This window comes from Perca flavescens, chromosome 2 (genome assembly GCF_004354835.1).
Source record: "Perca flavescens isolate YP-PL-M2 chromosome 2, PFLA_1.0, whole genome shotgun sequence".
Taxonomy (NCBI): domain Eukaryota; kingdom Metazoa; phylum Chordata; class Actinopteri; order Perciformes; family Percidae; genus Perca; species Perca flavescens.
Window position 1 is genome coordinate 28,057,845 of NC_041332.1, and position 104,883 is coordinate 28,162,727.

The window sequence follows — 104,883 nt, forward strand, 5'->3', positions numbered from 1 at the left end:
CCTAATCCACCATAACCGCATACTAAATTGACCTCATAAGCACTTTGTGTTTGTCCATTGATCATAAGTAATCTCAGACAGCAGTTATTGGTGTCTGTGCTTTACAGTTCCTCAATTAAAATTAGAGCAATGTCTTGTTGCAGATGCCTCCTTAGGTTGTAAAAAAATAAACCATTGGTGATGTTGGATAAAAAACATACTTTTAGTTAAATGAACACTGTAGCTAGAAAAAAAACACTGAATCAATACCGATTGCATCACACCACACTTAATTAGCATTAGTCTGGCTCACACCTTCTCTAGCTTCTCAAGAATCATCAGGTCATGTCTGTCATTTAGCATACTGGAGAAGACTCATTGTCCCCACAGGAAAGGTAACTGTTGTTTCTGCTTTTTGGGGAGCCATCCCCTGTTGGGCAAGACTTGATTGAACAAAGGAAATGCATATCTCTGTAAAGTTGAATAGAATTGGCACTACCATGATAAACAACCTTTGTCTGTGATCTGGAGTAAACCTGAATTCAGAGGTGTGTCCTTATCCTGAGAGACTTTTCATTCAAGGAAACACCCATAATTCCACAGGAATATAATTCGGAAACAGAGGTGATTTCAGAGCTGCAAAACTGTGATCCCCACAAGGGAAGCAGGTTCTGCGGTCCGCTGTTTACAGTGTATTGTTTTGTCATGTCACAAGACTGTTTTTATGTAAATCCATCAAGGAGAAGCATGATTTCAGTCCGCTGTCAGCTGCAGTGTAACATTTGCACTTTGTCTTGTCATTTTCATCATGTTGTTTATTAAACCTTTTGCTTAATCTTTCAATTGGACCCAAGCCTCTCCTTCCTCCTCAGAAATCAAACGATCACGTCTTTTAGCTTTTCTTAACCCTCTCCGCTTTGGTAAACCCGATTAGATTATAAATCAAATCAACTTTGCGCTCTGCTGCTATTCGGACTCCATTCAGTTGACAACTCCTTTAAGTATTAAACTAAATGACATACAAATATTAATGATGCAATATTCAGTGGGAGTGAAAGCAAACATTCAGACGCACAAGGCGCAAGAGTACAAACAAAATTCAAATCAAGGTGCAAACATGTACAATAGTGCAATATTCAGGACTATACAAGACTGTTATAAAAGAATAGAAAAGTAAAAAAATAAATTAGAGTATATGAATAAGTGTAAAGTGTAAGTAGTGCAGTAGCAGTTTTTGAGTCCCGGATGATATTTACTGTATATATACAGAGTATACATACTACATTACTACATGTAGTAAGGTGCAAGTAGTCAGGCTATGGTGACCAGTAAAACGAGATAAGGTAGGAAGTAGGTCCGTGTACGTTTTGATAGTTGGTTTTTTCGTTTGAACCACAAAATAAAATAACGAGAAACCATGCTGTTTTTCGTTTGTCGTTTCAAACCAAAAACAAAGAAACGGTAAAAAAAATGAAACATACAATTTAAGCCATATAAACTTCCCACAACTTCAATATTTTACTACATATCATGAATGGTACTCCCAAAAGGTGTTATTTTAGATAGATTGTTGCTAGGCGATACGTCTTCGTGAATATTAACAACTCATTGCCGTCTATGAAGCGCGTTTTTTGAAATATCATGCACTGTGGATGATTCTGCCATTTTTATAGCTAGAACAGTATACGTTTTCCCATTTATTTCATGTTTCTATTGTGGAAAATGTCGTTTCACTAGGTTTTTACGTGGGTTAGTCACTGCACATCCAAATAAGTGCCCACAGCCCGTCAGTCTAGATAACGGTACTAGGATAACGGGAAAACTCACCGACGTATAGCCCAGCAACAATCTTTCTAAAATAACACCTTTTGGGAGGACCATTCTTGTAGTAAAATATTGAAGTTGTGGGAAGTTTATATGGCTTACATTGTATGTTTCATTCGCCCCCCTCCTGTTTCAATCGTCCCGACCAGGGACGAATGAAACATTACGCACGCCCCACTTCTGCTGTAATAATTCCTGAACGGTTTTGTTCAAAGCTGAAAATGCAACTGTATTTGACAGAGGACAGGTGTTATAGTGACAAAATATTTAGCTTTCAGTGCAATATGATCGCTTTGTAAATTACGTTTAAATAAAAAGTATTTAAACTGTCCCGGCTCTCCCCTATATAATAGTGCTAACAGTAACAACTCTGCACACACAATAAGTTCTTAGGTTAACTATTACTGCATGCGCTCATTAAACGTGACTGGTGATGTGGTCGTGGATAGGCACGATATTAAATCACTGTAATAAACTACTGTTGCTAACATATTTCTTTCGGTCCAGGTTATATAAGCCTATTTATTGATTGATTTTTTTTCTTCTAACGTTACTCTGGTATAACGTTAGTGCTGCATATTATGACCGTTCTAAAAGCTTGGATTTTATTTGTATAGGCTTTATTTACTATTACTTCCGGGTCACGTGGCCAGCCTGTCTTTCTTTTAATGTAGATATTCAAACGGAGAAATAAAAAAAAAGGAATCTCAAAAAACCACAATCGGAGCGTTATTTGAATTTGGTTTAGTCGTTTTTAGTTTTTGGATTCAGAAACCAAAAACGGAGAACGGCTCTTTTTTACCGTTTCTTTGTTTTTGGTTTGAAACGACAAACGAAAAACAGCTGAGGCCTGTACTACGAAGCAGGATTTGGCGTTAACGAGCTAACTTAAGGCTCAACACAGGATTTTCTGTACTACGAAGGTGGATCAGTTGTTATCGGGTTCAATCACCGTGGTAACTCATGCTGAACACCTAACCTGGTCGGGAGCAGGTTAAATTGGAGATCAGAGACCAACCGGTGAAAAAGCCCCGCCTACTGACCAATCGATCGATAATGGCGTCACCATTCTTAAAGAAGATCAGGCGGAGCTCGGTGCAGAAAGAGAGGGAGGGGGGGAGAGAGGTGGAGAGAGGGGTGCGCTCATAAAAGTTAAAACATTTACATTTATTTTTTATAGAGACCAACAACCCCGTTAACATATGTATTTTTATGAAATATAGCCTATATATTTTAATGGGAGGGAATTACTTATCGGCTTCTTGAGCCGTGTGTCGCCAATGCGCACATCGGTTTGAATTATGTTTTTATTTGTTTTATTTGCTCTAACGATCGCTTCCACTGCCAGGGTTGGAACTGAAATAATAGGCTAAAGCAACGACAGTTTATGGAAAGCACAAGTGTAATCAGATCTTGGTCCTGACTGATGAGGAAGTGATTTTAATAAGCGTTGTGATTTAAACATCTACAGCGTCGGCTATTTATTTATTTTTTTGCCAGCTTTCCTTCCTGTTTTAGGAAGCAGCGACTGTATTGCGTTTTCCCTGTAAAACCGTGTCTGTGTTCTTCATATTTATGGAGAATTATAATTTGCTCTTCTTATATATAACATGCGGCTCTGGTAGATGTTTGCGATTGGTCGTGGTGCGCAGACACAGCCTCTTTTATGTGAACGCGCGCGCCGCTGGATTGGGAAACCCTGAGCTGACTGAACTAGTTGATAACCAGCGTGGTAGTACATATGTATTAGAGGGCATGGAGAACGGTTACCAGTGATGGTCACAGAATTTGTTGCAACACCTGCACTTCCTGATTAGCGGGCCAATTGCAGGCTTGATCGCAGCTTCCCTGCAGTGACGTAGCAGCGGTGGTACTTCCTTGTTTGTTTTCTGAGCTAAACCCGAAACCAGACGCCCCATTTCAGAATGCATATGTCCAGGTAAACACGATATTTTATTTTTGGATGAACCAGCCATATTACAACACCGTTTTATTCAGACATCGGTTAAATAGTGGATTTCTGTGTTTTTAGCCATAGACTGATAGTTAGCGTTGCTGAGGCTTGCTAGGGTTTAATAGCTAACTATTAACTATAATGGCTTGTGCGGGTCATCAAGCCGTCTGTTTTGGTTTAGTTAATTTACTGTTTAACCAGCTAATGTCAGTGGAGATATTTAGCTGCGCCTGCACACTATGTCAAAGATGTCTGCACAACGCAGGCCACTCCTCTTCACCTTTTCCCCAGCATCAAGCTAACGTAACCTTAAATACACGATGACATAGCTGGACCATTTACGTTACAGTTCACACTTAAACAAAGGTAGCTAACGGGATTTACATTAAGTTAATACTGTCTCCTAGAAACTGAAAACCAAGTTAGGGGTGTTATAGCAAGCTATGTGAGCTAACTTGTACACTGACACAGCGCTGGTGAGATAGTTCTGGCTATGCGAGACTGTGAGCTATAATATAGTTATTCATGTATAATGCAGTTTTTACTAACTGGGGTCTTACAGTTCATTTTCAATATTTAATACAGTCTACAATACAATACAGCCAACAGTTTTTGCTGAAACTGTAGAGGAACTTTGATTGTTGATTCAACTTTATGGTCATTTTAGAGGCTGCAGATTGTTGTGCTGTAGAGTTGTATTGCATTATACTACTGCTACGACTAACGATTACCTTCATTTGCTATAGGCTATGCTTTAAAATAAAAAAATAATAACAATCTAGTGGGTTTCTAGTCTAGTTTCTAGTCTAGTTTTTAATCAAATAGCAAGAAAAGGCCTAATAAAATACCAAATACTGAGAGGTGTTTCAAATATCTAGTCCTCCCATTGTTGATATATAACAGTTTTAACATCTTAACTAGGGCTAACACTAGACATTTATTTTGATTGTTAATTAACCTGCCCGTTATTTACAAAAAAAGTGAACAATTCCCATCATAATTTCACAGAGTTCAAGTTGACATCTTTAAAGTGATTGTGTTGTCTCAAACTTAGATATTCAATTTACTTTTATAGAGGACTCCTGCAAATATTCACATTTGAGAAGTCAGAACCAGTTAATGTTTTGTTATTTTTCTTAAGAAATTATTTACAACTAATGCATTATCAAAATATTTGTTGATTCATTTTCTGTCAGTTGACTTATTAAAGAATCAACTAATTGTTGCGACTTTAATTATAACTTTATTATTATAGGATTTATCGAAGGGAATGATATTTCTGTTCACAGAAATCTTATTTACAGTGGAAACTATTCAGACAGGGGTCAGATGGACATAAAAGTGATGGGAATGGGAATTGGGGGTCAGAGGTCTGAAATGTAGCCATGGTTGTCCTTGATATTAATTTTTTTGGTAATCCTGATTTTATAGCCTCTAATGAATTTGATTAGGTGACAGATTCTTGTGTTCACTACCATTCTGCTTTCACCTCTCCTTGTCTTTCTGCCTCCTGATATGTCATTTTTATTTTTTCTTATTTTCTATTCTTATTTGTTTATTACCTTTGGCTAACTCAGTCAGTAACATGCATGTATTGTATGTGGATTGACAGTAAAGCAGGACTGCTTGGAGCTGCTTAAGCCGGGATTACACTGACAGGGTTTATTTAAACACACTGCCCTGTTCTCCGGTCACACTGCTTACATCATTCTTACACACAGCCATATCCACCTCTAGACCCATATACTTCATTCTTCATAAACACCAGTGGTTCACACATTGAGCACAGTGATCAGCATGAGTTCCTAATGAAGAAAGATGTCATAATTACCCTGTTTTCTGTTTCTTCCAGGGTTGGAATTTACATAAAGAGGAGAAAGCGGGGTTGCTCTCAAGCCTGAACATTTTTTGTCTTCCTCCATCTGGCCGTCTTTCACTCTGCCTCTTCTGATTGGTGCTCATCCCCACGCCCCTCGCCAACATGCTGTGTTGGGGGAATGCAAAGGATGGACAGTTGGGTATTGCTATGGAGAGGGACCCTGTGTTTGAGCCAAGGAACTGTCATGTGTTCAGTGGCAGGGGACTGAAAGAAATAGCCTGTGGAGGGCAACACTCAATGTTCCTGCTGCATGATGGTAGTGTGTACACATGTGGTTCGAACAGCTGTGGACAACTGGGCCACAACAAACCAGGGACTTCCCCAGGTAAGCGTTCAGTGTGAACAGCAGAATCACTGACCTTGGATTAATCATTACAAGTTGTAGGCTTTTGCACCACCCTGCTGCACTGTTTTCAGTAGGTGTGAGAAGAAAGTTACAACAGGTGTGAGAATGTGGGTGGACATGACATGGTGTGTTTATGAGGGCTGTTTGTATTGGTAGGCAATGTTGACCTCTCAGTCAACCACTTCAGTCCAGATTAAATATCCCGACAACTATTGGATGGATTGCAATTAAAAGACATCCGTGGTCCCTAGAGGAAGAATTCTACTAACATTCCCATCAGCCTCAGCTGTACTGTAGTGCTACTTACTTAGTGAATGTTAGCATGCTAACATGGCAAACTAAGATATTGAAAATGGTAAACGTTATACTTGCTTAACATCAGCATAGTAGCATTGTCATTGTGAGCATGTTAGCATGCTGGAGTTAGCATTTAGCTCAAAGTAACACTGTGCCTAGGTTCAGTCTCAAAGAGCTGCTAGCATGGCTGTAAACTCTTATAGTCTTGTTTCTGTATAGCAAACATTGGTGTTAGAAATGACAGCTTTGGGCTTTATTTCGAAACCTTATTTATTGAAATCTCAAATACGTAAATTATTAGAAGATATGAATATTAACATTCAAATAAAAGATATTACATAGCAGTTGCAACTGGATGTTCTATTGTAGAGTTACACCCTCATGTGAGAATAGCTGATGCCGTGGTTCCAACAATATGATTTTCCAGGTAACCCTATCTTTGTGTAAAACTAGTAAGTAAAGCTGCTAGATATCACACAATCTGGATGACTCTTACTTAGCATAAGAAAACGGGGCGATTCCATAAGCTTCACAAATGATGCACTTCATGTTGTTGTATTATACATAAAAAGTGCTTAAATGCAAAGCAAACTGTGGAGAGTATCAGTATAAATGCACAAGTGCCTCAATTTCTGAGTGGGTTCTATTGGGAACATCAAATGAAACGACTAGTCACAAAACCATTTCTAGGAGATTTGAAACACTCATGGCTTGGAAGTGATTGCAGACAGGGGTGGGTCAGTGTTGGTATCATGTGGGTGGAAGTTTTTGTAACTTTGTATAGCCATGTGGGTGAAGCTGTAACAACAATGAATAAATTCAGGTATCACTGAACCTCTAGCAAATAAATAGACATATTCAATAGAAGCTTCTTGCATACCTTGCAAAACCTCTGTGACAAATGTGTAGGATAGATATCTCACAGGTTGTAAAGCACTTCTAGTCACTTAACACTTGATAATGTTTTAGGTCTTCATCAGGCACGTTTTGTTACTTAAATATATTATTTGAATAAGCCTATACAATGTAGATTGCTAATTAAATGTTTTTAAATCATATTGTAGTATAAGCTCTAATGAAACCACAGTATCAGATTATTGCCTATTTGTAATTTTTCTAAGCACCTGCAGCATTTGTAACCCAGTAAACACTATGATAAACCATTTATATAGCAGAAACCACACAGGAAACCAGTGCACCAACAGCACTGTACAATATGTCATCCTCACATGTGCTTGCTTCCTACTGCATCCCTCTAATGTGTGTGAAACGGATTATTGCAGAGACAAACCCACTTTTACAGCGCACATTAAAAGCATAGACGACTTCGATTTTTTTTCTGTGCATGGATAGTATCATACATACGTCTCTAACCTTTGACTCTCAGGTCATATTATGTTACACAAAGTCTATTTTCGGCCTGGGAACTATAGAAGTTTGAGTGGTCCAAAAGATGAGATAAAATGCCCACGCTAAATGCCTCACATGGGTTGGGTCCATGAGGGCATAATGAATGCTCGGTTTCAAAACATCCTAAAACCAACAGATACTTGAATTCTTTCATTCCCTCTGCCATTAGGCTCTTAAATGCTGCCGATGGCAGCAACCTGTAACATTCACAGCTTGTAATCCTGGGAAGCATAATGCTTCAATTTATGTATTTATTACTTCACTTAAATTGGTATGGTTGAATATTTATTTTTATTTAGCTAATTTTCAGCACCCTGTGTGAGCTTCGCTGTTCATGCCTCGGTTACTCATTTGTTGACCTGCTGCTACTGACATGTTGATTGATTGAATGATTGCGATAGTGTTTATTCTTGTCTGCATTTTATGTGACTGGTTGACTGCAAAATTGAATTGCCCTTTTGGGATCAATAAAGTTGTTTGAATTGAATTGAAATGTATGACAATCATAGACCAGGCTAGTACATAACAAATGAGATGGTAGCTTGACAAAAAAAAAAAAAGAAATCAGGGCATTTACATCCTCTCTCTACATACTCTTCATACGCTGATCTATTTTTTTTTGTTGTCATGAAACTGCTGACGTCTGACGCTCTTCCTCCTCTCCACAGAGCTTGTAGGAGCTCTGGATACTCAGACGATAACAATGATGTCGAGTGGTCGGGCCCATTCAATGGCGGTGAATGAACAGGGTCAAGTGTTTGCGTGGGGAGCTGGTGAAGGGGGCCAGCTTGGTCTGGGGACTGCAGAGGCGGCTGTTCGAATACCAAGGTGATTTAGTAGCACACCATAAAGGAATTAAAGCTTTTAGCCTGACAGGAGAAAAAACACTTCAAGAAAATGACTTTGAAATCATTGTCGTAATGCTTATATCCATTACATTATATATATAAATAATGTAATGTAATTTGTAGGGACCCATACATCCAAAATAACAATGCCATGAATTATTCTGTTCACATGAAATTAGAATGTGAAAAATAAACATGATTTAGAATTTAACAGTTTTTTGTTTTTTTTTAAGATCATTTTTGGGCTTTTCCGCCTTTAATTTTTGACAGGACAGCTAGGTGAGAAAGGGGAGAGGGGGGGGGGGGAAGACATGCAGGAAATCGTCACAGGTCGAATTATAACCCTGGACCTCTGCGTCAAGGTTTATGCCTCGACGCATGTGCGCCTGCTCTACCACTGAACCAACCCGGCCACTATTTAACTGTTAAGATGCAGTGAATTGCCTGCTTTGGGATAGTGAAACATTTAGGACTCTAAAGTAGTTTCTTACGGCTGGCCTTACAGTTAGCTTGTATATTATGAATTAGAAATGTTCACAAAAAAAAATGTAAGCCGACAAAGTTAGGTCCCTTACCCGTGGACAATCTCCGAACTTTAACCATATCACTATGGTAGCATTTAATGACTTCTTCTGACAACTGAAAAAAAAAGAGGGTGTTTTTTTCTGTAATTTGTAATTTTGAACATTGAGTAGCCTTGGGCATGGTTTGATTAACACATTTCTTTTTTCCTAGGTTGGTTAAAAGGCTGTGTGACCACCGGATCTCTCAAGTAATGTGTGGGAATCAGCACTGCGTTGCACTTTCTAGAGGTGTGAAAGACACAATCTCCTCATAGTACACCAGCACCGTTTACGTCTGTACTGTTGTATCCATCTACTGTTTGTCCAAACTCTATCCATATCCAGTTTAAACTTTGCATCAGAAAGCATCTCAATTTCATCTTGACTGACCAATTGCATTGTATTTTGGTTCCCTACACGTATGCTTTTGATTTCTTTCTGTGGGATATTTTGACCATTGGTTGGAGCTAAAGTGGGACTAGGAATTGTCAAATCACAAAGGCTGAGAGCGATAGGCTGACACACCCGTCAGTCAAGAAAACATGCCCCCGCCCCCCCAAAAAAAAACACTGTACAAGCTGTAATTTATAAATAAACACATTAGTTTTAGATTGTCCCACATAACTAAACAAATGTTGTATACAGTTACTTATTTTTGCTTCTCAGATGGCCAGCTGTTCACGTGGGGCCAGAACACCAGCGGTCAGCTCGGGCTGGGGAAAGGAGAGCCCGGCAGGTTGCTCCCTTATCCCCTGAAGTCTCTGGCTGGTATTCCCTTTGCACAGATAACCACCGGGGGAGACCACAGCTTTGCTCTCTCCTTGTCCGGAGCTGTATTTGGTTGGGGCAAGAACAGAGCTGGACAACTGGGTCTCAATGATAAACAAGGTAATAATCAGTAGCCATTCACTGCTATTTAAAATATATAAATTATATATTATTATGTAGCTTTAACATTTGCACTTAAAGTATTGTTAAGACACTAGATAGAGGGGTGTATATGTTTCATAGAAACACTAAGTGTTTATATATGGGAAATATACAAAATATAAAATATATAAATATAAAAGAAATATAAAAAAATGCCTATTGGACAGTAAAGTCACAGATTTATGGCCACTACAATACAACATTCAAATGCAGAACTCCGTAATGTTCCTCTAAGTCGTACCACTTTTTTGTTATTACATCAAACAGTGTAGAACAGTGTGACCTTGCTTGCTTGTTTATGTTCCCTTCCTCAGATCGTGCTGTTCCGTGCCACATAAAATTTTTGAGATCTCAAAAAGTCGTTCACATCAGCTGTGGAGAGGAACATACAGCAGCCCTCACAAAGGTACGAATATAGACAACCCCCACAAGTGCTTTTTAGTTTCAGTTCAAATATCCACATATTATAAGCATATCCTGCTGCCTCCGTTAGCATGCCACCAAATGTTCTGTATTGTGTCTCTGGCAGGATGGCGGCTTATTTACATTTGGTGAAGGCTCGTCGGGTCAGCTGGGTCATGGCTCCACCAATGACGAACTTTTACCCAGACGAGTGGTGGAGCTCATGGGCTCTGAGGTGTCCCAGATCACCTGTGGCAGGTACTGTTAAACCTTCACAGAACTTTTGTTCACCATTTAATTTGGTTCACGTGTACAATCTGATGTAACTCAATGCATGTCTGTCTTTGTGAAGCTTAAAGTGTGTCAGAGAGTTGTTGATTGAACACCTCTCTGACACAGTATCAACAAAAACTAAAGATTCCAAATGAGTTCCAGGGTCATTGGATTGCCTTAAGGTAGACTGTACCTAATGAACTCCGTGTTTTAGAGGCTGGTTATGTCCCCCGGCATCCTAAATCGTGCTTTTTCCCCTTTTGTCAGGCACCACACGTTGGCCTTTGTGCCTTCCTCTGGTGTGGTGTATGCGTTTGGTTGTAACAGCCATGGCCAGCTGGGCATAGGAATACGGGGGGATGCTAGGAGCCCATTACCTGTCAAGGCCAGGACTGGAAATGTCCATTGTACAGGTAAGCAGAAGACTTTGCAATATGTCAATAATACAAGAATGAAAATGTTTTGTTTTTCAGGGATAAAGGTAGCAAAAGATATGTGTTTTAAAACAAAAACGTATTAGTGTGGATGTAGTAATGTAGTGTAATATTTTTCAGGCTGGAAGATGACTATGAAAACTGTTTCACGCACATAACATTTTGATCATCTCTTGATGCATCCACAATAAATGATCCTTTATCCTTCATAACTATGTATCAGAAGTATACTCAAGGTCATGCTCAATTGTAAAAAAAATAATTTTATACAAATGCATTTGAAAATGATTTACTGTACAATAAAAAAAAAATACTTCAAGTAACTATGCGTTTACTTGTAATGAAAGGTGCTATACAATTAAAATTAACATCTGAATAACTGTTGTAAAATGTTGGCCAGCTAACGTGCTGTTTCTCTTCCCTTTCTTTATTATGATCAAAACAATATACAGTGACCAAAATCATCAGTGGAGGAGACCATAGCTTCTTATTGTACTCTAATGACCAGGTATGCAATTTAATTAAGTTTATAGTAAAGTGTGTTGCATAAATTATGACATCAGTTTTATTTATGACCAATAATTTATTTATTGTTTGTATAGGGGAGGGGAAGCATCATTACAGTCATTAAAGTGGCATGAGGCAAAGTGAGCTAGTTTCCTCAAACCCCAAATAACCTCGGTTTGTTGTTTTCCATTTTATTTAGTTTCAGTGTTTCACCACAGGATGGCATTAATGTCTAAGCTCTTACCAGTTCTTATAAAAAGGAGCTATGCTGTATGTGGAGAAATTGTCTGTTACACATATCTAGCAAATTACCAGTAATGTGCACTGATAAAGACACATTTAGCCTCTGCAGCAAAATATTTAGACTACAGGTGTGGCCTATTTATTTTATCTTCAAGAAGGAAACAGACACAACCCAGACTGAAGCCCAAATGTTTGTGCTGTGTTCTTGTCTCTGTTTGTCTTCCTCCCTGCAGAGTTACGTCCCCCCAGAAGACTTCAGAGTGATTAATGTCAGCAAATCAATCTCCCCAATCAATTATGAAAGATTAAATTCATGGCGGTTAAAGCTGATGTACAGCACAGATTCCAGTGTCACAAAGTAAGTCAAATAATAAAAAGGTGTTATGTGAAATGTATTAGATTGATTGTACAAATATATATATATATAAATGTTCATTCTCATGTAGATGTTTAGTATTAATAATGGTCTTACTTATAAGACTTGATTTTGTTTCATCAGTTATATTTTAATGTCTCTGTACTTGTTGGCCAAATATTTTTCACAGTGAGGCTCTGTTATGTTTTTGTGCACAGAGACATCATAATTCAACTCTCCTCTACGGCTTGTTGGAACGGCAGCTTTTTGGATGAAAGGTACATGAACACCATGTTTACATAAGTAACTAAGTACTTAACATTTTCATCTCATTAAACCATTGCGCAATGCAATGGTGAAAAGAAAACTAAGTACATTTACTCAAGTCCTGTACTTAAGTTCAATTTTAAGAGACTTAAGTATTTCCATTTTATGCTTTTTTATACTTCTTCTCCACTACATTTCAGAGGCATATATTGCTTTTTACTCCACTACATTTATTTTAAAGCATTAGTTACTAGTTGCTTTTTGCACATTTACCACAATCACATATACTTTACAGTACAGTTAACCATTAGGCAAAGAAATTAAGAAATTTAAATGGATGTTTTCCACTGCTCCAGATATCCATTTGTTTATGTACATGACTGGGACCAGGCAATACTTTAAGCCAAGGTTTAAAGAGTCTGTTAATTAATTTTTATACCACGAGAGAATGAATGGAAACCAATGGCTGTCTGTAACTGTAGGAATAAAAATGGTCATCAAAATATTAAGTATACATACACTGTAGGTAAGGACATACAACTTGTTTGTTGTTTCAGGTGCTGTTATTTTGCATTTGTGTTACATTTTGGCACCAAAACTGCTCATCTGGTATTTTAAGCTCACAGAGTTCTCAAAATAAAGTGGGTCAGTGCTCACACACACACAGTGTATTATCTGCATCAATGTTTTTTGTTTGGCAAACAGTCTCCACAAAATCATATATGTAATTGTGCTATGACTAAATGAAACCTGAACTATAAGAATGTGAAGGCTAACACTGTAAATCGTGGTTGTCCTTCATGCTGAGGGGTTTTGTTGGCTTCGTGCAGGCATGTTTATCAGGCCAAACAGGAGATGCTTAGGGATTGACTTAAATACCTTTAGGCTGGGTGTTCACCTAACCGTTGGCGTTTAATCCAAAGTAACGATTGAGGCTTTACCTCAAAGTCCCTGAATGTGAGCTCTGACCTATTTTTATCCTGTTAGTGATCACTGAGACATCATAGATAGGCAACGCATAAGTGTGTGTTTGTTTGCTTTCTCAGTGATGATACCCACTTCAAAACCAACCCAAAGATCCCAGGCATCGATCTCGACTCTGTCAGAAAGCTGTTTGAGACGCTAAGCAAACCGGCTTTCTCTGGACTTCTGGAGCAGGTAAACATGTATTTAAAAATGGTATGTGTACAAGGTAACAGCAATTTGGTCTCTTTTACTCTTCTGAGCCAAAACTTGACAGTATTAAAACTAGCTACCTGTTTGGGTTAGGAGGAACTGTGGGATTGTCACACAGTATTGGATTTCTAGCTTGTGGTTCTAAGAAAACATCCATATGTGAATATTGAGCTTGTTTTGAAAGAACATCAAGTTCTGCAGTAGGCACAAACTGCAGGAGTGAGTCATAACCTCTAACATTAGCTCAGTAATGGTAGGTTTGGGGTTCATGCACCTCATCCCAATTTGAAATATAATCTGTGTGGAGACTGAGGCCACGTACCAAACCACTAAAAGCCTCTCCCAAAATTTAGTGACTGATTTTTTTTATCCAAGTTGTTTTGGAAGTGAAGATTATTTCATAAATTCCTCTGGTTTATTTAATAATACTTGTAGCTTTCAAACCTATCAAAATAAAGTACATTTCAAATACTTTTTGCCGTATAACAGTAAATATGGTTCCTTATATCTGTGTAATTAAAAGTAGAAATATACATAATCTGTTATACATGTCTTCCCTCTTGTTGTGTCCAACTCTCTGTTAAGGCCACTAAGAGTTTTGAGAGTATGATGATCCCCCAGCTGCCGCGCTCCCCTCCTGATGTCGAGGCCATGAGGATTTACCTCATCTTGTCCGAGTACCCAGCCCTGATGGACTCTAAGAACTACATCCGCCTCACTATCCCCCTGGCAATGGCCATCCTCCGGCTAGACGCCAACCCCGGCAAAGTATTGGGTATCATACTTGCATGCACACACACACAACAATTTAATTATTATTATTTTTATTTATTTTTTTAACTAGTACAGTGCCCGTTGAAAATGTGCTTGTTTGGAACGGGCCGATTGCTTGGCCTGTGGTATTGCTGCTTGTAGAATTCTTCAAAACCAAATTGTAGCCCAAAATTACTAACAGAAGGATCCCAAACCACTTCATATGCAACTCCACTGTATAGCTTACTACTGACTTACTGATTTACCTGACAGAGAACGTTGCAGATTCAGAATGTAATCACAAACTATCACAATGAAAATGTGGAGTAATCAGACATTAGCATCATGGAGTCATGGCAGTGTGCTACCCCCGCCCATTATGAGAGCTAATCAGCACATATCTGCGTTCATCAACCACCAGAACCGGACTGTTTGTTTGTGTGTGTGTGTGGGGAGAGAGAGAGAGAGAGTTAACAAATGTAGCATTTCAGCAGAGGTGTTAATTTCCATACAGGTTTAGTAGCTTGACGGTTAACGGTGAAGTAGGGGATTTGATTTGCTGGGGTATTTTGGCGACTTTAATGTTATTAGTGTTGTAAGTTAGCAGTAGACTTAATTAACCCGACCCAGGGTGAGTCTGATGAAAACTGATGTGTCTGCCCGGTTCAGCTCGGAGATGTTCTTGCATTGCACAGCGCTGTGAAGGAATAATATCCAAGATTACGTTATGTTCTGCATCTGTTTAGAAGTGGTGAATGTAGGCTACAGCTCACAGCAACTTAATACTATAAAGTGTCTGCCTTTTGTTTGATATTTAGTGTTGGCAAATGGGTTTTTATTAAGTTTCCTCTTAGTGAAATAACAGACACTGAAAAGCATAGCGCCTTTTTTTCGCCAACCTTATTCCACACAACAGTCACAATGCTCCTTTCAGCTATCCACTCCTGCTCCAGAAGAAGCAGTTTGGTATATCTAACAATCATGTAGCCAACGTTGGAAGCAGGAAAAGAATATTAATATTTGGGGAAAATGAAGTTCAGTTGGTAGCTGGTCAAGAGCCTTCAGTTTGAGAAGAATCAAAAACAAGGAAAGGCTTTTCCACACAGCAAAAAAAATTAAATAAAATCAGCTTTAGACCAACTTGAAAATTGGTATTTTTTTAAACATTGCAAAGTTCTTTGGTGTGTGGCAAATGTCTTTTTAATTGTTGAGATATTTCGGAGTTCAAAATATCAAATAATGATTTATAGGCAGGCACAATGATGGTCACATTCCATAAAGGCATTCTTGGTGTTCATGAAAAGTGACATTAGTAATTATGTGAAGAATGAAAGAAGAGAGCCAGAGAGAGAAGTTGCAAACCCTGCTTACTTTCTCACTTCTGCACACCTACCTGGCCAATCGCTGCGTGAAGTGGGCGTAATTGTTGAATTGTCCCCAGACTCTCTAATTTCGATGTCGGAAAGGTGTGGTGGGGAGGGTGTTTCAGATGCTGTTTGAACATCCGACGAAAACTCGGTCGATCAGCATATTGATACCTGCAAATACAGTATACAGTACAATCAGAATGTGAACCTTGCTTATTCACATATATTGCCCATGTACAGGGTTGATACATAAATATATTAGAACACAAACATATATACAGCTAAAAACGTTAGAGAAACAGACATATCAATGGAGAAACTTGTTCGAGCGAGGTATTTGCTCTGTAATTTCATTTGATTTCTTTTCCTCTGTCCCTGCAGATAACTGGTGGTACTTATTGGACAACAGCGTGTTCACCAGAATGGTCGACATGTACAAGAGCATTGTTGTGTTCATGCTAACGGGAGGCAAGGCGCTGCTCGTACCGGTGTTCTACGAGAACTATTTAGTCGCCACGCTGAGGCTGCTGGAGAAACTCCACCAGGTATCCACACAGCTCACCTGCTGCTGCTGTAAACAAGCCATCAATTCTGCATGACAATGTGTGTTTCCGGTTGTCTTGGTAGCTGCTAAGATCATCTGTTGACTTCTGTGTTGAGGCAGGCGTTTGTTCCATTTTTCCAGGTAAATTTAAGGGCCAACCATGTGGAGTACAACCATTTTTATATCCCAGACATCACCAGCCTGGTGGACATCCAGGAAGACTACCTCAAATGGTTTCTGAGTAAAGCTGACATTGTGAGTTCTGACAATGTTTCACTTCCTTGTCTCACACACACACACACACACACACACACACACACACACACACACACACACACACACACACACACACACACACACACACACACACACACACACACACACACACACACACACACACACACACACACACACATTATATAAAAGTTGCTGCTCTTGACCTTTTTTCCCCCCCCTTTCAAGTCTACTCAAATGACTTCACTTTCTCTCATTTTCTAGAAAGCGGGATCAATCCCCCGTTCACAGGTACTTGATTTTTACTTGAACATCTAAAATGACATATTAGATTTATTTTTGTTATTAGTGTAGTAAGTATATATTTCCCTGGTTTCCTTGCAGAGTGACCATCCCGCAGTGAACCTATGTGCCTATCCGTTCATACTGAACGCTCGAGCCAAGACAACCATGCTGCAAACAGACGCTGAACTGCAAATGCAGGTACCTGCTGTTAATGTGATCTTGTAGCATACAGTTTGATCACTTGACGATTAATTTGATTGTTCTGTTTTTTTTATTATCTATTTGAAATTGACTCTTTTCTCGCTTTTCCCACCTCAACCTGTGACCGTTACCAAGATGGCAGTAAGCGGTGCAAACTTACACAACGTCTTTATGCTGCTCACGCTGGAACCCCACCTTGCTAGGAACCCTTACTTGGTGCTCCATGTGCGCAGGGACCATTTAGTAAGTGACACACTACGTGAGCTCACCATGTACTCTGATGTGGACCTCAAGAAACCGCTCAAGGTGAGAGATACACCTTAGGTTTTGAAGATCACTGCAGTTCTGTAATTTGGATAAAAGTAAAATCTTTCTTTTTCTGTACTTTTTGTGATCTGCTCTTATTCTCCTCCTCCCTCCATCCAGGTGATCTTTGATGGAGAGGAGGCCGTGGATGCAGGTGGAGTGACTAAAGAGTTCTTCCTGCTGCTGTTAAAGGAGCTGATGGATCCTGTATATGGGATGTTCACTTATTACAAAGAGTCCAACCTGCTGTGGTTCTCAGACAAAGTAAGGCAACACTGTATCCACATGCTAATGATGTAAAAAGACTCATTTCTCAAACGCGCTCATTGCATGTTAAAAAAAAAAAAAAAAAAGGTTAACTGCAAACATATTAGCTTTGTGAAGCCTTTTCATAACACGTAGTAGAATGAAAAACAAACTACTGTAGCAAGGGGGGATAATCAACATCTTTTAGTACACATTTTGTGTTTGGTGGATTATTTCTCTGTGGTAACAATGCTTTTTGGCAATAAATCTTATACCGTTGGAAAGCCTGTTTAGTTCCCTTTCAAATGGTGCCCCATTTGTAAGGAACATGCATTTGTGGGATGAGTAGCAGCGCCTCTTCCTCATTCTGGTCACCAGCCTGGTCACACACTGCTGTGGGATGGCATCCCATTCTTCAACCAGCATTTGTCGCAAGTCATCCAACGTGGTTGTGTTGGTCACTCTGGCACGAACAGCACGCCCAAGCTGATCCCACAAGTGTTCAATGGGGTTGAGGTCAGGACTGCTGGTTGAAGAATGGGATGCCATCCCACAGCAGTGTGTGACCAGGCTGGTGACCAGCATGAGGAAGAGGTGCCAGGCTTTTGTGGCTGTGTATGGTTCTTCCACACGCTACTGAGGCTGTGAAATCAATAAATTGTTAAATTGCCAATATGTCTTGTTTCTTCAAACTTCAATCATCCAATCCACCAAACGAGTCAATGGCAGAATAAGCTGTTTGGCATTGGCAGAGAAGATTTGGCAAATTTTTCTTGGGCACAACCCACATACTCAGCGCTGCTGCTCATCCCACAAATGCATGTTCCTTACAAATGAGGCACCATTTGAAAGGGAACTAAACAGGCTTTCCAACGGTATAAGATTTATTGCCAAAAAGCATTGTTACCACCGAGAAATAATCTAACAAACACAAATGTCATTACTTTTGGTGCTAAGTTTATTAAAATCATTTCCTTGTGTGTGTTTCCAGTGTTTTGTTGAGCAGAACTGGTTTCACCTGATCGGGATCATCTGCGGTCTGGCCATCTACAACTCCACAGTGGTGGACCTCCACTTCCCACTCGTTCTCTACAAGAAGCTGCTCAATGTGCCATCAAAGCTGGAGGACTTCAAGGAGCTCTCCCCCACCGAGGCCAGGTAACCTGTCCTCTGAGCTGGAAAGGAGAGGGGATGCAGTGCAGGACACGTTGACTTTTTCTTAGACATTGCAACTGCTGCAAACAATTTATCTTGCTTGTGTCCGCAATTTGACGCAGGCCGAATGGTCTAACACTGGGAACCTGTTTATTGTCCATTGTTTGGACTTGGTTATTAGTTTTGTTTATTTTAAATAAGGTGTGTGTGTGTGGGGGGGGGAGGGGCGGTACTGCATGGTACTGTGTAACTAAATAGCAAAAAATTATAAAGCAACCTTCACAAACACACACATACATAGTGTGCCACTTGCTTACATAACCAGTGTTGGTTTTTTTTTTAGGAGATGTGAAATTGACTGCTACTGACAAATGAATTTGGAGCAGGAAGGATCAGTGTTTCCTTTGTGCCAGATTTTGTCCAGTTGACTATTGTTACAAGCTACAAGAGGCACTGCATAGACTGTAGTGTTGCTTTAGAGACAATACCGCCTTAAAGGACAGGATCTTGTTTTTTCCAATATGCTATGCTTTTATTTGGACTTAAAATAAAAGTCTTAAAATCTTAAGTCAACACACATGGTACCTCCCACTGACAGGAAAGAGATAAGACATTGTTTAAATAATTGAGTCAACTGTTTGAGATTGAATTAATTTTGTATTGTCTTTTCAGTATTTAAAAATACTGCAAAATGACCTGTAGTTGGGCTTAAATTGTAAGGCTATGGTATCAGATCCTCTTTTACTAATTATCATTTCCTTTGCCAGCTACACTTCCTCTTTCTAGGTTTCCTGTGTTTTGGTGGTAAATATCCAGCATCTTGTTTGCAGGAAAACTAACACAACACTCCCCCGATGACATTTTTCTGTGGTATTATTAGCTAATAGGTCACCACTTCATTTTTAATCTACTGTAACAGACCATTTCTATTTGATCCATGCAGCTGTAGGACAGGCACAGCTGATCCCTGATTTTCATTTTAAATGTGAAACAGGGACAGATTTAAATCTGCAAAAAAAAACGATATATGATCCCTCAGTGTTGAAGATATTTCTGAAATGAAAATTATTACATCTACCAACAAAGTCTTCAGCTATGCATGATGGTGATATGCATGAAGGAGCTATTTTTCATATGAAATGTACTAATTAGTTTCTAACCTCATGGCGTGGTGAACGTTTTTGATGATGGAGATTCTGGCCTTCACCTTTTCATTTGTTTTATAACGTCACACTAATAAGATTATTAGCTTGTGTTTTTCCGCCACTGACATGATCTTGTGTTAATAGTGTTGCTTCTTCCAGACATCCACTCTGTTTATTCTTCTGCAGGAGTCTACAACAACTTCTGGATTATGAAGGAGGTGATGTGGAGGAGACGTTTCTTCTCAACTTTGCTGTAAGTATAACTGTTCACCTGGATAAAGTTTTTCTTATCGTTAACAAATCCCACAAGAAAGACCAAAACAAACAAATAAACAATCTGACCATCTCTTAAAGGGGCCGTACTTGGAATACTGAAACAAAAACAAAAACAGCGGGCTGGGATTGGCTCCACATTGCTCTCACAGACCGTTGCTCAATACGTAAAATACCTACATTTTGTCACAGCCACATGCACCAACATGCATGTGCGGCTGGACCAGCTATCGAAAACAGAGAAGCTTGGATTACAACACACACCGAGAGAGTTTCTTCATCTTCTCCTCAGGACGCCATTACTCCACTTTATCTTTACATAGCAAACATTGGTCTGCTGCTATATTATGTTATCCAGCACAGACCCTTTAATACTTCCCGACTTCCCTACCCGGTCTGTGGCTGTCAGATCCAAGCCCTTTGGGTTCTACTGAACACGTAAGTCTTTTTAAAAAAAGGTCACAAATTAAGAGTATCATTTTTATTTATTTTTTAAAGTAAATTTGTTGGAGACTATTTCCAGTTGCGGATTAATACAAAGATAGTGCACGGGTGAGTGTTTACATCAGCAGCATAACGTATGTGGTAGTGGTGGGCGATACCATGAAATACATAGGCCAGAATCACCAATATTAATATGATCCTGTAATTATTAAAAGCAGATAAAGTACTATTATGTTTTATGAGTTTAATGCATCACTAATGGCGTTTTTCCATTACATGGTACCTACTCGACTCTACTCGCCTCGACGCACTGTGCGTCCCTTTTCCATTGCAGATTTTAGTACCGCCTTAGCTTGGCTAGTAGTCATAGCGACTGCCGTGGGCGTGGCTTGGTAGCGTTGCATTTCCCCCGACTCATTTCCTGGTTCTCCTTCTCCGTAAACAACATGAAATCAATCAATCAATTTCCTGCTCCAGATTTCCCACCGTGGTCAGAAAGAACAGGGGAGACTCTATGTTTCTCTCACTATATGACGCTAGAGTCACTACTCGCTGCGGAGCTAATCGCCGGCACTCTCTCACTTCTCCCTCGCTCACCAGCTCCCCATACACACACGCCGATCGCCGGCACTCTCTCACTTCTCCCTCGCTCACCAGCTACACACACACACACACGGTGACTCTGTATGCTACGGAGAAAGCTCTGCGCCTCCGGCAGCAAAAAAAACACCGCTGGCTAAACTATTTAAAAATGCCTCTGTCGCTAGCAATGCAGTGATCAGTGACGATTCTTTCCGACCAATCAGCAGCCTGCAGGGTTTCACGTCACCTTCTTGGCTAGCCTCAGCTCGCTTGAAAAAAAAAAGTATCTGTTGTTAGCAGGTACTAGGTACTTTTTTTCGTAATGGAAAACCAAAAAAGGCAAGTAGAGTCGAGGCGAGTAGGTACCATGTAATGGAAAAGCGCCATAATAGGTTTCTGGAAACAAATGAATTAATGTGATTTGTCTTTCACCATGATTTGTTAATTACTTAATCACGTGCAGGTTACAAAACAAGACACTTTAATAGTACGAAAAATGTGCACTGTGTGAATTCTTTGAGCTAACGAGGTGATTGCGGTAACAGCAGCATAGAAGCAAAAGTACTGAGAAGAGTGTTCATGTTCCCAGAATGTTCAAGTTTCTCGTTGGTATTGATCCTGATTAATGCTTACATCAATACTTAAAGTAAGACTTAGTATGGGTAGTATCCATACTTTCAGTATTGATCCATCCACCCCTAGTATGTGGGATCTACAGTGTCCATGTTCATCGCAATGAAGGAACCTGTCAGCCATTGCAGCAGTGTGGCTCCTTGACTGGGTTTGGACAACAGTGGAGGTCTATGGTACAGAGAAATAAGATATAGTATATCCACACACACCCACCCACACCCACACCCACACACACACACACACACAATGTTAATTGCTAACATTAGCTAAGGACTTAAGGGGTATGACTGTTGATGGTTTTGTCAATTTTATGTTCATTTAATCCAAGAAAAAAAAAATGTTATGGGATTTTTTGACAATAACAAAAAATATATATTTTCTACACTTTACTGCTGCAGGGTAAAAAAAACCTACAAAACTCTAATCAAAGACTATTTGTTGTGTCCACATCTCAGATCACCAGAGAGAACTACGGGATGACAGAAGTCAAGGAGCTCATTCCTGGAGGAGAGAGCATCAGTGTGGACAAAAACAACAGGTGAGGCAGCTTGACACGTCAAATATATATGCTGAGAGTTTAAGGATACTATTTCAGCAGATTCAGTCTTTTTAAGAATAAATTCATCAGCTCTTCCGTCACTTGATGTCCCATTTTGAATGACCTTGTTCCATGAATATTTTAATGCTCTACAGTCTGTTCTTTCTGAAAGACAAACAGATGACTCTGTGGTTTTTAAATATATTGTTTTTCCAGCACTGGGATTATCATATCGCTCACACAGCTGGCAGCTCGTGGCCCATTGTTCTGACATGTTCTGGGTTGATAACATCGGAAAACAAAGATTTCAGTATTTTAAGCGTTATGTTGTGTGTTTTTCTCAACCGTCGCCGCCCTGTTTCTTCAACTCGTCCTTGTGCCAGTGGCATTGATTACAGTGTTATGTGGAGGAGTCCGCAGAGGGTTGTGGGGCGGGCGGTGTCAACATGTCTGGCTGCTGGTGCAGAACAGATGGCCAGAGCCGCAGTGACCCAAGTTGTTCCTGCATAATCCCCTCAACATTCGGATATAACACTGTAATAACAGAATTGATAGAGCCATTTGTTGTTGCTGTGGTGTAAAACATCCACACCACAAGCACCGAAGGAGACGTGTTAATTTAGACTGAAGGTTAGTTCATCACAGTGTTTGTGTTTGCAGGGCTTCATGAGGATGTGATCCGTTTTGTGGGACAGTGTTATTTTTAAAGATGTGGTAGCACTTGTACATGAGCTGGTTTGTTATACAAAGCTAAAGAGCAGGTTTTCTCATTTAAACTATTTTTAGGAGCATCTTGCGTCTTTATTTTCATGCTTTTCCCGTTTTAACGGAATGTTGGAGTGGCATGTTGGCAGCCTAGAAATCTAGACGCACCCTGACGGCAGCAAATGTAATCTGCAGCCAGGGGTCTGGCTTGTCAGGCTAGGGCATGTCATAAAACAGCAAATCATCATTTTGGACAGTTTAATTTTATGAGCGGTAGTATTTTTTTTATTTTTTTGTGGGAATTTAAAATGAATTAACACCTCCTGGGTCATGCTAGAGTTATTATTATGAAGTGTGTTTTCCAGAAAGTGGTAGTTAAGTTAAGAAGTTACCTCTTGATCCCCCACGGGAAAATACTGAATTATGAAGACGGCCCTTCAGCTCTTTGCATCATAAGAATAGCGTGCATTAAAAAGGCTTTTACACAGAACGTCTCATTCATTCTATCAGATTACAGTAATTTAAACTTTTAACTTTTGAAGAGAGGGATGTTTGGGATTGGTTTTAACAGTGATTGCATGTACAGTATGTGCCTGCTTGTGACAGGCTGTATGTCTTTTCTCTGCACTTATTTCTTATGCTCTACTCAGGTCTCTTGCCGAAGTGATCCTGATCTTAGTGAGATTTCCTGATTATATTAAGGTCATACTAATAAGATATTTTAGTATAACATGTTTCCAAGTTTTCCTTAAAATTTGTCAAATACAGGTCTATAAAAAAGGTGAGCTTCCCACAATTGATGATGAATACGTGGCGCACACACACACACACACACACACACACACACACACACACACACACACACACACACACACACACACACACACACACACACACACACACACACACACACACACACACACACACACACACACACACACACACACACACACACACACACACCAAGTGTTTACAGTCCCACCTTGAAGTCTGAATAAATTATTTCCATATAAACTGATTTGTGAGGATGCAGCTGAAACTCATTAATGAATCTGAATGTTTATTTAACGTGTGTGTTTCAGGAAGGAGTTTGTGGGGGCCTACCTGCGCTACGTGTTCTCAGACTCGGTGAGTGAGCAGTACTCGGCCTTCTCCTCTGGCTTCCTGAAGGTGTGCGGGGGGGATATCCTGTCGCTGTTCCAGCCCTCTGAGCTGATGGCCATGGTGGTCGGCAACAACAACTACAACTGGGAGGAGATGGAAAAGGTTAGTGTGTGGTTTAAAAATCTGTATGTGTAATATTTGTAGTAACAATGAGTCCAACAGTTCTGAGTTACTGTCCTGCAGCAGAAATGGCAAACCATTTCCTGTTCTTGGTCAGTGAACTCACGTAAAACTCATAGTAGGAAATGGAACGACTGTAAGTAAAGGTAAAGGTACTTTATTTATCACATACATGTACATGTAGCGAAATTCATTCAAGTAAGTTTGCAAACTGATAGATGTGGATGTGATGATGATCACGTCACATTTCACAGTGCAAGTGACAAAGAAGGGAGGGAGTATATAACACTTACACAGTGGCGAGCAGTAACACATGATTCATGACATCATGCTAACTTTCACACACTTTGACTGAGAAGATTTGTTGTGAGTCACTCTCACTGTCAAACTCCCTGAGATTAACAAGACTAACAACCCTAAACTAACTGACGAGTCCAATATTGACCTGTTGGTGGCAGTACACTGTAGCTTTAAAACCAGAGGGAACCTCAGGGAACCATGCACGTCTGTACAAAAATATGAAGAGAATAATCACAATACAAATGAGATTAGAAGGATAATCTAAGACTAATAGAATTACAGCAATAATTACAACATAAGAAGGTACTATAAAAATGGATACACAGCAGGTTAAAAATCATGAACAATGTACATTTACAAATTAATAAATAAAATCCTAAAATAGATATCACTAATTGCAATATATTTTTTTATTTTATTAGATTATTTTACAGGGACAGTGCTCTTTGATAACCTGATGCTCCAGATGGTTTGTTACACAGAACCATCTGAGAAGCAGTCATTGGAAACTGACAAGGGCGGGCACTTTCAAAAAATACCTGGCAGGTGATTGGATGAACCATCCGCTGATATTGTTTTGAACTTACAGTCGGGGCCGTCACAAACACCTAAGCCACGCCCCTAGTTGCTTTTAATGGGACGCTTGGTTGGAGCGGTGTGTTGGTACAGTTTATATGAATGATACTGACAATTTGCTTATTTTGTAGCTTGGCATCTGAACAAAGACGGGGATGTCTTGGCATTTGGTTTCACATTTTGACTGGTGTTATCAACTCTCGTGTCCAGACGTCCCTATTGAGCAGCTTACAAACAAAACATCAGTGCGAAAACCTAAGAGGGACTGTTATGTAAGATAAATAAAAGGGAGAAATTTGCTTAAAATGTATATACATTTCATGCAGTAGGTGGAGGTGCATACACGTCGTTGAGGAATTTGTTTTACTGATGTCGTGTAGAAGTTACTGCAGGAGAGAAAATATTTTCGTAATGATAACGCGAGAAAAGCTTTTCACCATCACATCCTTTCTCTTTGCAGAATGCTGTTTACAAAGGGGAATACACAGCCACTCATCCAACAGTCAGATTGTTCTGGGAGGTTTTCCACGAGTTCCCTCTGGAGAAGAAAAAGCAGTTCTTATGTAAGCATTTATTTGCCTCATTGCTCAATGTGCAATGCAGTTAAATCCTCACACTCTCGCATTCAAACATCTTATACTGTTATTATGTGCAGTAATTGTTCCTGCATGAAGAGAGCAATCTTGCAGGGGATGGAGGTTCGATCCCCGGTTCCTTCTGTCCACATGTCAAAGTGTCCAAAAGGGGCAAGAAACTAAACCCCAAAATTACAAGATCATACCAACACCTTGCATGGTAGCTCGCTGCAATGGGTTTGTGAGTGTGTGTAAATGAGAGACAAATTGTAAAGCTTTGGATAAAAGTGCCATATAAATGCAGCTATTTACCATTTACACAGGCAAATGTGGAGGGTAGGAACATGTTTAGCCTTCTCTAGTAATTGATTCTAACTCTGTCCTCCTGCGTGCAGTGTTCCTGACCGGCAGCGACCGTATCCCCATCCACGGCATGGAGAGCCTGCGTATCATCATCCAGTCCACCACAGCGGAGGAGCACTACCTGCCGGTGGCCCACACCTGCTACAACCTGCTGGACATGCCCCGCTACCAGACCAAAGAGATCCTGTGTCGTCGTCTCACGCGGGCTGTGGAGCAGTACGAGGGCTTCAGCCTGGTCTGAGGAGGTTTTGATGCACTTTAACAGCAATACGACCCCCATGTCGGTTTCAAAAGAGTGTAATGGGGGACTTTGGGACACAGGAAGGTCACTCTCTTTATATGTTCTCGCAAGATTGTTAAACATCTTGAATCTGAAAGGTCTATCTATGTAAAATGTAGAGTATTATTGTTTTTATTTATTTGGGAAAAGTTTCTCAACCTTTTTAGGACAATTTGGGAGCTACTTTAAATGCTGGTGTATGGATATATATTTGAAATATATCACAGTTCTGAAATAAAAATGATCTTTACTTAAATTCACCTGGGAATCACAACCTGGGATCCTAAAACTTTTGTGACCAAAACTCAAAGGCCAGAAGAGGTTGAGAAACTCTGTCTTTGGGTGTTTGTGTAGTTTTTTTTGTTGTTTTTTTTTGCACAGCTGTGTGTTTTATATTCAACTCCTTAAATTCTATTTTTTACCTTTAAAGACTTATGTTATTACCTAGAGACAATAAATCTGCTTTTTGTTACTTGATTCTTTAAATAGAGTGGTTATTTTTTGACAAACTATAAAATGTGGATATGTATGTAAATAGCACTTTGAATATAATCTTTACCCTTGACATTGGGAGGAGTGTTTGTCCTGCTGATCCATGTGGACACCAGCATGTCCTCTGCCTGAAATTAAAGAAAGACAACAGGACAGTATTCAGCAGGCAGAAAGATGCAGGATGAAATATGGTTAATATGATTTGCAATTAGGGCTGGGTATCAAACTTGTATCGAGTATCGAAAAAGTGTCTTTCAATACCAAATTTCTATACCTATAGGAGTAACTCTCAGAATCAGTGAGCCAATAAGCATGCAGCATGCTTCTACCAAGATCTAATAATGCTGGTAATTGGCTGTATACAGTGTAGAGGCATGCAGGAAAAACTAACGCGCAGAGATGAACGTAAGGCTCACATTTGTGAATTGTGGTATAGTCTTGACTACAGTGTCCGTCACATAGGTGTAAAGGAGCTCACAAAATAAATAAATGGATTTTTAATTTGTAATCCGTAATGTGTAGCTAATGTTGTAATTTCTTTTTGTTAAAATGGATTTTATAAAATTGCAAAAAGTATTGTTCAGGAACCGGTATCGTACAGGAACTGGTATCGAAAATGTTTTAACATACCCAACCCTATTTGCAATCCCTCGTATATTTTGAGCTGTGGATCAGAGATGAGCTGACTTTGTCTTGAACCTGCATTCAACAGTGTTGCCTTCTACAGCAAAACCTAGCTACATGAAAAGCTGACTTTGAAAGTTGATTTTAGTGGTTGTTGTCTCTGTGCATGTTGTTGGGTGAAAGCAAAATCCAGATTGTCATTAAAAAGTTTGACATTTTGGGAAATACGCTCATTAGCTTTCTGGCAGAGAGTATGAGAATGACAATTTCGGTAAATTTTTAGCGTTAGCTTACCTTAGCACAAAGACCGGAGAGCGTGTGAAACAGCTAAACCCGGCTAACTAACACGCTAGCGATAGCTAGCTCGTCTGTTTACCAGAGTGTCAAAACAATGATTCGCCTTGCTTCTGCATAAAACATGGAGTTAGCTAGCTATGTAACCGACTATGTTTTTGTCTTGGACCGGTGTTTCGCCGTGTTATGCGACTGATTAGGAAAGACATTTCAGCTTGGCCTATATTGCCAGTGCAAACGTGTGTTATTAATTTAATATACTTTATTTATGCCTTATTTAGCTGTTACATTACATCGTGCCACCATAGTATAGCTAGACCCTTTTCATGGCAGACATGTTGACATGTCATAGTAGGAAAAGCACAGGTGTATTCAAAACCATTAGCTAATGATGGCTGCGTTCCACTTAGGAGAGGCCCTGGTATTGTGCATGCTGACTCACTGACATAGCGATAGCTAGCAATAGCTTACCAGGACACTTGATGGAATTGAGCCATCGTTAAGGTTATCAATTTCAGCTGTGCTTTTCCTGCTATGACAAGTCAAAATGTCCATTAAGATTTAAGATGGAGTCACAACAAATGTTGATGTGCAAAGAATCCGATGGGTCACGAAAAACATCGTAACACCCGTAACAACCCTAACTTTCTGTCTGGACTAGTCTCCGCTAGTTGCTTGGCAACAGAATAGCTGTCGTTTTTTACTATTTGGTTCCTGTCATAGATTGTAAGAATAAGGTTGTTGTACGGGTTAGAATCAATAGGCTAGCCTATGCTCTCTATATATTTGCTCTCAACCAGAAGCGAATAAACGTATGTCCGAAAATGTAATTTATACTAAATTATGTAATCATTAAAATTTACAATAAGAAGTTTGTGGCAGATAATGAAATTGTGACATTTGTAGGACGACACAAGTGTGGGCCTGTGGGCAGATGACCTGCTTTGGATATAATCAATTGATATTTACTGTATAGGCCTATCATATAATTTGTTCCAAAACTAGCCCTGATGCTATATAGCCTATTTATTCCTACAGTCAAACTTCTTAATCCAAACTGGTGTTTAATTAGGTCGTGCATTGGCGTGAAGTATGTGAAATGGTCTTGCATATATAGCTACATATATTTTTTATATATTTCGTACATGACGGTGGTGTCAGAGAGACTTAAGACAGTAAATGACTTGATGCGTCCTGACAGGTCACACCGACACATCCGTACCGTATAGCAATAACAACCTGAAACAGCCCAGCGGTGTAGTGGTGATATCTGGGTTATTCTTCTAAAGGTCTTAAACACTGCACTATTCTGAGATGTTTTTCTTAGGACAGTTTATCTTCTTGCTTTGCTCTATCCTGCATGTCACTCACATGTTCTACACGTACAGTCAGTATTTGTCTAATTAAAAGCTAATTTATCCTGCGGAGTATAGTCCTATGCAAAGGTTTGTGCAGCCCTTGACTTTTTGTTACAAAAAAAATGGGATTTTTCTTTTTTGTTTTGCACATTTGTCAAATCTACACAAGGATCTCTGTTCCAACTTTTAAAATAAAACAAGTGTTTCAAGATTGCATTATTGGACTGATGTATGTTTAACATTAGCTTAGTAGCTTATTAGATTTACTTACTTTGTTTTGTCTTAAATATTTTTTTAAATCAGCTACGATTTCCCCTGATCAAATTCAACATCATGATTTTCTCCTGTTTGCTGCTTCTAAATATTGTCCATGCATAAACACTACAGAGCTTTAAATAATTGCTTAAATTGTTTTTTTATTAAGCCTGTCCAATGTGAGGGTTTCCTGCTTTTTCTGTCTTATCGGATATGAAAATCTGATTGAATAAACGGATTAACTTTGGGTTCATTCTTCACTATTTTCGGCCATTTTATAAACCAAACTATAGGTTGGTTAATCAAGAAAATAATTGGCAGATTAATCAATAATAAAAAGATAATCGTTATTCGCAGCCCTAAAATGGTTTGGTGCTGTGCACCTGATGCATTTTTTTTTACCTCAAACGTCTCTGCATCAACTCAGTCACATGAAGGAAATCCACACAACCCAAAAAAGCTCAGTAAAAATATGATTTCATTCATATTATATACAACATACAAATACAATTTATGTACTAAAATGTACATACTCAAAATTCGTTAAGCCTGGCCAGTGTTTACATTCAGTAAAAACGAAATTCACACTGATAAATCATCCATTTTGGAGAAAGGAAGGAAAAATGTACTCGCTCACAGAAATGTAAACATAAAACACAATGATCCATATTTACAAAAGAACCAAACGAGCTCTGGGAAGGACAAGAAGGAAACACCGACTAATGCGGTTTCTGTCCTCCAGAGTCGTCACACAAACGTTTGTTTATGTTTACCAATGTGAGCAAAAACATACAAGTGATTTCAAGACGAGAAATAGCTTATCTGACAGGAAGTAAATGGGGAAAGAAACACGTCAATGCATAAAATATACAGTCAGATGCTTAAGGACCAGTGATCACAAAAAGAAGCTGTTTTTAAGAATATGAGCTATTTTGGTTCGCAGTTTGTACTCTGAGTCACTGTCTTTGGGTTGTATTAAAATAAAAATAAACACTTATTTTAATGAGCAAATACTCAACTTAACTTCTAGAGAAGCAATAAAAGATTATTTCAGATATTATATGATGTCAGAACTGAAACAGAGAAACTATTCATTAAATGAATACTGTTAAGCGGATTGAAGTTATACAAATACTAATGTCTCCCTTACAAAAATACACATACATCTTGATCGCAAAAATCCTTCTTTAAAAAGAGCAATCATTTTACATCTATTATTTTACTTACAAGGTTTTTCTTTTTAAGACTTCTACAGTAAAGCGTGAGAAAAATAGCTTCTGATAAAAACATTCAAAAGGATAGAAATAAATTATCAGCAATAAGAGTGCGATTCAGGTTATTTTGAGTGTGCCTGGAGAAACATCCTCTTACGAAGGTGAGGTTTTTGTTGGAAGGGAATTTCTCAAGTGAAGCAGGTTGACACTGTCGCTTTGAAGCAGCGGTGAGTCGGCGGCGCTCTGCGGGCGGCAGAGGAAACGCCCGGCTGAGCTCGACAGAACGGATCAACAGACGACGAACAGTTTTCACCCGAGCCTGAAACACGAGCGGCACAGATGGCAGTGAGAAGGAGAAATCGGATCTTTTCTTCAGCAGGGTGAGATGCTGTTTGACTGGGTCTCTAAACGTCCTTTTTACAGTATTTTATTGTTCTCTCAGATTCATTTAGTCGAGTCTCTTTTGCTGATGAGGACTTCCAGCAGCCGCAGTTTGGCTTTCACGTGCTTGTATTCGTTGTACTCGACTGCCAGCGGGGAGCGGTCCTCCTTCTGCACATTTCTGTGGGAACAAGACAACAAACGTTAAGAAACGGAGAAGGTTCAGCAGTAAAAAAACTAAACAAAAAACAATGTCAATGTGAATGTCTGCTCATTACTCTCTCTCTCTCACTTTTGTAATCTTGTCTTTTACCTTCCATTTTGTCTAAAGAACTGATCCTCAAACTCTTTCAGATTCTTGCGGAGTCTTATTTTCTCCTCTCGGGTTTCTTGGAGTTGCTCCACGAGTTCCTCCCTGTGAGAGAGAAAAAAAAAGAAAAAAAGAGTAGAACTATTTAAATATCTCACACTAGAATATTTAAATATTAAATGTGGTGGAAGACAATGAAGAATACCCATTGCAGGTTAAAACCCTGCATTCATGATCTTACGTTACAGGAGTATTTTCAGCAAAATATATTTAAGTACTTGCTCTGCAGAAAAATGTCCCCTGTGAGTGATATTATTTTTTTAAGACATTATTCGATTGTTAATACTGATACAATAATGTGTGAGCAGTGTTTTACTCTTGGAGCTGCTGGAGGGGGAGCTATTTTTTAACTACTTTTAGGTTTCAGTTAGGTTAAGTCCAGTGGTTCTCAACCTAGGGTTCAGGCCCTGTCAAGGGGTCACAAGATAAAGCTGGGGGGCCGTGAGATGATAAATATGGAAGGAAGAAAAAAACCAAGATCTAATACAAAACTCTGTAGTCATTTTGCGGGATTTTTCTCTAATCTTTGCATTTTTGTAATAAAAAATTGACAAAAACTAGACAATGCTTTCTCTTAAGCCAAAAAGGTCAGGAACCACTGGTTTAATTTTTAAAGGACAATTCCGGTGCAAAATGAACACATTGGTTAATAACACATGTGTACCGAGTCGACCTCTGGGATATGTTTTCATGCTAATCGAACGTATACGCTTATTGTTTTTTTTTACTGTAAAATCTGAAAGGTAACCAGTAACTCAAGCTGTCAAATACATATAGTGGAATACAAAGTACAACATGAAATGTGGAGAGGTAGAAGTATAAAGTAATATTAAATGTAAATACTCAAGTAAAGTACCTCAACGTTGTACTTAAATACAGTACTTGTGTTAATGCACTACCTCTTGTTTACTACAGTATGTGAGAACAGTCTTCTCTATTTTCAGTAACGTACTTAGTGGCGGAGTGCAGATTGGACAGCCTCATGTCCGTCATGGTCTTAGAAGGTGAAAGTTCGTCCACGGGTGAAATAAAACCGTCCCCTTCTTCCTCCATGTGGTCCAGGAAGCCGAGCACGCTGAGGTCGGGTCGGACGGTCAGGGTGAACTGTGTCTTTGAGTCTCCGTCGTCCTCCGAGCCGTCCTCTTCCTCCTGCAGAAACATAAACAGGTCAAACGGTGGCCCGAGGACAAAGAGGCCACATCGTGCTGTGGCGTTAAAAGCGTCGGCCGGCTTCGAGGCTCAAACACCGCGGTGCGTGAGGGTCGTGCAGTGTTAGTCACCAATGCTTAGGAATCATCACGGTACAGCGGCACAATGCTGACCAATGGTCCTCGTTTGTGATTCATGTCTATACTCATTAGGATGTGTGGATGGAGTCAGTGAAGGCGCTCAACTAGAAAACACACAGTTCTCCGTGAACCAACTTTATGCAAAGTCTTGAAACAACTATAGAAAATACACAGAGCACATTGATTTAGTTCTTGATTACAATTTGTCCTAAAAAAAAAAAAAAAAAAAAAAAAAAAAAACTAAAAGGATAATTCTGCTTTATTACAAATTGGGTCTTATTTTTGTAGCTTTGACTATGATTCATTTTGCTTATTGTAACATTGCACTCATCAAAGTCATTACTGAGATCAGGGAACATGACGACACTCACAGGAGCTGTCAGGCTCCAAATCTGATCATTTGCACTTATTTCAAACTGGTTGTTATTTAATATGAGTCACAATGCTTTTTATCTAGTTTATGTAGGTAATATGAATGTAGGTGTTCAGGTGTCACCCAGCTGGTAGTCTATATCCACGACGTTCCACTTCCGGGATTGCTGCAATTCCGCCGGATGACTCTCTTTGGCTGGATGTCTGTTACCTTCTTCTTTATTTGTGTGGTAATTTTAAACTCTGGTCGATTCATGAGGACTATGGTCCGCAGCACAGTGGAGGAGGGTCTGGCAATGCGAGACTACCAGGTGGTAGCTCACTGGCTATTGTGACAATAAATATACCAAAGATCTTTGTAATCCTATCTGTTGCTGTTAATTTTCCTCACAGAAACAAATATGGGGATACATTTATTTTATTGAAGATTTTTAAAGATTTCCAAAATTAGTCAAACAATATTCCCATGCACCCACCGGCAATGGCAGAAGAACCCACTCAGGGAACGAGAACTCCTGGTTGGGAATAAGTGATCTAAAACTACTTTATTTGGTTAATAAACCCTCATTGCAGAGCAAAACAGTTCTCTGAGATGAATGTATTTTGGACAATACATTTTTGTTTTCTCTTCAAATTTCATGTGATTGACGTAAAGGTTTGTTTAAATGTTGTTTGATTGTCTGATTGCCCATGTATCTGACTTCTTTTTAACCACTGCATGTTACTAGAGCTTAGCAAGTAATTGGTACGTACAATGCCATTATTACTAATAATAAGACCCAAGATGCAATACACCAGAATTATCCCTTACAACATAACACGTACTGCTCAAAAATCACAGAGCGGTTCAAACATCAGGTCCAGGCAGCTACTGATTCAACGTCTCTACAGAAGCTGGTGGTAGGAAACAGGCAACCGCCCAATCAACAGGCAGCAATCAGGATCATTAGAGGGGTGAATGGTAGTTAAATGAGGGGGAGGTGGGGTTGGAGGAAGTTGGGGCGGGGCAGGGGAGCTGGCGACTGATTATTCAAGCAGCAGCAGCTCTTCACCTTGATATCATCGAAGAAAAGTGCGGTTTCGCCCTCGATAATGGGCTGAAGGAGGGGACCTCGGCGCTTGCTGGAGGGAGAGCCCTGTGGTGACGGTTAAAAAGGAGGCGTTAACCACGCTGGTATTTACAGCAAGGCCACGAGGAAACCCCCACACTGCCTTCATGTTTTCACCAAATTCTGTGTCTAAACTTATATCACAGCTGAGCTGAAGCTGAGCAGAAGTTTCCCTTATTTATTCCAGCTTTTTTTTTTTTTTCTCCAAGTGACAATAATTCTAATTAGTCTTAACAAACAGCGTCCTGAATATGGGCCAAGACTGGAGTTAGTTTACTAATCTGAAGCCTCAGGAATCTCTCTGTGGAAACCATTTTAAGGTCCAAATATCACAACAGCAGCTAATGTTTTGTGACCGGAGCGTGTACAAAATAGAGCAGTAAAATAAAACAGAATAAAATTGGAAAAAAAACAATTGTTCCAGGATAATAAAAATGTTGCATCAGAACTCGATGGCAGTGGTCCCAATTTGCATGATGGGGATTAAAGACAGTGTATTATATAACGGATATATACTGCAGATCATATCTTGCATAATAGAAATGGTTATTAAATAGTCGAGTACACTAAATAAAAGGGAAAAAGACGGATACACTCGTCTATATTTTATGCAACTGTTCATGCAACAAAGTAGAAGCTAACAACACTGGTCGGGTTTTTTTTTTCGGTTTCTTATCTACAATTCAGAGCAAACAAGTACTCACATCATAGTGAAGTTGACAGTTTCTAACCCTCTCCTGCACTCAAGCTTGTCATGCTGTCATTTGCTGTGAACTGCCACCTCTGAGCTGCTTTCCGACCGGGGGGAGATTCACTGAGCAGCTAAAGCTGGACTTAGAAAGGTGGATAACATGTCTGTGCCAACAGTTCCCACACAGCAGGCACTAAAGCCAACATGAGCTGGGATTAAGAGTCTGCAGACGCTTTGACAATGTGGTGATCTTTGCCATTCGCTCGTCAAAGAGCAGCAGGACAAAGAGGCAGCTGTGGAGAAAAAAAGAAAAGGAAGGGAGGTTAAGATGCGAGACTTACAATGATGGGGATGGTGGAGGCTCTGCACAGGATCTGCTTCACCAGGCGATATCTGTCATACAGGGGCTTCATGATTTGCCTCTCGCCTTTGGAGACCTGAAGTAGCACAAAGGACGGACACAAAGACACCTAGTTAGCACAGCATTAGCTTCTTTCTTCCTCTGTCTCCCTGCATGCTAACTAGATACAGCGCTAACTTAACACAAAATGAGAGCTAACCCAGACCGGCCTACAACAACTCCTTAGCCCGTTCTTCAGAGCGTGAAGGTTGTTAAAAACAAACCGCTGAGGAACACAGTGTGAGGAGGTGACGGAAAGGTCAGCTGCACTTCCTGATATACCACAACACTAGCAGGGATTAGACAGCGCAATTATTGCAATTGGATTTGGGTCTGACTTCAAACAAAGTGTCAGATCCTTTACAGTTCAGTTTTTCAGCAGCGTTGTCCTTTAAATGTCGCTGAAGCTCCTTGCGGCGACAAAAATATCCGCTTTCTAATAGCATAAATTAATACAAATAAAGATAAAAAGGAATGAAAAAAACAAACACATCCATCCTTTCATTTATAGCTACACACTGTGAAAGCTAACCAGATGCACACGCAGCTCTTGCCTGAGACATTATTCACCCTTGACTTGCAATCTGGGTCACAATGAAGTGGTAAACAAGGTGTTTTTTTGTTTTGTTAGGGCTAACATGGCTGGCAGGAGATCTGATATGCAGTTTGGACTGGCCTTTTGCGGAGGCTGTATGTATCTGTGTGTTTGTTTATTTAAAAGGAGGACTTACTGGTCGACCATGTATGCTCTCGTAGTAGAGGAGAGCTTTCTGCAGGGCGACTTTCTCTGCTCCGATCTGCTCCCGTGTCATATCCTGGGACAGGAAGTGAAACATCAAAACAGTTCAGAAATGACCTGGGTTCACTTTGTGTCTGCCTGCTTTGAAATGTACGCTGTTTATCTTACACAACAACATCCATTTGCAGTTAATGTCTGCCTACGTTTTATTTGTTCGTCCTTGTGAAACGCCGCCGCGGTCTTACCTTGATGTCCTCGGGGCGGTTCACCTCCTCCCTCTTCTCCTGCAGCTTCTTCAAAATGGCCTCCAGGCTGCTTTCCACCGGAGGCTTCGGCACTTTCTCCTGCTGGGGTTTCTTCTCCAGCTGAGAGCCGAAGCTTTTGGGCAGCGTGTTGCTGCGCTGGCGGGTCAGAGGCGGCAGGTCCTCTTCAGACTTCATCAGCTTGTTTTCTGATGAGGAAGAAGAGGAGAAACAGGAAGAAAATAAAATAAAATATAAATATATATATGAGCTTTGTTGATTTTGGTTTTGATCTCACTACAGACAACCTATCAGCTGGGTTTAAGAATGCTTTTCATTTCTCTGTCTTACCTTTCAGCTCTTTACGAAGCTTGGCCAGTTCATTAACCCATCTCAGCACTTCTGGGTTTCCAGCTTTATCACTGTGGGAGGGCTGGATGGAAAAGAATGCGATAGAACACATGAGAACAGATTCTCCTTTCACAATGACGCAGCAGCACCTGTAATTATTGCTCACGTGAATCCTACCTGTATTAACCATAAATCTCAAGTAAAGCTTTGGGATTATCAGCCTCTTTATGAGGCAATAGGCTTTTTTTAAAAAAACAGTTGCAGACCTCTATTCTCTATTTATAAATCACTTTTAATGAATCTCTTCAGACAGTCATTAGCCTTGTTTATGGTTTTTAAAATGTCTTTTGATTCAGATTTAATATTTATGTTATAAATGAAACGCTTGTTACTACTGCACCTACCCTGTATTTCCGCTCCTCTTCAAACCTCTCCTCAAACCGGTGGATCTTCTTCTTCAGTACGTGGATCCTCTTTGTGAGCTGGGCGGACGTCAACTCCTCCCTCTCATCGTCGCAGGAGCCAAGAGACGAACTCCGCCTGCGACTGGAGAGATACAGTCATGTTGTTAATTCCACTGGCCGCTCCTTCCTACTTGCCTCTTCATAAAACAAACGTGTCGAGTGTTTACCTGACAAATGAGTGTGCGTTTGGTGGTGAGGGAGGCACTTCAGTGTCGTCCAGGTACTGCTGGCTCTGTCCGTAGGCGTAGAAGCGCGGGGACAGCATCGGGTCGCTGTCCTCCTCCAGCAGCTGGCGGATGAGACGTCCCCCGGCGTGAGGGGACAGTCGGGCTTCTTCGCGGTCCATGCTCTCCCTCTGCAGGGGCGAGTACGCTGGGACTGGTTCTGAAAAACACAAAAACAAATAGATAACTTAGTTGCTGTTTGAAAATGAAAATATGAATTGAATGGATGATGATTGTTGGCTGCAACTGTAGATTATTTTCTCAATTAATTTAATTCAATTAACTAATGGTTTGCACTATAAAATGTCACAAAATAGTGGAAAATACCCATCATAGGTTATTAGAGCCCCAAAGTTCTGTCTTCCAATCCAGCTGAAATGTTTGGCATTTTTACTGTAAAGATGACCGTTTTCTGCAAATTGAGGAATTGAATAATTGTTGCAGCTCTAATCTAGATTGCTCTTTGCTAATAAAAAAAGGAGAACATTTTGTTACATACAACATTTGTATACAGTATTTTGCTAACTTGGAACTAAATAATAATCTATAATTAGATTTTAAGATGTAAAGTAACATACATGATGCGACAAAATGTTCTGAGAAAGTCCCACAATATCTTAATTTCCACAGATCAGCCCCCTCTTCCAAGACACTAGAAAGTAATAGGCCTATCTCTCCCAGCTAACATTTTTTTGGATCCTCTCTGGCGACGTGAAAGTCACTGGACATGATGAAGCTGCTCTCTCCAAAACCGTTGTGGGACAAAAAAAAACTTCCTCTGGGGGGGCTCGACAGTTATATTTGTTGTTTTGAAACTGGTGAGTCACGCCCACCCTCCCTCTCTCCCTTCATCCCCTGGTTACAGTCTCCACTCTGGTAATAATTATGTCTAGTGAAAATAGCCATGCAAAGACCCCTGACGATCCCCGGGCTATTAATAATGCCTGGCTCTCCGTGGGATAATGTCAGGGCACAACCCCTGTTGAGAGGTACAGTGATGAGTGTGTGTTTTAGTTTCCACTTTGCATGGTAAGAGACAAACCTGGTCAGTGTCTGTCCAAGCACGTGTGCGTGAGAGAAAGACTAGACAGAGAAATATCAGAGTACACTGTTATATTATGATAAGAAGGGAGAACTCTATAGAAACTATGTGAAACCATGAAACTCGGCAGGAAGAGTAACGTAGATTTCATAGAAAAGGTGAGACCTGTAACATCAGGTGTCAAGAGACAGGGAGAGGAGATGGAGGGAGAGAAAACAAGCTCTGAGGGAAACCAACCGTCAGTGTAAACATTCCAAGTGTCAGAAAGCACACGTGAAAATATGCACGCCCAATCTAAAACTGCACATGCATATTTTTCTTAGCTGGGGTGAGTTGGTGCCGTACGAGAAGCAACTTAGCTCAAATTCCAGCTCTGGTCCCACGGGTCCTCCTGTACTTTTAGGTACGTGCAGTTTTTCAAGCAGCAACTCTGGCATGTTAGTGCTCGCTCACAGCGGCAGGTGTAACTCTCAATCACGCCGAATGACTTCATTTGAGCTCTATTATCTAGCTCAGAGTGCAGAGCAGTGTAGCCGGCCACTGAGGCTCCATGCCATTTGAAATTAATCCTTTAAATCAACCGCTCACCAATGGTTCAGGATTAACTAGACTAATGAAACAAAAACATGCCAGTGTGCCATTTCACTAAAGGTTGCTGTGTGTGTGAGACGCTCGTCCACAATGTTCCAGATCATTCAAGCGGGTTGCCATGCAGTGGAAAAGGTCACTCATACAGCCTTTTCTTTCTTTCCCTCCGATATGTTATTTGCAGCAAAGCAAGTCAGCACTGACGGAGATGTAACATAACACTTACCATCAAAACAACTTGAATAAAAAAAGGTTTTGAAATCAAGGAAAGGGGTGTTAAAGAACGGAGAATCTAGAGAAACAAATAAAGAAAAATGGGGGGGAGAAGGAAAGGACAAGGTGAAGGAATGAAATCAAAGAAACAGAAGTAATAAAGTTCCAGCATACATCCATCTTGTTGCAATAAATATGGGAAATCAAAATAACAAGCATCTCGCTAAATCTTAATTAACGAGACATATGAGCTACAGGGGCTTGTTTCTTCCTGTTGAAATGCCCGTTCATTTCTTACCACCATCGCTGGCAGACAGACAAGGACAGGCCAGTGGCAAATATCTGGCCATCACGACAAGCGCTGGCAAACAGTGCCTAATGCCCTCATCCACTCGCAAGCCCATTTGTACTGTATTACACCTTCTGTACAGTATGCTCCCATCACCTAAAAGTACTTCCTACCATAATGCAGCTTTATTTATTTCTTACTCAGCTTGGCTTGTTTTGCCAGAACATAAATCCCTCTTTGGCTCTCCTTCGTAAACATGCCAGCTACACTCACAAGTTCAACTTTACACAATACATTTACACAATTGCAGTTTGTGCAATGGCAAGCCCAGCTTGCACTCGTGCTTCAAGGGACCTGGTCTGTTCGCCATCTCATGCACCTAAAAGGAGATACTGTATGTCTGAACGGCCCGTCACAGCCAATCATGCAGGCGCCTTGTAGCGTCCTTGCTGCCACGAACCCAGTTATGTATTCAGGACAGAATGTACCGGAAGGAGATTTAACAAGGCAAAACGACAAGAAAACAAATCCCACAAAGGGCAAGTGATCTAATACAAAATGTCTTCATAATTTCAGCGTAAAAACAACCACCTGCAAAGTAAATTTCCTACATTATCCCTCAGGCAAATTGCATTTTAATTACAAGCACTCACAATCAGAGACATCGTGTACGGACTGAAGGAGCTAATCCAACTAACACCACACCTTTAAAGGGACAGGAGAAAACGTTTGTTAATTCAGGTACAATATTTAAGTACTCAACTTCTCCCGTGCTGCAACGTAACAACAACAACCTCTCACAGTTGTTTTTCATGTTTCACATTTGGCCACTAGAGAGCTCCACAAAACATGCAATCGTGTGCTCATGCTCCGAACATGAGGCTGTTAAAGTGAGATGTATTGCATGGAACAATTGTGCCACATCAAACAGAAAACAGTGGTGGTGGAGATGGTGGGAGTGAAGACAAATGTTTGCAGCAGAAAGATGTCAAAACATGCCCTTTATCTGCACCTAACTGTAGGAAATGAACCTGTTGGTTATTGTTCCAGTGTACAGTTCAGCAAAATGCTTGGCTTTCACTGCTCAACTCAGACACCTCCACCCACCTCCACTGTGTCGCAACGTCCTAACAAAACAATCAGTCTCAGTGCAGTGCGACTGTGCATGATTTCCTTTCTGCACAAACACCAACACCACTGCATGAACAAACACATTAATAACAACCTTTAAAAGAGGTCTGACTGCAAAACAGAGGAGGAACAATGCAATGCTCGCGACTATTCCTGCAAACTCTGCATTAGAAACTTGAAAAGCCAGCATCAATAAAATAATCCAACATACTTCATTCGATGCATTTAAAATGTGATCTTGTGCAAAACTGCCATTGAATGCATCATTATTCCTGCATTGACAGAGCAAACATTCATTATGTCAAATTTAAACTGACTTTGTTTTTGTTTTTTGGTGGGTTTTTTTTAAATCGAGCACGTCTGAACATTTCAACCAGAATCAATAAACTCTCTGAATGCAAGCCAAGTTTCTAGAGTCGACGGGTACACCGTTATCATCATTCAATCTCCCATTTAATGATTGATTTCTGACTGGGAATTACAGCAGCGGCAAAGTCTGGAAACAACTCAGGGCCAGAAATTGCCAAGTAACTGATACATCCTGGTAAGAACCCAATGTTTGCTCTTTAAATAAAACCACCAGGCACTCTGAACTTAGCTACACCTTAATATTGTCTCTTGATAGATGAATTCAATTAAAGATGCAAGGTTCCCATGTGGCCCAATTCAACAGCAACAAAACAACAAACTGTCTGCAGTGCTGCCTTATCTTGCTAGCCAGGTAAACAAGCATGTCACCAGTGTGTGTTTCTCCGCCAGATATAGGTGGCTAGAGAACTTGAGAGGATCAACAATTACATTTACAATTAAATCCAGCAGGAGGCAGAAGAAAATGCATCAGCAGGAGGAGGAGGAGGAGAAGGAGGAGGAGGAGAGGCAGCAGAAGGTGTGCAGCTGCTACCCAGACACCCATGTGCAGAGCTGGGTGGAAGACAGCGAGTAGGTTGTTGGGGCACGTTTGTGTGAAAAGGTGTGTATTCCAGATAGTATTGGACCTATTTAGCAATAAAGTATTGCCTGTAAGAGAACAATCTAAGCATGAAAACAACCATTGGACGGCCTAACGCTTTACCTCCCCAGTTGTTTTCCTCAGTAAGTGCTGTCAGGTCCAGCTGGGGCACGTCCTCACAGCTCTCGCAGTCTGAGTCCGAGCCTCGCACCTCTACGCCGCCGACCCTGCCCGTGTCACAAGTGACGGGTGACTCCTGGATCTTCATCCTTAACGTCTGCAACACCATGAGAGAAAAGAAAAGAGTGCTCAACGACGACGACCAGCCTGTGAACACAGTCTTTAAGTTGAGCCACACACTCCCACAGAATGGCCCTGCCCTAAGAGAAGGGGCTGCTCCCTGCTTGGGATTGGCTGCCTCTGCGGCCAAAACATCCGCCCATCTGTCTTTGGCTGTGAGAGAGAGAGAGCAAGAGTGGATTGGCTCCGCCTTGTCTTTTACCCACTGGAATCCCTCACCCCTCCCTTTCTCCCCCTCCCTTCCCCTTTCCCTTATTTTCTCTCTTAACAGTAGTCCTCCTTGCTTTCTGTTTTGCCTGACATGCATATATTCCCCACCCTAGCACTGCTCTGGACTTGTTTGTTTCACAGCAGCAAGAGCATAAGGGAGGGGTGGATGGGTGGTAGAGAGAAAGAGGGGGAGGGAGGTGAGGACAAAAAAAAAAGCAAACAGATTGTGAGCTAGCACACGTAGGCTGACTGGGTGATTTTGTCTCTCTGCAGACAAACATCCAGCTCAAACCAGACATATTACATGCAAGCCTTTTCCTCCAGCACCTCATTACTTATTTGTTTCTCCCACTGTTTAAGGACAGAAATCTTGGTGTAGTCATGGACTCAGACCTGAATTTTAACAGCCACATTAAGACAATTACAAAGTCAGCCTATTACCACCTTAAAAATATATCAAGGGTTAAAGGACTTATGTCTCAGCAGGATTTTACAAGTTTCCCTAAAAAAATCAATCAGACAGCTGCAGCTGATTCAGAACGCTAATGCTCGAGTCCTCACTGAGACCAAGAAAGTGGATCACATCACTCCAGTACTGAAGTCTCTACACTGGCTTCCAGTGCCTCTTAGAATTGATTTCAAAATACTTTTGCTGGTTTATAAATCACTAAACAGTTTAGGGCCAAAATACATTTCTGATCTGCTGCTACACTATGACCCACCCAGACCTCTCAGGTCGTCTGGGACAGGTCTACTTGTTGTCCCCAGAGTCAGAACTTAACAGGGGGAAGCAGCATTCAGTTTTTACGCTCAACAAACTCCCAGAAAACTGTAGGTCAGCAGCAACTCTCAGTTCTTTTAAATCAAAGCTAAAGACCTATCTTTTTGATGTTGCCTTTCTTTAAATAAGTATAACAAATGTTCATTTGTTATACTGAAGTGTCCTTGATGACACTGTATGACACTCCATAACTGCTCTTTAATGTTTAATTTCTTATACTGCACTGTAAGTTTTATTTGCGTATTTTATCTCTCAGTTCTTTAAATTCTTATACTGCACTGTCAATTTTATTCTTGTCTTTTAATGTTTTAATTTGTTTTTTAATCGTTTTCTAACTGCTCTTTAATGTTTTATGCAAAGCACTTTGAATTGCCCTGTTGCTGAAATGTGCTATACAAATAAAGCTGCCTTGCCTTACCCATCACCCACCAGCTTCACCTATCTTAAACTTTCTCAAACTCCACTCCTCGAACAAAGCGGTTCAATCAAATTCTAGTGTAATGTTAATAATTTTGGTGAAACAAAATACTCAGCGGGTCACGTATTTAGAACGTGTCCATGGATCACTTAGTATTAAGCCCATGGAGTCCCATTTCCTCTCTCTGGGCGTGGGACCAAGCTATTTTTAGGAAAAACAGATCAAGACACACTGCTACTAGACCTCATAAATGCCAAAGACGGCTTACAGGAAGGAGTGCACTTGAATCTGGTTACAACCTACCCTGTTTTGTTTTTATGTTCATGATGGTAAGTTGTTGTTGTTGTTGTTGGCAGGTTCATGCAAGATAACGGTGCAACAACATAATTAGTCTCAGGTGTGTGTGTTCTTGAGCTGAAGCGAGGCCAAAAACAGAAAGTAATCATGCCTCTTCAACTGTTACAGGAGAAACAACTTTGGGAATCATGGAGGATACAAAGTGGTATTAGTGACCAGAGAACATAATAGCTCTCATAGTAGATCTTACCGGCACTGTTTTTCAAATCAACCCCCCCCCAGCACCACCTCTATAAATAAGTAGGCTACATACTGCACCAGCTCACTCAATCAACATGATGTTCAGTTGTATCAGCTTCTACAAAGCACTTATTTAAAAACAAAATAACTTGTCACTTTTTAAGCTGGTTCGCATGTTACTCTCGTTATTTCATTGTAATATAGCATTTAAAAGGCTATTTTTTTAAACTGAGTTTGGCGTGCTCACTCCATATAAAAACGCTACATTATCACTTCCAGTAAACACAAGAACAAGGGCAGAACAGCATCATCCAACTGTTTTAACCGAATATTCTCTGGTCCAGCTTAGCTAAAAACACGACACCGAATCTGTTAGCACGTTAATGTGTCGTTTATTACCGAGCCTGTTTGTAACCGCGTAGTCTACCGACAACGTTATCTTCCCTTCACCTGTTCAATTGACTCGAGCAGATAACACTTGACTGTCCTGCTTGTCACATACGTGAACTAACCACAGACAGTTGCCTCGTTCATGGAATCACGGAAGTGCGTCGCTGCAGAATGGCAGTTCGACGCTGAATGAATATTGGGGAAACAGAATGGATATTTGGAGTTATTTTTGGTATAAAAAAAAGTTGTTTCTGGCCTGCTGGGGGTTCCAGTTGGCCTGGCGGCCTGTGGCCCACATATTTCTCGAATTAACATTCAGAGCAATGATGTTCAGTTGCATCAGCTTCTAGACCCAGTTTGCACACAAACAAACCACCAGCCAAACAAACAAATACAAGTCAAATATTCCTGAAATATTACTGTTTCCAATATCAATAAAGAACTTTCATGCTCAAGTAACATTAGTGATGGTGATTTCATAGGTGTTTAAGTTATTGGTTTTGTGCCAATTAACACCTCTTTTGTAATGAATCGATACCAATTAATTTTTTAAGTGTTAGGTATGCAGATTCACAGATTTAAGACTCCTGATTCATTAACATAATGGAAGTCTATTCTCAAGTAACTTATAACTAATGCTGTCCGTAAGATTTGAGTTAGGTTGTTTCTAGCGCAGCAGCTTTGGCAAAGATGTAATTGCTAGTGGTGGGCGGATCGATCCAAACATCGATAACAACGTTGGTATCGATAATTGATCAATACCAGTGTAATGAGATCGATACATTAGTTTCAGTTTCTCTCCAGTATGCACTGCTGCGGTTTCATCAAAGAGGTGACCTGGCTGTTTGTGTCTGTGCCGCTGCTTTCGCTCCTGTCACCATAGATATAGCTATGTCCTGTCACAGCCATGGTCAGAGCGGAGCAGGCAACTTTGCTCCTCCCCTCCCTCTTGTGATTTGATGTTGTACCATCACGTGACTGAGCAGCGCCAGGCAAATAAGCAAGTAACCAGACAAGCCGCCAATTTTCTTTTTTTTTTGCAGGGTGGTCAGCAGCACACATACACAAGCAGGACGGAGTGCTGTGTGCTATATTTTCCAATACATCCATGATATGTTCAGGCCGAAAATTAAACAACGGCAAGCTGTATGATTTGTAAAAAGGCTGTAAAATACTAGCCTGGATGCCAGCCGAACTTAACCCCGCCCACAACATTCGAGGTCGGACTAGAATAGAGTATGACCACGTCAGGCTAGTAAGATCATTGACATATAAGAGTAAGATACAGTGGTAACACAACAAAATTATACAAGCATATAAACATTCTGTCCTTGGTTTTAACGTATTAATAATCCAAATGTAAAATCACAAAAACACTTAGGCTAAAGGTCATGAAAATTCATCCACCTTAATTATTAAAAAGTATCGGTATCGGTGATATTGGCACTGTATTTACTTGGTATCGGATCGATACCAAATATTGCAAAAAAAAAATCTTTACTGCAAATCAAGTACAATGACAAATTCCAAAATACATAAGGGGCCAGGAGGTATATAAAATATGAAAGATTAAAAAAACAAAAAATATAACAAAAAGTAGATTAAATTATTTAGTCTTTAAAGGCTTTAGGGTTTGTAGAGTGCTGAATAGTTTGTACGTATTGTAGCATTTAATTCATAAAGATTTATTTCCCCTTATTCGCATCTGAACTAACCTGAGCATCAGAAAGTGCAGGTAGGAAAACTCTTGAGCCCATACAAAATGTATGCCCTTTATTGATAAAATAAATAAAATAACAATAAAATCTCCGCGGGGTAGTTCTCTTAATACATCCATGACATTCCACTTCTAGGATATGCTCCGGTGCTGCAGGAAATTCCGCCGGATGCATGTATTTTCGCCGATGTCCGTTTCCTTTGCGTTGGAATTTTAAACTCTGGTGGATTTATGAGGAGTATGGTTGACTGCTCCTCATATCTCTGCATGTTAAATTGAGACAGCTATCTAGACTATCTGTCCAATCTGAGTTTTCTCTCGCACAACTATTTTACAGCGCCCATGACGATTGTGATTGGTTGAAAATGAAATGCCAATAAACCAGAGCAGTAGCTACATTAAAACACAGCATAACCGGCACTGTCAAGCACCACCTGGGCAGACGGGGAGAGACCAACCCCTGCAGACTGACGTAAAAAAAAGCACCACTAACTTTGTACGCGCTTCGGAATTTAGGACGGGAAAGTTGCCACAGACACTCAGATCCTATTATTTGACAAAGCAGCTACTACAAGCGCTTTCATGGGTCATATGCTCAATCCCCATTGTTTTACTCACTCTTTGATAGATAAGAACTTAACAGACAATTAACTAGATGAAAAACTTACGGACAATAACTTTAATCATAAAGTTTATTATCAAAGAAAACCTTGTTGGTAATTATCAGCTTGAGTGTGCTTTGTTCTAAACTCATTGCTTGTTAACTAGTATACTTTAGGTGCCTTCTTGTGAAGCGTTACCATCACGCAATTAAAGTATGGACTCGTTAGGCTTTGAAACAGAAGAGTCTCTGAATCTTATAAGTGTCAGAGGTAAGAGATGTTGAGACTGACTAACATCTTGTCACATGGATTAAGCTGTTTTGGGGGCCTTACTCAGACAGTGTACAAACACTGCTGAGATGGCACATTTAAGCAGAAGTCTTGGACGGATGCATGCATGCGCACACACACACACAGACAGACATCAATGTGTGGTATAGCTTTCTCCACACACTCTTTTCAAAACACATGCACACACTTTCTGTGTAACTCATCAAGTAAAATACTTAATCTACTGCTAAATAAAATCTACTCTAATGTTTATGTTGGCATATAATAGACATGTCAGTAATGCAGTCATCATTTAAAGGGGAATTTCAGTATTTTTCATTTTCCTGGACCCTACTGTATGCATTTGTGTCAAAGTGACTAATGAGAACAAAAAATGTGAACAAAAATCTTTGAAATTGGTCAAGTATTATAGTGAAAACACTGTACAAGCAGGTTTTTCTTAAGAAAAATGTTGTTCCAAGAGTAGAGAGCTGCAGACAGAGTGGAGGTAAGCTAAGGCTATTAGCTTAAGTTACTGTGTTGACCTTGCATCTGTAAGTCACACATGAAAGCATGGCAGGATAATGGCAACTTCTCCTTCTTTCCATAATGTAGTCAGACACTTATGACTGTCACTGGCAAAAACAGCCCTTTTAGTGGCATTTACATTGCAGCCCAGTTCGCAGCTTCCGGTTACAGTGTTCTCGCTCAATACTGGACCAATTTCAAAGATTAGTAGATTTCTAGATTAGATTAGTCACTTCGACACAAATGCATGGGAAATGACAGGCCAGGTCGAAAAATACAGAAATTCCCCTTTAAGCCAACCTGACCTGCAAACTTGAGCTGCTCACCTCAACCTTCCGCTTTTTTTTGCGTTGGCATTCCGGTCAATTTCGTGAAACATCCTCTGAGCTAGAACCGACAATCAAGTTATATTAGTTTTTTTGTTCTCATCACACACTCAACAGCCATTTTAATTCCTGAGCTTGCCTCCCTACATGCACGTTCCACCACAACAAGTTCCTTCCCGAGGCCATTTTGCTGCGCCAATTGTGATTGGTTTAAACAAATGCCAATAAATCAGAGCATGTTTTTCTCCTATCCAGGAATTTTGTGTGGACTAACCAGACCCTCCTCCACAGCGCTGTGGAGGAAGGTCTGGCAATGCGAGACTAGTTAAGCAGTAAATAACAGGCCTCATCATTTCTGCAAGCAGGTCTTTTCCTGCATAGAGGAATTTCTGGCACCCCCCCCAAAGAGGTTTTAGCTAGCCCAAAAGGAAAATCACTAGCACCAAAATGACAAGAATTGAAAGTAAAAAATAGAAATTTAAATCCTCTCTAAATGACCAAGCAACTATTGAACAAGCTGAACATAAAATTGAAAATGAGCGCTGATCTCAATTTTATCTCCAGAGTTAGGCTGTACCAGACTGTCCCAGTGATTTTTTTTTAAAACCGGTTTTGATAATTGTTTATTTTTTTTTACTCAAGCATAATATACATTTTTGTTTATCAAATTTTCAGAAATGAAAGGAAAATGCAAATATTTTTGACAAGTAAGGTAACACAGACTAATTGCATTTACTGTATGCAAATTAACAGCAGGTATACACTGTGTATGTAGTGTATGTATCTGAAAAAAATAAATAATTTGCTGTAGGTAAAGAGGTCATCATGCACACAGGATCAGTCTATTAATTAATCTAACCAACTGCAGCTCAGAGGAAGACAAAGATGGCCTGATGGTAACAATCATGTCTGTGTGATAACCCAGACATTAATGACCAGCTGAGAGGCTGTTGGACCGGCCTCCTCTCAGAGCGGCGCCACGCCGGCCCAGATGGCCGCTCAGTGGCACAGTGTGGCGGTGGTGGCAGAGCTGCAGCCTACGCTGCTACTAAAATCCATCATATTGGTGCAGCGCTGCATGATTCTGTTTAGTGGTGCTAGTCCAGATTAAAACTGGAGATGAGCAGATGAAGAAGGTGACTTTTCCTTTTGCTCACACTGACAGCAACATAAAACTTCAAATCAAAAAGTACAGACTTTCCACTCTATTTTGAACAGCTGGCTGAGGAACTACTGCATGTTTGTGTAAGAATAACTGTGGGAAAATCCATTTTTGCAAGAACTACAAAATCTACCTTTGTCAATAGCGAAATTTTATGTTTCTATGGAACTGCAGATGAGTTTTTGTTTAACGACAACACTGTCTGTACGTCTGTCTGCTTCTCTGCTTGTGTCCATTACTGGGGGTATTTAATTTATATCTTGCCCTGCAACTGTGCTGCATTGTTTTATTCTTCTGCTTCTTTAATTTAGCTTATTTAATTCTTCTGTGTTAATTTATTCTTTTTTATTTTAAATGAATGAGCGGTTATAATATAATAATTAATTAATAATGTCTCTTTGGTGTTTTTGTGTTTCTAAATTTCTTTTTGACCCGTCCTACAGGGTATCATTTGAATTTGCAGCAATGATACCTGTTATCATATCAGCATATGATACCTTATTACAGTGCAGATACCAAATCAATACTTTTTCTATACTTTATTTGAAGGAGCGTAAAAAATGTTTCTTTATAAAAGAAACTTAACCTTTCAAATGTTAAATGTTGACTAAACAAAAGCAGAACTTTGCCCAAATAGTATAGTTTAAAACTTGCGAAATGATAATTTATATCAGGAACTGTTTAAAAAATAAAAATGAAGTCTGAGCAAACATTTCATGTGTTCGGCACTTGGAAGTTTAAAAAAAAAAAATAATTTAACTAAGAGCTGCTGAGGCATGAAAGGAATCGTGAACTTGAACCTACCTGTGGAGGAGAAAGAAGGCCATCTTTTCTTGAAATGTCAGTCCTGAAAAGTACAACAGAGAAATCACTTTAGCTAAAGAAGCTTTGACTGATCAAACAAGCTTATGATGACCCAACCCAAGTTATTTTATCTTCAGTCACAAACCTCATGAAACCCCACACATCGTTATCCGATAAAGTGTATGCTATAAACATCGCAGTATGCTGAACAAATCCTTAAAGATAACAGACAGAGCTGCAAGTGGCAGCCAGTAGCTTAATGTAAAACAATCATTCAGATAAAGTGCTACAACTTGTTTATAAAGTCGTGAGACAAGCAATTCACCCACTTTAATGACTTTTCGTTTTAAATTCCTGAAAGGGATCAAGTTTAAGTTTTGAAAAGCCTACCCTTTCTGAAATGTCTCCATGTGGTTCCCTCCGGGTCTCTCACCAACACATTCCTTGAACTGGAAAAAGACACATTTCAAACATTAATTATCTACCTAGCTGATTTTATGACCCGTTTTTTTCCATCAGAATGGGACAAAGTATGTTGTATTAGTAGCATATCCAATGAAAAACCATGATTGCTTTTTTGGATTATCATCTTTAAACCTTTCATTGGTATGCTATTTATTAGAGGTTACGGATACTATTCATCTATATACTATGAGTCTTGACAGTATGCTGTAAATTAAAATAATCTACATTTGTAGAGCACATCTCAAAAACAGAGGCTTACAAAGTACTTAATGAGCTGTTAATTCTTGCTTATATTATTTAAATATGAAATGAGGAACCATGTTTGCTATTATGAACCTTTTTGGATGCTGAACCATAAAGATTTGGTTTGCATCCGAGTGCAATTGCTGCATTCATACCTGCCCAAACGAACCACTCCAAGGGGGAAAACGAACTCTAGTGAGATTCAACCGAACTAAATGAGGCAGGTGTGAAAGGTCCCTAACATCCACAGAGCACTGCATGGCCAAAGACATAGAGGCTGAAAACTAGTGGGGAATGGTGTAATTTGAGCATTACATGTATTAACTTCGACATACCTGTATAAACAACACAAAATGTAATTGGTTTATCAAAACAAAAATCATATACTGTAGAATAGCTAACACTGTTTGTATTGCATCGTGCTGTGTTGCTGTACAATAAACAGCACCAGTAACAACCCCCATAGACCCCACAGACCCTCACTAACATCAAACCTCTGCCGTCAGCCACTCGCTGGGCCAATCACGACTGTGCCAGCTATCACATATAGACCCTAATGTGTCACGGCATCAAGTGTCATCTGTGCTGTTACATGAAGGGTTGACATGAGAAGCCAGTTCCTTGAGTGAGAGAATGTAAACTGAATTAATCTATTTCGCTCAGTTGCTCAGCTGAACTTTACATTAGCACACTTAATTTATGAGCCAAGTGTGAATAATAATAGGACTTGCTTTCATGCAGCTACAGTGTAAGAAGAGTCTGTGGAGACTGGATCAGGTTACTAAAGCTACATAGTGTTAACTATGTAGCTTCAGTAACATGATCCACCATGCCTTTGCCTGCCTTCACACACTCCTCATATAGACAATACCATAACACTGTTGGGTATGACTTACTGCATCTTTGTTGGCAGGCTAGACATAGCTGACAAATTGTTTTATCATGCGATCATACTGGTACTCTTAACCTGGATGCTGAGATACAGCAGGAGATAGCTACCTGTCTATATTAGGGCTACAAAAAAAAAGGATTATTATTATTATTCTACTACTGATTATTGCTGATTTTTCTATTGCTCTATAAAATGTCAGAAAAGTGATGTCTTCAAATGACTTGTTTTGTCAGACAATCAATCCAAAACCCTCACATTTGAGAAGATGGAACCAGAGAATATTTTAATATTTAAATATGTTTTGATTGAAAACTGACTTTAACAATGGATCAATTATCAAAGTTTTTGCCACTTAATTATTTGCCCAAAGACTAATTGATTAATCAAACTAATCATTTCAGCTCTAGCATGTATCAATAACAATATCTAAGTTTTGGTACCAAAACTAAAAACAAGGAATATTAACACGTTTTTCTACAAATACCCTTTTTTATTTAGTTAATCATTAACTCATCAAGTTAATGTTTTCAAAAAAGCCATACAATAACTTTGCCTAAATAAATATACAGTGTAAAATGGACAACAATTTGATTTAAAACTTAAACTTTCTGATCAAAGACAAAGTAAATAAGGTTACAGATCTAATGTCAGCTTTCGGTGCTCGACAGCTTCCAATATTCATTGCTATGGACACGTTCCAGTCTGGACCAAAAACCAAGTTCTAGCCTACTTATTTTAAATCCCAATATTGATAAATATCGCAAATATGTGGAAGTTCAATTTTAAAATAACCAGAAGGTAAAAAATCAAGGTGCTTCAACAAATTGATGCACAACTTTTGTAAATCCTGCATTTCCATAAACAATCCTACTTACTGAGTTGTAACAGTGCATAAAATAATCTAACACAACCTGAGAAATAAAATTCCTTGGTAGAAATGGTAGAGCTCTCTTAACAGAAAAATATTTTGCACATTAAGCAATATCTCTACCTGTTGACACAGCAGAGGCTACTTCAGAATGGAAACTGAAGACAATAAAACCTTCAGAGGTTTCATGGTAAAATAAATATCAAAGTAATAATTTACATGAAAGAAGTATTTTACTGTGTCTCAATCATTTCCGCTCTACATGATACAAATACTGAGCACTCAACGTTGTGGTGTCAAATATCCACCTGACAACAGTTGACAAGTTGCTCTCTGGTGCATCTTCTGCAGTGGATAAAAGCTGCAGCTAATTGTGCACTCATAAGTTGCCCTTACATTTCCACTGCTTATGAAAAAAGTGGTTTACAATTAGTGTGGTGTCCTGCATATTATATACAAGCTGCTGTACAATGAGAATGGCAGGGAACCATTAGGCAGCTGCATCTTGCTTCCTGTCATCTGCCAAATCGCCTTTGTCCGCATTTAGTGATTCTTGTTTACGGCAACTGACGATTATTTATTTTATTTAAATTGAGACAGAAATAAGGATGACAGGGAGGTTGAGTTGAATGCTTTAACAACCATCTGCATCACAGGTGCATTCAAACAGAAGCTCTGTGGTGATGGTGTAAACTGTTGATACTGTTTACTGTGGTTGGTGGGGAAAATTGGCGACTATTTTAGAATTAAGAAATTAAGTAGCCATGATATTGCTACAAACGACTGAAAGAAACATGCTTTCTTAAGGTTATCTACTGACCAACACCTAAGACTGACCGGTCACAGTGAGAGAAAAGATTAAAACAACAGAGGAAAAAAAAGCTGTCAAAAAAAACAAGAGTGGGAGAGATGCTGCCAAGATGGTGACAAATCACAAAGATAGAAAGAGATGAGGAGAAAAAGCGCGATGACTCACTGCGTGGGCTTCCTGGTTGCCTGTGAGCTGTACCAGTGTCGGGCTGTGTTTCGAGGGTTTGGGGGTTCGCTCGGCGTGACCACTCTGGCCTCCCTGTGACTTTGCCTTGTCCTCCCCCACGTTGCCCAAACTGCTCGATGGGATGTTCTCTTTGTTGGTGTCTGCTCGGACGGATGCAGCTCTGTTCCCAGATGGAAGAGGAGATGGTGAGGAAATGAGACATCTGCCTTCTATCTCGCCCCTTTGTTGCACACTTTGTCTTTATCAGCTTGACATTGGGGGAAATGCTTCAGGAAACTAAATGCCAAGGTCATCCTGATAACTGATTTACATGTGCTTTTTAGCTTAAGTGATAATTCTATTTACTATCCACGCTCTTATTGACATTTTCTGCTGTTTTTGGAGTAACGCACTCCTTCTTATCCATGTCTTACTGATCACTCAGACTCTAGTACATCTCAGTCAACAAGGATTAGCTTCTCACTACCATGACTCCAGTTGTTATGACTTTGCTAGGTCTCAGTGGACGAACCCACCGCACAGAATGAAACCTTACGCATGTTTACTGTTACCAAAAACACCAACTTGAAGTTGAAGCTTTAGTAATGAATGGCATCTTATTGTGCTTTACCAGCACAGTAATATTAAAAAGTATTCAGTCTGTAAGTGAAAAAGATTTACCAATGCAATAACAATATTTCAACCATATTTCCATAGAAAAGAACTTGCATCACACATTTTCTGCCATATATTTGTTGGAAGATTTGATGTCTTTTTAATGAAATACACCTTGACAGGTTCCACTGATAATTTCTACAATAGATGCCGATCTATTATTTCTTATGCTGAGTCACTTACCTCCATGAATTCAATCTAACAGCTAGCCTATTTTTGGTGTCAACAATTCTACTGATTGTCTTAATGTATCTTTTTATCTTGTGACGTGGAAGTCACCAGTCATGTGGTTTAGCGGGTGACGGGTGGGTTGAATGGTTCTGTTGTTTTGAGTGGATGGGTGATAAAAAGGAATTTTAAAGGAAAATATGTTTTTTAATATACATGTAGCATAATATGGTCTAATATAAAAAAAAAATCTCGTGTCTGTATGTTGAAATAAGAAATAATTTTCTCCACTAGAATCAAAAAAAAGGAAACTTTGATTGACATCACAAAAAAGTTGAACTATTCCCACTGTACTAGTGAGTGTACTAGAAAGTGATGAGAACAACATTTTTGCAGTGCTCTTCAGTGTTGCTACTAAACAAAACCGCGACTAATCTCATGCTGGTACCATCAAATACCATCATGACAATGAACTCATTGTACCTGTTTCTTTCTTTGTGTCTCAGTCCCTCCTCCTGTTGCTCTCTCTGGTGTCGACGTCTCTGTCGGGCAGTTGGCGTGGCCATTGGAGATGATGGCCATGGGATTAACTCAGAGTCCTCTGAACTTTGATCCCCTACAGGGTTTACATCGAAGAGGTGCTGCTCCACTGCTGAATGAATCGTCCTGTCCAAAAAACTGAAGGACCAAAAAAAAAGAGAAGTTGGTTAAGAAGTTTGCGATTTTATGGTCCAATAACTGTTTCATAATAAGTAGAATATAAGAATTATCTCTAAATAAATTAATTAATTACAAGACCTCAACAGTAATCAAATCTACTTACTCTACCACATCTGGTCTGCAGTGGACAGGGGAGAGGAGGTTACTGAAAGAAAAACAAGAGGGGGAAGATGACTTAGAGCTACATTAGTAGGTGGTCACAAGAGGTCCCTGAGCAATGCCCCGAGGCTCTGGTTCTGGCCCTAGGTGATCAAGGCATGTAGTGTGCATGAGTGAGTGTTAACTTCAGCTGTGTTCAGAGCCTAAGTAGGTCCTCTGAGAGTAAATTGTCCAGCTTCTATGACTACCGGTAAGTCTTACAGTATATAGTCTGTACTCTCTATACTGATCTCCGGCTTCATCTATATCTAGCTTTCCCTCTCTACTTTTCTCAAAACACACAGACATGTAATTGACAGTAAAACAGTAACACGAAAATTATGGGTGGTTATACTATGTGTGCAGAGGTGTGTTTATATGAAATTCAATATGTATATCTAGATACAGTATAAAGATAATAAAGAAATAGTTGCCAGTGTCATTTTTATAAAACAAACCTCAGGAAAACTTGAAAGTAAATGGCATTCCACCAATCTGGAAGAATCTTGTCTAGACTGGCAAGAGAAGGAAGGCCCTCCAAAATGCTGGAGCAGCCAATTGCTCATCATTAATATAGGACAATACTGTAAGAACAAGCCTAGAGTATGTTCCCCAGTCATTTAAAGTAGCTGTAATAAAACCTCTTCTTAAAAAAAAACACTCTCGATCCAAAGATTTTAGCCAACTACAGACCTATATCTAATCTTCCCTTTCTCTCTAAGATCCTTGAGAAGGTAGTCGCTAACCAGTTGTGTGACTTTCTATGTAACAACACTTAACAATTTGAAGATTTCAGTCAGGATTTAAAGTGTATCATAGCACAGAGACAGCACTGGTGAAAGTGACAAATGACTTAATTGCTTCAGGACTTGTCTGTCTTATTAGATCTTAGTGCTGCATTTAATACTATTGACCAATTTTATTATTATGCTTCCTCTAGGCAATATTATTAGGAAACACTATGGTAAGTTTCTCTGTTATGCAGATGATACCAAAATATATCTATTGATCAAGCCACATGAAACCAATCAGTTAGTTAATTAAACTTTAAGCATGCATTAAGGATGATGAATGATACATTTTTCTACAATTTTGTAATGTTAAACTCAGACAAAACTGAAGTTATTGTACTGGCCCCAAACACGACCAAAGCTCTATCTAAAGATAAAGATATAGCTAATCTGGATGGTGTGGCCCTGGCCTCCAGCACCACTGTGAGGAAAATCTGATCTTTGAGCAGTATATATCCTTTAAGGCCCACATAGAACAAACTTCAAGAGCCACCTTTTTTCCACCTGCATAATATTGCAAAAAATTAGGCACATCCTGTCTCAAAATGGTGCAGAAAAACTAGTCCATGCATTTGTTACTCCGAGGCTGGACTATTGTAATTCCTTACTATTAGGTTGCTCTAATACAGTAAGTCTCTTCTTTAGTTGATCCAGAATGCTGCAGCACGTGTACTCACAAAAACTAGGAAAAAATATCATATTTCTCCCGTATTATTTCTCTGCATTGGCTTCCTGTAAAATCCAGAATTTAATTTAAAATCCTTCCCCTGATCTACAAAGCTCTCAATGGTCAGGCAACATCATATTTTAATGAGCTCATAGTACCCTATTGCCCTACTAGAACACTCACTACATATACATGCAGCCAATAACCCATTCAAAACCGGAATATTAGCAATAACCCGGTCGCGCACGGCCATGTAAAACCCGAATATGCTCATATTCCGGTTTCTAAAAACCCGAATATGCTACCTGGGTTACCCCTTTTCTAACCTGAAATTTTGGTCATGTAAACGGGTATCGGCATATCCCCATCAAAAGGAACACTGATTTGTGTTCTGCGCATGTTCTATTCGCAAGGAATCTTGGTCTTTTGAGTAGAGGAACCTCTTGTATGCGCCAGAAAACATAGTTATAATAATAATTATATACTATAATAATATAGTTATATATATATATATATATACACACACACACACATATACATACATATATATATATATATATATATATATATATATATATATATATATATATATATATATATATATATATATATATATGTGTCAATGCAGAAAACCTGCGTGCAGTATACCGGAAGTAAACTAGAAGTAGAGGTAAACATGGCGAGACTCAGCACAGCACCACACTTTTGAAGCGAGGAGGAAACCAATTTTTTTATTAGTGTGGTGAAAACCATGAATATAATGTCTTTTGTTGACGGCAGAAAGTACCGAGATAGTGAGATTTATAAGAAGGTGACCAAAAAGTTATTGCGTCTTAATGTTGTCCGTACGTCCAGACGCTAACAGTGCATCGCTGTTTACATCGGGATATTGCCAATTGATTACAAATTCTATGTATACAGGAGTAACTCTCTCTGCTCACGCATGTAAACGGGTTATTCCGAATGTTTCAGAAACCCGAATAGTGACCTTAGCCCGACCATAACCTGAAAATTGACAGCTTGTAAACGTAGTCACTGTGCTCCCAGAATGCAGAGTTACTTGTGGTTCCTAGAGTCTCCAAAAGTAGAATGTGAGCCAGAGCCTTCAGCTCTCAGGTCACACCAAATGTATGCTCTTGGGGGAATTGCCGGGTCTCTCTAAATTATAGAGTGTGGTCAGACCTACTCTATCTGTAAGATGTCCTGAGACAACTTCTGCTATGATTCGACACTATAAATAAAATTGAATTGAACATTTTTACACCAATCTTCATCTTCACTTACCAAAAAGACCCTACAGCTTTAATAAACTGATAGACGTCATGTCTGCTTTTTCTGGAGTACATGAAGGATGTATAGGGGTGACCTGAAGAAATCTTCCATAAACAGTGGTGTTGACAGTAATAGCACAGCTTTCACTGATCATGCACTGATAAAGGGAGAAATAATAACATATTGATGGTACTCTGTGAAGGTGACTGTGGTGAACTTAAATGGCACGTACATGCATTGACATGATCAAAGTTGTAAGCAGGGATAGGGAATCAGATAAAAGATGGCAGGCCCCAACTGTGTGATAAACAGATGATTATTTTGATGAGCATAATCATAAAAATGGTGCTGTAAATGTCTACTGCTTTTTTATTGGCAGTTTTAACATCTACCTAATAATAGACAACAGAAAACGGTTTAATGGCTTACTAATGTTGACTTGACCTTAGACCTTAATGATTTAAAATGCCAGAGGCATGGGCAGGAGGCAAGAGCAGTGGACACATTAAGCGCTAAAATATGACAGAAGTTTTAAGATCTGTCCTTAACTTTTGAGAACCGTCCTCCATGCTGCAATCTGCTCCTGATATAAAAATGATAAGAGAGTGAATTATATAACTGAAATATGTGCCAGAGAAGGATGGTTATCAGACTTCGAGAAATGTACCATGCCCTATGTTGCAATTTTAGAAATTACACTGTGACGGTAAAAGGCAGCGTTTCCCAAACCTTTTGGTTTGTGACCAATTAAAACAAAGCACTGTCTACTTGTGATTCCTCCTTGTCCCAGGTTACAGCCTTTCATGTGGATTTTTACTTCTCTGTTTGTTTAATTAAAATGATTTTTAGAGTGGTAAATATAGCCATATTTCATGACAATAGTAAAAAATATATAGACAATTTCATATACAATTTTTCTAGATCTTTAATCATCTTGTGACCCATCAGATTTATCTTGGGGCCCTAGGAGAACTGGCCTTTTGTTGGAAACGTTTGATTCTGATAAAAATGTGAAATGGATTCTTTGGACCATTTTTGTGTGTTTGAACCATTTCCACTACGTAAAAACACTGTATGGAAACTAGATTTGTGTTCTCAGAAAGGAAGAGTGAAGTCACCTGATATGGTGTTCTGGACTGTAGATAATTTTCATGACATCCTGAAATACACTCTACTTTTGTTCAGGCACAAATCTACTGTCCATGTTGGTCCGTTATGTGAAATGAGGTTTCTTATACATCTGCTTGGCCTGCATTTAGGATGTTAATGAAATAAACAGCTGAGTGTGACAGCTGTTAGTGTCAAATGTGAAACATTTGGTAATTAAATATCTCTGTGCAGCCATCATCGTCCCAAATAGTCTGCGGGTTGGCAGACTTGGCACAGTGTAGACAAAGGAAGGGACATCACTGCCCAGAAAGAACCACCGACTTAGTTTTAACTAAACATGTAACTGTGTGAAACCACACTGGTATGAGACAGTATTGTTGCCTTGTATGCAAAGTCTGAGTCATGAACTACTGGCAAAAGGGACCATAGGGCAAAAGGGATGAGTCATTGCAACAGAAACATAACGGGAATATCACCAACAGAATAGGAGTAAGACAATTCTTTCTTAAACACATATATTCTCAAAAATATAAAATCATACACTGGTGGATCCGTATCTCGGTGGCATATTGAAATCCTTTGAGGATGTGGTACAGCAATTTGAAATCCCTAGGTCTCAATTTTTTTTATATTTGCAACTTCGCCATCTGTTGGTGGTGATTTTTGGATCCAATTCTTCAGCCCCAAAGGCACCAGAATGTTTAGATAAAGTGTTGGAAATGTAAGACTGAGGACGGCCAATTACTTCATATCCTATGGTCCTGTGATAAGGTCCATGAATTTTGGACCGGGATACACGATAACCTATGTCAGATTGCAGGGACCCAGGTACCATTTGCCCAAGATTATTTGTTTTGGGAGATGGGTCAATCCCTAGCGAGATGGATAAGCACATAAAAAACTGGGTCCAGACTAGTTTAATGATCACTAGACAGATTATTTTAAGGGGATGGAAGAATGAAGGGGTGCCGTCAATCCAGTAGTGGGCTTGTGAGATGGCTAGGGTGGTGGTGTTTGAAAAAAATGTTTGCCAGATTGTGTGAATATACTATAAAATGGGAAAAGTACCTGAGCTTTCTGGAAGGCTCCTAAAAAGCTTTGTGATGGGAAGGGATGTGTATGATGGGCTTATGGTGTTGTCATTTATACACGTTTATTTGGTTTCTATTATTCTATTTTGTTGAATGGTCTGGAATATTGTAGTCACTGTGTCATCTTTTCTTGATTTTTGTCTGGGTGTGTGGTGGTAACGGAAGGGGGGGGGATTTGTTCATATAGTGAATTATAGGTTTTGTATTTTGTAAAAAAAAAATAATTGTTAATCACAAAAATATATAAAATCATACCACCAACAACAGTCTAATGTTGCAACACAATTATGTCTGATTTCATTCCCCAGCTGTAAAAACTATAGAGCTATAAAGTTCTAGAAATTAAAAAATATCTCTGTCTTTCTATTGTCATTGTCAGCTATAGTGTGAGTGTTTAAACTAGAAACAAACTTGCAACTGTTTAAGGTACAGTATAGGGGTGACAATGATCCAACCTTACCCTTGAAGAATACAATAAGTGTATAATTATACTTGTATATGATTGATAAGATTAAGGACAGTTGTTTGGTCAAGGTCTGCTGCAGTCACTTGTGAGTATGAACTTTGAACTTATAGATCGAAGCCGATGCAGGGAGTACTACCAGGAAGGTAGTACTCCCTGCATTTATAAAAGATATGCTTTTAGAAAAAAAGGCATTGAGAAAAGATATGAAACAAACACAAGGCAATATAATAAGATGTGGGAGTGGGAGCGCTATAGTGGGAGCATTTAAATTTGGAATAGAAGAGGCTTGAGAATGGAGCCTTGGGGAACTCCATACGTCATTTCTATACGCTCAGATGTTTAATTACTGATCGATACAAATGTCCTTCAAATAGGATTCAAACCAATTTAGCAATGTGCCAGAAAGTGCTACCCAGTTTTCCAGTCTGTCTAGTAATATTGTGTTGTGTTGTTGTTTAGCAATAAGACCTAATGATACAAAGACTGAAAAAACATCAAACATCAAATAATTGTTTAGGGCCTACAGTAGAATCAATCTGATGAGGAACATCCTTTTCATTTACTTTACTTAAAAATGGGTCTGTAATTGTTAATTAGTGAGTTGGAATATTCTTTTTTAAGAGTGGCTTAATAACTGCAGTTTTCAGGGTCTATGGGGAAAAGCTGTAGAGAAGTGAAGTGTTGACTATTTGCAGAAGATCTGATGCCATGCAGTTAAAAACTTTTTTGAGCCTGTAGGGAGGATATCAAGGCAACAGGAGGAGGATTACTCTTTTATTCATATTTACCAGCATGGTATTTCTCTCTAGTGCTTTTCTCTTACCAGAGACTACCTTTACCTTTGTGGGGGCAATGGAATCAATGCCATGTGTATTATTTAATAAGTATCTACAAGATCAGGAAACCAGAAATAGGAAAGCAAAGTCCAGAAGAAGAGCCCCTGGGGTCACTGTATAAGGCAGGAGGTCCACTACCAACGGCAGAAAGAAAATGGATATTGTGGGGACAGGGCAAGTCATTTTCTTTCCTGTCTGCGTTGATGACTGGCAGATTTGCTTGGTGTTGATTTGAATACTGGTGATTTTAAATGCAGCATCCATTAACATCACATTAAATTAATCTCTGATCTTAATTTGTTCGAGGGGAGGTGGGAGGACACTGATTAGGAAAACTTTTAGTGACCTTGTTGGCCCTATCAGTCTCGTCAGCGTGGGCAGAAGTAAGCTGCTGGATATTGAGGCTGTGATGTTTTTTCTTCCAGTTTGGCCAGACAACTAAAAATGTCAATGAAATCCTGCTGTAGCACTTCTGACTGCTCTTTGCAAATGTCACTGGCTCCTACATGCAGACTAATTTGATACATTTTGGGGTGTTTACCAGTTGAGGAATTTTATGTCACAGACCATAGTATCTAAGAAGCAGTATGTTTCAATGGTCTTACGCGCCGTCGCCTACAACCAGTTACAAGTTTAATCGTCTCTTCACCTATTATTTCCCCTTTTGCTCAAAATGAGACTTCCGTTGGCTGGCACTCTTCATCTCCACTTCTTTCTCACTGAGACTTTTTAATGGTTCAAACCTGTTTTCCAGTTGTAATGTCAGGGTTTACTAGGGTCTGTGTTTATATCCACATGACTCCACTGGTTTCATTACAGTGAGTCTTGGGAAAGTTATGCTGTCAATTAGAATAATAATAGAATTAAATCTTGTTGAGTTGAATTCTGATGAACTAACTCACCAGCAAACTCACTAGTCTTGTAAAAGTGAGGTTTTCAAAGAACCATCGGAGACTCCAGGAAGTCAAGTGCTGTTACCTTAAATGTTGCGTTATTCCTTCAAGCAATATAATGTTTAATATTCAACTTCTTTGACAGACTTTTTGAATTTGTGACACTTTAGAAATCAGCAGCTTTTTTTCCAGTTTGATGGTGTCTGTAATATTTACTATGTATAACTGTTAAGTCGGGTCTGTAATGCAATGATAGGTCTGTAATGAAATGATAGGTCTGGTAGTATAATTGTGCTATTTTTGTTACACTGTGTGTGATTTAAAAAAGCCAGCAGTGCAAGTCTTTGTTTTACAAAAGCTTAAAGTTTGCTTCATATAATTGCTTCATTGAGGACCTTCTAACTAAGAAAGCTACTACGCAAATAACAGAAAGAACTAAATAACATCTTTCTGTAGTGGTGTCTGTGTTGGGGTTTTAAAGTCAAGTGTTCTTTACAGCATAAAAAGCAAGGAGGAAACAACTCCAAAGCCTTTATAGCAGAAGCTTATACCAGTTAAATCCAGTGTACCCAGAGGCGTCCATTCAGATAATCCAGTATTACACCACAGTCAGATATTAGCCAGAAACTTTAGAGTCTTTGGTCAACACACACAGAAGAAAGGTATGCTTATTTATGATCCATTTTGACTGGGCTGAGGTTAAGCTCCCATGTGGCAGCCTGAGAGTCTTTGTATGTGAAGGAATGCAAGAGAGAGAGAAAGTCTGTATGGCATGTCTGTGCGTATGTGACAAAGTACACAAAGGCCACAGAGTTAGACATTGATGAACGTGAGCACGAGAAATGAAAAGGAGGTGGAGACAGAGAGGTAAAGGGAGAGAGAAAGTGTCAACAGTCTTAGTCACTCAGAGATGACAGACTAGCGCTGCAACTAATGTTTTCATTAGCAATTGATCTGTAAATATTTTTTTCTGTTAATGAATTTACCTTTTTTGTGTATAAAAGCCCAAGAGAAAATCTTCAAAGAGCTTATTTATCCCACCCAACAGTCCAAAACTCACAAACATTAAGTTTACAATTACATAAAAAAGAAATGCAGAAAATCCTCACATTTTAGAAGCTGAAAAAAGCATTTAGCCAGCGTTGCTCTATGGACGGAAAGTCGGTCAGTTCACCACCTTGGTCCAGTCTCAAATATCCCAACAGTTATTGGATTTTGTACAGATAGTCATGGTCCCCAGAGGATAAAGCCAACTGACTTTGGAGATCCCCTGGCTTTTCCTCCAGTGACAAAATGGGGTGACATTTTTGTTTTTTTAGTGAAATATCGCAACGACTATTGGTTGTATTGCCATGGAATTTTGTAGACATTTATGCGGCCCTGAGGATTAATTGCTGTAAGCCCAGGATGCAGCAGTGGTGCCCCTTGCAAAAATAGATAGCGGAGATAGCAGAAGTGGAGGGAGACATCACACGCTGGATGTCAGTCTTTATCCCAGCAATGTAAATTACATACGTTGGGCCGGACTAAGTCGACAAAAATGGTAAATATCGCCATCTAAACATCAGCAAGTTACCATTGTCATTGAGAGAAAACTATTTTTGGTCACTTTTCATGTGAACAATCCAGTTGATGCATAGGACTGTATAAGTCAAGCCAAAACATCTTGATCGCTCCCTGGTGGCTGGCTGCAGTATAGGTCACAGATCCCGCCTCCTCCATGTTAGTGGATGGGACATGGGCCAAACTAAAAAATCAAAGTACACGTCAAATACGTTTTTTCTAAAGATAGTTTCTGTCATTTTAGATAGTTCTTATCACGCTGATGTTTGTTCAAGTGTTCATTTTTCTGATAAGTTTGTATTTTAATAGCTATTGATGCTATAAAAAGGGGTGAAACATGATGATTGACAGCTGTGATTGACTCATAATTGGTTGGGCGGGTGTATGGGCAGGAACTAAATATAAACTATTTCAATCAAGAGAAAAGGTTTTCTATACATTTACCATACATTAATGTAAAGTAGCCATATTCAGGGTAAACACATAATGCATACTTGCATAAGTACTGTCTGCATTTATATACACACGTATGCATACCTTTGTGCCTGTAAATGCCATATAATGAGTTTTAGAGACTTGTGAAATGTTTTAAATGGGACATTATGTGACTTGCAAAATGGGAGTAGTTTTATAAAATGTCATCTCCAGTTTACTGAGGAAGTATGCTGAGTAGAGAGATTATGTAATGTATACAAAGAGATTATATATCCCATACCACAGTAATATACTGTGTACATACTGTACATAGCTGACTCTATGACTGACCACATGTTTAGAACTTGGATTAGTGCACCTTTGACCTTCCGCCATGGATAAAAAGGATTTGTGTAATATTTCATTATAACTAAGAGACAAGTTGTTCCAGTCAAAGTTAATACGTTTTTTTTCTTCTTATATCTGGGTTTACTGCTGCTAGAATAACATTTAGCAAAAAATATATTAACTGTATTAAAGACAGAGTACATGTTACCTGCGATTGTGCAACAACAACATTTAATTAGACTATGAAGAAGAACATTTTAACGTTTCAGCTTGGATGTCCAATTCATATAAAATATGACTCATAAAGTGCATTTAAAGGTGTATTTTTTTTTTTACTTTTGTCAGCTCTGAGTGCATTATCCCAGTTACTCTGACAATTATCCTGTGAAGCTTTTATTGTGTGTCTATTCCAGGGGCGTTTCTAGGACTTGAGGTTTGGGGCTTAACCCGGACCCATTTAACTAAACTGAATGCAATGCAAAATGGGGACTGGCTTGTCCAGCTTGTTCATAGCCAGTGCATGTTTATTTTAGCTGCACAGTTTGTAGATGTTAGTTAAATAGCACCAACATTTGGCCTAATCATAACTGGCCTGGCAACCCAATAGCTTTTTGTTTCCAAATTTGTGTGGGGACTTATGATGTTGGGGGTCTGGACCCGGCCTGGTCTCTGAATGAGACAACGTTTAGGGAAGTGGCTGTTCGCTGCTATACATCGGAGGATGAAAACAGAAACTACGGCAGAAACACACGGAGCTCGTCTCTATTTTTACAGCGAGAGTGGACACTAAACTAATCACAGGTCTGCTTCAGAGCTCCGTGTGTTTGAGTCTGAACCATAGACTGGAAACGTCATAGGAACTTCAAACAAAATCATTAGTATTGCACTGCTAAACCTTGTGTTAATGGCATCAATGTATTAGACTGATTTGGCTATGATTCCTCCGAAAATTACACCTTTCACAGCTTTCCTCACGTTGCTAGGTGACAGCGACAAATACAACATGTTGGTCAGACCGCGCACGTAGCTGCCCGTTCTATTCACCTCGGAAAAACAAACTGGACAAGTTACAGTTCTACCATTAGTTATACAAAAAAAATTTAAGAACTGCAAGTGCCTTGGAAAATACTTGTTTTCTTTATTTGCATGTGCCATTCTGGGGCTTTTTTATTCTATTATACTTATTTTTGTAAAAAAAAAAAAAAAAAAAAAAAAAAAAAAAAAAGAGAGACATCCGGGGCAATTCATAAAACATTCGGGGCTGTAGCCGGGGACGCCCAGGCCTGACGCCGCCTCTGGTCTATTCAGTTATTTTTAGGAAAAAGCAATAAAAAGGCTTGATCACACAAACAGCCGCCCTGGAGCCATATCAGGTCTCAGGTCAGCAAAAAACACTCCAGTCAAAATGTGCCAACTCCAAATGACAAACTGAAGAACCAGCCGTTAACACTGACTGGACAAGCTGCTGAGTTTTTAAGGGCTTTAGGTCAACATACACTGAGGGCTAAATGGGAAACGATGACAGTAGAGTCATTGATGATTAACAGCTGATTATCATGTAGGTGTGGTCTGGTTGTACTGGAACGTTATCACTTGCACGTGTAAAAACACAAGGTTTACAGCATGTTGTAAAAATGTATTGTCATTTCATTCACTGGTAATGGGTTCATTTTTACTTCCACATTGGCTCTAATGTCAATATATTAAATATACAAAACACATTAAATATTGGTTTGATGTAGTCAAATATTATTAAGGCTGCAACTAACTATTATTTTCATTATTGATTCATTAGAAATTATCTTTTTAATTAATCATTAAGTCTTTAAATGTCAAAAAACACTGAAAAATGGCCAATGGAAAAAAACAAATATATTTATTTTATAATGACACAACAAAAACCAGCAAATCCTCTCATTTGAGAGCCAGGAACTAGAACATATTTGGCACTTGTTAACTAACAAACACTTTGTTTGAAAAATTATTAAAACGATTAATCAATTATCAAATCAACAAATCATTTCAGCTCCAGTTATTATTCTTCCTACACTGTTCAATGATCTTTTGGTGATGACACACCAAGGAGATCGCCAGCTGTCAAATTATTGTAATATCTATTTTTGCACATTACGTCCATAAGAGGGCAAATGTACACAAGATACATAACTACTGGTATAGGAATATTTATTTCAACATAAACATGTCTTTTTAAAGATCTACATAAAATAAAGTAATTCAATAATGTCCTATGGCTACCATTAAATTTAATTTAAAAACCGTATACCTCTTTCTTTGCACCCTGGTTAGTGCTAGACTGAGAACAGAGCCCCCTAGCAAGCAAGCTAGCTAACTAGCCAGCCAGCCGTCCAGCCATTAAATTAATAAAATGTAATAACTTAACGTAATATATATATAATTATTCACATTTTTGTCACATCGTAGGAAAGAACATTGCTATTGCACGATGAGTGATAACTTTGTTCGGCTCATTTTCTGTAACCACTAACCAGTATAGTCTGGTTTTCCTTTTTGAATGGCGAATAAATTACCACCTCCTGCTAGCATGGAGAACTATATCTTCTCATGGAGGCGCAGAACGTACACGTTAGTAGGCCGTCGACTGTAGTCTTTGCAGTGTGTTCAAGTGCAAATTTTTGGCAAAGACACAGGCGATGCCACAGTCAGCCTTCGCTGCCACTAGTTCTTGGCCAGCTGCCTGGTGGGTCAGCACCTTTAACCATCACATCATTCTGCCTTCACCCAGAAGTCTCTTGCTTGGTGTGTCTGAAACAGGTGCTGCGGCTGCCTCCGCCACAATAACCAAAACAGTGGTGGACAAACCTTTCCCTCTAACTGGAGTTTCCATTGTTTCTGATGATAATGCACTTAGGCAGCACACAGCCACATCCCCCACTCCTCCAGTCCAAAACAACATACTCTCATCCTGTTCTATCATCTTTCTAACGCACAGAGTGGAGGCCTACCTTAAGTAGAAAGGAGATATTGGCCTGTCTTCTTCTTGGAAGCTGAAATATAAAAAAAACAATAACAAAATGAATGAGTTTGCAGTGTGTGGTCATGAAGTGCTAGGGCAGAAAAACATTAAGCCCCCCCCCACATCACTACATGTCAGTGGGCCTGAAAATAGGAGCATAAGGCTGGCTTTTGTCAGCAGAATAATAGCCATGCAGTGCAACAGAACAGTGCTTTTGTGGAACTTGTCTCTGGTAATTATTATGAACCAAAAGAGAAATGGGTGCTGCTCTAGAATATAGGCTGGCTGCTGTTACTGGATGTATGCCAGCGACACATGATGAAATTATGCAACGATAAGAGGAACTCAGTGTTTGCACTGAATGTTAAGGTTGCTCAACAATTTAATATCCTGGCACTTACAAGCTGAACATTTCATAATCACCAAGTCTTGTTTGCCTAAGCAGAGTTGAATACTTTATTATTTTATTTATAGTCAAAGCAGAAAGAAAACCACTGCAACCAAACCCCTGAACTTTTAGACCTTGTATCAAGGTTGTCTTTATATTTTTTTTTATTCAATTCACTGTGAGCCATTTATTTACTGTTAAATTAATTAAAGGTTTGTGACCACTTAACTTTATATTAAATGTATCAAATCAACCAGATTTGTGTTTTGTTTTAAGCATTTTAACCAAATCAGACATGAATCTTCACATTGCATTGTTCAACATGTCACAGAAGGAAAAGCACAGGAGTAAAAAAAAATACATAATGATAGATGAATTCCATTTAGCTGCTTCAGTTTTTAGTGTCGTAATATTGTGCATGCTGGCTCACTGTCACGCTGCCATGGCTTACTGGGACACATGAATAGAGCAGCAGAGCCATTGTTAAGGTTATTAGTAACACCTGTGCTTTCCCAACTCTGACAAGTCAAAATGTCTGATGTAAAAGGGCCCATATTTTCTCTGCAGAAGACACAACAATGTCACTATTCATCTCTTTAAACTCCTATTGGGACTTTATTTGGATGTACAATTGTGAAAAGCAAACACATATATATGATTAATTAGACTATTTTAAGCAAAAATACCATTGTTCCACCTTCTCATTGTGATAATTTGCTGCTTTTCTTACAAAACAAGGAATGTGATGACATCACGTTGGGCTTTAGGAAATTGTGATGGCCATTTGTAAACTGTAAACCAAAAGTTTCCTGTCCTTTATACAATATACAGTTCAGCAGAAGCTAAAAAAGGAATGGCACACAATATTGTTGACATCCAATAGAGCAGCAAGACTATTTTGTTTTGCTGGTTTAGTTTTAATGTTTTAAAGAGGGACAGATGGTAGACATAATCAAACAATTTCCTATATAAGATAACTAGGCCTACTAATTATAACAGCCTGATCGCAGGTTGTAAACATGTTGAGTCTTAGATGTTATAAGAGTTGTTATTGAGTGGAGTTATTAAGTGAATGTTTGGTTCTTGGTTGTGTTTTGGTACGTGACGTGCCATCATGTGGCTAAGAGCACAGGCGTGTCGAGGGGAGGGAAAACCGCTTTGGCCATTCGGGCAGCAACTCAGGAAGTTCAAAACAAAGGATTTAGGTTTCAAGTCAGACAGGAATCAAAATGGGCCAAAGTTCATTGAACTTTCTCAAATGACACAATGTTCAGGAAATATGCTTGTTTTAGAGGCAAGTGTGGTTCACCACAAACACCTGCACATTCTTTTAGAGCCTCAGAGGTGAATGTTTTTTCTTCCCACCCCATGATCTTAACTGGTGTTACACAGTCTGGCAAGCGTATTAAAATAATATGGGCCGTCACTGACGTCGTGAATTGCAAAAGCGGAAATCCTGCTTACCCACTACCTTACTAAGGGGATAACAAAAAGCTTTGTAGGGGCACTCAGAAAAAGGCCTGATCCCTCTGGGGCAAACGGAAATCTACCAATGACAAGGTGGTCATTCTGGACACTTTAAAAAAAATATGTAGACAAAGGTAGTCTGGCTTAGTGGATGCTGGTCACTTGCTCCCTCCACCCTGCCGTACCTTTTCCAAAATCCCTCTACAACAGGCAACAACAACACTTGCTGAAGTCTAATTAAAGTTCTTCTCTCAGATGTGAACAACATTTTTCACAACACTTTTGGAGGTGCCATTTACTATGTCTATTGCCAATTACAGTTGTGATTAGTTGAAAATAGTTTAGGTGAAGCTATTCCCAGGTAAAAAAGTAGTATACTTTAGTGTATTAGAAATATGAATGAAGTACATGAAGTATAAAACAAGTATGCTTCTACTTGTTGTGCTTTATTTAAAGAGTATTTAATATGTACTTTTTAAAAGTATACTTCAAAATAGATGTAATTAAATTCAACTTCAGAGTCCAAAAAGTAAGTACACTAATTTACCAGTAATCAAATTATTTTTTAAATGTACTTTTTGAAAGTGTACTTTTTTGTTAATGTATTTTAAATTGTATAGAAGTTTTTTTTTTTTAAGTGTATTAAATTTGACAGACTTAGAGTGGCAATTCAGTGTACTTATGGGAAGTATATTTTTTTGGAAATTAATTATTAGTATACTTTTTTAAAGTGTACTATGATCTCACTTCATTAGAAGTGTGACTTCTGTACACTTTATACAGTACACTCTAAAATAAGTGTATTTTTAGTGGCACATCAGAGTACTTTCATAAAATATGTTAAAATACAAAAATGTATAGTGGTAACTTAGTGTACACTTATAGTAAGTACACTTATTTTTAATACAGAGTTAGTATAATTTTTGAAAGTGTACACTAATTTCACTTCATCAGTAGTGTAATCTTAGTACACTGTAAACAAAGTGCACTAAATATAAGTGTACTTTTATTAGCATATCAAAGTACACTGAAAAAATGGGAAATAGCAGGTCTTTGAATTTACAAAAATGAATTTAGAATATGCTACGCAATTCATTTATTTTCCTTTCAAGAACATCGTTCAATCTTGTAGACTTCAGGTGTTTTGTATAGATTCCTTTTGCGTTGATTGAAATTGATTGAATTGAACATTTTAAATGATCGAATTAAGTTTGGTCACTACCGGAAATGGTATATTTGAATCAAATGGCGCCAGGAAGTGTAGGTGGCACTTTCCGGGCACTGACACCAACCGTTTATATACTGTCTATGCTGCCAACACAGGCAAACTGTTTCAACAAGGACATCGGCAAAACAAGAAGAATGTGAAGAAGAATGTTGAGCATGTGTTGGCTGCGTGCAGGATTAATTCTACAGCAGCCATATGTTGTCTTCTTCACGAAAAAGTAAGTTAACATCAATCAAAATGATTTTGTTCATGTTCATAATGTTTTTGTACTGCATGTAACGGTTACAAAAGTCCGTTCACTTGTTTGTGCATTCTATAAATATATCGGTTTTCTTGTATCTAAGTTAGCTAATACCATCACTAACTAGTAACTACTTAGTTTAGCATTAATAATTGTGTTTCTCCCCCTGACGGTCCTGCTCCTAACAATGGTATTTCAATGTAGCTAACGAAATGTTAATGGCAGCCGGTGAAGAGGAGCCAGTCAGCCTCATAAGAATGAGTGTTAAGTGGTCGGGTTAGTTCGCAACATTTAGATTACATTGATGCTGTTGTAACGTTACTTTATGTAAATTGTTTGGGTATAACGTTATATGTTGCTTTGCTAATAGCTAAGGTTAGCTAGCTAAGACCACAGGCTTACAAGTTCAATGTAACGTCGGGTAAGAACGAACGAGTGTTGTAGCTAAAGCTGTCGGTTATTCAGTTACAGACTGTGTGCGTGTGTGTGTCGGTTATATGCGGCAGGGTGCTGCTGACATGAAAATGTATCGGAGCAACTAACGTTAGCACAGTGTATGGGAACTCTTCTTTTTTTTTTTTTAACGATGTCCTTTTCCTAAGGCCCCGTCCACACGTACCAAAAACGATCTTTTTTTTTACCCGTCTTCCCTGGATTCGTTTCAAGAATAGTTGCGTCCAAACGAATCCACTTGTAAATGACTCAATATGCTACTTCATAGTCCAGGCCTATAGGCGGCGCTGTTTCTGCTACAGACATTCACAAAAACTGAGTAGAAGTGCATAGTCACTTCCACTTCCCATCATAACATGACTAGCTAGATTAAAACGTTCTCTTAATACATCCGTGGACTATAATACCTTTCACCACTGCTCATTTTATGAAGGCCGCCACAAGAAAACGTGTCTTTGTTTACATTGTATAATGTGCTGTTGGATTGCTTTTTATTTTGCATGATTGTAGCGAGCTAACGTTAGCGCGCTAACGTTAGCTAGCTCTAACATCGGCAGTCAAACAAACATCAATGATCCATGAATGATGTCTTTTTTTTTAATAGCCTTTCTACAATAAGCCGTGGTAAAAGTTACTATAATCCGTTCAAGGAGTTTATAAGCAGACAGATTAACTAGCTAGTTGATAAGTTGTCTACTTCCACTTTATAAACAGATAGCCATAGCAGCTAACGTTAACGTTACTTCGCTGCTGGAGTGGTCAGCTACTTTAGTGATGTTTAACGTTGGCTACATAACGTTAGCAATATATCTTGTGTAGAATCCAGAGGGAAGGGTCAGGGAGCAGAGACACAGTATTTAGATATAGTGTGCTGGTTTGACCACGGAGATGGGACATGCTCGCTTAGCTTCACCGCAGTTGTGGGCGTCAGCGGCCGTGGGAGAGGCATATATATATCAATGGGGAGAGGGTGTAAAAGAGGGGTGTGGCAATAACATCATCGATACGGATCCGTATTTACCATCCATACGAAGCCAAACGAGAGCCGTTTTCGGATTTTTTCACCCTGAGACCAGGTTTCAAAAAAGTTTTCAGGCAGTGCGTTTGCAGGATTCGTCTGGACGGTCGGCCCAAACGATGCAAAACATGTGCGTTTGCACAAAAAAACGTGTGGATGGCCCCTAAATCTCTCTCCACTCCTGCACACTAAAGAAGCCCTCCATAAATCGTTAAGTTTTCATATAAATGAAGCAGCGTTTTTAAGGTCGGACTCAAACTGGATTTTTAGCCCACCTTTGTGTCTTTGTTGTGTGCTTTATTTTGTGTGGTCTTTTAATTATTGAGTCAATGTGCTTGGTTCACCTCACTGATTCTAAATTTTCTTTCATAGGATCCTATTTGAACAGCATACACAATCAAATGCTTTATAGTGGTAAATGCTGTCATATTTGTTTTTTCTTTGTATATTTCCTAAAAAAAATTGAAAGTTACAGATGGAAACATTTATTTGTTTACAAATGAAAATGGACCTACTCTCACAGATATCGCCAATTTAAACTTTAACAGTCTCAGAAACTTCTTTTTTTGAAAAACATTAAGATTTTAGAATTGTGGAAAGGTTATGTAATGTTATAGGTTATATTTTACATACCACAATTTATTTGCAAGAACGGCAAGGCCCAACGTCTACTTATTTTTCATCTTTCTCCTACTATATTCATCTTTTTGTCTCAGTTTTAACCTTTCCTCTATTTTCTTACTTATCTTCATATTTGTATCTTTCTTTGTCTTTACTGTCAATCTCTTTCCTACGTGTTTGGAGTTGACAGCAAGTCTAGTACCTTTTGTAGTAACCATGTTGTAATATTCTTAGAGAAATATGTACCCATATGGCGGTGTACACCAGTTGACTTCAAAGTGTAGTGTGTTCAAAAAAAACAATGCAATCCACATGTTTATTTATGTTTATTACAGTTAGTAATAATAATTAAATAATCTAAGTACTACTAAGTGTGGTAAAGCCACATATTTTTGCAATCTGCACTTTAGTTTGTGTGATTTGTTTCTGACTTTCATATGAATGCTTACACCAGGCTTTGTCAGTGCTCAATATACTACTGTGATTGAAGTAGTTAAATAAAAGATGTCATTCATATAAATTCATGCAATCACTTAATTTCATCATCACATCCAGACCTGGCCTCTAGGAAATAATCTTAATCTATCTAATCTTGTGTTGTTCATACTATACAAGGATGTATTACTTGTCTTTGTTGAATAATACAGAAGACAAAGAGCAGGGCTCGACATTAAGGCTTGTCCGCTTGTCCGGACAAGTGGATTTTTTGTAGGGCAAGTGGAAGAGAAATTTACTTGTCCCACTGGACAAGTTAAAACTCAAACAAACAAAAAATGCCATTTTAGTTCACGTCATGTGCCACTCATTACGTCTATGTTACCGATTTGAAACGATAATTTCTTTCCCCCGCAATCCCGGTCAGCGGACCGCTAACGTTAGACCCAGCCCGCTGTTCAGCTCGTTCTCTGTAAGCGATGCAGCATGAAAGCACGGTGAACCTGCCGGTGTTAGTTAGCTAACATTAGCTTGCTAACTCCGCCTTAACGTTACCTCTTCATCACATCGTTGACAGAAAAGGAGAGACCCGGTGCTAATACGGCACCGGTGCCTTAACGACCGTTATCTACCAGACCGAATTGCAACGCGTTGCCACTGAAATGCCTGCGCTTCTCTCGGATGCTCCGAAAACGGACGTTAGAGGCAACCTAAACATCGCCGCATGTTACGCTAGTTAACACTAGACTCAACAGCAAGTAACGTTAGCCTATCGTTAGCTAGCAGCTGGAGTAAACGGTTAAAATGCTGACAGCTAGTGGTTGTTTTTGTCGTTTAACAGGAACTTACTGGTAAAATAAGTTATTTTTAGAAGTTATTGTTACATTTTTAATAAATCATTTAAATTTCCCTTAGCAATAAACAAACCGTTCTATAATTTTTTTTTTTTTTTGCTCCTTTTTGAACAAAAATAATAAAAACAATATGCAGATTAAATATCAGGTAATGATCAACTGTAAAGTAGCTACACCTTTTTTAAAAGGATCCTTTCGGTAACTCAGCCTCTGCCGGGTAGAAATTTGTGAAATTGTATAAAAAAAGTTAACACCAACATTTAGTGGCAAATTCCATTGTTATGTCTACAAAATTATTTTAGATATAGTAGAAGTTCAAGTCACCACTACCTCTGGTCCAAATATTGATTTTAGTATCTCAGAATATAAACTAAGAATCTCAAAGTAATGAGAAAATGTCAAATATTGACTTAGAATCTCAATATATTGGCTTAGTATCTCAATATTGACTTAATATCTCACTATATTGTTCAGTATCTCAATATATTGATTTATCTCAAAATATTGACTTAGTATCTCAATATATTGACTTAATATCTCACTATATTGATTTAACTCAAAATATTGACTTAGTATCTCAATATATTGACTTAGTAACTCAGAATATTGACAAATAATCTCAAACCAATAAGAACATTTAAAATATTGACTTACAATCTCAATATATTAACTCAATATCTCAAAGTATCGACTTAGTATCTCAATATATTGACTAAGTAACTTAGAATATTGACTAGGAATCTGAAAGGAATGACAAACTTTCTAATATTGAATTAGAATCTCAATATATTAACTTTGGCACATGCAACATATTACTTTGTATTATGGAGTCTGGAGATCCTTTTTTCTTGTTGAAGGGGAAATCAACCTGGGGCACGTTTGTTTCTACTGTTTCAACAGAATTGTATTAATGTTGATAGTGTTTGGATGCTTTCAATGGTTTGTTCAAATTCTGCATTAGCAAAACACTATTGTTTTTATAAAATGGTGAATCTTTACCCGGACAAGGGACTTTTATGCATGGACAAGTGAAACGTAAATGTACTTGTCCGAAGGACAAGTGCCTCAAAAAGTTAATGTCAAGCCCTGAGAGAGCTTAAAAAATTATTGCATATTAAATTGCAATCACAATATTTGTGGAAAAAAAATCACAATTAGATTATTTTCTAAAATCGTTAGCCCTACTTACTACTCCCTTATGATTTAATACTTGTGTATTTGTTTCTCGATTGGTCTTATTGACTGCCTTTTTCTTTTTTTTTTAATAGGGCATGGATGAAGACGCCAGTGTTGGGATTTATGTTCTTAAAGAACATGCTTCAAGTGATGAACCAGGGGACATTGGTATTGTCCTTGAAGGCATCAAGATGTTGCAAGATCTTTATAATGTAGCATTACCTGTTGCTACGCTGTTTGGACTAATGTACAGTATGCCCTGAACTTCAGCTACCCTGCTCGCCTTCGATCCAAAAGATTTGCATGGAACTTGATGGAGGGAAACTTGCCAACAAAGCACTTGCTCTAAAAAACAGGCTCTTCCAGTGAAAGGGCCAGAGAGACTGCGCCGTCAACCAAACAGCGTAGTTGTCCCTAAAGGAATCGTTGGTATGGCTGTACTGTTTGGACTAGTTTTTTTTGTTTGAATTAACTGGACAGGATTTGCATGGAGCTGCATGGAAATAACCTTTTGCAAACCAAGCAAAAGTTTTCTCTCTAGAAAGACCCCATTAAAGACCAACATGCATCTTTGGTACTGCTATACCAGATGGAATTTATTATTTATTTTTTTACACAGGGTTAAAAAATTGTGTCATTTGAAAAACTATTTTGAAAACCGAGTGCACAATTTAAAGGGTAACTTCGGGTTTTTCAACTTGGAGCCTGTGTTCCTCTGTTGTTACTGATGGGAACAACGATCTTCGACATTGGTCCAGTATAAAGCGAGTAGGCCTGTCACGATAACAAGTTTTGCTGGATGATAAATTGTCCCAGAAATTATTGTGATAAACTATAATCATTCGTCCTGAGACCATTTTCATCTAATATAATGATAATGGCATAATAATGCAGGTACACTTTTTCAAAGATAAATAAACTTTTATTTCTAAGGAATTTTTAACACTAGAACTGGAAGACATCGTCCACAGCGGCGTATGTCCGAGCACGGCGGATATCGCTCATTTTTTTTTTTTCTCTTGCCGCTGCCTTTACTGTTCAAGGGTCCTGCTTTTGCCAATATCTGCTTTTGTGTTTTACTTTTGTGTCAATAATAAAGATCCTTTTCTGAAATGCAATTTATAATCTGTTGATGTAATGCACTTGAACTGAATTGTAATATAATACACTTGTAGTGTAATAGCAACATTCATGCTTAAGTATAACAAAATGGGGATAAAAGTACAGATGAAATATACTTCAAACAATTTGTTTCTACCTTACACTATAATAACATTGCACTGAAAGTACGTGTTTATGATGTTTAGGTTGTAATTGAACTTCACTTCAAACACATTATTATTGTCATAGTGGGACACTTTAAAAGCACTAAATATAGTTATGAAGTGCATTTGTAGATCACTTGAAATATCACAGAGGCATACTAAATTAACATAGTTTATAGTAATTGTAAGTATGATAACAGTATGAACAAAATATACTTAAACGCAACTGTAAGTTGCGCTGCAAGGCCTTTTTAAGTGTATTTCAATAAGACTGGCAATACAATTGTACTGTAAGTGTGCTTAACTGCTCATGAATCTTGATTTTCACTAGTGTATTTTAGTGCACTTGAAGTTTAAAAAAAGTTGTTCCATTTTAGTAAACTATTTACACTTGAAGTGTAGTCAAATAGATGTTAAAGTTAATACATAATTGAATACACTTAACTATACTTGGATTTGACAAATAGTACAAAATTTAGAAAATATACTTAGTACACTTTATTAAAGTATATTTTTAATATAATTTTTTTTCACCTGGGTTCTTTGAGTTGGTGCTACAAAGCAAAAAGTGAAAAAATAGTGTGGCTAGAAAAGACTACAACAAAGGCCGAATCTAAAATGCACAAACTCCATAGTGTAGTTTGTTTTTGTAATTTACTAAATTGATTAATAGAGAGCCATGGAGCATCTGGGACCTGTACAGCCTGAGTCCTCTTGTGTCTCAGAACCTCTGTTCAGTCTCCAGTCCATTCAGGACCCCCAAACCATTAACTTTTAGACGAGTGCTGCACAGTACATTCTTAGAATACCTCAGAGCACAAACTATGTAGTGGTCAAGACCTAAAGTATTTGTTGGATAGGCCTGGCTAAGCTGTGCTTGGTGTATGCTCATTCTATCAGAGATTTTAAAAATTCTGATAAATAAATTTGACATAGCCGTGTGTTTCATACCAAAATACCTGGGCCGCGTTCAGCCCTGACAAAATGTAGCAACACGTTTAAAAAAAAAAAAACTGAAACGGGGGTGCGTTGAACACCGTGTTGTGTGCGCAAGCGTTGTGCCTTTTTAAAACCACAAGTTCACAAACACGTCTCTGCTAGGGTATCGCCTATGACAAAGCCAATAAACGAGAGACACACCCAGCAAACGAGAGAAAACATAACTCAAAGCCATTGCGCACCGTTTCAGACCGTTCTGAGGAAACATGGCGTTCAACCAGAAAACCCACGGTGCACACTGCTTTAAGGCTGAATGTGCTCCTGATGTCAACTCAGCTACCGTAGTTTTGCATGAAAACGGTAGCATCACCATGACCTTAGCAGTGGCTAAAATAATTCCACATACTTAATACAATTCGGATTGTATCTAACAATCATCTTTGTGTCAAATAATGTATTTAATTTGATGTATTATATCATTTTATGTTCAATAATCGTTTGTTGGAACATTTAGAAAAGAACCAATCTAACATCTGAGAAGCTAGAACCAGTGACATTTTGGCATTCATGCTTAAAAAATGTGTTAAACAATTATCCAAATGGTTTCCGATTCATTTTTTTTGATGGTCAACTATCTGACTTAATGTCAGCTCCGTCACTGAACTTGAACATCAAACTTAGTATCTAGAATGTCTTCTTTGAAACAGTTTGCCACGTATCAAAAAAGGCTTCAGCTCTCCCAACTGGTAGGGAGTGTCAGGCATGAAAAAACTAAAGACCTGCGAATATCTTAAAGATAAAACCAGCAAATCTGGTTGGCTTTGACTTAGTAGGCTATGTCTAGATATCCTGTGACCTGGTTGACTGATGCTACTCATAGACCTAAAATCTTAGTACGATTAGGGTTGCATGATTTGAGGAAAATAGCGTATACGTAACGTTGTTGAATATTGCAATACCAACATTACAGGGGTCCGTTCCAGGAAGGAGGTTTAACAAACTCTGAGTCTAACCCTGATGTCGGAGTTGATTTACCCTGAGATGGGAAACTCGGTTCCAGAACAGCTGATTTGAGTTGGTTCAATCAACTCGGAGTAGGTTCACTCAGGGTTACGCGCGTGCACCACCACTATAAAAAAGCAGCATGAATGGAGCCATGATTCTACGATTCACCATGGTAACAACCACAAACAAACGGATCGGCGGAAATACTCATGTGCACAAACAGCGAGTTTGAACATGCATTTCGTTAAAAAAGCAAGACAGCGGCTGCTGCTGCAAAAGAGAGAGAATTGGTGTGGGAGAAAATTGCTGCTTGAGTCAATGCGTAAGCATTAACAGTGTATTAATTTCATATTTAATCACAGTTAACTTATAATATTACTGGTGAAAACTGGAATTGTATTACACCTATAATTTAATTTAGGTGCAATCCTGTGGGCAAAAAAGTAAGTTATACTAATCCCATTCTGAGGTTGCAGCTCCATGATCATTAACAGAACTATAATGTATAATAATTTATTTCTTTTTAATGACTCCCACTGGTTTGTATCCAGGGAACACTACAAAAACGTTTAAAAAACATTTCAGAGCGAGTCACACTTTTCTGACGGCTCTGCATACAGCAGCTTTACTATTGCAGTATGATCCGCTACACTGTTATAAAGAAAACTGCAGTTTGCAAAAAATGTAATGCGACACAAAGAATCTGCTGGGATGTTAAAGCATGTCCACGATGGTTGATGTTAGTGATATGAGGATGGATAAGGTTTCTACATATCTGATGGACTGTGATAAAAAATACCTCTCAAATTGGTTATGTGGAAATAAAAATACATCTATAGTTGGGACTCAATATCTTCAATATCCCCACGTAAACTCTCTGTGAAGTAATGCAGCTTTTTCATTAACGAGATCGTCAACAAAAGGACATGACATGTTTGAGAAAAAAACGTTTTATAATCTGCCTAACATAAACCAATACGTTTTTTTATTGCAGATAACAAACTGCATTAAAATGCGCCTGATACAGACTGAATGAATGAATGAGGAAATGAGTGAGAAGAAATTGAAGAAAACCTGCTCCCGACCAGGTTAGGTTCACAGGCTCACAGACTCTGAGGTTAAGTTACCTCTCTTTCTGAAACGGAAAACCCAGAGTTTCCCTCATCTCAGGGTTAACAAACTCAGAGTTTTCCCTAAACCTGCTTTCTGGAACGGACCCCTGGTGTAGGAGCCACATATTGTATGTTGTTTATGGTCTCATTTATGTTGTTTGTTGATTATTATTATATGTTTTCATCATGGTTTGAGAGGAAGTGATAACATATTTGTTTGCTTCACCTGGTTTTCTGGGCTTTGACAGAGAGGGGGTGAGCCTGGGAGCGAACACTTTCTGTTGACCACCATCATTAGGGACAGCAGATGTAAAATAGCCTTTTGGCTAATTCTGTATTATTAGTATGCATTGTCCCTGTAAATAAACCTGAAATAAATAAATTGCAATACAATCTTGAGCGTGTCACTGTGTGTTTATGCATCTCTTAGTGTTTAGTCCCTCGCGGCAGCACTTTGTTGGACTGCTTACAGCCGCCACAGCTGGTGATAAATAAACAACATATTAAAGTGTACTCACTTCCTCCTCTCTACTGCTTTAGGTAAACTGCTCAAATACAACAAATTGCTTGTTGAATTAAAATGAAACTAAACACAAAAGGCACCAGCAGAAAAAGAATGAGTTCAATTTTTAAGTGCAGTTTTCTATTAATACTCTCTTTCAACTAACTCAAAATATCCCTGACTGCAATATCACAGTCTTTTGCAATGTGTTTATCGCGCACGTTGACATAGCCATTATGATAAATAAATAAATAAACGATATGTTGTGCAGCCCTAATTAGGGGTCAATGTCCTGTAAGAGATTTGGAAAAAGGCACTTACATCAAAAGTGCAGGAAAACCAGTTTGATCCAGCCAGCAGGTTCCTGTTTTAAATATGTGCTGTCAGGCTTTCAGGCTGATTGATGAGATTTCCTGACAGGCGGCCAACAATACCGTTTATACCCACAGGGAACCAGCACTCACACCACACTGCAATGTTCTTCACCCCCACCTATTTCCAATGGGCTTCTAAGAAACCCTATGGTTACATCATAAGATTTAGTGAACCATGGAAACTCAACACAAAAGCCTGTATGGATCCCTCACGTGCACCAACGCAATGCTGAGAACAGAATAAGTTCACATGACGCTGCTATGTGACCTGTGTGGTGAACAAGACTGGAGTCATATTTCAGGTACAGGTGAGAGCATTGGGGCATACAGAATTATTGGATTATTGGATTTGATAAAGAGAAGGCAACGTTTTTACATGTTTAACATGGTCAGATGTAAGACTCATGCTCTGATACAGTACAGTGGTCAAAATGTGGATACATGAGAAGATCTAAAAGTGTAGCTAATAATAGGAATGTCTGAGAACGATGATTTGATTTCCAGCCGGTGCTGAATCAGACATAAGCACGGACCAACTCAGGATGGGAGTAGCTCCTGGAAAGAAGGATACAACGTGTCATCAGATGTGGCCCAGGTGGCAGAGCTGCAATATGTATTATGCTGCACTATGCTCACACAGCTTTGCCTGCCACATACCTGTGGGAATTGAGAGCAAGCTGACAAGTAGGCATGAAAGCAGCTACAGAAACAGCTACAAAAATTAAAACACAGTGAGTCCAGGAAAATTATTATGTATTTGCTATGGCTTTATGCGTAAAAAAATCAGTTTTTTTTAACAGACTCATAAACTTTACTATTTTTTAACACTATTCACATACATGCTTTGTCTTTAATAATTTGAAAACTCTAGTGTCTTTAATTCGTCAAACACTACTAGTGAGTATCAAAAGTCTTCTTGCATTAAAGATGGTCAAATCATTTAAGTCTTTTTGCAAACTGCACATGTCTATTAGTAAATACTAAAGAGTTCAGAGCGCTGACGCACTTTACTGGGGACCCTTGCCACGATGTCTGTACATCAGTCACCCAACGCGACCTGACAAGAAGAATTTTAGGGTGTGGGGAAAATCCACCATGAGATTTACTGGTATCTTGACATGGTGAGGAAAGCTGTTGCCACCTTGAAAGTATTATATTTGCGACTTCATGTAGACAGGAACATCTGTTCCATTAAGAGGCAATGGTTGGCCTTGTTGATTTAATACATTTTAGGTTAATTATCTTGGGGATAAATAGCTAGCAAGAAAAACCTAATGAGGTTGACTTGATATTTGATTTTTGATAGTTATTGTAAACCTGTTAACCTGTTTAATACTACTTGAATTTGTTTGGATAATAAAAGTGATTATTACTGCCAGTGAAATATGAAAGTACATATTCTAAGATAAAAATACAAATTATAGTTTAATATTTATAATTATTATATTTGAGATTTCAGTAAGATTTGTAATTCAGTATACAGGTATGTTTGAGAGCACACCACTGTGCATTTCATACCAAACTTTTATGTAATGTGTTAATGGATCTGGTGCTGAGACGGTTTCAAACTGATTAATGTCATATTAAAGGTCAGCGGTGTGGCAGCCAAGTCATCGTAGAGGCCAAAACAGCATCATCATTTCTCATCTTAGTGCTTCAACATCACACACTCTCTTTGCTCCACATTATATTTTGTAGTTTTTCCACCGAGACAAGCGCTATCGTCAGTAAAGTGGTGACACTTAATGTCACTAATGTCAATATTTATAATTGAGGAAACAAAATCACTCAAATGAAAACATACACCGTGGATAAACTGGATTTGGAGCGTGTGAGAAGATGTTTTAAGCAGCATAGTAGTGACATTTTTCAGCCAAACAGTGCAGGTGTGATCTCAGCCAAGGGTAGTGCTAGTCTAAACCTCCGGTCAAAGCAGCAAGAGCCCCAACAACAGACACAGCTGTGGCCTTGCTATAGGACTGGGGACACTCGACACCAAGTGGTTCCAGTTTCAGCTTCTTATAATAGGCTTGTTTGCATGCCAAAGGCACACTGCCTCGTGGCTTAGGCTTTAGATCCCTGATCGCTGTCAACCCTCACCCTCGACTGATAGTCCTATGCAAACAATAGTCATAACCTCTTTACCACTGCTAGAATCCCCCACATTGGAACTGGACATCACAAAACGAAAGTAGAAATTATTTAATAGTTTAAAGTTATGTATATAGCAGTAAGTTTTATTTTACAGCGGTCATAAAGGATCACGCTTACAGATGAATATGTGATCCAAATAAAATAATATTTTAAATGTTTTTATTAGATAGTGCAGATAGACAGGAAAGGGGAGAGAGAGAAGGGATGACGACAGCAAAGGGACACGGGTCGGATTTTAACCCGGGCCGCCAAGGACCCCAATCCTAAAAAAACTTGAACTTGAAAAAAAATGCAGGAGTACCTGACTATATTCCACAGAGTAAGTAAATTCTATTTTTGGCACATAAATGATACCGTATGTGTATAAAGTGCACATAAAGAATCTATAAATATGATATATCAATCTCTGACTATACTTTACACAGTATTTTATTTTGTTTGTCACCATATATTTATGAACATCTACCATTATTACAGCTATTTGTAAAAAAAAAAAAAAAAAAAAAAAAAAAAAAGATTCCTAAAGTAATTACAATTACAATTATTATTATCCCAATTCTGAAATTTACAAGACATATCAGTTTGAAGACATAGGTGCATGCTCTTTGACCGGACACACTGACCTGCTGACTGCCTCCATGCTCCCAGAGGGGCTGACATCAAGGTGGCTGAGTGGCGAGGAAGTGTCTGGGGTGTCTTGGCAAGCTGTCTCCATTGGCTCTGGACAGGGGCTTCTCAGCGCTGAGGTCAGGGGCAAAATTATTGGTATGGAGAGGGACCTTGCATGGGGCAAGCCAGCAGAGCAGCTGGGCTGAGGGGGGTGAGTCATGCCGTCACTCTTTCCTTTCCTCACCTATTTTACACAGAGAAAGATGGAGAGAGATGCCAACAACAGGTGAGTCTCTTGACAGGAAATATGAGACAGCATGAAATGATAGGTAAATGATACTCACCTGCGAACATTTCTGCACAATCAAGCACATACACAACCGCATTTACAGAGAAACAGTGGAGCCTTCAACCGTTGCTCAGGTTACTATAAAACATGCATTCGAGGATCTACTGAGGTAAAGCAAAGAGCAATAAAAACGCACACAAAAGGCAAGAAGGGAAAATAAGAGGTTAAGCTTGTAAAACTGTAAAGTTAGACTGATGTTTGTCTTACCGTGCTGACCCTGATTGGGTATAAACACCATGAACCACCAACTGCAGTGTAGGAGAAGAATCTTAACCTAATTACAGCCACATTGTGAGTACCCTTCTGCATTTCTAACCAAGATAAGTGTTAAATAATTTGTCTCTCAGAGCTTTCTCTTAGTATATATGGAGAGTACTCTTATGCCTGCTAATGAACACTGAGGCCAAATAGCAAGCTGGCTGTGGTAAAAAGAGTATGAAATGGGTCTGACGGCATTGGCTTAAGTATTGATAATGGTCAAAAACACCCAATGCTAAAAGAGGCTTGGCTCCAGATAAACATCTGTTGGTCTGAATTAAAAGGCCAACTTTTTTGTTGTTACTTTAAGCCAATTATCAGCAGAACATTCCCATTTGGGGTTTGTACTTAATGGGTTGTTCTAAAAATCTATGGATGCTACATCCGTTTAGTCATTGGTGCACTTAATGGGCGAATCTTTGGGAACATGATTAGCTGCACAAGCTTCGCTAGCTAGACCTGGTATGGATTTTGCCCCTCGGGGCTTTGTTATTGATTAAGCTAAATTTGTTATTCACAGAAAACCAAAGAGAAACGAAAAACTGCTGCTGCCGTCTGGCAAACGACACAGAAGTATCCGCTGTCGTACCACCAGACTACGGAGCTGCTTCCTTCCTCAGGGTGTAAGACTCCTCAGCTCATCCTCTGTACTTCACCATAAAAAAAAGTTTCTTTCTTTTCTTGTGTAGCATAAAGGGACTACAACTTGCAAATTCGTTGTTCACCAGTGTTGTAGAATGACAATAAATGAACCTTAAATGAAGGGAGGGAAACGAAGGGGGAGCCGTCATGGAGACACCATGGGCAAGTCCCCATCCTAAAATGTTGTGATAATAAAGATGGGGCTGTCATCTTGGTTGGTCTATGCTGTTGATTTTTTTTTTTTATGTCTGTGCACTGTATGATGGTAGTTATTAGGGGTGCACGATTCAGAAAATGTCACGATTCAATATCGATTTTTAGGCTCAAGATTCGATTCAAAATCGATTTTCGATTCAAAAACAATTCTCGTTTCAAAAAACAATTCACAGTATGTAAATGTAGTTACTTTTCCCATGTGATTGCAGTAGACAGAAAAATTTAAAAAATATGAATTGATTTTGAATCAGTAGAGCTTGAATCGCGATTTGAATATGAATAAATTTTTTGCACACCCCTAGTAGTTATGATGAGTTAGAAAGTAGATAATTTGAGAACCATTGTATAGGGTATAATATTTCTCACTAGACAGGCTTGAAATGACAAATGACACAGTGACATAGTATATATATATTGACTATATACTATACCGAACAGTCAATGATTTCAGACACAGTCATGGAAACTCCAAAAAGAGCTTAGAATCAAACTGCAGGTCAGTTTCAATAGTGTTAACCACTGAACCGTCATGCTGCCTCCATTGCTGGTTCTCAGTTTCTGCCTGTGCATAAAAAAGAGCTTAAACAGAGTCCCAACAAGTGGGAGCTAAATAGGCCAGATGGCAAAGAAGCCTGACAGACCAAAATGAGGATATGACCTGGTTTCTAAATCATGGATTAACTTCTACTTTGAAGGTTTGTAACTAAAATCGCAAAAGACTGCAAAATGTTACTTTCTCTTTAATAATATGCTACAATGAAAAGGCCGTTGTAGCTTAGCGGGCCTTAAAACAACATCTACCACTGTTAACAGACCTCTATTCACTGAATAAAGCTAATTTCTTAGACATCTACTTTTTCAAAAATGTCTTTGCAATATGATCCATACCTGTTCTTTCTTGCCACAACCACAACTACTTTCACTAGACTTTTCAAAATAGTGGTGGTTTGTATAAGCAGTTTTGCTCAAAGAGAGTTCTAAAAATGCTTTTGTGATCCTACTATAGCAACAGAAGGCTTTTTTGCAATGCTGTATTTATTCAACAACAAGGACTTAATAATACTCTGCCAGTAATAACTGTCGTAATTGACTGTAATTGTGTATTGACATAAGCATATCTATGTGTTCAACAAAACACAATTCACAATTCCCATCATAAATCACTGCTTAGGGCTATCGAATTACTCTGTCTGTCTGTCTGTCTGTCTGTCTGTCTGTCTGTCTGTCTGTCTGTGTTTCTTTGGGTGTGTTTGTTAGCCTGAGGCTAATACCTATGTCACACTTCCTGCTTCCAGAACACAGAGTAGGGAATCACAACTTCCGGTCAACAGTTCCTTTCTCCATGAGGATTTAGATTATCAGCCATAATGTCTAAACCATCCGAGGTAGACTGACCACGAGCTACGTGGTTGTGAAACGAAAGTTTCTGCTCCTGTAGAATTTATAAGTCTGTATGAAATCAACCTTGTTTTTAGAAAAACATGTGTTATCCGTGATCTTATGGAGAAAAACTACACTACCCACAATCCTAAGTGTAACAGCAACGTCTCTGATTGGTCCAACTCCCTGTTACCATAGCAACATTCACCATACCCGCGAAACTGCGAACGGCTAGAGCGAGCTTCTACTATTGAAGTCCATGATAGTTTCTGTTGTCTTGTACCTTTTGCCTTTTTCAAAATGTTTTTTTTAGAGCGTTCATTTACAATCCGAAACACATGGTAGTAGGTGACTTCAGGCGGGTAGCGGAGAGACTTGGTCCAGCAGTATCTATTGGGCTCCGCCATTGTAAAAAGCTAACCGGGAGAGCCGTATCCCCACACAGAGATGTTCTTCCGGTCTTCAACTGTTGCGTGACATAGGCCTATAAATACTGTATAACTTATAAAGTTATTTCACCTTTGCCTCGCAGTACCACAATATAGTGTAGCTCTGGTAGTCATATGTGAGTGCTGATCAGTCCAAAACGTAGATTTTTAACTATATATTTTGTGGTAGCAAGCATCAAGGCCAAATCTTTGTTAAGTTTGGCCTTGAGAGTGAAAACTGTTTCATAGGAGAGGTTCTACATGAGTGTTTGTGAAATGCAGCTGTAAAAGTTAATATTTATAGGGAAGTTGAATCACTTGATTAATCATTAAGGAGCTCAAGCCTTTTTCAGTTAATGCTATTTTCATTCATACAGGAAGTGAGGAGTCTTTTGGTGCCAGCTTTATCTATATGAATGGATGTTAAAGTTACAATCTCGAAGCTCTCCATTTCGTTCTCTTTGACGCACCTATGGCCTATAATACTTTAAAGTTAATGTGTTTTGTGTTTTAATAGCTCCTGAACAACAGACTCTTGATACTGTGATAACTGCTGATTGCAACTTTTTTTAGTTTTTAGGTTTTAGTTGAACATTCTGTTGCTAGCAACAGCTTTAATTTTCCTCCCCAAATGTCCTTGTTGGGGGATTATCTGTAGGTACTCCTTTTATTACAGCTGCTTTGTGATGGTTGACTTGTGATTTAGTAGAATTTTGTTTCTCTATGAGCAGCTTACTGCTAACCAAGCAAGCCACTAAGGCTGTATATTGTTTTTTTGTTTTTTTTAAATCGTCATCGCGATATCAATTGGCGCAATAAACATATCGGGAAAGGCTGCAACATATAAAAAAAAACGTGTTCGTTGACTGAAAATATCAGTAGCACTTTAAAATGTAACGGTCATTCTTTTTTTAGTGATGCCTTTTATATTCAATTTAATGTTCAATTTGTTCAATAAAAGAAAGTTGGAAATGATTTACTTTTATTTGTTTAAAATGTGTGAGGATACGCGTAAAGTGCGCCTAATTATATATTCTGCGTTATTTACAAAGACTGCAAAGACGGGAAATTCTCTGCCTCTTAAAAGCAGGTGTAAACCAGCCATAAGCGGGTTTCTTCGTATATGCTTCCTGGGGAAATGGCAGCAGTAATCCGAGCAAGACAAAAACATAGGCCAAGCTGAAAAGAATTTTTGACACAAGGATCACACTTTTTCAGTGGAGTGAACACAAAATCATAAAGCGTTACAGATTAAGCAGCCATGCAATATTAGAGTTACTGAAAGAAATCAAAGATGAAATTGAATCTCCGACTTAGCATTCACATTCAACTTCACATTCCATTCCAGCAGTTGTTAAACTCCTCGCTACATTACATGTATTGGCATCAGGTACATTTTAAACAGTCATAGCATCAGCAGTGGGAATATTGCAGTCTGCACTCAGCCGTAACATAGCACCAGTACCGCGTTGCTACAGCACAATTTACGGTATAGTGGGCGGAGAAAGGCGCTGATTACCCGATCAACTGGATGTTTGGTAAATACAACGTAAACTGAAGTATCACAGCGTGCACTTTGGCCATGGCGCTGATAACGCTACATTCGCAAATGTATGTGGATCTGGCCCTATGTGTATGTTTAGAATAAGTACTGTGTTGCACCTACTATGATGACTAAATGTGGATCTTTCAGTGGTGACACTTCTTCCAGGCATAAAGCACAATACAAGTCATTTGACAGACGTCTACACTTTTGTGAATCCAGTTTCCTTGTTACTGTACTTAAACATTTTATACCTTTGGTCTAAATCTTGTTTATTGAATATAATACCTTTCTGATTCGTAATCAGGGTTCAAAATTAACTTTTTCATCCAACAGCTAAATGGCTAGTGAAAGTTCAACATTTTACCAGACACTCAATAGATTACCTTTGGTTTTTTTTGGGAGGTGAGTGAAGCAAATTACCAGCCAATTGCCTATTTTACCAACATTTGGCTGGTAGATGGTGAAAATTCTAAACCCTGTTTGTAATCACTATCATTGTATGTTTTGTCCAATACAGTTTTCAGATTTGCTTCTATTAGAAACTTCAAAGGCAACCTGCTGTCATCACCCTTTATTGGAAGTGTGTTTAGCTCGCTGCGCAGCTGTGCACCTACACACAGAGTGAGTTGAGGAGCTGGTGTTACCTTATCAGCTTAAAGGTTGAAGTAACTTCAGCATTTAAAAACATTCTTAAGCTTCAGTTACATACCAGCTCTGCTAAAAGTTTTTCCACAGACTACTAGGGGAAGTAAAAATTCTTCATCAGCAGACACTTTTAACTTCCTGAGCTTATCTTGCTGTTAGTCAGCAATTCTTTTATCTCTACAGTGACATTGGTCTTGACTGATTAACCGCATTTATGGCATCGGGTCTTCAAAACAACCACAGCGAGTCCGTCTTTGTTGTCAAACTGAAGCCAACCTTACAGAAATTACTCATTGTATCACTAATACAAATATGAACTTATCTATGTAAGATCAAAGTGACTGACTTCAAAACAAAATTTAGAATTCATTTTGCTGAATATAGCTTTCATATTGACCTTGGTGAAAGAAAATGAAGATGGAGCTACATATCTACTACATGTACACAAAGAGGACATTTCTAAGCCTTAATTATAATCAAATTCATGGCCAAATGCTGCTTTTGTGGCAGGATTCATCTGTAACAATACCACAACACAGTTGGAAGAAGATACCATAGCCCCTGTTTGTCTCTCACTGCAAATAAGTGTGTTGTTGTTTCCTGCAGCTCATTGCCTTTATCAAATCACATCATGTGACCGAGCAGCAAGGCCACATGCATAAGAGGCTGCCTGAGAGATGACCTCAGGCAAATCAGCACCAAGGCAATGCAGCAGATAAGAAAGCTTAAAGTATTTATTGGAAAGGGTGAGAAATAGAAGGTAGTAACCTAACCCCTTAAACAAGAACAATTGTTCACAATACTTAATAAGGACAATAACAAACTGTTATTTTCCGTACCTTCTTTTTCCTCTGCCTCGCCTTTGGAGTGTTAGTGGAGGATTTGTTCACAAGTTCTGCATTTTCTGGTGTTTTCTTTTGTCCAGCCTTGGAAGATGCATGGAGAGAAAATGCAAAATAAAGAGATTACGATTTGAAGTGCATAGAAACATTGAAGACAATTGAGTTAGTGCTGCTCGGTCGTTGTTGTGATCACATACAGGTGTACTACTGTGCTTATTCTAGCTTGTGAAGTGTTCATTGCAGTGGTTGTTATGCTCATTCATAAGGTCTCAAAAAAATAAAAATAAAAAATCCAATCCAAGGCACACTGTAGGGTTTGTGCAAAATTATATTGCCTTTACTTTACATGGCAATATTAATATAAGATAATTTAAAATACATGTCATACTTTTTAGACCACATTACAATGATCCCTTCACAAGATGCATACACACATTATTTCTTGGATGTACTGTGTTGATAATCAAGTGTGAGAAAATGCAAATACAAGCTATTTCTTAATACTCCTAACCTGAGAAGAAATGATAACTTATCAGTAATGTCAGTCGCAAATAATTAAAAAGGTCATCATCTATTTACGCTAAGCAACATGATTACCATTGCAGGCAGTATGCACAAGTCAGCTGACACTGATAACATCTTTAAAGCTCACAGAAACCTACACAGACGCACACAGGAATGGCTTTCGTGTTGGAAAACAGCTTTTCCAAAACATGCCCATGCTCTTTTAATCACGTCACACACAGTGCCTGAAAATCACATTGCCAGACCTTCCTCCACAGTGCTGCGAAGGAAGGTCTGGCGAGCTTACACAGCATTCCGAAATGGGAGAAAAACATGCTCTGGTTTATTGGCATTTCTTTAAACCAATCACAAGCGTCTTGGGTGGGGGGGGCGCTATGCGCCGCACGGAGCAATGGCACCTCTGCAAAATAACCTCGGGAAGGAACTTGTTTCGGTGGAACGTGTGTACGTTCAAAGATTGTTTTAGTCGTGCAACAGAACTCAGATACGACAGATAGTCTAGCTAGCTGTCTCGATTGACCCTGCAGAGATCTGAGGAGCAGTTAACCATAGTCCTCATAAAGTGGAGTTTAAAATGCCAACACAAAGAAAGCGGAAGGTAACGGACATCCGGCCAAAATGAAAGACATCCGCCGGAATTTCCGGCGGCACCTGAACAATTCCAGAAGTGGAACATCGTGGACATAGACTAGGTCACACAGATCACATGGTTGGTGTTAAAAAGGACTATGTAAGTGAATTTGAAGGGTTCATGCAAGTTTGATCTGGGAGTGTCACACATAAACAACGACACTGCATTTCACAGCAGAAAGATTGCAGAGGAGCATTAATGCATAAACAAAGACACACACATGCAGGCTGCTGTAAAGCTGATCACACACCTTTGTTCTGGGAGCTGGTGTCGGTGTGTTTGCATTAAGGTGGGTGCGTGACTTCTTTTTGTCTGCATCAGTCACATGCGCCTCCTGGGACCAGAAAGAGAACAAAAGAAAACACAGTTGTAAAGCATGTCTTTTGACTGATCATACACTATAGTAACAAAAGGAGCAACAGATCATACTTAACAGAGACCCCAAAACTTTTTTTCTCCAGTTCTTATTGTTGTAACTGTAGCCTCAAATATATGAAATATTAGGGAGTCATTTTAGAGAACGCCTGGGTATGTGTGTTCTACTTTTGCTTTTCTTCTGTGAGCATGTGAACAGGGTTCAGAATAGATTTGAACAGGTTGACAATCTGCATACAACACTTTCTGAAGGAAAAGGCAACACCAGTGATCATATGTGCTGCGTTTAAAGGCATTAACAGGAATGCCAGCAGGCGAGGGGCCTCAGCAGGCCGTGCATGCCTGTGCATATGTGTTAGTGTTTATGTGTATGTGTGCATGTTTGTGTGTAAGGAAATCTGATTCTGACTGAAGGATTTCCCATAGGTCAGTGGAGTTTAATGTGGCTGTGCCCTTACAGGTATTCACAACTCATCACAGACATTTGTGACTGGAAATGTTATCACAAAAATTAAAATATCTTATTTTACTGCAACTAGGATTCCGGACTTTTGGATTTCATGATCTCAGGTTGCATGTGATCACTGAATTTCTCAAATGATCAACAATCTCTCTATCTAATTTTATTTTGCATGGTAAGCATAGTGTCACATGGGAATCAGACACTATGTTTGATGTTGTTAAAAATGGAAGAGGTAGTGTGGGAGAAGAGGTGAGACGTCAAAGTCATGGGAAGCTAAATCCTGATGGCATCCGATGGTCTATGTCACGTTTCACGCCAATATTACGGTCATCAATTAACAATCAAGACGTTTGCTACAGACATGGCCAGAATTTTCCTGTTCCGCTTGTGATATGATTTTCTTTATATTCACATGAGGTCCCTTTGAGTGAAATACACAAGAATTTGATATTTTACAGGCTTGTAAATCCCATCAAACTCACTGATGTCATGCTGATCATTTTTCAAGGGATAAAAGGGTATTAGGAAAATTCTTTTGACATGCTATGTCTTTTATAGGCTAATGAGAGTATTTTCCCACAGTACTTTGACTACTTTAGAAGAAATAGAAAAATTAATTTAAGCTTAATTATTTCCCTGGTAGAATTTTATTTTGTGTGAAGAGCTTGCCCAGGAAAAACTATAATGTAATACTTTTTCAGATAATTTTAAGGACTAAGTGCTGCTAGTGAGGCTTAATAAACCATTTAACCTCCATTGGGTTCTCTGAAAAATGATTTGCTGCAAAGCTGAAAACAGCTTTTTATTTTAGCTTGGGAAAAATTGATGATTTGGAGATACACGGTTTTGAATAAAATAAAATTTCCCATAAAAACAAAATGTTCCACAAAATCTAAATAACTTAACAATTTGTTTTCATTTAATTTTTTTTCTCAATGTGGGGAAGAGGGAACTTGAACTCTAAAATCCTGACTACAGCAATGCGTTTATAAACATTTGTGACTCATACAAGAAGTTAACCTGTATTGAAAATAAATAATTATCTGAATCTTAACCAGAATCATATGACTTAAATGGATAGTTTGCTCTGTTGTGCTTCGTTTACCACAAGAAGCTCCAGATGCAGCAGCAAGATGCTGCCAGGAAAACCAGCAGACCAGACAAACCAGCTAATCAATAAAGACATCAGCCATCGAAGCAGCAAATATAAATCAACAACCAGAGACTCAAAACAGCCACCTGTGGAGGAGTCGTTCCCGTGAGGCTGTGATATTAGATCAATAGTTATTTATGTAAGCCTGTATTTATAAAATCACTCCTCCAAGTGGATGGGCAGAGGGTGAGGTTACTGTTTAGTGTGCATGGGCACAACATTAGCATCTGGTATTCCTATGAGTATATACAACACCTTTACAGTAACAAGGGCTGGCAGGTCTTCTGTGCAGCCTTCTTCGTGTCTGGCACTCTCAAATATATTGCTGTAGTTCTGGATGAACTTGATCATGATCTTGTTACAGATAGTCTGGTCCTTCATTGCTTCGAAACCAGGAGCCACTCTGGAAAAGAGGGAAAAATAAAAGCAAACATTCTGTAATTCTTCAAATATGACAGAAGCAGTAAAAAATAGAGTTGATAATTTGTTAATAATTTCATTTCATTCTTTCACTTTGCAGCATTAAACTGATTTGATAGTGATTTTGATACTGACGTTTAGTCATCAGTTAGTCAACTTAAATAACAAAGCAGAGTTCAGCCGCCCTAGCAGGTATGATGTCTGATGCTACCGAACAGCTGTGTGAGATGCAAACAGGACTGTAGGCACTAACGCTAGACCTAATTATATAACTTACATATAACACACACACACACACACACACACACACACACACACACACACACACACACACACACACACACACACACACACACACACACACACACACACACACACACACACACACACACACACACACACACACACACACACACACACACACACACACACACACCTCTGGAACAGCTTGTACACTATGAAAGGGTATCCAGTACAGTTTCGTCTTCTCTATTACTTCTAGTAAGGTCTGATCTTTTTTACCATGCAGGGTTTCCAAGCCTTAACACCCCAGTTTATTAATGGGCGATGCTCACCAGTCAGGAGAACAGTAGCTGTAGGTCAAAATGTACAAGTATGATTTTAAAACTCCTCCAGTAAGCCCTTCATAAATAGATCAGTGAAAACAGAGGTACATGGTTCAGCAGCTGCAGGGAGGCATATAAAGCCACTGATGCATCATTTATTTATGAACATCAGTTGAACAGTTGAAAGCACATTAACATCAATCTTATATGTCATACAACATTTACCTCAAAACTGTTCACTACACTCAATTAGTGTTCTTGACTGTGACTTTCGATTAATATAATGTTTGAAGAGTCAAAGATCTGATGTAGTAGTTTAAATACATGTCTGACACAATATGAAGAAGTGTATTCATGGTACATTTATGAGCAATGTAATGTCATGTAAGTATCTCTAGAAGACTGATGATTTCATCTTCACTTAATAAGCTACAGCACCACCTGCTGGCCAAATATTTTGATAGAGACAGAGACCAGTACAGACCCCTGTCTCTGTTTTTACATCAGTCATGTTCTCAATATATGTACTCTAACTACTCTTTTATGTTAATACTTTTAGACTCATTTGTGTTTTTAAGTATACATTTGCCTGTTTTCTTTTTTTATTAACCTACATAGATGTTACCCCAATATTGTCTGCACTGTGAAGTTTAAGATTTTTTCCCATTCTGAAATACGGGACATCTGTTCTACTTAAAATAAAAAAGTACAAAAAAGCTTTTTTTGTCTTCAATTATTGACACGTTTTACAAAACAGCTGCAATGTCTGTGGGGTAAACTTTACCTGGGTTTATTAACGACTCAACATGTACTTTAACTATTTATTAGATATAAATACTTAAAGTATATATATATATATATATATATATATATATATATATATATATATATATATATATATATATATATAAACACATACACATGGGGTACTCAGTATGTCTCAGACTGTATGTTGATCTATATGGGATTAGATGTCATTTTAAATAAGGAGGATAGTTAAAGAAAATTGATTTAAAAATAAACTGCAGCCAATGAAAATGCCTTCTGGATTTAGGTGTTAACCAATTAAGCGACTCATACATCAGGCAATGATGGGTTCTATAAGGACACCTCAGAACAAATCGACAGAGACTGTTATAGGCTACACCAAGAGGAATAAGATTTGTTTCAGAGGTATTGTGATTAATAATATCTGCATAATCTTATTTTGGTAGTAGAACCTGTGAAACAATCCTTTTCCTGACCTGTAGTGTGAAGCAGTTGATAGAACGATATAGTCTAACTGCGTGTCAATCACTGCTCATGCACAAGCATGCATTCTCCCTTGTGGGGGGAGGGGCTTAGGAGACCGTTTTGGGCTTTATTAGAGAGAGGGGAGGGACTGAGAAATTTTGTTCAAATGTTTTGGCTAAGTCCTCGATTTTCGCAATCCTACCTTAAGCAACTTTAAAGTTTCAATAAAAAGATTTGTCAATAGATGCAAGTACTTTTCACAGCACATTGTTTGGTTATACATTATAAATATGAAGGATACAATTCGAAAAGAGAATACAGGAGTGATGGTGAGATTGGTCGGTGGGTGTTTATTTTGACAGCTTGACCACATCTGCCTTTGAAAAAGGTTCAACTCACTGGAAGACACTGGGTCCAAACACAGTGGCGAGGTTGAAGGCAGTCATACGGTTTTCTTCGTGGTTGCACTCCACATGGGTGAGGAAGTGGCAGAGGTAGCGGAGGAGGCTGTGGTGGACGTCAGGAAGCTGCTGGAGCAGGTGTCTCATATCTGACCAAGAGACATCATCACCGCACTCTACAGACACACAATGAGATATCAGAACAGGTCAAAGGTTGGGATCCTGCTTTTGGGTCTCCAGCAGGCAGACATAGCTTCATCCACTTGCTCTCTGTAATATCTAATCTTGAGTTGTGCTAACTATGTGAGCATTAGAGCAAAGAGCCTTAAAGTATGTTGATGCTATAACTCCGGACACATAATTGGGTCAGAGTTGGATAAACGGATATGGCTTCTGATCCCGAATGAATGAGTGCCGCAAACGTGCGTGCGCCTACGTGAGTGTGTGCATGTAGGCTATATGAACGCAGGAATGTGTGTGTATGTCTTTCTGACTAAGTAGAGCGTGATGGGTGGGGGGAAGAATGATGGCTTAAGAGCAATCACAACTGCTCTTGTTGCCACTTTTGCCGCTGAGTAAAGTTCTGATTGTGTCTGCTCAAGTGTGTAAAGTACATGTGCGGATTTGGATTGGTGGGGCTTTCAAACTATTTTTTCATCAGAAGTTGATGACGTTTTTACAGGATGGTACATAAGACAAACACACATTGAGGGATGGAAAAAAAAAAAAAAAGTCAAGCAATTACACGTATGTAGAGGCGACTTAAAGAAAGAGGATGCACATCAAAGACACACCATCATAAAGCCAGACAATCAGAGGACCAAATCACTGCAGAGAGAGAATGACATACGCTGTGCGTAGACATAGAGACCAGCAGAATTCATCGAATTTAAGGTGAAAAAACTAAACACTGCACACTTTTAAAAAAAATGTTTTTGTTTGCCAAAGAGACAACACTGAAAATAAAAAAGTAGCACCACTGTTATTTATTTTACTTGTCATATATCAATTTATTGTTTATTATTTATCTAAAATAATGACAAATATCCATCCCAATGCTCAATGTGATGAATAATAGTATGAAGCTTGATCAAATGTTGTTTTATTCATGCAATTCAGGTCACAGTCTCACTTTAATCTTACTAACTTACTTAGTATTTTATTATACTGCTAATCAATCTGCAACTTCATCCATTCATCATAAACCTTTGATGTTTTTAAATAGGAGGCCAAACCAATTTTACAAAGTAGACCAAAATCATTTTACTCAGTAGTTATGGCCAAGTCTTGTACCATAGAGCTGTTATTTAATGCAGTGTTTGACCACAGACCAGGAAAAGAGGCTATTTGTGGGGTCTATGAGGGAAAAATGAATACTGCAGCCAAAATGTGCACTCTCCTCACATTACACATATTAAACCAAGTAATGGAGGAGAGGCGAGGATGAGCACCTAAATTTTAGCACCTAAAGATAGCATTGCTTATCATCCAATCACAGTCATGACCCAGATATTCACCACACTTGTGATGGTATAAATATCACATTGTGGATTTGGAAAGTTGTTCAGAAAAAGTATCACGTGATGGTTTAAAAACTGATCTACTTGAGTTGGTAGGTTAATTATAGAAGACAAAGAAGCACATAAGTAAACATTGGCAAAAAATGACTTTCTCTTACCTTGGTGGTGTTGTATCAGTGCCTGTTGGACTGTTGAGTCTACCAGACCCACTGGCAGGTCCCTGAGGTACCGTTTGAGCAAGCTGGCAACCGTACACAAATCAGATTCTGAGAGAAGGTCCACTTCCTCTCCACTCTCCAGCCGCTGTTTCAGGGTCTCCACAGCACGCACATTTCCATTCACTCTGAACAGACCCTCCTGATGCAAGGCTGGAGGAAAATCAGAGAAACATTGTGAACTGTAACATTCAGCTTACTCATGCCACTATTCAACAAGAGAGCTAACTATGGATGAATTTAAATAAGATGGCCCCCTAAAATTGGTCTTATCATCTATTCCACAGAGGGCTACAATAATTTTACTATCAGTCTTTGGCTGGTTTTGTTTTGTCCTGCTGCTTGGTCTGGAACTATCAGGCAACATTTCGTAGGGATTTTCTGACCCCTTGATCTTTCTTGTAGCACCAATGTTTCTTCTAGCACACATGTCAAACTCAAGGCCCGGGGGCCAAATCAGGCCCCTCACAAATTTTGATCCAGCCTGCATATCAATTTAGGTTCACAATAAATCTGAAACTGTTTTACAAATTTAGAACAGAATTTGTCAGATTTGCCCACATTGGGATTTAAAAATCGCCACAGAACCAGTGAATTTGCATATAAAGGCTGTAAAACAGGTTGTTGTGAGTTGGCTGTGTGGTAGCCTGCTTTTAAAAATTCATTGTTTTGCTTGATTAGCTAAACTCTATGATGGCTAAGGAATTATTTTGCTGGCTTTTTTAAGGCTTGATGTTGACCAAACTGTAACTGAGAAGATGCAATAATACAGTCAAAGATATTTAAATTTTTCGATTAAATAAAAGCATGTCAATAAAACTATTAATGTTTGGCCCTTGATGTGATTTTAATTTTTCAGTGTGGCCCTTAAAGAAACTAAGTTTGACACCCTTGTTCTAGCACAATCATTAGGTCAAAGTTTCTACTTGTACAATATATCAAAATACAAACTTGAAATTTGAGCATTTGCAGAGCACACATAATGAGCCCAGTCAAAGGACATCATCTCATCATTTATCTCCCCAATATGATTTAACAATGGCAAAATCTTTAGTTTATTTCTTCTACACTTTTGCATTGTAAAGTGTAACATTAATGAACATTGCACTTGGTTTTGTGTTAACCTTGGCTTGGACTATGTTAAAGTGTGAAAGTTGGAGGGGGTTTTAAGCGCCAATAAATTTTCAATAATAATGTTATGGTTACATTAACATTATACCTGTTTTTGACGAGTAACGTAAAAATGATAGCTGATGTAGCTAGCTAGCTAGTTAGCTAGAATAAGTCACAAACCCTTGTCTTGCTAACGCTAGTTTATCAGTGTCAAAATTACAACCATAGACTGATTACAACAGCCAAACTCACTCTTGTTATATCAGTGCCATTTCATTTTTTTAATTTGGTTGTATTTGCTTATGTTGTTTCCGTTTCTATTTGTTTATTTTATATGATGTAAAACTGTTACGTCGTTTAGGGAAGATGAAGAACGTTACCCGGTTGAATAATCCACAGATTTTGTTGTGCACGTAGTCATTTGGAATTAATTTATACCCAACAGCTGACAGTGTGCTTATTTAACTCGTCTGTTGTGATATCAAATGTTTAGATTTTTTTATTTGCTCATGTTTTATATCCTTTTTAATTCGTTTTAAGATATATGTCGTTTAAAAATTAACTGCTGAATAATCCTTGTGAGCAGTCATTTGGATACTTTCTACCCATAGTTCATATGAAAACATCTGACTGAGTGTGCGCTGTGGATTAACAAGAGCTATAGGGGTAGGAACCGTTCTCTTAATACATCCATGGTAGGAACACAGTTTGTGAAAAGAGGTATTACTTTTGAATTTCTACAAATGTAATGTTTCAGCGCTTGGACCAGCACAAACTAAATTACATTTAACCACATGGCGGAGGCTGCAACCTCAGGGATAGTTTACCCAAAAGAAAACCCAAATTGAATCGATCAGAGATTTTTTTTTTTTTTTTTTTTTTTTTTTTTTTTTCGGAAGGTGCTTTATTATTATTTTATTATAGAGCACTCACCCTTATTATAGTCTTTATCCAATGGATGTATAAGAAAGATTTATCCACTGCTGAGGACTCACAAATATAGCCTACTACAAGAGGCCTGTAGTTTCAGTAGCATGTCAGAGAATGTCTAAGCATGTGCAGTTTATCACGAGGAAGGTAGCTCCACTTTCTTGTACTGACATCTAGTGGTCAAACAGAAGAGCTACGGAATATGATAAAGCAAGTCAACACCATGGTCAAGACTAGATGTACCATTCGGTGTTTTCAAGTTTAAACTTTTTAAAAGGTGCTCTATGTGATGTGACGCGTTTTTTAGGCTACAATATTTTTTGTCACATACAGCAAACATCTCACTATCTGCTAGCTGCCTGTCCCCTGAACACACTGTAAAAAATGTGGTCTCTGTAGACAGCCCAGGCTAGACAAATGGCATGGTTTGCCATAACAAACAGTGTTCCAGCCAATAACCGACAAGATGGAGTTGGTTGAGTCATGAACGCGCACTTAGAGCACCTTTAAGTCGCAAATTAGGAAAAAAAAAGAAGCCAATTTTGATTATTATTATAGTAGATGATCAAGCATTACAGTACATGTTTTGCTCTATTATATTCTGTTGTGTTTTTCCTCACCATGCTTGCAGAGATGCTCCACCATCCTCCGCAACACCAGAGGCACACCATCCTCCACCAGGCCCTTCTCCTGCAGCTCAAACAAGGACACTCCAAACAGCTTGGTGTGCTTGGCTGTCACTGTCCTGGGTTGCCGTATGGGTATCTGGACCATCTTCTTAATGTCTTCTTTAACATGCACCGCTGTCTTGTTGTGCTGCAGGGTGAAGAGCAGAAAGCAGCAGTCAACCACTGACACTATGGGCACAGAGGGAAGCGCTGCAGCCGGCATCAGGTTAGACACCACGAAGACACCTGTCCTGGGGGAGGGAGGCTCACTCTGCTCAATAGACTAAAAGGTCTGTCTGTCTGTCTGTCTGTCAGTGTGGAGTCCATACATGCACTGTCATAGTATCATGCACTTGGAGGACAGAGTATGCTGAGAGCTGGGAGGAAAGGGAAGGGCTGACCGTGCATATGTTGCTACAACAAATATCAGGTTACCACGCAACACCTTTGGTTGAAGGCCTTGTCAGAGTGACACACACACCTGCACAAATGGACATATGTACACACATGCAGACATACAGTATATGTTCAGGTGAGGTGATGGCCAGCTGTCTTAACTATGAATAATAATTATATCCGTAATAATTTGAATGGATTTTTTGTTGAGAACTTATTAGTTTATTACCAATCTAAGACCCATTCCTCTCAGTGGACAAGCCTTGTAAACTAAAACCTGAGTCAGAGCCAGAGTATGTATTTAGGGTGTTAATTCACTGTTATCTTCTTACTTATCAAGGCAAACAGTGCCAGAGGCTGTCTCTATCTCTACATACACATGTAGATGCACAGACTGTACAACACACACTCTGAGTGTAAACACTGAGTGCACACACAATCTCCTCCATTTAACAAGCCAACATTGGATGGAGCAGGGTAAGTTACTGATTCGACTGGCACATTTAACTACAGCATAAAGCATTTCTGCCTTTGTTTAGTCAGAACAAGGAGAAAGAAAGGTAAAACACACAAACCTGACACAGGATTCAGACACTGGGTGAGGAGGAAAAGACTTGCACATCCGAGCAACACAGTTTTACTCTTGTATCCATAGCTACAACTGCAACACGTGACATATTGTCGTTCCAGAGTTCACTACTTCAAACGAGTGAACTGACCCACACAGTGAAATGAGAGGCCCCAGCTATGATTTTGTCACAATGAGGTCCACAGTGACACAGTGGTTTAACCGTGTTGGGGAGGTAGAAGTGGTCTGTGAAGAACAAGCACCACTGAAATTAGCTATGTGGTTGTTTAGACAGAATATATACAAGCATGTGGCACACTTAGATCATCGGACTAAAAACCCACTTCACAGATGGTGCTAAGATAGCTAAGGAGACAAAATCTTTTCCATGGCAGATGCTCTTGCGGCGTTAATACAACATGCATCCGACAAGCTTGTACAGACAATATGTTAATGGTGCTCAGTCATCCCCTCCTTTCTGACAGGTGCATAGAAATATGCCAATTACACCGTTCTGATGAATGTAAAATTGTAATTAAGTACTCGTGAATTTTGATTCTGACTGCTTCATGCTTGGATGGCTGCCTAAAAGTATCACTACCTAATGAGCAAAACTGTACTGTAGTTTATTAATAATAATAATAAATAATAAAGTGGCTTGGTCTTCAGGTGTGAGAGGATGTTAGCAGTCTGTATAAATAAGATGTTTGGGTAGGTATAAATAAGAAAGCCAGACAGACTTTGTGTTTTATTTACACAACTTCATCATTATTTGAATATTTTTAAACCGTATGGTAGAAGAAAGATTATCATAAAATCTACTTTTTTAAGTCTGATTTGTCTATGATGTAGATGTTTGATAACACAGCTATAATGACGGTGCTTTTTTAAATCAATACATAACTTAGATTAAGAGATCACATAGTTTTATAGTATACTGTACAGGCCACAGCACAGTTTAAGGAGCTGAACCTTTTAGGGCTGCAAACTGGCTACTACTACTACTACTACTACTACTACTACTACTACTACTACTACTACTGCTACTCCTCATGCAGGTGTTTAAGAGTTAAGCCGGTCTGAGCTAGGTCTGATTATGATAGGCCTTACGGAACAGATGTCCCCTAAATCTGTCCTAAATTCTCGCACACACACAAATATCTTGACAGCTATAACCTCACACTCAGTCTGCATACACAGATGTAAGTCACCATGAACACCTACATTTGCTATTAAAAACACTGTTGAAGCAGAATGTGGCCATCAGATCTTCAGACTGCTGTGTAGTCTTAAGTATTGTGACAGTGATCCAGTGATCTGTCACATGCAAATAATGTGGTTGTCACTTAAGATCCATTCAGGTAAATTAACAATAACATATCTAAAACAATTTAAAGGTGATTTACTATGTCAACAAACCCTAACCAAGACCAAAATGTGATCAACAGCCTCAACAAGAGATATCCAAGAAGCAACATTCATACAAGTGGTTCATTCTGACTGCAATATGCAAAATAAATACGAAACAGCATGCATATAAAGTAATAACTCTACAAAGCAGAGTTGAAAACATTTATAGAAAAGATTATTTCTAAGAATGGCAAGAATTGGCCCAATAACCTAGTGAACACCCAAATAGAAAATGCAAAGTATACAAATAGAAAATGCCCCTTGTGTAAGACAAATCAAACCACAAGGCTCCTAGATAACCCCTCAAACACACACACACACACACACACACACACACACACACACACACACACACACACACACACACACACATATATATATATATATATATATATATAAAACTGACACAGTTGTGTTGACTTTGGGTCAAATTGACCAGTTTTCAATTTTTGTTTTATATCAGAAAATATTTGGAATGTAGAAATAAGCACTGAAAATGTGTAGAAGAAAAATTATACAATTTAAAATGTTGGAAAAAGCAAAAACAAACTGTGAAAAAAAGGCGTCAAAAATGTTGAATGGTTGATGGGAAGACAACACAAGGGTTAACATGACCGATGGTGCTTTTTGTAGTAACTAATTGAAATTAAGAAAACAATCATTTAAATCAGAAGGGACCAATTTGCAGACAGCATATATGTAATTTGTGTTCCTACCTAAGCTGAGGTGAAGTGTTGGACCACATGTAAACCCCTGGGTGTGAGAAGGGCCCCTGACAAACATATACTTTTGCTTTTTTGTGGAAGTGTGAACATAACTATAAACTGAGCATATAGAAACATCACACTTCTCCCTCTGAGCCATCACTCCACCTTTTTAAAAGCACTGTAATTAATATTCAGAATTTAAAAATCTTTACAGTCAATTTCAAGGGTTTTGTTAAGTTGTCAAACAGCTATAGAGCCGGTGTGTGCCAAAACAGTGAAGAAAAAGGAAACACTTCTTGTTGGTACCCATTTGCCTCTATTATTTACCAGGACAGTCTGTTGTGATTAGCCTAATAATCCTCCTCCCCTCACCTCCCCTCCCCCATCCTTTAAAATATTTTCACACCTCAACTTCTGACAGTGAGAAAGAAACCTATTGTCAAGAGACACTTAAAGCTAATGACTGTTGAAAATCTGCTTTCTCCCTTGAGAAGTGTTTCAAACATTTCCAGTGTCAGGTCGAGATACATTATAGAAACATTTTTAAAGAGGATAAACACAAATAAACTGCTAACAGTCAAGCCTATCTCCCTGCGTCTTGCTCATGAAGAGGATAGCAAGCCCAAGCATGTGGCCTCCTTCCCAGGGCCCTCCAGCTTCTCCCTCCCCCTTGTCTCTGACTCTCTCCCTATGTGGGTGGTCACTGAAGCAACTGGTAGCAAAAGCACCACAGCTGCTCAAGTCAAAGAAACTACTGCTAGAGACACACCTTTTTAAAAAAAGTACACAGAAAGTAGACTGTTTAAGAGGTTTAGTTCTTGTAAAAACCCTATTTCCATTAAGGAGATTTTGTGGAAAGTGACCTCATTGAGGCCCTGAATCATTGCTTGGAAAAAATGACAGCTATGGACAGGAAACATGAAGCTCACCGTGTGTATTTATCCCTATTTGTTCTCTTGTATGTTTACACAAGGGCAGAGTAAATTAGTGCATTATGGCAAGGAATCTGCATTCTCGGTTAACACATGCAAGTGAAATTATTCAACTTGATGCCAGTAGTCATGTATTTGGTGAGCAGTTTAACGAAGAGAGAGAAAGCTTGTTTTACTAGCTTGGAGAAGAGACTTGACATTTATAAAAGCCACCAGAACATTCAACACCATCACAAAGGAGTGTGCAGACTGACACTGCACAACAACACAGTCCCGTTATGCATTCTTTAGCCCTTAATCACAGGTTGAATGGGAAGTCTTTGAGCCAACTCAGGCTCTGTAGTTTTTACTCACACAGATGGTCAGAGCTCCTGCCCCCATTCTTTCAAAGAAGAAACGCCTGCAGAGGCAAAGATGAGGGGGGAAACTGCTGCTATCTTCCCTCCTCCTCTCCTCACTCTGTTCCAGGACACACTCTTGGATTTTGCCCAGTGGTGGGAATCCCTTTCACTTTAAAATTAGCCATCCGAATGCTCCAAAAACCCAACACAGATAATCCACGGCAGCAGAGAGCGTAAAACAGTGCTGTCAATACCGGCAGACTGTAGCTGTCCAACCCATGAGCACAGATTAGTGATTGTCTCTTTCTCTTCCTCCCTCTTTATTCCCCTCTCTCCTCCTAGGCTGAAATCTGAGCCAAGCTCTCCCATTGGCTGAGGGGCTTGGTCATGTGATTAAAGGGTTAAAACCCAAAACTTTAAATGTGTGCCTGTGGCTTCATCTGCCTGCAAAGAGGGAAGAAAAGAGGAGGAGCTTGCAAGCACTGAGGGGGTCTGCCTGAAGAGAAACTTAAAGGCATGGGGTTGTCAAAACTGTAGGAGCACTAAAATAAAAAGAAATATAAGGACATTTATTTTATTTTTATTTTAAAGAATATAACATGGCTTACCATAAATTAATAACTTGAACAATTGCAATGGCATAATAGCATAATTGTAATTATATTGTAATTAGACACTTGAAATAATCTTGAATCTGAAATATAGGAAAGCACAGAAAAAGAATTGCATAGAAACGTATTGCTCCATTTGCAAAAATGCAGCTCTCTAACTTTAGAGAAAAAATTTAGAATTGTTTGTCTTTATTTTATTTTTTTAAATGTATACTGTAAATATTTATGAAATATTAAATAAAAGTTGTTCTGATACCATTTTCTCACTGTCAGAAATAATGGGCTATAAAGTTTAGGAGTACAACGGCATGTTAATGGGACAGTAGTCTCTAAGGTGCAGCTGTTGTACTCTTGACACTAGCTTG

General features: G+C 38.9%; 2 protein-coding genes and 4 long non-coding RNA genes across 12 annotated transcripts; 4 read left to right on the forward strand and 2 right to left on the reverse strand.

The window, feature by feature from the left end:
• The first annotated feature begins 3,574 nt into the window (after positions 1 to 3,574).
• On the forward strand, positions 3,575 to 29,460 carry herc3 (HECT and RLD domain containing E3 ubiquitin protein ligase 3). 3 transcript variants are annotated; one of them, XM_028594105.1, is made up of 25 exons: positions 3,578 to 3,742; positions 5,610 to 5,961; positions 8,358 to 8,517; positions 9,273 to 9,349; positions 9,767 to 9,988; positions 10,345 to 10,436; positions 10,560 to 10,690; positions 10,973 to 11,118; positions 11,592 to 11,647; positions 12,123 to 12,247; positions 12,463 to 12,522; positions 13,558 to 13,669; positions 14,273 to 14,462; positions 16,189 to 16,352; positions 16,493 to 16,606; positions 16,850 to 16,876; positions 16,970 to 17,068; positions 17,207 to 17,377; positions 17,498 to 17,641; positions 18,615 to 18,781; positions 20,110 to 20,176; positions 22,311 to 22,393; positions 24,181 to 24,364; positions 25,719 to 25,821; positions 26,229 to 29,460. In XM_028594105.1, the coding sequence occupies exons 2-25, from the start codon at positions 5,739 to 5,741 to the stop codon at positions 26,435 to 26,437; spliced, it is 3,126 nt and encodes a 1,041-aa protein (XP_028449906.1). In that variant the 5' UTR covers positions 3,578 to 3,742; positions 5,610 to 5,738; the 3' UTR covers positions 26,438 to 29,460. The 3 variants fall into 3 exon arrangements, 2 of the variants coding, with proteins under 2 accessions (XP_028449915.1, XP_028449906.1); XR_003693983.1 differs by lacking the exons at positions 22,311 to 22,393; positions 24,181 to 24,364; positions 25,719 to 25,821; positions 26,229 to 29,460 and adding exons at positions 20,278 to 20,634; positions 21,904 to 22,109 and having other exon boundaries at positions 3,575 to 3,742; XM_028594114.1 differs by lacking the exons at positions 22,311 to 22,393; positions 24,181 to 24,364; positions 25,719 to 25,821; positions 26,229 to 29,460 and adding an exon at positions 20,278 to 20,964 and having other exon boundaries at positions 3,575 to 3,742.
• On the reverse strand, positions 8,933 to 28,559 carry LOC114565843 (uncharacterized). Its single transcript, XR_003693985.1, has 6 exons — positions 27,887 to 28,559; positions 27,036 to 27,096; positions 24,203 to 24,345; positions 18,642 to 18,798; positions 15,834 to 15,978; positions 8,933 to 9,931 (listed from the first exon to the last, which is right to left on the reverse strand). It is a non-coding gene; the product is annotated as an uncharacterized LOC114565843 (long non-coding RNA).
• Positions 29,461 to 29,959: 499 nt separating the features above from the next.
• Positions 29,960 to 104,220, reverse strand: fam13a (family with sequence similarity 13 member A). Of its 5 annotated transcripts, none has more exons than XM_028594067.1 (26): positions 103,921 to 104,220; positions 99,506 to 99,701; positions 96,786 to 96,995; positions 95,106 to 95,283; positions 92,749 to 92,890; positions 90,747 to 90,830; positions 89,338 to 89,424; positions 83,049 to 83,278; positions 67,183 to 67,224; positions 54,713 to 54,754; positions 54,373 to 54,567; positions 53,047 to 53,227; positions 49,993 to 50,051; positions 49,603 to 49,645; positions 41,681 to 41,834; positions 39,202 to 39,267; positions 37,289 to 37,505; positions 37,062 to 37,203; positions 36,658 to 36,739; positions 36,310 to 36,515; positions 36,057 to 36,140; positions 35,267 to 35,362; positions 34,178 to 34,261; positions 32,417 to 32,613; positions 31,408 to 31,509; positions 29,960 to 31,275 (listed from the first exon to the last, which is right to left on the reverse strand). In XM_028594067.1, exons 1-26 carry the CDS (start codon positions 103,945 to 103,947, stop codon positions 31,158 to 31,160), a joined length of 3,264 nt encoding a protein of 1,087 aa, XP_028449868.1. In that variant the 5' UTR covers positions 103,948 to 104,220; the 3' UTR covers positions 29,960 to 31,157. The 5 variants fall into 5 exon arrangements, with proteins under 5 accessions (XP_028449868.1, XP_028449861.1, XP_028449874.1 ...); XM_028594060.1 differs by having other exon boundaries at positions 92,743 to 92,890; XM_028594073.1 differs by lacking the exon at positions 39,202 to 39,267 and having other exon boundaries at positions 92,743 to 92,890.
• Positions 70,362 to 76,187, forward strand: LOC114565853 (uncharacterized). Its single transcript, XR_003693991.1, has 2 exons — positions 70,362 to 70,493; positions 75,167 to 76,187. It is a non-coding gene; the product is annotated as an uncharacterized LOC114565853 (long non-coding RNA).
• On the forward strand, positions 82,362 to 84,428 carry LOC114565847 (uncharacterized). The gene is made up of 3 exons (XR_003693988.1): positions 82,362 to 82,744; positions 83,074 to 83,320; positions 84,162 to 84,428. It is a non-coding gene; the product is annotated as an uncharacterized LOC114565847 (long non-coding RNA).
• LOC114565859 (uncharacterized) lies at positions 98,556 to 99,950 on the forward strand. Its single transcript, XR_003693993.1, has 3 exons — positions 98,556 to 98,675; positions 99,708 to 99,779; positions 99,869 to 99,950. It is a non-coding gene; the product is annotated as an uncharacterized LOC114565859 (long non-coding RNA).
• Positions 104,221 to 104,883: the final 663 nt, after the last annotated feature.

What these genes read in the sequence shown, in the direction of transcription:
- herc3 (XM_028594105.1), top strand. Translation starts at nt 5,739, where the DNA reads ATGCTGTGTTGGGGGAATGCAAAGGATGGACAGTTGGGTATTGCTATG. An exon ending in GGGTCTCAATGATAAACAAG is followed by an intron (nt 9,989 to 10,344) that starts GTAATAATCAGT and finishes TCCCTTCCTCAG; the next exon opens with ATCGTGCTGTTCCGTGCCAC. An exon ending in ACGCTGAACTGCAAATGCAG is followed by an intron (nt 17,069 to 17,206) that starts GTACCTGCTGTT and finishes ACCGTTACCAAG; the next exon opens with ATGGCAGTAAGCGGTGCAAA.
- fam13a (XM_028594060.1), bottom strand. Translation starts at nt 103,947, where the DNA reads ATGGGGGCAGGAGCTCTGACCATCTGT. An exon ending in CACCAGCTCCCAGAACAAAG is followed by an intron (nt 89,425 to 90,746) that starts GTGTGTGATCAG and finishes GCATCTTCCAAG; the next exon opens with GCTGGACAAAAGAAAACACC. An exon ending in TTTTCTTCGATGATATCAAG is followed by an intron (nt 32,614 to 34,177) that starts GTGAAGAGCTGC and finishes ATGTTTCTGCAG; the next exon opens with GAGGAAGAGGACGGCTCGGA.